Source organism: Pisolithus orientalis, assembly GCF_024613125.1.
Source record: "Pisolithus orientalis strain OTSU chromosome Unknown F5J12scaffold_60, whole genome shotgun sequence".
Classification (NCBI taxonomy): domain Eukaryota; kingdom Fungi; phylum Basidiomycota; class Agaricomycetes; order Boletales; family Pisolithaceae; genus Pisolithus; species Pisolithus orientalis.
This window is the reverse complement of record NW_026260841.1, coordinates 73303-212579: the sequence shown is the minus strand read 5'-3', so window position 1 is coordinate 212579 and position 139277 is coordinate 73303. Positions and strand designations below refer to the sequence as shown.

The following is a 139277-nucleotide window of genomic DNA, read 5'->3' as shown; positions in this document are numbered from 1 at the left end:
GAGGATTATAAAGGGTTTGCCTCAGTTTTCAAAAAACCTTCCAATGGAGTACTACCTCCATCCAGACCCTATGACCATGCCATAAACCTTACTGAGGACTTTGTCCCCAAGGTGGCAAAGGCTTACCCACTCTCTCCTTCTGAAAGAGAGTTGGCAGAAAAGTTCATCAAAGAAAACCTTCATGAAGGGAAAATTCATCCCTCCAAATCTCCCCAAGCTGCCCCATTCTTCTTTGTTGGAAAGAAAGATGGCTCCCTTTGTCCCTGCCAAGACTACAGATACCTGAACCTTCCCCTGATCTCTGACCTGGTTGACAAACTCAAAGGAGCATCAATCTTCACAAAGATGGATGTAAGATCTGGGTATAACAATGTCTGGATCAAGGAAGGAGACCAGTGGAAGGCAGTGTTCATCATGCACAAAGGACTCTTTGAACTGACTGTCATGTTCTTTGGTCTCTGTAACTCCCCCACCATGTTCCAATGATTCATGAATGACTCCTTTCAAGACATGATCACTGAAGGACAGCTGGTCATCTACATGGATGACCCTCTCATCTTCTCTACTGATGCCAAAGAACACAAACAAAGAACTCATCATGTTCTGGAATGAATGAGGGAACTGTCACTCCCTCTTAAACTAGAAAAATGTCATTTTGATCTCACTGAAGTGGAATACCTTGGTATGATCATAAAAGAAAACACCATTACCATGGACCCTGTCAAGGTTCAAGGCATCATGGAATGGCCCATCCCAAAGAAGGTTAAAGATGTGCAATCCTTCCTAGGATTTGCTAACTTATACCAAAGATTTGTCCCCTACTATTTGGACATTGCCAGACCCCTGATTGACCATACCAAGAAGACCATCTCTTGGGAATGGTCAAAGAAATGCCAAAACACCTTTGAACTCCTGAAAAGGATTTTCATAGCCCAACTGACCCTCCAAATGCCTGATACCTCTTGACCATTTGTAATCACAATGGACATGCCCAAATATGCAACAGGAGGAGTTCTCCTCCAGGAAGACTCAAATGGCCAGTGGCAACCTTGTGCCTTTATTTCCCAATTGTTTAACCCCACAGAATGAAACTATGACATCTATGATCAAGAACTTCTAGGGGTTATCTGAGGTCTGAAAACCTGGAGACATTATCTCCATGGTTCCCTGTTTCCAGTCAAGGTCTTCACCAACCATAAAAACTTGACCTACTTCAAAGCACCCCAAAACCTGAACCATCACCAGGCATGCTGACTCCTTGATCTTGCAGATTTTGATCTGCAACTTGACCATGTACCAGGAAAAGACCTGGCAGCCCCTGACACACTTTCCTGATGCCCAGACCATGTCCCAGATGACAATGAGGACAACAAAGGAGTGACCCTCCTTCCTCAGACTATGTTTATAAACCTCATTGATACCAGTCTGACTCAAAAGGTTGCATCCTCCTCCATGAATGATCCTGTCATCCAAACAGCTCTCTGAGCCATCAAAAATGTTGACATGCCATTCCCCTTCAACTCACACCTTTCCAATTGGAGGTTTGATAGTGGAGTGTTACTTCACAAAGACTGGGTATATATCCCCAATGACCCCTCCCTCTGACAGACTGTTGTATCCCACCACCATGACCACCCCTCTGTGGGACACCCTGGTGTCTTAAAAACTAGACAGCTCATCTCTTCCAAGTTTTGGTGGCCAGGACTTGCATCCTTCATCCAAAAATACATTGAAGGCTGCACTACATGCCAGAAAAATGAAGTAAACACCCATCTGATGACTCCTCCCTTTATGCCCATCCCCTTGACCTTGACCTGACCCTTCCAACAGATCTCTTGTGATCTGGTTACTGACTTACCTCTTTCTAGAGGCTATGATTCCCCTTTGGTCATGGTAGGCCATGGGCTTACACAGGGGGTAATTTTATCACCCACAAAGAAAACTGCATCCTCTGCCAATATTGCAGCATTGATTTTCAAAAAAGTCTACTCCCACTTTGGGTTGTATGACAAAATCATATCAGATCAAGGCCCTCAGTTCACCTCTGCATTTGCCAAGAACTCACATCCCTCCTAGGATACTCCCTTGCCCTCTCCACTGCCTATCATCCTCAGACTGATGGAGAAACTGAACATGTCAACCAAGAGGTTGAAACCTACCTTTGAATCTTCTGCCAGAACAATCCCACTCTCTGGGTGAACAACCTTCCTATGGCAGAATTTGCACACAACCACTGACCCAACTCCATAACCCACCAGTCACCATTCTACCTCATGTATGGCTATGAACCAAAACCCCTTCCATCCCTGATTGTGGAAACCCACCTACCCACTGCCAAGTCTAGACCCAAAGAACTCAGAAAAGCTAGAGAAGAAGCCCTTGCAGCTCATGATCTAGCCCACAAAACTATGAAAGACCATGCTTTGTGACCCTTCACCCCATTCCAAAAAGGTGATAGAGTGTGGTTAGAAGCCAGAAATTTGAAGTGCTCCTATGAAAATAGGAAGCTCACACCAAAATGAGAAAGACCCTTTACCATCTCTGATGTCCTATCTCCAATCATGTATCACCTTGTCATTCCCACATGTTGGAAGATTCACAACATGTTCCATGCTTCCCTACTATCACCCTATCATGAAAATGACATCCATGGACTGAACTTCCCAGCCCCACCACCTGACCTGGTCAATGAGGAGGAAGAATATGAGGTATAGGTGATAGTCAGCCATAAAAGGTCTGGCCACAGACATGCCTTTTTAATCAAGTGGAAAGGCTATCCATCTTCCAAAAACTTGTGGCAAAAAGATATGTATGTTGTACATGCAGATGATACACTCTCTGCATATATGAAATGGTTCCCAAGGGGACTTCCCCCCTCAGAAACAACCCACTCATCATTCCTCTTGAACTGTCAGAACTGTCATTATCAAAATGCCTCATCATCATTATACCTATCCCCATGAGGTCTCTTGCTGACATACCCCCTTCACTTGTTGCCAGTGCCAACCCACTAGCAAGCAGATGATAAATTCTTACTGACTTTTCATCACCAACCCTGCTGTCATTGGCACTGTCTATCACAAGGTCAATGAGGATTCCCCTCTAGACCTCATCTACCATGCATCAATCCAAGCCCTTTGGCTTGAGGAACTCTCTCACTACATCAACTGCCAGAATCCCTTACTATCCCCTGCTGTGACTCAAAGTGTGGAAAGTTGCTGTGAACCAACCAACACCAAAGACAAATAATGTGCAAGTGGTGGTGTACCTCTGTGGAACCTGGAGGGCAGAAAGAATCTAATGTGGGGGGAATTTCAAAGGTAGGTGTTCCTGGCACAAGTTGTTGTCAAGTTACACAGCAGAAGGGGAATGAATGATGAGAGGGTGAAGGAGGTTGAACAGAGTGAAGGTATTCAGCTGAAAGTACTCCTGGCACAAGTTGACATCAAGTTGCACAGAAGTGGATGAATAGATGATGACTGTGGGAGGGATGCTGACTGCAGTAGGGAACTTGGATAGAATGAGCTCCTGGTGCAAGTTGATGCTGAGTTGTGTTATGCAGGAGTGAAAGGATGACTAAGCAAGAGTTGCTGACTGAGTGTGGTTGACACTGCTGATGATGACTAGAGGTAGATAGACCCTTAATGGAGCCTCAACCACCAAGGATGATGAATGATGACAGATAGACTCTTCTGAATGGGCCTCAACTGTTGACAATGAGTTATAACTGAAGTGAACTGAACTGATTACTGAGTGACTTCTTGATTGATTTTGTAGCTAAGTACAGGGGGTTCATATACTGTGGGGGGAGCACAGCCTATGACAAACAAGGCACAAATGTTTGGTAAGTAATGAGCAAGGACCGTAAGCAACGAGTAACCATGATGAGTAAGCAAGAAATGAAAAGTAAGCAAGCATAGAAGATTGGTAAGTATTGGCAACAAATGAGTCAAAGACAGTCAAAATATCACAGTATGAGTCAAAGAAGGTTAGAATCTGAGTAAGCACACTGGTATCACATTAGGGGGGGAAATGCATGTCAGATCTCAGTGGAGACATCACTAGATCCAAAGATGGGATGACAGATGGACAATGTTTCCAGACAGGGAAGTATTAATTCCAGAAAAGGATGGCATGAGTCAGGTGTCAAAGGGCTAGGGCATTGGGGGTCTGTGTGGCAATGGGAGCATGGATGATCATGTCTCCCACCCATTCATTCTCTCAGCAAAGTTAATAAAAGCTTCATGAACAGGGTGCTGATGGAGGAGAGGGAGAAGGGGGGACATCTTCTGTTGGGTCTTGCAGTAAGAAGGCAAGATGCATGTCATACTTGTCATGGATGCAATCAGGGAGGCTGGAGAACAGTAGATTATAATTATACTGCAGCTGTTGCAATGTAGGGAGAGTGATGGATGAGATTGGAATAAAGACATTGCAGGGAGCAGGGAGGAAGGATCCATATGCTTCATCAAGTGGGGAGACTGAAATGACCACATAAGACCTTTGTAACTGGGTGACAGACCTGAGGTGACCAAAGAACATCCTTCTGGAAGTCATACTGACAAGGAGAACATGCTGACCAAGCTGCATGGGATGGGACAGGGCTGACAACAATGGAATGAACCAGGGGGCTTCAGGCTGGAAGCTGGTGGGAACACCTGGAGGATATACATAGCCACTGTCTCTGGCAAAAGAGACAAGTGATATGAGCATTTGATGGATGGAGTGCTGTAGAAATGTGTAGGCTGCAAGGATCCTTTCCAAACTTGGAAGGCAGAATCATGTGGCTGAGCACTTTAAGTGAGTGTGAGAACAGAGTTGATATCTTTGGAAATGGTGGAGATATGATGAAAACCAGAATGCCATACTTGAGCACTAAAAACTTTTGATGGGTGCTTGACTTGCTTTGTCTTCTCTCTTTAGCACTGATGACTCATTCTTGTGCAAAGGGTGACTGCTCATGTCCAGCAGTCTTTCTATGCATGAGGGCTTTAGTCTTCATCTGCATGGCATGGCATGCAACTTGTCAACAAGTTAGGCAGAGTCAGCTGTATCCATGTCCACAACACCTTTGGTGTGTGACATCCACCAGCAAGAAGAAATGCAATTGTCCCCAATTGCAACCAATGCAGGGAACCCAAGGAAAAAAAAAAAGATGAATAAAGGAATGAGAGGAGATTAGTACCATAAGAAATGGAAAAAAAATGAAAGATCATTAATAGTCATCTGAGTCATAGTCATTATTGTTATTGGTTTCTTTGTTTTCATCCTCATTCTCATCATCATCCTCATCATCATTGTTACTGTTGTTATTATCTTCTTCTTCATCTCTTTCTTCTTCCATAACACTTGGTAAGGGAGTGTGGCAGGAATAATAGGGAATGAGTCAAAAAGCTGCAACACCTTGAGTAGAAATGGTGCCATCAAGTTCTTTAAGGACATAGGAGCCTCCCTTGGTGCAACAAATGACTTAATAGGGACCAAGGTAGCATGGCTTTGATTTATGATCCAGTTCTTTCTCTACCTGCATGTTGTGAACCAACACCAAATCTCCTGGCTCATAAGCAGACTTCATCAACCATAACACATACCTCTTCTCAAACTGACCCTTGGAGTGTAAACAAGACTTCTGCAAAGTGGTGAAAGCAGCATTGATGTCCTCTTCTCTCTTTTCCAACTGATGAATGTGAGGTGTGAGGAGCTCCTGAGAATTCATACCAGTGAGATAGGTAGACTCAAAGAGATCAAAAGGCAGGACAGGATCAAGACCATGTAGCAGGAAGTAGGGGCTGAATCCAGTGGAGTGACAAGTAGTGACTTTATCTGTGAAGAATGCATGATGAACCTTGGACAGCCAGAGCAAAAGATCTCCTTCACAAGCCTTGATGATAGCTTCTCTGATAACAAAGTGACCATGTTCTACAACTCCATTTACCTTGGAATTATATGGGGAGATATGAATCTGGGGGATGGAGTAGTGCTTCATGAGTTTCTCAAAGGCACCCTTGACTTCACTGCCATTGTCAGTGACAATTTGGGCAATAACACCATAATGACAGAAGACTTCTTCCCAGAAGAATTTAGCAAGACTGTCTGCATTGGCATGTCAAAGAGCATGACCTTCTGCAGCAAGGGAAAGATCATCTTGAGCTGTGACAAGATAGCGATAACTATGAGCTTTGGGCATGAGCATGACATTGACATAGACCTTCATAAAGATTCTGGGGGGAGTGGAAATGGTGATGGGAACCTCTGCTTTATGAGTGCTTCAGATCTGGCAAGAATGGCAAGAATGGACATGATGGGCAACATCTTGTACATCTGAGGCCAGTAAAAGTGCTGTCTGACTGTCTGAAAGACTCCAAAGACTCCATGATGACCAAGTTCTTCATGAGCATGACTGAGGATCTGAGCATGGACACCTGGGTTGAAGATAACCTTGGCTAGAGGATGAGGACCTCAATGTGTAAAGAGCTGGTCTCCACAAAGGAAGAACTGGAGGGATCTGCAAATGAAGTGCTTGTGAGGAGTATTGGAAGGGAATGGGGGTAGTTCTGTAGTATGAAGGAAGTGGAGGACTTGACATAAAAGGACATCTTGGGATGTATCATTGGAAAGGAATGATGGGAGTGTCATGGTATATGTGGACTCCTGCACAAGTTGTCAATGAGTTGTGCAGTCTGAAGATGGATGGGCATCTGCAAAAAGAATATTCTCCAACCACTCATCAGCTTCTTCTGCATCAACTTCACCTTTTTCATACTCTTCTTCTGTGGGTTGATGTCTGGAAAGGGCATCTGGGGCTTGGTGACAAATGGCAGGGACATGAATGAGCTTACAGTCAAAGAGAAGTACACCCTCAATCCAGCAATTGACAGTGGCATTAGGCTGAAGATCTGGATCACTGAGCATACCTTTGATGTACTTTGCATCAACCTCTACCCATAGATGATGGTGGTGAAGTGCTCTGAAATGACTGTAGAGCTTGAGCATAGGCTGGCTGTAGTGAGATTCACATTCATTGATGGGGAGTGAGCCATAACAAGCAGGATGTTTGTGACCTTCTTCATCATACTGAGACAGAACAAATCCAGTGGCAATGTTACTGGTATCAACAGAAAGAATGACTGGCAGGTCAGATAGGTAGTCAACAGGGCAAAGGGCAGGAGCAGATGAGACAGTGAGCTTCAAGGCATCAAATGCATCTTGCTGGGGCTGACCCCAAACAAACAGAGCACTCTTGCAATAGAGGTCAATGAGTGGGTGAGCCAACTGTGAGTAGTTTGCAATCCAGATATGAACAGTACCACAGAGAACTAGAAATGAGCAAACATCTTTGGGCATAGTGAGCATTGGCCAGTTGATGACCTTCTTCACCTTGTGGTCATCAGGAGAATGACCATGAGGATGGCATGCTTGACCAAGAATGATAACACAAGGCTGACAGATCTGAGATTTTGTGCCAGAGAACATTCCACCACCATGAGCAAACCAATGCATGACTCTATGCATGTCTACAGCATGTTCCAAAATGAAGTGATGTATGCCAGGATTCTCAGGTAATGTTTCATCATTGCCATTGGCATCTTCATAGCAGGTTGCAGGACCCTTGACAGGCAGGTCATTGATGAAAATGTTGGCAATGTGAGGGATTTTGTCCTGTAGAATGAAAGCTGTACAATTCTGAAATTCCAATGGTGAGTTGGTGTAGCCTTGAGGCATGGCAGTGTGGCACAGTAAGCCAAGAGGCATCATGAAGGATGTAGATCTTGGCTATCAGGATGGAGTTGGCATGTGTCAAATCCTGAAAATAGATCAAAGACTGTAGCATTGATGACCAGTGAATGGCTCCACAAAGTCATGCAATATTGGTGGGACACCAACATCTTGATTTGTAACCTTATTCAGAGGCTGTAGATCATGGATGATGCAGATCTTTCCATTCTTTTTCATAATGCAGAACCATTTGGAGTGATAGGACAACTGGGCTGGCTCATAGAGACCAGTGGCAATCTTCTCCTGAAGAAGCTGTATGCCACATTCTCATATGCCAGGGGGAATTGGAATGTTACAGAACTCCCATGGTTCATGTGGCAGGACTGGGATGATGTAAGGTGAAAAGTAGTCAGAACAGAAGTTTCCTCTCTCCAATTCATCAAATGCCAAGGCACACTCATTAAGCTTCATCACATGTGAAAAAAAGTTTTCCTCTTCTGGCCATAGAAAGCCATCAGCATTATTTTTCATGGAAGCAAGGCACTCTTGAGTAAGTTTCCTTGTGGGAACAAAGACAGGAGGGTGACAAGTGAGAGGTGTGAGTGATGTGAGGGGGTCTTATGGAAACTGGCAATGGACTTGGGCATCTTCTGGGTAGACTCCAGGAACTGGCTTGACTTTACAATCAATGTGCTTGTATGCTCCATACACTGGCTGACCTGTCTCATCAGCTGAATCCTCTATATCCATAAGAAGGCTTCTTCTAAATCATAGCAAGAAAATCAGACAAAGAATAGAAAAAGTGAAGCTGTTTTTTGGTTTTCTGAGTAGGAAGTGGATCTGGTGCTTTCAAAGGATTAGATAATGAAGAAGAGAAGACATCAAGATAAAAAGAGTGTTGGAAACTTGAAACTGAAGGAAGCATAGTAAGTGATGTTACAGGAGTATCTGAGCACAGAAATGTCTGTGGGTTTAGGAGTTTAATGACTTCTCAGTCAAAGTGACTAGGCAAAGAACAAGAAAAACTATAAGTACAAGAGAGGACATATGAATCAATCTTCAAAGGGCTGAAGAAATAACTGATGAGGTATGGGAGAAAGTGGATGAACACATCTGAGAGGATCATCAGACTTTTCTGGAGTTGAATCTGAAGAAGTGGAGGCAGGAAAGTGCTCTGGATATGAAACCACTTCAAAAGGGGGAGGATGCACTGTGTGTTTCAACACCCCTGTGAGTGCTGCTATAGCCTGGGCCTCCATGCTGAAAACTGGTCACATGTCATGGATTGAGTATGCTTGCATGTCAATGAATGGGTGTAGGCATGGGTGTCTGGGTGCAGCTGTTGTGGAGGTGAAGGTTTGATGAGCAGTGAGCCACCCTCTGAGCAAGTTTAAATTCCACAGGGTCATCTTGCACAATGCAGAATTTCCCCCTGCATGAGGCAGAATTCCAAACATGAGCCATCATTGTTATGTAACACCTGCCAAAATTCCACATTCATCTCTGTTGCATCTTGGTTCAGCCTGACCAAGGATGGTCAGCATTTGAAGTCCCTGGGAGGTGTAGGGAGCTGTATACTCCCTGAGGCTGAAACAGGAAATGTCAGTAAATTCCATTGCCCCTGAAACAAGCCCCTATCACTCTAGGCCTTTGGGATTTTTCCCACTCATTGCCTCATGTTTCATCCCACCCTCTTTCAGCTTTGGAGTTTCCCCTGACCTCCAACATGTCCCCTAGCTGTCAATAAGCTGATCTGAAAAATTCTGCATTCACCCAAAGATGTATATAACCAGTTGATGTCAATGGTGACCTTGAGTATGAAGTATCAGAGATACTAGACTCTAAGGTGGACTGCCACTGCTGCCACTGTCAACTCTTGTACCTGGTCTGCTGGGCTAGTTACAAGAACCCTGATGAAGAAACCTCTTGGTTGCTTACAACTGAGCTGGATCATGCCTCTGACATCATCTCTGCTTTCCATGAGTGGTATCCACATAAACCTGGCCTGTACCAACCTTCACTATAGTACTCTGCCTACACAACCTTCCTCTGTGGGCCAGCTCCACCCCTTTCTGAACTCCCTCAAGTACCCTAGAATTATCTCTGCATGTCTGCCTCACTTCTCAGAATCATAAAGAAAAAAAAAAAACACAAGTCTATTTGTAGTAGTACAGGAAGAAAATATACAAGTCAAAAAAAAAAAAGTTCTATCTACTCCTCCATTGCCTGCTCATCCCCACCCTCCTGCCCCTCTCCACTCTTTGGTTCTTCTCTGACCTCCTCCTCTTCCTCATTATCCCCCTCTGCACCTTCATCTGCTTCCTCAATCCTGTCCTCCACCACTTCTGACTGCAGCCTTTTCCAACCCCTGCCTGTGTGCTCAAATGAGGCCATCTTGGCCTCCCACTGGTCCTCCCTCCTCCTCATCTCTGCCCACTCCACCCATGAGCAGCACAGCCCCCACTCATCAGCTGTCTGCTCCATGGCCTCTGCCATCTGCTCTGCCACCTCTGCCATCCTCTTGAAGGCCAAAGCAGCTCACTTATGGGCCTCCACATACCTCTCCACAGCCACAGCCTGCAGCTGCTGCTCCTGCTCCCACTCTTCCCACCCCAAGGCCTTTGCCCCTGAGGGGCCCTCATATGGTGTTGCTGGTTCTTCCTCCTTGTCACCTACCTCCCACTTGTCATCCACCTCCTCTGGCTCCATCACTTTCACCTTCCCTTTTCCCCATGGCTGTTTCCTCTTCTCCCCTCAGGAGCTCCCTGTACTGGCCCTCTTCCACAAGGGCCCCACTGCCAGCTGCTCCTGCACACAACTGCAAACCTTTTTCTTGCTTTGGCAGGGCATGCAGGCCCTTGCCTTGCCCTTCCCTGCCTCACACAGTTCTGCAGTCTTAATAGCTATACACTGCTTGCAGGGGGGCCTTCTGCTCACTGTGACCACTACAGAGGCCCATGGGACCCTCTGGGCAGTGGTGGCATCATAGACCACACCACATAGCCTATAAAAGATTAAACTACAGATCAGTTCTGTCTGACTTGCAGCACTCTGCCACACACCTTTGAGCAGCCTTGTCCTGCCTGGCCTGGGCCCTCTCCTCTGAGGCCCTCTGTCATTCCCTCTCTGCCTCCTCTGCTGCCACCTTCTGTCATGCAGCCTCTTCCTCTGCTGCCTTCTTCCTCTGGGCCACTTCCTCCTCCCTCTGCCTCCACTCTGCCTCCAGCTGTTCCTCCTCTGCCTTCCACCACTTTGCCTCCTTGCACTTGGCCTTGTGCTCCCTCTCCCTCTGCTCCCTCTCCTCTCATCAGTGGGCCTTCTCCACTGACTTCTCCTGTTTGGTGTCAGTGGAGTCATTGGTGAGGATGACCAGACCTTCATCTGCAACCTGGGAGTAGTTGCAGACATGGCCAGGGGTTGGCTGGGGGGTCTTGCTCTGGTGCTGGGTAGACATGGTGATAGGGAAAGAAACAAAGGTTCAGTGCCTAACATGTGTTGTTAAGTGGTCCTTCAAACTCCAATGGAGCTCCACTTTGACACAACCTATTGTCCTCAAGGCATCAAAACAATTTCAAATAATCAACTCATGTTTATCTCATTCTGTACATGCAGCCTTCAGGGGTTCAGGCCCTAAGGGCAGGGCACTGTCATGACCATGCATTTGTCCTGAGTCTCCACTCACTCTAAACCCTACTCTGCCTGTCATTGCAAGCCTTCTCCAACTGGACTGCTGTTGGACTTGGTACTGGTCTACCATCAGACTGCTTTCCAGTGGGTCATGTGACCCTTGCCAGTCCAGCCCTTGGACTTCTCCTTGACAGCATGCAGTCAGGTACTCCACAGTGCATGCACCTCATGGTTCAGTGCCTGGACTGTTTCCTTTTTGGTTTGTTCTATGTTACCTGTTGTATGTTCTCCATCTCCCCTTCATTCATCATCCAGGAAGTTTTTACTTGACAATTTACAAGTCTCCATATGTCAGTTCTGATTCCAGTTACTGTACCTCTGTAGTAGTATAAAAGCCTGTACAGTACTCCACTGTTCTTCAGTATGAACATCACCTAAGTTCCTGCTCCTTACCTCTCCATCTTCTGTCTGTCAGAGTTATCTCCACTCTTCCATCTGGTCTCTTTCTCTGAAATACAAGGGCTGAGATTGTGCAAGGGGTTAGCATATGAGCTAAACCTGACACCCTCACTCCACTCTACTTCTGTCTTGGCAGACTTCATTCCTGCTGATCCTCCACTTGTCAGAGTTCTGTTCAACTGTATCGAACTTGCTTCCAAACCTCTCCCCAGACCCTGTTTCATGTCAGAGTTGGTTGGAGTAGGCCTGGACTTGACACAGTGCATCCTCCCCCTTTTGAAGTGGTTTCATATCCAGAGCACTTTCCTGCCTCCACTTCTTCAGATTCAACTCCAGAAAAGTCTGATGATCCTCTCAGATGTGTTCATCCACTTTCTCCCATACCTCATCAGTTATTTCTTCAGCCCTTTGAAGATTGATTCATATGTCCTCTCTTGTACTTATAGTTTTTCTTGTTCTTTGCCTAGTCACTTTGACTGAGAAGTCATTAAACTCCTAAACCCACAGACATTTCTGTGCTCAGATACTCCTGTAACATCACTTACTATGCTTCCTTCAGTTTCAAGTTTCCAACACTCTTTTTATCTTGATGTCTTCTCTTCTTCATTATCTAATCCTTTGAAAGCACCAGATCCACTTCCTACTCAGAAAACCAAAAAACAGCTTCACTTTTTCTATTCTTTGTCTGATTTTCTTGCTATGATTTAGAAGAAGCCTTCTTATGGATATAGAGGATTCAGCTGATGAGACAGGTCAGCCAGTGTATGGAGCATACAAGCACATTGATTGTAAAGTCAAGCCAGTTCCTGGAGTCTACCCAGAAGATGCCCAAGTCCATTGCCAGTTTCCATAAGACCCCCTCACATCACTCACACCTCTCACTTGTCACCCTCCTGTCTTTGTTCCCACAAGGAAACTTACTCAAGAGTGCCTTGCTTCCATGAAAAATAATGCTGATGGCTTTCTATGGCCAGAAGAGGAAAACTTTTTTTCACATGTGATGAAGCTTAATGAGTGTGCCTTGGCATTTGATGAATTGGAGAGAGGAAACTTCTGTTCTGACTACTTTTCACCTTACATCATCCCAGTCCTGCCACATGAACCATGGGAGTTCTGTAACATTCCAATTCCCCCTGGCATATGAGAATGTGGCATACAGCTTCTTCAGGAGAAGATTGCCACTGGTCTCTATGAGCCAGCCCAGTTGTCCTATCACTCCAAATGGTTCTGCATTATGAAAAAGAATGGAAAGATCTGCATCATCCATGATCTACAGCCTCTGAATAAGGTTACAAATCAAGATGTTGGTGTCCCACCAATATTGCATGACTTTGTGGAGCCATTCACTGGTCATCAATGCTACAGTCTTTGATCTATTTTCAGGATTTGACACATGCCAACTCCATCCTGATAGCCAAGATCTACATCCTTCATGATGCCTCTTGGCTTACTGTGCCACACTGCCATGCCTCAAGGCTACACCAACTCACCATTGGAATTTCAGAATTGTACAGCTTTCATTCTACAGGACAAAATCCCTCACATTGCCAACATTTTCATCAATGACCTGCCTGTCAAGGGTCCTGCAACCTGCTATGAAGATGCCAATGGCAATGATGAAACATTACCTGAGAATCCTGGCATACATCACTTCATTTTGGAACATGCTGTAGACATGCATAGAGTCATGCATTGGTTTGCTCATGGTGGTGGAATGTTCTCTGGCACAAAATCTCAGATCTGTCAGCCTTGTGTTATCATTCTTGGTCAAGCATGCCATCCTCATGGTCATTCTCCTGATGACCACAAGGTGAAGAAGGTCATCAACTGGCCAATGCTCACTATGCCCAAAGATGTTTGCTCATTTCTAGTTCTCTGTGGTACTGTTCATATCTGGATTGCAAACTACTCACAGTTGGCTCACCCACTCATTGACCTCTACTGCAAGAGTGCTCTGTTTGTTTGGGGTCAGCCCCAGCAAGATGCATTTGATGCCTTGAAGCTCACTGTCTCATCTGCTCCTGCCCTTTGCCCTGTTGACTACCTATCTGACCTGCCAGTCATTCTTTCTGTTGATACCAGTAACATTGCCATTGGATTTGTTCTGTCTCAGTATGATGAAGAAGGTCACAAACATCCTGCTTGTTATGGCTCACTCCCCATCAATGAATGTGAATCTCACTACAGCCAGCCTATGCTCAAGCTCTACAGTCATTTCAGAGCACTTCACCACCATCATCTATGGGTAGAGGTTGATGCAAAGTACATCAAAGGTATGCTCAGTGATCCAGATCTTCAGCCTAATGCCACTGTCAATTGCTGGATTGAGGGTGTACTTCTCTTTGACTGTAAGCTCATTCATGTCCCTGCCATTTGTCACCAAGCCCCAGATGCCCTTTCCAGACATCAACCCACAGAAGAAGAGTATGAAAAAGGTGAAGTTGATGCAGAAGAAGCTGATGAGTGGTTGGAGAATATTCTTTTTGCAGATGCCCATCCATCTTCAGACTGCACAACTCATTGACAACTTGTGCAGGAGTCCACATATACCATGACACTCCCATCATTCCTTTCCAATGATACATCCCAAGATGTCCTTTTATGTCAAGTCCTCCACTTCCTTCATACTACAGAACTACCCCCATTCCCTTCCAATACTCCTCACAAGCACTTCATTTGCAGATCCCTCCAGTTCTTCCTTTGTGGAGACCAGCTCTTTACACATTGAGGTCCTCATCCTCTAGCCAAGGTTATCTTCAACCCAGGTGTCCATGCTCAGATCCTCAGTCATGCTCATGAAGAACTTGGTCATCATGGAGTCTTTGGAGTCTTTCAGACAGTCAGACAGCACTTTTACTGGCCTCAGATGTACAAGATGTTGCCCATCATGTCCATTCTTGCCATTCTTGCCAGATCTGAAGCACTCATAAAGCAGAGGTTCCCATCACCATTTCCACTCCCCCCAGAATCTTTATGAAGGTCTATGTCAATGTCATGCTCATGCCCAAAGCTCATAGTTATTGCTATCTTGTCACAGCTCAAGATGATCTTTCCCTTGCTGCAGAAGGTCATGCTCTTTGACATGCCAATGCAGACAGTCTTGCTAAATTCTTCTGGGAAGAAGTCTTCTGTCATTATGGTGTTATTGCCCAAATTGTCACTGACAATGGCAGTGAAGTCAAGGGTGCCTTTGAGAAACTCATGAAGCACTACTCCATCCCCCAGATTCATATCTCCCCATATAATTCCAAGGTAAATGGAGTTGTAGAACATGGTCACTTTGTTATCAGAGAAGCTATCATCAAGGCTTGTGAAGGAGATCTTTTGCTCTGGCTGTCCAAGGTTCATCATGCATTCTTCACAGATAAAGTCACTACTTGTCACTCCACTGGATTCAGCCCCTACTTCCTGCTACATGGTCTTGATCCTGTCCTGCCTTTTGATCTCTTTGAGTCTACCTATCTCACTGGTATGACTTCTCAGGAGCTCCTCACACCTCGCATTCATCAGTTGGAAAAGAGAGAAGAGGACATCAATGCTGCTTTCACCACTTTGCAGAAGTCTTGTTTACACTCCAAGGGTCAGTTTGAGAAGAGGTATGTGTTATGGTTGATGAAGTCTGCTTATGAGCCAGGAGATTTGGTGTTGGTTCACAACATGCAGGTAGAGAAAGAACTGGATCATAAATCAAAGCCATGCTACCTTGGTCCCTATTAAGTCATTTGTTGCACCAAGGGAGGCTCCTATGTCCTTAAAGAACTTGATGGCACCATTTCTACTCAAGGTGTTGCAGCTTTTTGACTCATTCCCTATTATTCCTGCCACACTCCCTTACCAAGTGTTATGGAAGAAGAAAGAGATGAAGAAGAAGATAATAACAACAGTAACAATGATGATGAGGATGATGATGAGAATGAGGATGAAAACAAAGAAACCAATAACAATAATGACTATGACTCAGATGACTATTAATGATCTTTCATTTTTTTTCCATTTCTTATGGTACTAATCTCCTCTCATTCCTTTATTCATCTTTTTTTTTTTCCTTGGGTTCCCTGCATTGGTTGCAATTGGGGACAATTGCATTTCTTCTTGCTGGTGGATGTCACACACCAAAGGTGTTGTGGACATGGATACAGCTGACTCTGCCTAACTTGTTGGCAAGTTGCATGCCATGCCATGCAGATGAAGACTAAAGCCCTCATGCATAGAAAGACTGCTGGACATGAGCAGTCACCCTTTGCACAAGAATGAGTCATCAGTGCTAAAGAGAGAAGACAAAGCAAGTCAAGCACCCATCAAAAGTTTTTAGTGCTCAAGTATGGCATTCTGGTTTTCATCATATCTCCACCATTTCCAAAGATATCAACTCTGTTCTCACACTCACTTAAAGTGCTCAGCCACATGATTCTGCCTTCCAAGTTTGGAAAGGATCCTTGCAGCCTACACATTTCTACAGCACTCCATCCATCAAATGCTCATATCACTTGTCTCTTTTGCCAGAGACAGTGGCTATGTATATCCTCCAGGTGTTCCCACCAGCTTCCAGCCTGAAGCCCCCTGGTTCATTCCATTGTTGTCAGCCCTGTCCCATCCCATGCAGCTTGGTCAGCATGTTCTCCTTGTCAGTATGACTTCCAGAAGGATGTTCTTTGGTCACCTCAGGTCTGTCACCCAGTTACAAAGGTCTTATGTGGTCATTTCAGTCTCCCCACTTGGTGAAGCATATGGATCCTTCCTCCCTGCTCCCTGCAATGTCTTTATTCCAATCTCATCCATCACTCTCCCTACATTGCAACAGCTGCAGTATAATTATAATCTACTGTTCTCCAGCCTCCCTGATTGCATCCATGACAAGTATGACATGCATCTTGCCTTCTTACTGCAAGACCCAACAGAAGATGTCCCCCCTTCTCCCTCTCCTCCATCAGCACCCTGTTCATGAAGCTTTTATTAACTTTGCTGAGAGAATGAATGGGTGGGAGACATGATCATCCATGCTCCCATTGCCACACAGACCCCCAATGCCCTAGCCCTTTGACACCTGACTCATGCCATCCTTTTCTGGAATTAATACTTCCCTGTCTGGAAACATTGTCCATCTGTCATCCCATCTTTGGATCTAGTGATGTCTCCACTGAGATCTGACATGCATTTCCCCCCCCTAATGTGATACCAGTGTGCTTACTCAGATTCTAACCTTCTTTGACTCATACTGTGATATTTTGACTGTCTTTGACTCATTTGTTGCCAATACTTACCAATCTTCTATGCTTGCTTACTTTTCATTTCTTGCTTACTCATCATGGTTACTCATTGCTTACAGTCCTTGCTCATTACTTACCAAACATTTGTGCCTTGTTTGTCATAGGCTGTGCTCCCCCCACAGTATATGAACCCCCTGTACTTAGCTACAAAATCAATCAAGAAGTCACTCAGTAATCAGTTCAGTTCACTTCAGTTATAACTCATTGTCAACAGTTGAGGCCCATTCAGAAGAGTCTATCTGTCATCATTCATCATCCTTGGTGGTTGAGGCTCCATTAAGGGTCTATCTACCTCTAGTCATCATCAGCAGTGTCAACCACACTCAGTCAGCAACTCTTGCTTAGTCATCCTTTCACTCCTGCATAACACAACTCAGCATCAACTTGCACCAGGAGCTCATTCTATCCAAGTTCCCTACTGCAGTCAGCATCCCTCCCACAGTCATCATCTATTCATCCACTTCTGTGCAACTTGATGTCAACTTGTGCCAGGAGTACTTTCAGCTGAATACCTTCACTCTGTTCAACCTCCTTCACCCTCTCATCATTCATTCCCCTTCTGCTGTGTAACTTGACAACAACTTGTGCCAGGAACACCTACCTTTGAAATTCCCCCCACATTAGATTCTTTCTGCCCTCCAGGTTCCACAGAGGTACACCACCACTTGCACATTATTTGTCTTTGGTGTTGGTTAGTTCACAGCAACTTTCCACACTTTGAGTCACAGCAGGGGATAGTAAGGGATTCTGGCAGTTGATGTAGTGAGAGAGTTCCTCAAGCCAAAGGGCTTGGATTGATGCATGGTAGATGAGGTCTAGAGGGGAATCCTCATTGACCTTGTGATAGACAGTGCCAATGACAGCAGGGTTGGTGATGAAAAGTCAGTAAGAATTTATCATCTGCTTGCTAGTGGGTTGGCACTGGCAACAAGTGAAGGGGGTATGTCAGCAAGAGACCTCATGGGGATAGGTATGATGATGATGAGGCATTTTGATAATGACAGTTCTGACAGTTCAAGAGGAATGATGAGTGGGTTGTTTCTGAGGGGGGAAGTCCCCTTGGGAACCATTTCATATATGCAGAGAGTGTATCATCTGCATGTACAATGTACATATCTTTTTGCCACAAGTTTTTGGAAGATGGATAGCCTTTCCACTTGATTAAAAAGGCATGTCTGTGGCCAGACCTTTTATGGCTGACTATCACCTATACCTCATATTCTTCCTCCTCATTGACCAGGTCAGGTGGTGGGGCTGGGAAGTTCAGTCCATGGATGTCATTTTCATGATAGGGTGATAGTAGGGAAGCATGGAACATGTTGTGAATCTTCCAACATGTGGGAATGACAAGGTGATACATGATTGGAGATAGGACATCAGAGATGGTAAAGGGTCTTTCTCATTTTGGTGTGAGCTTCCTATTTTCATAGGAGCACTTCAAATTTCTGGCTTCTAACCACACTCTATCACCTTTTTGGAATGGGGTGAAGGGTCACAAAGCATGGTCTTTCATAGTTTTGTGGGCTAGATCATGAGCTGCAAGGGCTTCTTCTCTAGCTTTTCTGAGTTCTTTGGGTCTAGACTTGGCAGTGGGTAGGTGGGTTTCCACAATCAGGGATGGAAGGGGTTTTGGTTCATAGCCATACATGAGGTAGAATGGTGACTGGTGGGTTATGGAGTTGGGTCAGTGGTTGTGTGCAAATTCTGCCATAGGAAGGTTGTTCACCCAGAGAGTGGGATTGTTCTGGCAGAAGATTCAAAGGTAGGTTTCAACCTCTTGGTTGACATGTTCAGTTTCTCCATCAGTCTGAGGATGATAGGCAGTGGAGAGGGCAAGGGAGTATCCTAGGAGGGATGTGAGTTCTTGGCAAATGCAGAGGTGAACTGAGGGCCTTGATCTGATATGATTTTGTCATACAACCCAAAGTGGGAGTAGACTTTTTTGAAAATCAATGCTGCAATATTGGCAGAGGATGCAGTTTTCTTTGTGGGTGATAAAATTACCCCCTGTGTAAGCCCATGGCCTACCATGACCAAAGGGGAATCATAGCCTCTAGAAAGAGGTAAGTCAGTAACCAGATCACAAGAGATCTGTTGGAAGGGTCAGGTCAAGGTCAAGGGGATGGGCATAAAGGGAGGAGTCATCAGATGGGTGTTTACTTCATTTTTCTGGCATGTAGTGCAGCCTTCAATGTATTTTTGGATGAAGGATGCAAGTCCTGGCCACCAAAACTTGGAAGAGATGAGCTGTCTAGTTTTTAAGACACCAGGGTGTCCCACAGAGGGGTGGTCATGGTGGTGGGATACAACAGTCTGTCAGAGGGAGGGGTCATTGGGGATATATACCCAGTCTTTGTGAAGTAACACTCCACTATCAAACCTCCAATTGGAAAGGTGTGAGTTGAAGGGGAATGGCATGTCAACATTTTTGATGGCTCAGAGAGCTGTTTGGATGACAGGATCATTCATGGAGGAGGATGCAACCTTTTGAGTCAGATTGGTATCAATGAGGTTTATAAACATAGTCTGAGGAAGGAGGGTCACTCCTTTGTTGTCCTCATTGTCATCTGGGACATGGTCTGGGCATCAGGAAAGTGTGTCAGGGGCTGCCAGGTCTTTTCCTGGTACATGGTCAAGTTGCAGATCAAAATCTGCAAGATCAAGGAGTCAGCATGCCTGGTGATGGTTCAGGTTTTGGGGTGCTTTGAAGTAGGTCAAGTTTTTATGGTTGGTGAAGACCTTGACTGGAAACAGGGAACCATGGAGATAATGTCTCCAGGTTTTCAGACCTCAGATAACCCCTAGAAGTTCTTGATCATAGATGTCATAGTTTCATTCTGTGGGGTTAAACAATTGGGAAATAAAGGCACAAGGTTGCCACTGGCCATTTGAGTCTTCCTGGAGGAGAACTCCTCCTGTTGCATATTTGGGCATGTCCATTGTGATTGCAAATGGTCAAGAGGTATCAGGCATTTGGAGGGTCAGTTGGGCTATGAAAATCCTTTTCAGGAGTTCAAAGGTGTTTTGGCATTTCTTTGACCATTCCCAAGAGATGGTCTTCTTGGTATGGTCAATCAGGGGTCTGGCAATGTCCAAATAGTAGGGGACAAATCTTTGGTATAAGTTAGCAAATCCTAGGAAGGATTGCACATCTTTAACCTTCTTTGGGATGGGCCATTCCATGATGCCTTGGACCTTGACAGGGTCCATGGTAATGGTGTTTTCTTTTATGATCATACCAAGGTATTCCACTTCAGTGAGATCAAAATGACATTTTTCTAGTTTAAGAGGGAGTGACAGTTCCCTCATTCATTCCAGAACATGATGAGTTCTTTGTTTGTGTTCTTTGGCATCAGTAGAGAAGATGAGAAGGTCATCCATGTAGATGACCAGCTGTCCTTCAGTGATCATGTCTTGGAAGGAGTCATTCATGAATCATTGGAACATGGTGGGGGAGTTACAGAGACCAAAGAACATGACAGTCAGTTCAAAGAGTCCTTTGTGCATGATGAACACTGCCTTCCACTGGTCTCCTTCCTTGATCCAGACATTGTTATACCCAGATCTTACATCCATCTTTGTGAAGATTGATGCTCCTTTGAGTTTGTCAACCAGGTCAGAGATCAGGGGAAGGTTCAGGTATCTGTAGTCTTGGCAGGGACAAAGGGAGCCATCTTTCTTTCCAACAAAGAAGAATGGGGCAGCTTGGGGAGATTTGGAGGGATGAATTTTCCCTTCATGAAGGTTTTCTTTGATGAACTTTTCTGCCAACTCTCTTTCAGAAGGAGAGAGTGGGTAAGCCTTTGCCACCTTGGGGACAAAGTCCTCAGTAAGGTTTATGGCATGGTCATAGGGTCTGGATGGAGGTAGTACTCCATTGGAAGGTTTTTTGAAAACTGAGGCAAACCCTTTATAATCCTCAGGGAGGACTGCTTTCAGTTTCTTTTTTGCTTCTTCCTGTGCCAGTTCTGTGGCAGTGGTGATTTTTCTAAGAAGATTATTCCTAGGATTGGTCTTCTTGGCTTCCTCAATGAGTTTTCCAAGTGCCATTATGAAATGAGCACATATCATTTCCTCTTTGGGTTCCTCATAGTCCATGAACTTGTTTATCCCTTTCTTTTCAACAGGGGACACAAGGTTCATGATGGGTCCTTCAACAGCAACAGAGGAGACATTGTGGGATAGTTCTTTTGACCTGTCAGTCTTCTCATCAATAGAGAGGGTTCCCATTCTCCAGTTGATACAGGGTTATTTTCTTGCAGCCAAGGGAGGCCAAGAATCATGTTTTCTGATCCACAGTTGATGACATGGAAGAAGGACTGATGAATGAGTCCTTTGATCTTGAAATAGAGGGTGGCAGAAAACAAGATTCTTCCCTTGGAGTTCTGGGATCCATCTGCATATTTGGAAAAGATGGGTTTGACAAGTCATTGGGTGGGAATTCTATGCTTTCACACAAAACCCCAATGAATGCAAGATATTTCTGCATTGGAACCAACCAGTGTGGTGGTGCTGATGACTTTTCCAGTTCTTTCTGATGTGTAGAGAGAAATTGGAATTTGCATGGTATGATCTGGAGTAGAAGATACTAGTACAGGTGCAATGGAAATAGAGCTGTCCTTTTTACTGGAAACATCTGGCATCAACACAGAGTTCCCTTCTAAAAATCCTTTCCTAATGCCCTAGCAATGTTTACTAAGGCAATGCTCCATTTAGCATCAAACTTTTGTGCTTGACTGTACCAATCTTCAATCTTGGTGGGTGTGGTCTCTGACACGTAGATGTGGTTGATGATGAATGGTTTGAGACCTTGAGAGAAAAACTTGATCAACATCTTCCATGATGGTCAAGTCAGCAGTGGCAGTCCAGAAGTCCATGATGTATTGTTCCACAGAATCTTTCTGTATTAGGGTGCACATCTTTGAGATGGTGACACTGGCAGAGTTGGAGGAGGTGAATGATGCCTTAAAGGCTTTTGTGAATTTGGCAAAGGAGCTGAAGCTGGGGGGGTCTTTTCCAGGGATACCTTCTGGAAGGTTGCTGCCCAAGAGCAAGCAACCCCTTTCTTCATATGTGACAGAGTGAACACCACTTTCTTGGTGTTGATGTCATAGACTTCTTCATTTACCATGAGGTAAGTCTGGACTGAAAACAGCCAGCTCATGGCATTCTTCTGGTCACCATCAAAATCAGACAGGGAACCAATCTTCAATTCTGTGGCCTTGATGGCAGTGCCAGTCATGGCCTTTGATGATGAACCAGACATCATATTCAGGGGTGGGGGTGGAATTGAAGGTGTTAGGGTTGGTACAGGTGGGATGGGAGTACTGAGTGAAGAGAGGGACTGATTAAAGAGGTTTGAGAGGATACTGGGGGTAAATCCTCTATCTGGTTGTTCTGGTTCATTGGAGGATAGTCACTGTCAAGGGTTTGTACCCCAGCTGCAAAGGTGATGACTGCTACTGCCATGTGGATTTGCAGTACCTTGTCAAAGAATACCAGTCCAAGCCCATGCAAAGCCAGGACAACCTCAGAGAGTACCAGTGGAAATTTGCTAAGATCTCTGCTCTCCTCATTAAAACTAAAAAGCTTGCAGAGACAGAATGGGACTCCATGTTCCTACACAGCTTCCCAAGGGCCATTGCAGATCATATTCATCATCAGCTCTCTATAGTTCAAACTGACCTCCACCCAGATGATCCTTATGTTGTATATTCTGTCTTTCACATTATACTTTGATCTGCATCTCACTTAGTATTATGGTATGCATTTAGCCATATTACATAATCACATTTGTTTTTGTACTCAAGTAGCATACTCACACCTCAGTTGGCTACTTAACCCAACTGAGGTGAGCACTTTCCACATCCTGTTGTTACACTCTGCTAATAGTCCTGTAGTATATATTCTACACCTTACCCACTTGCAGAAGTTGGCTGAGCTGCCAAGTTCCTGTTGACCAGATCTGCCCTCCATAGCACAGTTCTGACATTAGCAACCACAGCTCTGCCTGCCCCAGTGCACTCACTGACTTACCTCCCACAAGTGCCACCTGCTGGTACTGCTGTCAAACAAGAATACAACTTCCAAACACAGCACCTGCCACCACAATGCAGGCCTGGCTGCAGTTTCTGTGCAGACCCAAACCACTGGATGAGAATGTGCATGCTCATTGAAGTCTATATCCATGCCAGTAAGATCACACAGGGTACAGACAACTGTCTCTATCTGGCAGATGGAAGCAGAATTCCATGCTTCCCTGAATGTGACTCACTGAAAGATGCTGTTGACCGCATCATGGCTGACAGAGACCAGGCCAGTGCATGCACTGCAACTCCTGCTGCTCCATGCAACCCAGCCTCTCAGGGGACAGCCAACTTATTCTGTGTTGCTCATCCAGAGGTCAATGTGCAGTTGGAGATCCAGCCATCTGCCTTTCCAAACACTGTTCAGGATGTTGACGAATGTGCTGCTGACTTAGCCAACCCTGACTTTCAGGCATATTTCAGGCATATGTTGCTCAAGCATGGGCTACCTATCAGGCAGATAAAGGTAACAAAAGTGCAGTCTCTCATGGAAAGAAAGCCCACTTCAATGGGGTAGAGATTACAGCATGACCCACAGCATGTCTGACCAACCCCCCATGCATGGATCCCCATGTGGCTACTGTCAAAGAAGAAATCATTTCCCCTGGTGTTCAAAGCTCATGTGCTGCTTGTCAGAGGTTTGAGCCCCCTGCACCTGCACCACCACTTGCAACCACAAAACCATATGCTTCAGCAACTAACCCCATGCCAGTATCCATGTGCAAGGACCCTGTGCCCACAGCAATTGTCCCATCACAAGCATCATACCCAGCTCTGACCCACAACCAGAACCAGTACCACTACTCATTCCCACTTGAAGATGAAGCCACACCCAAGCATATCATGGAGTGTGTGCTTGAAACCAGCATCACCTTGCCTGTCAAGGAACTATTCACAGTAGGCCCTGAGTTTCACAAACAGTTCAGGGACATCACCATGGCCAAATGCATTGCCACAAATGAGATAAAAGTAGTTCATAGCAAGGATGATGAGGGAGTGCATGTAAATGAATTAACCAGCCACAACCCACACTGAACTGCATGCAAATATGGAGACTGTGTCACCCATGGTGACAATGGTTCCATTGTGGCTCACCACACCCTACTGCTCTGCTGCATCAAAGCCAAAGTCCCCAGGACTGATGTCACTATCAACTGTGTGCTTGATTCCAGTTCAGAAATCATTGCCATGCCCAGGCACATCTGGGAAAGGATTGGGCTCCCATTACACAGTGACCATCTCATGACTATGACCTCTGCTAACATGTCTAAGGACACTACTGTAGGCATTCTAGAGAACCTGAAACTTGACTTCAGTGCTGGGCCAGTCATGCTCCAAGTCTAGGTAATTGAGCATGCCAACTTTGACATGCTTCTTGGTTGCCTGTTCATCTGCCTCATGAGTGTCATAACAAATGACTACCCTGATGGCAGACAGTGGATCACTCTCCATGACCCAAATGATGGCCACAAATACATCTTACCCACATGCCCATGGCACCAGGGCTGCCTGTGCTGTAAGTGCAGCAAGCACTCCATAGTCACCAGAGTATTGTCAAATGGGGTTTTTGAATATTGATGATCCACCAAATGGTTGGGTAGAGCCTACTAAGATGTCCTGTTTCCTGTTCAGCTGCTGCTACCCATTCCTCAGTCCCAGTGTCTTTCCTAGCCTTCACCTCTACAAACTTCAGTTCACCTGCAGTACCCATGCTGCAGAGTATACCTGCTGGAATACACTCACCCACCTTCACTTTCCTCTCCTCCACTCAGACAATACTAAACCCCTCTGCTGTAGCCACTTTTAATAGTGTTTACCAAATAGACCCCACAGTTCACACCCTCATATACAAGCCAGTTGCCAAGAAGGTTTGGAGAGTACCTGCCCCAATGGTGGAAGAGTTCTGCATTGTGCACAGCCTGCCTGATGATCTGCTTGCTGGCCTCCAACCACTACCAACACACCCACCAGACTTCACTCTGGGTATTCATTTCACTGCTGAAAGGGCCACAGAGCTTGATCTTGACCCAGCAGGCTGGCTTTGGCCAGAGGAACACAAACTTGTTACCTGGCTCATTGTGGTACACAAGCCTGCATTCACCTGGGACATCACAGAGCATGGACATCTAGACAAATGCTACTTCCCCCCTGTAAAGATCCCAACAATCCCACACACACCCTGGGTCCAGTGCAATATCCCTATTCTGAGCCTGATCCATGCCCAGGTCATCAACATGATTAAAGATTGCATCAGGTCTGGGATGTATGAGCCTTCTATGGTGGCTTACCACTCTCACTGGTTCTGTGTAGTAAAGAAAGATGGAAAGTCTCTTCACCTTGTGCATGACTTACAGCCCCTGAATGCAGTGACCATTCACAATGCATCCATTCCTCCCTTCATAGAACATCTTGCAGAATCCTTTGCCAGCTATGTGGTATACACAATGATGGACCTCTATTCTGGGTATGATCAGTGCATGCTTCACATTGACTCCTGCAACCTTGCCACCTTCAGTACCCTGCTTGGGCCACCTTGACTTACTACCCTGCTGCAAGGCCATGCAAATGCAGTACAGGTGTACCAAGGAGATACTGCATTCATGCTCCAAGATGAGATCCCACATCATACCTTACCCTTCATTGACAATGACCCCATAAAATCCAAGACCACCCACTATCAGCATGCAGATGGTTCCTATGAGACTATCCTGGAGAACCCTGGAATCTGGAAGTTTATCTGGAATCACTGTATAGTCATTAACTGCATTCTTCAGCATTTGCAGAACATTGGAGCCACTGTCTCAGCAAAGAAGTTTGTACTAGCTGCTCCATCTGCTGTGATCATCAGCCACAAGTGCACCTTCAAAGGTTGTGTTCCTGAGGAGAGCAAAGTGCAGAAGATCTGTGACTGGCCTGAGTGCTGCAACCTGACCCAGGTTCATGGTTTCCTCAGTGTCTGCAGTGTCCTCTGCATCTTCATCAAAGACTTTGCCAAGATTGCATGGCTGCTAGTTGCACTCACATGAAAGGATGTACCATTCACATGGGACAACCTGCAATGTGCTGCCATGCAACAACTCAAGGATGAAATTATTAAGTCCCCCACACTCCAGTGGATTGACTATGAGTGTGGTTAAGTGATTTTAGCTGTTGACACTTTGGTCATCACAATCAGCTACATCCTTTACCAACTTGGCAAGGGTGGGAAATGATACCCTAGTCACTTTGGGTCCATCACCCTCAATGAAGTGGAAAGCTGCTACTCCCTGGAGTTGTATGGACTATTCCACATGTTGCATGTGGTATGCATATATATATTTGGTCTCACCAACTTCACTGTGGAAGTAGATGTGAAATACATTAAAGTCATGATAAACAACCTGGACCCACAGCCTAACATGGCAATCAACTGCTGGATTGCTGGTGTCCTCCTCTTCTTGTTCAAACTTGTATATGTTCCTGCAGACAAGCATGCTGGCCCTGACAGCCTCTCCCACCACCTGCAGTCAGAACTCAACCCACCTGAGGATGATGACCACAAGGACTGGTTAGACTGTTTTTACTCCTTCTCTACAGAGGCTATCAATGACCACCCACCTCCTACATTTGTCTCCAATCAAGATCATCATTCCTTACTGTCACCTGCTTGCCATTGGGCATGCCTCCCACTGCCTGTATCCTTCTACCTCACATTCTCTGCAACCACTGATACCAACTGCTCCCCTGATACCTCTCACAATCCAGCCATCCTGCAGTCTGCAAAAGCTTGGACATGCAAGGCAAAAATAGCAATGATCTGCATGTTCCTTGTGACCTGTGACCAACCCCCTGACCTTACTGATGCACAGTGCTCATCCTTCTTTAACTCCACCAGCTGTTTTTTCCTCCTCAATGGCAGCTTATGGTGTAGAGAACTGCACAGATGGCACCAGCTCATTGTCAATGAATCCAAGTGGTATCACCTCATCAAGGAAATGCATGATGACCTCAGACACAAAGGTATCTTCACCATCCACACCCACCTGCTTCTCCACTTCTGGTGGCCTCTGCTTGTTGAGGATGTGAAATGGTATGTTTGTACTTGTCATGAATGCCAAATTTGCCAGATGCCATCAGTAAATCACTTTTGCTGGCCAGAGCTGTCCAGAGCTGTCCAGCACTGGACAGATTCCCTAGGACTGCCAGCACACAAAGTGGTTTACTGATGGCAGAGACTTCACATGCCCCCCACTGTGCCCATGATAGGGGGTCTGTTTCATAAAGCTCATATTGACACAATGCTAATGCCCAAAGCTGGTGGCTACCAGTACATAGTACAGGCTTGATGCACACTCACCTCATATCCAGAATGGTGCATGTTGCACATGGAAAATAGTACTGCACTTGCATCCTTCATCTTTGAGGACATCCTGTGCCACTGGGGTCCACTCACTGAAATTGTTATGGACAATGGTCCTGCATTTGTTCAAGCCTTAGATGTCCTGGCCATGCAATATCATATCCATCACATCCACATTTCTCCTTACAACTCTCAGGCTAATGGTATCATAGAGCATCACCACTATGATGTATGCAAGGCTATCATGAAGAGCTGTGAGAACAATGACTGCTGCTGGCACACTGTCATGCACTTTGTCCTCTGGGCCAAGTGGGTCACTATATTGAAGTCCACTGGTCTGTCCCCCTACTCTATGGTACATGGTGTTGAGCTGCTATTCCCCTTTGACCTTGCTGAGGCTACCTTCCTTCTACCCTTATCCCATGATGATGTGACACCACTGACCACCACCAAACTGATTGCCAGGTGCATGCACCAGTTACAGAAGCATCAGGACAACCTGGACCAGGTCCACAACAATGTCCTCCATGTGCACTTCCAGTTGGCCAAACAGTTCAAAGCTGCCTTCCAACATTGCATTAAAGATTATAAGTTCGCACCTGGCACCCTTGTGCTCATTCACAATTCCTGAGTAGAGAAAGAACTGAACAGGAAAATGAAGCTGCAGTACACTGGCCCCATGGTCATCCTTTGCTGGACCACTGGGGGCTTGTACCTGCTGGCTGAGTTAGATGGCTCCATCTCCAAGCTCTGCTTTGCTGCATTCCACTTACTACCATACCACCCATGGTCACACAGCTGTGCCACTGTGACTCATATTACTGGTTTGGATGACAAGGCACTAGACCACCTTCTCACAGAAGCTGAGGATGAACCAACTGATGATGAAGCCAAGGCCTATGCCTCAGACAGCTGACTATCCACCTGTTCCAGCACCCACAGCCTGTCCATCATGCCCTCCCCTTCTTTCCTTCCTACTTGCCTCCATGCCCTCCTCTCCTATGCTACCCCTACCCCCTGCCATGGTTTCAACTGCCTCCCTGCAGCTTCTCCCACTACCTTTGTTCCACCTCCCACATTGACTGGGGACAGTCAGCATTCACAGTCCCCCACAGGGATGACCAGCATACCACTTTCCCCATCTGATACCAAACATAGTTTGTTTCCCCTCATCTGTTTTACCCTGGGATTTGTCTGGAGACCTCTGTTCTACCCTGGGTTTCGTCTGGTGATTCTACTGATAGCTAGTTCACACTCAAACAACATACAAACCACTAACAAAAAGTCCAAAACTGTCTAGAAAAATAACAAAACACCTGATAAGTATATAACTAAAACAATGTCTCTCCTGTCACTTCTCTCACTAGTCTTGCTGATGCCATCCTCAGCTGCCATATACTGCAGATACTTGCAACTATCCTGCACATTTCCTCTTTGAACACACAGTCAGTACACACCCCTTGATCCATTTTCCTTTCAATTCTTCTTCTGTCTCCTTACACTTGATACCCCAAAATCATCCCAGTTACCCAATAAACTGTCCCCTCATTCTCTCTTCAAGACATCATTACATCCAACCATCAACACCATACTATGAGGACTCACTGCTGAGAGAAGTCAAAAGTTGCACGAAGAAGACAAGTCAGGTGGTACCCCATGCACTCTACAATACTTTCACTGATCCAGGGCTAGTTCTTCGCCAAGTGGACACAAGTCTCCCACAATGCCTTACATCACAACTACATGGGACAAGACAAGACTTGGTATATTCCTGTGCATAAGGCACAAGAACAAATCTACAAACTATGTGGTCATCTACTCTATGCCAAGCTCTTCAAGGGCCTCCATGAGCTGGTTGATGCAGACCTGCAGATGCATGGTGGCTGTGTGCGAAGCCATGGCCTTGGCCCTCACCATCATCAGTGCTCGAGACAAGGCCACAGCAGTCTTGTCATCCAATCCACCACACACTGGTACCTTACCCTTTCTGCGGGCCCTGCTCTTGACCACCTCCATGATGTCATTGTTGCCATCATCATGACCCCACTTTGATGGACTGGCCTTAGGGGCCTTCATAGATCATGCTGTAGCAAGTTAGCCTCAGATGCATTGAGACACAACCACTACTTACCAACTGATGTGCCTGCCTGCACCTTCTTGCCTGCTGCCTTGCTTGACTTTTCACAGCCCTGCTTGATCTTTGCACACACATCACAGGTCTTGCCCAACATTCCAGTACAATAGATCCTCTTCAGGGCACACTGCATGCATGGCTCCTTGTGGGTGATCATACCTGTGGCTGGGATACAGATCTTCAGCCAGGTAGGCTCTTTGTTGCTTTCAGCAATGGTCTTCTGAGACTGCTGTGTGGTTGCAGTGTCAATGAGACTGAACAATGTGCCCATGGTGACTTACCCTGTGAGCTGGCTGTGGAACTTCCACATGCGACATCTTCACTGCACCATCATCACTGAGCTCCACCACTGTCTCTTCCCCCATCTGAATGTCCTGCTCCACCTTTGCATGTGCTTCAGCTTCTTCTGCAGTCCACTGTTCATAAAGATCATCAGCCTCTGCCAGCACAGGAGCATCTTCTGCACTGACCCATACAGAAACCCCAAGCACCTTCCCTTGCTTGACCAGGGGCATCAATATTGCCTGTGGCCATCTTGTTGATGTCACACAGCCAAGTCACCAAATGAACCACTTACTGTCTTTTCCTCCCAGCACCTCAGCCATGTCACCTTCTCCTCCCACATGTCCTCCCAGTCATTGGGCACACATTTTGCCTCTGCCACAAGCCCTGCTGATGCAGCTGCAAGCTGCTCTCTTAATGAAGCCCTTTCAGCTTCCACAGGATCTGGGGTCAGAGCAAGTACAAGTTGCAAGAGATGAGGGGCATGGTTAGCAGACATGGTATGAGTAAGAGAGATGATTGATGAGGGGGAAAGAATCAGAATGATGTGAAGGTTTGAGCCATGCACTAACAAATATTTACTTTGTGGCCATGAGATGCTTATGTCATTGGTCCAGACACCTATATGTGGCATTCAATGGTCTTCTTGCATTCCTTGGCACCACATTTCCTTCGCTTCTATGTGGAATCCACTGGTGTTCTTGAATCCTTGGCACTACACCTTCACCATCACCATCCAGCTAAGTTATTTACATCCTCCATGCCTGTGGCTGACCAGGGATGGTCAGCATCTAAGTCCCCTGCAGGTGTGAGGAATCTGCATTCCTTGGACATGTAAACCCCTATCATCAACCATTCCATGACTATCATTACATTCCCAGGCCTCTCAAACATGCCACTGTTCACATGCTACCTTCCCATTCCATTCCCTCACTCCCTCTCATTGTAGGGAGCCATATACTCCCTGAGGCTGGAACAGGAATCTGTCACTAAATTCCACAGGCCTCTACAACAAACCCATTTCAGAATTTTTCCCACTCGCATCCTCAAGTTTCCTCCCAACCCCTGTTGCCTTTGGAGTTTCTACTGCCCTTCAGCATGTCACTCAGTCATCAAGACACTGTTCCAGAAATTCTGCATTTGTGCAGAGTCACCTGGAATTCAGCAGCTGTGCCACTGCTCAGTCACATCACTGGTCATCCATGCCATTTACCTCTAATAAACTCTGGTTTCCCCTGTTGCCCTAAATTCTGCAAGCTGGACTTCATGCCAGTATGCTATGCTCTGCCCCCCCTGTGCTGCTCAGCTCCACCTCCCACTTGTACACATACTCTCATTCTGTTGGAAGATACCCCTTACCATTGTTCTGTTCTTACTCTTGTCTACTACCCACCAGACTATTTCACATGCATCTGTACTTCACTGACATCCTTTCCTTTATTTTCCAGTCTTTTAGTTTTTCTGCCCCACCTTACTCCAACTTGTACCTGCTTCCCTTGTACTATATAATTCCACCATGATGTCAGAAATATACCACCCATCTTTTGGAGTCACTATCCAAGTCATTCACATACCTAAGTGTTCAAAAGTGTCTGCCATGTACTCTATATCTACTGTGTCTTCTGTGTTTCTGTGTCTCACAAGTCTTGGAATTACTTCTTTGTGCCAAGGTCATAACTTGGAATTTTGTACACAAGTCTACTCATTCCCAATTTGCCTACGTCTCTGCAGAATTAAATTCCATGCCCCATATTCAACTCCTCAATTGACCCTACCACCATATTCTATGTCTCCTTCCTACTCAGCACCCCTTGGGTTGAGCCTAGGGATTGCCCTACAGCTTCCCCCCTAATTGCATGCTACCCGGAGGTAGTGTCTCACATCATGCAATGCTATACCTGCAGCCACTGTGCTCTGGTCACTTCCTTTCTTTCAGACTCTTTTCTTTTACCATGGTCTCTGTTCCCTTTATGTTAGTAGTATACCCTTGGCCCCTGTTCTGGCCTGTCTCTTGTGTATGTGCTGTTGCACAGCTTTCCTTTACTTGTACCCTGTCTTACTTCAGTTCCAGGTTTTCCCAGACTATAAAGTCCTGTACTTAGGTACAGAATGGCACCCTTTGGACACTGGAAGGTCACCATGAGTTTCTTCTTACTTTGTCCACACTGCACATCCTGCAACCCACCATGCACAAACTATGTATACCACTCACACCACTCACATCACCAGTATGACTCTGCAGAGCATGCCACACACATCACAAGCCACTACTGCTACAAGGCACTGGGACCCACCTTCTAGCTTTGGCAGTTCAGAATCCCTTGGGATGAGCAATTCATTCCTTTCATTTTATTGTTGTTATCTAAGCTATCTAGCTTGTGTCATACAGCTACTTGGACTTATTCCTACAATGTTGCATGTCCTAAGCAAGGCACAAGGAACTAATGCTAGTGGTGGATATAAAGGGCTGTTGGATCAGAGAGAAGACAGCCAGAAAAAGAAAAGAAGTCCAACAAAAGGGAAATGAGGTAACAACAAGGTGAAAAAAGGGGTGAAATGTAACAAATAGCAATGCAAGGAAACTAAGGGTTAAGTGAGGAATGTAGAAAACAGAGGCCAGAAACTGGGGACAGGCACTGCCTCAGTACAGTGGCTCAAAAAACTGACTGCATGTTTGGACATTTTCCACTAAAGTCAATAATGCCCCATACCACCTAACCTAGGCCCTAACCTACAAGTGTATGAAAAAAAGCCCTTACCCTTGGCTCTCTATTGGTGCAGGGGTCAAGGGTTTCAGATAAGGCTTGATCAAATGGCAGCCATTTCAAAATGATGACTCATGCAGTCAGTTTTTTGACTTTATATCAATTTACATATCTAGTACTTTGTATGAACTCCTTTGGCCCTAATAACTGCTTCAATCCTTCTAGGCATGCTTTCTATTCATTTTTGACACTGCTCCTCATCAATCTTCCCCCACTCCTCCACCACTCTTTCCCACAGTCAGTGAATGCCTGTAGGAGCACTCTCATAACCTGAGGGGCATCTCTTGAGGTGATTCCAAGTATGTTCAATGGGATTAAGGTCTGGATATTGTGCAGGCAAGTCCAGAAGGTTGATTTCCTGTTCTTCCAACCAACTTTTGGCTCTCCTAGAGGTGTGCTTGGGGCCGTTGTCTTGTTGAAAGATAATGTCACCTTCTGGAATTCCAGAATCTTCCAAGATTTGCAGCAGCCCCTGCTCCAGAATGGCCACATACTGTTCAGCATCCATCCACCTTCCACCTCACTCAAAACCCCTGCTCCATTCCACCTTCTGCAGCCCCATACCATCAGTGAACCACTTCCACACTTAACTGTACCCTTGACCTCTCTAGCAATTAGCCCTTCACCCTTCTTTTTCCACACATACTCCTACCCATCTGACCCAGTCCTATGTATTTAGGTCTCATCTGACCATATAACTCTCTTCCTGTCCTCCACAGTCCAATTCTGGTACTTGAGAGCAAAGGTTAGCCTTCTCTTCTTGTGTACATTAGAAAGCAAGGGCTTCTTTTTCTTCACTACAGCCTTCACAGAGGATTCCTTGAGGGTATTTCACACAGTTTGTGGTAGACAGGAGTATCAATAATAGAATTGATGAATTGAATGGCATGGACAGCATTTTTTGGCTTGCCAATAATGATTTGCTGAACAATAACCCTTTTGTTGGTAGGGGTAAGCTTTAATGGATGGCCACCACAAAGCCTAGTCCCCTCTGGGTGTAGTTTCTGAAGGACCTGGCATACTGTAGACTACCCTAAGCTGGTTTTGGAAGCAATTTTCCTGGAGGAAAGATCAAGAGTGGAGAGAGATATGTTGCTCTTTCTTTGAGAAGCAGAGATGGGTTTCATGGTGATGGTGGGGTTTATTTATAATGCCTGACACTCAGTTACATAAAGGTGACATAATAGAACCATTACCAGATATATGTACTAATATTACAGTATGCCAAGGTCTAATATATGTAATTGAAACCTAAAGTCAAAAAACTGGCCACATGAGTCATCATTTTGAAATGGCTGCCATTTGATCAAACCTTATCCAAAACCCTTGACCCCTGCACCAATAGAGAGCCAAGTGTAAGGGCTTTGTTTCATACACTTATAGGTTAGGGCCTAGGTTAGGTGGTATGGGGCATTATTGACTTTAGTGAAAAATGTCCAAACATGTGGTCAGTTTTTTGAGCCACTGTATAAGCAAGAGCAGTACAAGATCTAACTAGAAAAGAATAACAAGGAAATGAAGTGCTCTTGGCATTCCTCTGTTGGAACTGGGGTGCTGAGTTGTTTGGCATATGACATGCATTAGTTATTAATTGCAGTTGCAAAAGTGTGCAACTTACTCAGTGAAAAAAAAAAAAGAAAGAAAAGAACCAACATAATTGCAGCAGCAGCAGCAAGATATGCATCAGTACACAATGATGGTAACAATCATGAGGACCTGGATATGCTGGATATGCATGGTTAACTGGAGGAACTGTAGATTGTTTGTGCTCACAATAAATCTATGATAGCCACAGTATGAATATTTGAACTACTGTCAATAGTAACCTTTTCAAATTTAATTTTCCCATTTATTGTCACATTGTACCATCTTCTCAAAGAACTACTATCAATAGTCATCTAATTCTAATATTACAGGTGTCTACTGCTACACTATCTTTAGTGGTGGACTGTGAGTGAAGACTGTTAATAGATTGCTAAGTATGAAGAGCTGACAAGTGACTTACCTGTTGGGGGTGGAAAGAGGGAAAAGGTGTTTGCAAGAAAAGTTGTTGTTGATATACTGAATGCAACTCACAGTCACATACATGCATTGTGTGATTTTGTTGTGGCTACCATGTGACCATGAGTTGCATTCAGTATATCAACAACAACTTTTCTTACAAACACCTTTTCCTTCTTTCCACAAGTAAGTGGCCAATATTGACTGCTACTATGGACTAACTTCAATCAGTGTCACTCTCTGCAAGTCATGATGTTCCACCCAATACACATAAGTAGATAGATATGTATAGTAGCTAATCTGTAATGGCTTGTAAAGAATTGTTATGAGCAGCATAGAATTTTGAATATGCTCTGAATACAAGTGTAGATGAAAACATGGTGACAAATGTAAAATAAAGAAAGACTGAAAGATCATACCTTTGGGCTACTGTTATTTTATTGCAACAGGTCTGTAAGAGTTGTTGTCTGCATTTTCACTCCTGAAAATGTCTGCACAAATCCCTGTAACCCAGCACACAATTCCATGATGTTGCATACCTGTCACCACACAGGTAGGTCATGTACTAATGCTGCCTACATGTTTAGCAGCCATCATGGTGATGTTTTTTTATTGTTTTCCAATCTGAATGTAAGTTTCCAAATGGCTTGATGACCAATTGACAAGGTCATGAAGTTAGTAACCCAATGTCATCAAGATGCACATGAGTGAGTCCAACCTTAATCTGAATGTGGCTCCAATCTGTATTGTCTAACATCTACAATAGCAGACCTCCCATTCATTTTTTCCTGTGTCCTTGTGGTGGTCCCTCACTTGTCAAAATGCATTGGTTATTTATTGCCCTTTATGGTGCCTGACAACAGGTGCATTTACCTCATTCCTACAATGCTTCCCATTAATACAGCTCTTCCCTCAAGTGAAAACAAAAGTGCACTCATTGAAGTGGTCATCAAGTTGGTCTACACCATTACAAATAAGGCTGGTGTCAAGCCAGGAGTTAGGGCCCTTCCATATATAGTGCAAAGGGGGGGGGGCTTGTGGTAGATTCAGTCCCTACTCCTACAACCAGTGTGAATTGATAACCCCTGCAGCAAACACTGAATTGACTGTCAATGATTCAGCATGCTTCCTGCTCAAGAAGAAAGCCACTTCATAAGTTCAGACTGCTGCCCTGCTCATTGTGAGTAAAATTCTGTGATTCTACAACCTGCATTCATGACTGGATTAGGCATACATGCAAGAAACATCCACATAAAAGGTGCCAGACCAGGTGTACCTCATGCAAAAGTTGGCATTTGGTTTGTGTTGTCCTCCAGCTTCATGGCATTTTGCACCCTGCTCTTCTTCACCTACCTGGTAGACTTGGCTTCCTTCATTCCATCTCTGATGTTATGTTTTTGCAGTGTGTTAGTTTGCTTGTTCTGTGTATATGGTGTAGTACTCATGTGGGGTGCAACCCTTGGTATTGAACTCCCAATAGAGGAAGTAGCAAAGAAACAATGTCTCCTATTTTACATATGTAGACCATATGTAAACATCATGTATACAAACATTGGGTGGTGATGGTGATAATCAGTGTGCATGGTTTTCATTATGAATGTTTGATTCTCATTTCATATTTAGGTTTGACTTGATTATCTTGGTCAAGGTGTGATGCTGGTGATGACTATTGCCTCATGCATTTTCTGTGATGCTCTGCACTGACAATAACAATCTTACCATATAACATCTCCTGTCATAGCCAATTTTCACCACACACATGGTGGAACCTACTCATTGTGCAAAGCATTCCCACAACTGTCTCCATCCCTACATGCATTCCCCTGGTTCATCATTAACATCATTTACCCCATCTGCATCTTTGCACTCCTCCCAGCTGGTCCAATGTGACATGAATATCCGGGGCACTTCTGGTAACTCTGGTGCACAATGAAATTGGAATGCCTGATTTTTGACAAACATACACAGCAGTTCAGTATAGTGCAGTGCCACTTAGCAGACTTCCGGGGACCAATGGATGAGAAATTCTGTGACAATATCAAGTGCATAACTGCAGTTGCCATTTGTTTAGCTTTTGGAACCATGCAGAGGTGCATGAGAAGGGTAGGGTATCCTTGGTCTCAATTACATCTCTGCTTAGTGCTTCCTTGACAGCTTTCCCAAGTTGTCCCCCCACATAATAACAACTCCTGCAATTCAACCCAGGTCTGTTTCTCTACCTTCCTATGTTGTGTTCTGTCTAAGATAATGTACCAGTAGCAGGGGTGAATAGAATCAGTAGGATTGAAGAAATTGTTCATTCCTGGTGCATGGTCCCAATTGGATGTCTGTCATTAGACTAAGGTACAATTGATTATATTAGGGACAAACCAATAAGAAAAATACAGAGAAGCATGGCATTTGCAACCAGGCAACTAACGTCAAACAATGAGAATGCCATCATAATTAATTCATCAGAAACAATAATGCAGGTAACAATAACCTGGCCACCCTTGTAAATGCCCTTGTAAATTCCTCAATTCCTCCCAGTAACTGAGTCAAACCAAATCCCCATGCCTCTTGTCAGGTCACAATGTGCAAGGTCTCAATCTGTTCCTCCACCTGTCCCCCACCCAGTGGAGGCTTTACCCCTGTTAGCCTCACAGGCCAAGATAGTGTATCAGCAGGTCTGGCATGTCATCATGGTAGTAGAGCAAGAAATGAGGCCCATGAGTGTCAGACCTCTTTAAAGAATAGAAAGGAGCTGTGTAGGGTGCAGTCACCCCAGTCCAGTCAGATGCCAACTTAGGATACATCCAAATCACCTCAGTCACAGTTGCCCAATCAGGATACACCCAAATTGCCTTGGCACCAAAGACAGTCAGTTTTGCCAGTGTTGATGTTGGGGATCCTCACTCACCAGCCTCAAGTCTATTGAGCTTACCACTAAAATTTGGAAACCACCCAGTGAGGTAGGCCATCTGGAAAGGGGTGGATACAACCTTGAGGAGCACTTGCAATGGAGTGACAATGAGATGCATAAAGTCAAGGTATGTACATCTTAGATGATGTGCTTCATTAACTAAGATAAGACTTGGCAGTGAGTCATCCACACAGCAGTGAAGAAGTATGTAAATAAGTTTTATCTGTGTGTCTTACAAGAATGTAAATGCCATATAGTACACTTCACACATGTAAACTGAGATAACAATATTGAACATGCCATACAAATTGATGATAAGCCATAGTCCCATACCCCAACATGCTACTCTTATTTGTGACCATATATAGACTTTATTGGCCTTCTGGCTTTATCAACAGTGGCTTTGCTGAAAACATCTCAGAAAAATAACTCCATAAATGGTGAAAATATCCACTTGCAGCAGTATGCACATGGATGTTTTGAGATTCAGTCATTAATACCACTGGACACATTTGTGGGAAATGTGACATTTTGGTGGTAGTTTGGATGTATATGGGACCTTGGAGATTGTCATATAAATTGCCAGATTCCAGCAATGTATTGGGGTTATACAAAGGCAGCATGAATTCCCAACTTCTGATGGCAGGAAAACAGGTCTCGAATTTGAAGGTTGCATAGGACTACACAAGGGGACATGAATGTACATAATAACAAGCAGATTCCAAATTTCACAGAATTCTCCAAAGCAATAGGGGATTTCAAAAAAGACACTGGTAGGCATTGAGATACTGCAAACCAAATCATCATACTGCTTAGCAGGTGGAAACCAAGGGACTTACCATGAACAGTGAAATGCATAAGAGCTGAAATTGTCTTTTTTTCATTTCAGGAATTTCTTTGCTGTAGACAGTATAAATAGTACTTCCATCATTGTGGTAAAGAATATGTCTTACACATCTGGTTTTCCTGTGCTATACCCACAAGCATGGGGCATAAATCATCCACACTTTCACCATGCTGCTGGAAGGCTGCTGCAATGTGTGCAATAACAGCATTTTGGACACCTGATTTCTGATATTTTCTGACAATCTCTGTCAGATGCTGCTGCAAATCCTTTCTGGCATTAGCCCCATCCTTGACCTGCAACTGGAAAAATAAGCATTCAAAGACAATTACACAACCTGTAATTATGAGCTTCAGATTCAAGCAGCATCAAAAGAGACATATACCAATGCCATGTTCTGCAAGTGCCTTCAGGGAAGGCTGACTTGACACAGACAATGTAGGGATGGAGATGGAATAGCTGTCATGTTTGATGGATTGCTATGACCAACCAATTCAACACATCATAGACAGCTGAGGGGGGGAAAGGAATGGGAACATACCACCTGAAAAGACATCAAGAGTAAAACAGGAACCAATGTTAAAGTAGGAAAAAGAGAGTGACAAACCAACTGTAAAACATATGGGCAATGAATGAGTGTGGGATGTGGAACAAACCATACATTCTGGAAATGGGTTAAAATTTGTCAGGATTTTAGAAGAGATATGACAGCTAACATGCTGAGAGAGATGTAAGAGAAGAAATCAACAAAGGGCATACTCCAAGGGAAGATTGTACTGACATCCTAACACAATGTCTCAGCAATATTGTAGAGATTCATGCACTGATCAGGCTCACCATCTATTTGATGAGAAGACCTTGTTAAAAGCATGCTAAATAGGCAATTTCCATGACACTCACTCTCTAAGACCCATAGGCCAAAAGTGAAATAGTGAGGATCATGAATATATATCATCCTCTAGCAGACACTGAGACAACATCACTCACATCCTATGAATGCAAATGCAGTGGGGTAGGAGAGAAAATCACATTCAGCAACCATACAGGGCCACCACATTTCATCTGTCCACTCACATGCTATGCATGCAAGTCAAGCAAAGCAGTGGCAAATGTAGTCAGCATGCATCCACCACCATCCACCATGACTCCACTCACAAGCTATGAACCCCAGTCCAACAGGGTGGGAGTGAACATGTCAGCATGCATCCACCACCACCTGTCATGACTCCACTCACTTCCTATGAACCCCAGTCCAACAGGGTGGGAGTGAACATGTCAGCATGCATCCACCACCATCTGTCATACTCCACTCACAAACTATGAACCCCAGTCCAACAGGGTGGGAGTGAACATGTCAGCATGCATCCACCACCATCTGTCATGACTCCACTCACTGCCTATGAACCCCAGTCCAACAGGGTGGGAGTGAACATGTCAGCATGCATCCACCACCATCTGTCATACTCCACTCACAAACTATGAACCCCAGTCCAACAGGGTGGGAGTGAACATGTCAGCATGCATCCACCACCATCTGTCATGACTCCACTCACTCTCTATGAACCCCAGTCCAACAGGGTGGGAGTGAACATGTCAGCATGCATCCACCACCATCTGTCATGACTCCACTCACTCTCTATGAACCCCAGTCCAACAGGGTGGGAGTGAACATGTCAGCATGCACCCACCACCATCTTCAATGAGTCAACTTACATTCTGCCAATCACAGTCAAACACAATGGTAACCATCATCTTCAGCATCAGTTATACTGGTACTTGCAGAATTTCACACACCTCCTATAACCTAATTAGCCTCTCATTCACCCAAAACACTGGTTGCTTACAAATGGGAACCATGATCCAAGGGCATATGGTAACTCCCCCAAGTCAAAATGATCAGCCCCCTCATTCATGCTTCTCTTCAGTGTCCTTTCTGTAGTTAGCACCCTGTAGAACTTGATTTTTACCACTCACTTCATTATGGCAAATTCCATGCAGAGCCCCAAGTTTGATTGCTGTGATGATATAAGCAGTCCTTGCAGCCCTTCCTCAGTCAAAGCATTTGCTGTGCATTTCAATAGCTCTTCACAATCTGCACTCTCCTGTTCCATACCTGGAGAGACACATGCCAATCCTGTTTTTCTAATCATGACCTACTTACCAGTGAGTATCAGGAAGCTTTGAGGTGGAAACTTCAGTTCATTCAGCCACCCCTTGATCTTTTCAAGGCAGCCCTGTTGCAGCTGTTTTTCTACCCCTGGTGCCTCTTTCATTGCATCATCTACAGTTAACCCCCTTCTCATAAGCTGCTGCACTGCATCAAGATTTAAGGTGTCTGCCTTTGTTAGTAGCACAATCACAGGAACTGCACAAATCCTCAATCTTTGTATGAAGTGTGATGTGATATTTGTGTACACATACCATGTCCTGAATCACACTCATTAAAGAACTTCCTTTCAGCAGCCATGACCATCCTATGGCTTTCATTCAAAGGAATGCAATACCTAAATCAATCACAAAGACCAGATCAGTAGACTCTCAGTGGCACTTGTCAAACATGTCCCTACCAAATTGCATGCAGTCTGTTTTCCAGTTTGGTGGACTTTGCTTGATCTGTAACAAACTTCTTCATCTTATCAAACTCTGCCTCGCTCCCCGCCTCAAATCCACATGAATCATGGAACACATAGCGCGGGTTACTTTTAAACACTAGCTCATCTTCAATGTTATGGTAGCCACGCTGCATAAGTTCGAAAGTGAGCACCATGTAATTTCACATGGTGGCCTTACCCCCAATGAACCCTGCACCGCCCTAGTATCAACCTAGCGGAATGACATGTTGACAGATACAAAACACATAACACACCCACATACCTTCTCTCCAGTTCCATCAAAGATCTCAGGCTGATCCGTAGTGTTACAGACCCGCTGTAAAACAGTTGTTTTACCCGCATTTGCTCTGCCCATGACGAGAATGCGAAAACGAGGGATGCGATCAATCTGCCTTTTGGCCTCAGTAGGATCTAAGCGATAGTTTAAAGCTTGTGTAGGGTTGACTGAATGTGGGGCAACATGAAGGAGTGGCCTCAGTGGGAATGGCAACTAGTAACACACCAGCATTGTCACTCGGACGTTGAGAACGCCGCAGCGAACGCCACCAGGAACGAACAGAACTCGGCGCCATCGCGATGTGAAGATGAGAAAACAGGTGTTAGGATGTCCTGAGCGGTAAGCGTGCTACGACTGTTGTGGACGATGGTGAAGTACGAAGGGCAAGGTACTGCGGATTCGAGTGGCGTTGAACGCTCAACGTGCCTATCTCTAGTGCACAGCCTGACACATGTGTAAACTACGACCACCAAGTTCCTGTTGGGCCGTCCCATTTCTTCTCGTCGTCTGACCGAGTCCCGGTGATCCATTGGCGCAGGAAAGACTCGACCATCAATCCTGCCTTGTTATCTTCGATTGCTCATAGCAACGCCATGGGAGCTCGCCCCATACTCTCCGCGGTACTAAGCCAGCTCGGTAGGTGCAATAGTTATGCTGCTGGTGAAATGTACTACCGATCTTCTCAGCGGCTTTGTGTTTCCATGCTCGCCCCGTCCTCCACACCAGACACTGTAGCACAGTTGGGTTTCCCCAGCTCCTCCCTCCAGGATTTGGTGTCCAAAAACCTTCTTCCACAATACTCGGTCGTGCAGTTGGGAAATCCACAAGTAGCATGTCTCTTGCTAACCCACCCGAGTATTAGCACGAGGAGTATAAACAATCATTGACCTGACCAAGACGCCCGCACAATGACGGGGTCAAGATCTAAACTACGCACCGACTTGCTACGACTACAACCGTTGGTGGTGTCGACAATGACCATCGTTGAGCATTCCAACTCTATTGTCACCCTCTCACAATACAGGACCCAAGCTCCGTTTCCAAAATGCATCACCAGTGAGTGCTGCGTTCTGGCTACCGCCTGATCCCCCCGCCTTACCTCCACCCAGTTGAGATCCTATCCTTCACGCTGTGGGTGACTCCAACTGATAGCCATGGAAGTGGCGGACCCTCCGGTATAAAATTTGCATGATAATCTAATGGGACCACTATCAATCCCCATGCCATAGTCATTCATATGCCACTACGCAGTTTTCCAGCTAAACATCAATAGAATAACTTTTAGAGCACCTGCCTCGGTGCTCCTTCCATTGGTGGACGGTTTTGTTACTCTCTGGGAGGCGAAGACAGTCCTAAGGCCACAGATACATATCACATTACCCCTTCCCCACATACTCTATTCCCTCCAGAGCGACTTCATGGGAGTCTTACCGTCGGAATCAAGTGCAGGGGCCATCAGAGCATATCGATTGTACTCACTGAGCATTTCACATAATGAGAATTGCCCAGGCTCGAGTTCTCGTCGTATCTTTGGTGTCAGGATACACAACGAGTCGTTCATAGAGTCGATGTATGCCAAGAAGACATGTCCTACATGCTTTGCGAAAGACTTTGCCAGAGACTCAGCTTTTTGTGTTTCGGCGGCAATCGCGGTGTGCTGTGTCGTATGCACATGCGGGACAGTTTTGATAGTGAGTGGGTGAGAGCTGGACTAAGAGCACGGCTTTCGGCAATGCCGAGCGGCTGAGACGGTGAAATCCAAGACGGAAGTGTTGCTGCGACGAGTTTACTCAGCTTAGCTCCTGGTTGGAGACGCACGCGCCTGGTTATCAGCAGCAGCCAATGTAAGACGAATGCTAGATGCGGGAGCGTACGTATAACTATGTCACGTCCCAGACGAATGAGAGAGCCTGCTATGGAAACGATACAGCGAAAATCGCAAACGAGGAGACATCGTCGTGGTGGGTGGTTCCCGATACCATTTTACAGAGCAAAGACCAGATACTCCCGAGGTCAACTGAACGCACAGCAGCGACCTGCCATTGGATATAAGAATGACATTGACTAAAGCGTTTTAAGTGATGATACTCACTCTGTCAGAACAATGCTTCGCGATCAGCTGCAGATAATGGTAATGTTCTTTCAATTCTGGTGAACCTCCGTATAGGTGAGGTTGATCGGTGAAGGCATCGAGGCAGCACGTTACGAATGCTTGGTCCACTTTGAGAGTTCCTGTGGTGACGTGCTACCGAACCCTGTTACTTATAATCAGAATAGGAGCTTGATACAGACCTTGAGGCCGGGAGCCAGGGCTCCTCGATTCCTTCTCCCATCACACCGAGGAGGTGCATCAGGAAATTAACACTTAGTTCGAGAAATTCGCAGTGGCGGTGAGGCCCACCTGCCCCATCCGACGGGCGTGGGAACTTGCCCCGAACGGTCGGTCAGGCTTGCACAGAGCCCCGGTGATGTCATGCTGTCACCCCCCTCGGCACGCTGGCCGCGTCGGCACGTCCTCCGCGACGGTCCGACCCATTTGGCAATTTCGTAATTGCCGTACGAGGCAACCGTCGTCGTCATCTGCTTTCGATCGCAATCAATGGTATATATTGGAGGGAAGGGCCACCGGCCCATGCAATTTATGTTAGTAAATGGCAATTGCCATCTCTTGATTGATGAACTTTCGAGCTTTGTGTAGAGAACATGTATTATGGAGAATGTGTAGGTAGAGTATCTACCACTACACCACAGTATGTTGAGTAAGAAGTGTAAGAGACAATGCAACAGTGAATGATATTTTTTATATTAAAAAAAAAGGATAGCTCATTGCTGCTCTGCCTGGTAGTGGTGCTCCCCATCCCCACAATGCCATTTGCAAGCAGCTATGATGGCATTGAGGAGCCTCGGCAGTGCTTCTGTAAGCTCAGAGGAACACATCCTCATTCCCTTGGAACCTGGAGAGCCAGATACAACTGTCAGAGACACTGGAGTAGGACAGATTAAAGTAGTACATACTCATTCAGAAATTCAGTGGCCATGACCTTGCACTGGTAGTGCTTAGTGTTGAGGCACTGGCACTTACCATTGTAGTAGTGATGGGGGCAGTCCTTGAGCAGAGTGTGCAGGTTGAGCCATGGCTTGCCCTTTGTCCAGTGGCACACAATGTCCTTCCAGGAGTCTGACCTTGGAGTGTGTGTCCTGTCTGCCTGTAAGACAGGAACATCCAGGATGAGCAGTCCCAGGGGAGTGGCAGAGGAACTCAAGTGGCTGTTGGTCCTCTCAGGTCCAATGTGTGAAGTGAGGGACTTGCACCATTGGCATAGACATCCAGGGGTAGTTGGATGAGGTGCAGCAATATGAGCAGCAATGGTTGTGAATCATGTGGCTGGGTGGCCAGAATGGACTGAACTGTTGGAGGTGGCAAGATTGTGCTCCAATACTGTGTGGATGAGCATTGATGGTGTTGACATTGGTGGGCTGTTGCAGATTTTAGTTTGGCCTTCATGTGGTGATGGTGAGGAATGGAATGGATTCACCATCTGTCACAGCATTGCCAGTGCCCTGACATGGCACCATTGGTGCAGAATATGAGTACACACCAGGGGCAGCAGATGTCAAGGCCAGTGCTGTGACTATGTTGCTCATGTTGCCCAGTTTTTGGTGAATCTCCCTTACATCTGCTGACATTGCCATGTGTGAATGAGACATTTTTTTCACCATTGAGTGCAGTGCCATGATGTCTGCTGTTAGTGCTGCATGGGCCATGTGGAGTGCTTCTGTAGATGCTGGCCAGATGAGTGCAGCTTCACCAGCAAGCGAGTCCTCAGCTTCCCATGAGATCAGGCCCAGGGCATCACTGTGGTCAGTTTCATAGCAATGAAGTTCATCAAGCAGGTAACACATCAGCATATCATGCTGTGTGTGTGGTGTCAAGGACAAAGCAAGAAGTGCTGGTTCACTCCAACACACCCAGATAGGAAAGAACACAAGACTCACATGTTCACCTTCAGCCCACCCCCCCCACCATTGGACATGCATGAGGGTCCATCGCTGCCCCACTGGGGCATACATGAACCTGTACTGCACTCCTCCCTGATGGTAGCAATGTGTGGAGAATGTTCCAGGAATCCCAGCACCTGCCACTCCCTCATCAATCCACTTCTGAACCATATCATGGGAGAGTGGTTCACCTGGCTGCAGCACCCCATTTGCACTGATGGCAGGAAAGAGGAAGTCATTGTCAGCCATTGGTCAACCAAGATGGACAATCTTGGTCCATCTCATCCAGAAAACCAGGTGCATGAAGACATCACATGCTTTGCCCATATCTGGGCATGGATAAACCTTGTAGTGATTACCTATGGATACATGCCATCAAAAATGGACATCAGATGTGAGGTAGTGCCACATCATGAAGATGGGATTGAGCATACTTCATAAGTCAATTTTCCTCATCCCTTTGTCCAACTTTCTCTGCCACCCCTTTCAATTCCTCAGGTGCACCTCAAAGTACACACCAAGGTTGTTGATGGTGAGTGATCCTTCCTCACCTTGAAGGTACTTCAGGAACACATTATCTACAGTGGTCCTGTCAAGTTTTATGTCCCCACACTTCAGCCTGACCAGTTCATAGTTCCTAGTTGTAAATTGTCATCATCGACTTTGGAGGTAAAGCCACATGCTAGTTACCTGGTCCACAGCATGAATGCGACAGCAGCACAGGCCAGCTGTTCAATGTGCCATGTGGTGGTCAGTTTTGTCTTCACATCTGTTGCCCACTTGACTAACAGTGGCACTGAGGGTTCCGAGTGTGTCATCACTGAATGGATGTACTGCAATGGGGAGTCAAGGGGACAGCAAGAATTGGACCAGGTGAGGATCATGTCCAGGTACTCCTTCTTCATGGCACCAGAGTGTGTGTGCTCAGATCCTTGAGAATTGACCTTATGCTGGATAGATGCTACAACATCATCCACTTCTGCCAAGCACACCGGATTCCCCTCCCACCACTGGCATTCACTATTGTAATGCCAGGCCTCACAGAATGTCCCACCATCACTGTCAGGAGCATCTGTTTTAGTCACTGGCAAAGGTAGAGTCATGCGAGACATATGCCTCATCCCACATCAATTTAAATGCTGCTTGAATGCCGTCGATTGTACTCTGACTGCAGTTCTCCTGGAAACCCTTCCATGAAAGGTAAAGGGCCAGGGCCTTGTCTGAGCACTGATTTGGCATGCACTTGAACGTGTTCTTAAAGTCTGGATCACCATACACTTCCGAGCTCAGGTCCCCACTGCCAACATGACTTGGACTTGGAGACAGTTGCATCCCCTCCACTTGAAAGTGGCTCTGTAGCCATGACTGTGCCTGGCAGACATGCCTGGCATACATTGCCCTTGTCTTGGCTGCTCAAAGGTGAGTTTGTTTGCCAGCCTCTTTGATCCAATGAATGGTGTGTAGGCTGGGCTGTTCTTTTGGAGAAGATGCCTTTGCCCTCCTCTTTCTTTTGTCAGGGGAGCTAGGTAAGGCAATGCTCTTTGTCATTGACACCTTCTGTCTGACCTTGGCATGTACAGGATGTTCATTCCCTCCACAAGTGGCCTGAATGCAACCAGCTGGTGTGTGGGAGTTGCAAATGAAGTCAGTTCATAGTGTAGCTGCACTGTCAACTAGCTACTATTTTTTTCAGAATCAATTTGGTGACATCATATTCAGTGCGAAGCCCTCAACAACCAATGTGCACAGGAGTGCGACAACAAAACTGGAACAGTAATTAATATAATGCTAGTAATACATCATACACATAGTTATGAATACCCCTTGCCCCATCAAGTCAGTGATGCCCAGCAGCTTCCATCGAAATCCCCACTGTTTCTCCTCCAATGAGTGATGCCAGGGTGCCAATGTCAGTGTGGTTGATACCATGAGGAGTGATTTCCATGGGTGTTCTACAATGGGTCATGAGGTTGCAGAACAATGACAAGTGGCAGTAGTTCATGTATGAACCACCAAATTTGATGACTCCTTGCACTTTCTTCATGATTGCTGCATGTGCAACTGCAATCCCAAGCATGTTGGAAGCTTCAATGCACTGGCTGTTCAAGTATGTGTGAGTAAAGTCAACATCTGGAAGGCAGATCACTGCCTTCAAGTTGACACTGTCAGTCTCCAAAACCTGCTCCTCTCATCTTGATGCTCCCCTCATCATACTCCAACAAAAATATGAGGTAGGGACACTGCACAGGCTGACCAAGTTCAATGTTGTGTTCTTGAATTGGCAGAGGAAGATGTCTTCTTTGACTGTACCCTGCCCATTTCTCCAAGTTATCTTTGCTCTGGACAACAAAGAGGTCCATCTTGAAGCTCCCAGCAATGTGGCCAGTGACCACAGCAAGACTCCAATCAATCTTTCTGGCATGGTTGAGTGCCAGCCAAAGGTGCCATGGTGACTGAAGGTGGAGCTTTGACTCGATTTCCTTGTCTGGAATGGTGAAGAAAGATTTGATGAACATGGAGTCTTCTTCAATAATGGTGGACATAGGGTCATGGTCATACCAAATCCACTGAAAGTGAAAGCATTTTGATATTCATAGTGATGTTGATGATTTCTTTCAGATGGGGGATACCAAGCTTAGCATTTCTGTTGTATACACCAGCATGGTGGAAGGCATTAAGAGTCACTTTGAGTAACTGGTTCAATGATAGCAAAGAAAGATTCAATGAACATGGAGTCTTCTTGTCCTGGGCCATGTAGGATTCCAAGTATACACATCAGTAAACCACTTTGTGTGCTGGCAGTCCTAGGGAATCTGTCCAGTGCTGGACAGCTCTGGACAGCTCTGGCCAGCAAAAGTGATTTACTGATGCAGAAGGCGAAAGTGTTTTGATATTGGTAGCAATGTTGATGATTTCTTTCAGACAGGGGACACTGAGCGTAGCATTTTTGCTGGACACACTGGCATAGTGGAAGGTGTTGAGAGTCATTTGAGTAGCTGGTTCACCAATGGACTGGGCAGCAACAGTACTGCACATCCCTCCAGGGTTAACCAGAGTATGGTTGAACTTCACCTCAATCTTGTCCAACACCCACTCAAATGCTTCATGGTTGAGGTGGAACTCTTCCAATATGTGGCAGGTAGCATGTGTGGCTCGTACATGCATGTGGAAGGTCAGTAAAGCATTTGCCTGCACTTCCCTGCTAACTTCTCCATGAAGCTGGTGGACTGCATCAACAGTGTAGGCTGGTTCAAGGTCACTAGGCTTGCAGTGGTCGATGTGGAAGATGTGAACAAGCCACTGTCATTGTCCATGAGATTAACACAAAATGAATGCAAAGAACCAAAAGGTGTTTACCAAACAGCAGGTGATGCAAACATGAACATCTCCATCTTCAACAATAGGGGGGGTGCACATGTGCTCCATCAAGAAGTACCCTGACAAAGACAATGCAGACATGATTTTTGCTGACAGAGGTGCATATGTGCTTCATCAAGGAGTACTCCAGTGAAGACAATGTGGATACGATTTTGGCTGACAGAGGTCTATATGTGCTCCATTGAGGAGTACCCTGGCAAAGACAATGTGGATACAATTTTGGCTGACAGATATTTGACACCAACAGGCATGGGTGGGGGGGTGCAGAGAAAGCCAGGGAGGGGGATATGATGTGACAAGATGTCATTGGGTATAGTTTGCCTCCACTGTCTTGATGGTGGTATCAACAAGACCTTCTTGACCAGCTGTGGCATGGAAAAAGTACCCCCCTGTGGGGGTCAGACTGCATATGTCCCCTTGCCTCCGGGCTGAAGTCATCCTTTCCAGTGAACCAGAGAGTAGGGAGATGATGGGGTGCCCCTTTGGGCAAAAGTATGTATGGCAGGTCGATCCATATGAGGCACAGAAAGTTGGTCAGGTACAGAAGGCAAATGAGGTAAGGACAGTTACCTAGGAGATCTCAGCGAAGCATGACTGGGTTCATAGTGACCAAGGTAAGTCAAGTCAACACCTGGAACACAGATCACTGCCTTTAAATTGACACTGTCAGTCCCAAAACCCACTCCATTTTCATCTTGATGCTCCCCTCATCATCCAGGATGGTGAAGAAGGATTCGACAAATGCAAAATCTTCGCTCCAACTCCCTGTCACTGAGCCTGAATGTGTTGATCCTCTGGTGCACTGATAAATGCATCATGCATCCCATCTTCTCTGTACATAAGCTGGATGAGGTCACCCAATGAATTGTGCACTGTACCATCATAGCAGACATCGCCTGTCTCCACCATTTTGACAGCAAGCTTGATAAGACCTTCTTGACCAGCCATGGCATGGAAGAAGGGTTCCTGCCAAATGGTATATGCTTTCCTCCTACACTCTGCTGCCCTACACAGATGGACACTGGCAAAACATTGATATTAACCTTTGGATCCTGCAGTGACCATTCACAAGCAAGGTTAAGTTGACACTCAACCATACCTTCAAAATTTTATCTCACCAACTGAACCTAGTGCATATTTTGATCTGTGACCATTGCAGAATTGGCAGTCATAGGGAATGAGGTAGGCATGTCATGGGCAGTCTCCAGATATAGTATGCAGGAAGGGTGAATAAATGAGATGGAGGATACCAGAGTGGGGAGACAGCGGGACACATGCAAACTGGGAAGACAGATTACTTGCATTCAAGGGTTTCCAGGGTTTCCAGCAAACATGAGAATTGGAGGATGATGGGGCAATAAACTGACATTATCATTAGAAACAGTGCACTTGCTGAAAACAATGCCCACCTGAATGCTAATCTCTGGTCCATCAGATCCCTCCCAAAATTTGTAGTACCCAGCCTTGGGAATGAACTATGATTTCTTTTTCTTTTTTCCTTTCAGATGCATGACACCAATGAATACACCTCTCTTTGGGTAAAAGTCAGTATGTATAACGAGTTGAACCTACAGAATTACCTAGGAGATTGCAGGCAGTCAGCAAGTTGGATCTGGAGGACAGAATCTGATATGTCACATTCACTTGGGTGGGCAGACTGGCAGTAGCATGGAGCAAAGCACAACAGGCAGGGAAGTAAGCGAGGTAGACTCACACAGACATGGTGATTGTGCCACTCACAAACTGATACAACACTATAGAAATGTGTGCTAGGCAAATGACTAGTCGTCATCCATGAGACCAATGACTCCAGCTTTGAGATGTGGTGCATCTGCACCACCTACCAGGTCAATAACTCCAGTTTCATGAGGAAGGCTAACTGTTGACTCCACCAGATTGGGTCTTGAGTATTCTAACATGACTGCTGGCATCTCTATCTCATATGCAGGCAATGGATCTGTGTCCACTGGTGTTTCAAGTGGCAAACTTGGCACAGAGAGCTTGTATGACTTGTCAGAATGGCTCAGGACCCAAAGGTTGTGTTGCAGCCACTCACTATCAACATTCCCTGGCAGCTGTGGATGGTGGATGATGAGGTGGGGTGGGTGTATTCAGTGCAATTGCAAGACTCACCTGCAGAAGTGCATGCATGGCTGTGCTGGCATGAGCACCCATCAATCTGGACCAGATGGTATCTGGTGACCAGCCAAGGTGCTGTGAACAGAACTCTGCCAGTGATGCAAGATCAGGCTGACAAGACCTCACAATGGCAATGGGGGGATGGCAACCCTCTGACCATGAGGTAAGAGGTAACAGATACATTGCTAAGATTGCAGGGTCAGGGAACTCAATGCATTCCTCCACAATGATACAGGCAAGCTCATGGTGCCTATGTCCAAGGAGGTGTTGAGGATCCATTTGTAGTACCTCACAGATGTTGTCACACCACCTGGCAACAAACTCCATAAACTCCATGAACTGAAACATGATAGCAGCTTGGAAGAGGGTCTTTCCAAAGCCATAATTTACCAATCAATGGGCAATGTCTGTGCTGCACCACTGGCAACCTGTCTAATGAATTGAATGAGGATGCTGCCCAATTCAGGGGGCTGAATATGGCACTTACCTCACTATCTACACTACTCATCAGCATAACAAGGAGGAGGTCACCCCACTTGAGGCCAGTGCAATTTTGTAAGGTGTCAGATGAATAGAGTTGCATGCCTTCATACTTGCCAGATGGTGGGATGCCACTATTTGTGGTAAGCTAAATGACCACATGTCCATGTTTGAACTGACCTACCTGTGAATGATGCAAGTCACACCAAACAGCAGCACATTGTTGTACAGTGTCACCATGACATCAACAAGGGTGCATGACTGGAGGCAGGCAAGTTCTGTCTCTGCCTCCCCTGGAGGCTTGTGAGCTTTGTTAGCACCTGGTGGCATGCACAGTCGATGACTCACTGTGTGCCAGCTGAAACCAAATGCCATCAACAGCTCTTGAAAGCACTGCACAAGGAGGGGTGGATAGCATGGGTGCACAATGTCTTTTCCCCTCTTGAGCTGAGGGCAGTCCAGCCCATCAAAAACAAAGTATGGGTGGAGGGGCATCTGAGAGATGGAAGAAAGGTGATGGAAAATCGTTTGTATTTCATGTGACTGTCCTGTGCCAGCTTGGTGCCATGAAAACATGTTAAGCAATGAATACATCCATGCACTACTGGGGCTTGTGAGGGATGAAATGGACCATACAAAGCAGGTGACTAACCTGGCATTAAAGCCCACAGTGAGCAACTGGGCACCTGCTCCACCACCACACATGCCAAGGTTCTCAGTAGCAAGCTCACCAAGTGTGCATTGTCTCACTGCAGGAGCAAGAAGCTAATTACAGTTAATGTAGCCATGTGAACGAACAGCATTCAAGTGCCCACATGGTTTTGGAACATGGTGGAAGACTCATTGGGAGGTCAAGGAGTGTGATGATGTAGAAAGCCAGTTGATGTAGGGCAGCGCCCAGCTGACAAATAGGTCAGCATAGTTTACTTGCCAGTTTAGCATCATGATGGATGGCATCACAAGAATAGATATACTTGATGCATGAGATCTATGTTTCAAAACTTATGAGTGGAAGAGGAAGGGAAGGAGTTGACAATGCAGCTCACCAACTGATTGGTAAGTGCAAGGACAGTCTTCAGGCCAAGTTGAACCTCCTGGTCTTGAAAGTCTTGAAGGGGACCAATGATCAGCTCAAGAATGGCTGCATAGACATTATGTCCAGTGCCAAACTGCCCAGTGAAGGGAACAGCCAACAGGCTGCTCACCAGACCCATCCAATGGGACTGAATTGACCTTTGAGTGATAGTGATCTGTCAACTGGGCAAAACATTGGGATAGGCTCGCTGACAAGTACTCACCAATGGCAGTGATCAAAGAGCATTGAGTGTTGAAGATGGAGGGCAAATGCAGGTAAGGGCTCCTGCTGCCATGCACTCCACTAACCTGCCCTAAGTGATTATGTCAGTGCCCTGGACCCAATAGGCCTCGAGGCTGCAGACTGGTTTGAGCTGCAAAGTGCTGGAAAGCAATTGTAAAGTCCTGTAAAGTGACTTTGCAGTGGGAAATGAGTATGCACCTTTGCATCCAGGCTGGCCCCATTTGCATTTTTGAACCAGTGAAATTAGCAAACCAGTTGACAGGACATGTTGAAGCTCATGAAGGCCTGGATCCCATGTACTCATGATGGCCCACTAGGAATTATGGTATTACAGTGGCAGGGTCCCAGGTGAGGTGTTTTGTAAGTATGCATTTAGGCAATTTGCACTGCCATGCAGGTACATGCAGAACTGATGAACACATATTGTATATACACTGTGTGTGAAGTAGTGGTCTACTTTCCTGCTATTTCTTCCAGCCAGATGGCCCCATCTGTACTGTAGCAAGTTGATGGTCACCATAAAAACAGACTTAGAGTTGTAGGGTCTGGGCAACAGGCACAAGGTCAATCAGCTCTTCAGAGAGAGCAAGACAAGTGGGAGGAACAAGAGGATGATGGTGACAATGCAGGAGGGGAGGATGACACAGAAGAAACTGGAGGGGAGGTAGCAGTCAAAGGTCTTCTAGACCCAGGAGGGGGAGGGGCAACCAACATTGGATACTGGCAGACATTGTAAATAAGATCAGCTCCCCCTAAGACATCAAAAAGTTGAAGGAGTAGGGGGACCTGCTCATAGGCAATTTCATTGAGGATAGTGCAAGCAGGGGACAGGAGAGGGTTCTGTCAGTTTACATATCTAGACAGATCTTCAAGCTGAAGGGCTTGGATGGTAGCATGGTATACAAGGTCAAGGGGAGAGTTCTCATCAACCACATGGTAGACAGTGCCAACAATGGTGGGATCAGTGATGAAGAGTCAGTAGGAGGCAATCATCTGATCACTGGCAGGTTGTCATTGCTGATAGGTGAATGGAGTGTGATGGCAGGAGGGTTCACAAGGGTAAGTGTAATGATGGGGAGGCATTTTGACAGAGAGTCTTCTGACAGTACAAGTAGTTTGTCAAGTGGGTTGTTTTTGAGAAGGAAAGTCTCTGGGGAATCATTTTTTATATGTGGAGAGCATATCATCCATATGTTCAAGGTGTGTTTCTTTCTGCCATGAGTTTTTGGAAGAAGGGAAACCCTTCCATTTGATTAAGAAGGCATGTCCATGGCTGGACCTTTTATGGCTGACTATCACCTCTACTTCATATTCTTCTTCTTCATTTATCAAATCAGGGGGTGGAGCCAGGAAGTTCAGTCTGTGGATATCATTTTTGCGACAGGGTGATAGGAGGGAAGCATGGAAGATGTTATGTATCTTCCATTGTGTGGGAATTGTGAGGTGATAGGTGATCAGAGATAGGACTTCAGAAATGACAAAGGGTCCTTCTTGTTTGGGAGCAACTTTTCTATTTTCATGGGAACATTTTAAGTTCCAGGCTTCGAGCCAGACCTTATCTCCTTTCTGGAACAGGGAGAAAGGTCATGACAAGCAGTTTTTCATTACATTTCTAGCTAGATCATGTGCTGCTAGGGCTTCTTCTCTAGCTTTTCAGAGTTTGTCAAGTCTGGACTTGGTGGCTGGAAGGTGGGTTTCTGCAATAAGCGATGGAAGGGGTTTCAGTTCATACACATACATGAGGTAGAATGGGGATTGATGTGTGACAGAATGAGGATGGTGATTATGCATGAATTTTGCCATGGGGAGGTTATCCACTCAAGAAGCAGGATCATTCTGGCAGAAGATTTGGAGATATGTTTCTACCTCTTGGTTAACATGTTCTGTTTCTCCATCTGTCTGAGGATGATATGCCATAGACAGGGCAAGGGAGTATCCAAGGAGGGAAGCAAGTTCTTTTGTGAAGGTGGAGGCAAACTGAGGTCCTCTATCAGATATAATTTTGTCATACAGCCCAAAATGGGAGTAGACCTTCTTAAAAAACAAGGTCACAATATCAGCAGTGGAGGCAGTTTTCTTAGTAGGTGTCAAAACTACCCCCTTTGTAAGCCCATGGTCTACCATGACCAAGAGAGAGTCATAACCTTTGGAAGGGGGAAGGTCAGTGACCAGATCACAAGAGATCTGTTGGAAAGGGCAAGTTGAAGTTGAGGGTATGGGTGTAAGGGGTGGAGTTGTTGGGTGGGTGTTAACCTTGTTCTGCTGGCAAGTAGCACAGCCCTCAACATATTTTTGGACAAAGGAGGCAAGTCCAGGCCACCTGAACTTGGACAAGATGAGCTGTTGAGTTTTCAGGACACCAGAGTGTCCAGTGGAGGGGTGGTCATGGTGACTGGACACCACAGTTCAGCAGAGGGAAGGGTCATCTGGGATGTAAACCTGGTTCTTGTAAAGTAATACTCCACTATCAAATTGCCAATCAGAGAGATGGGACTTGAATGGGAGTGGCATGTTGATATCTTCAATGGCATGAAGTGCCATTTGGATCACAGGGTCTTTCATAGAGGAGGATGTGACCTTTTGAGTTAAGTTTGTATCAATGAGATTGACAAACAGTGTCTGTGGAAGGAGGGTAACTCCTTTGTTGTCTTCATCATCATCAGGAACATGGTCAGGTCAGCATGATAATGCATCAGGGGTGGCCAGGTCTTTTCCTGGGATGTTTTCGAGTTGTAGATCAAAATCTGTGAGATCAAGTAGCCAGCAGGCCTGGCAATGATTCAGGGTTTTGGGGTGCTTTGAAGTAGGTCAAGTTCTTATGGTCTGTGAACACCTTGACTGGAAAAGGAGACCCATGGAAATAGTGTCTCCAAGCTTTTAATCCTTGAATAACCCCAAGCAGTTCTCTGTCATAGATATCATAATTTCTTTCAGTGGGGTTAAATGACTGGGAAAGGAAGGCACAGGGTTGCCACTGGCCATTTGAATCTTCCTGGAGGAGAACCCCTCCAGTTGCATACTTGGACACATCAGTGGTGATTGCGAATGGCCAAGAAGTGTCAGGCATTCAGAGAGTCAGTTGTGCCATGAATATTTTCTTTAGCCTGTCGAAGGTGGTTTGGCATTTCTTTGACCATTCCCAAGTGACCATTTTCTTTGTGAGGTCAATTAGAGGTCAGGCAATGTCCAAGTAGTACAGGACAAATCTTCTGTAGAAGTTCATGAATCCTAAAAAGGACCGTACATCCTTGACCTTCTTTGGGATGGGCCATTCAGTGATGCCTTGAACCTTGATGGGGTCCATGGTGATGGTATTTTCCTTGACAATCATCCCAAGGTATTCAACCTCAGTCAGATCAAAATGACACTTTTCTAACTTGAGAGGAAGTGACAGTTCCTTCATTCATTCAAGAACTCAACAAGTTCTGCATTTATGTTCTTCAGGGTCAGTAGAGAAGATAAGAAGGTCATCCATATAGATGATCAACCATCCTTCAGTGATCATGTCTCAGAACAAGTCATTCATAAAATACTGAAAGGTGGTGGGAGAGTTACACAGCCCAAAGAACATGACAGTTGGTTTGAAAAGCCCTTTGTGCATGATGAATGTGGCTTTCCATTGGTCTCCCTCTTTGATGCGGACATTGTTATAGCCTGACTGAACATCCATCTTTGTAAAGATAGATGCTCCCTTGAGTTTGTCAATGAGATCTGAAATGAGGGGAAGAGGATATGCACCCTTCACAGTGTTTTTATTCAGATATTGGTAGTCTTGGCATGGACAAAGGGAGCCATCTTTCTTTCCTACAAAGAAGAAGGGTGTGGCTTGAGGGGACTTCAAGGGACAGATTTTTCCTTCATGAAGGTTTTCTTCAACAAACTTCTCAGCAGACTCTCTTTTGGAAGGAGAGAGTGGGTATGCTTTAGCCACCTTGGGGATGAAGTCCTCAACAAGGTTGATAGCATGATCATATAGGTTGTGATGGAGGAAGGACTCCATCAGAAGGTTTTTCACAAACCAAGGCAAAGTCTTGGTAGTCTTCTGGAAGGACAGCCTTCAGGTTTCTTCTTGTGTTCCTCTTGGGCCAACTCAGTGGCCATGGTGATCTTTCGAAGAAGACTATTGTTCAGATTAATCTTTTTTGCTTCTTCTACAAGTTTTCCAACCAACATCATGAAATGTGCATGGATGGTTTTGTCTTTGGGTTCTTCATAGTCCATCAACTTGTTTATCCCTTTCTTCTCAGTTGGGGACACAAGATTTACAGTAGATTCTTCAACCACAACAGAGGACATGTTGTGTCTCAGTTCTTTAGACCTATCAGTCTTTTCATTGATAGAGAGTGTTCCCATTCTCCAGTCAATGATGGGGTTATTTTCTTGGAGCCAAGGGAGGCCCAGGATAACATTTTCCATTCCACAATTGATGATGTGGAAGAAGGCTTGATGGATGACCCCCTCAACCTTAAAGTAGAGGGTGGTGGAAAACAGGATCTTTCCTTTGGAGTTTTGGGTTCCATCCATGTTTTTAGTGAGGATGGGTTTGGCAAGTCATTGAGTAGGGATTCGATGTCTCCACACAAATCCCTAATTCGATGCAAGAGATTTCTGCACCAGAATTGACCAGTGCAGTGGTTTTGACAACTTTTTCAGTTCTGTCTGATGCATAGAGGGAAATTGGAATTTGCATAGTACAATCTGGAGTGGAAGATACCAGTACAGGTGCAACAGAAATAGAACTGTCCTTAGTTTCAGGAACATCTGGTGTCAATGCAGAGTTCCCTTTTAAAAATCCGTTCTGAGTGCTCTTGCAAAATTTACAAGAGTGACAGATGGGCCAGCAACTTTTTCTTCATCAGTTGCTTTCTTCAACCTCCACAATTTTGCAGATTTTCTTCACTTTCTTCTGGGGAGTTTTCCCTTTCTCAGGACATTCTTGGGAGAGGTGTCCTTTGTTTCCACAACCAAAACATCTTCCTTCCTTGATGTGATGGTCTCTTTCTTCCTTGGAGAGTCTCACTCCATCCACGTCCATGGTGTTAGGATCTTTTTCTTCAGCAAGGTTGTTCTTAGGATAGAATGGCTTCTTTTCTTTCTTTCTGGAAAGTTCATTTACTTTCCTCCATTTCACATTGAACTTTTGTGCTTGGGTGTACCACTCAGTAATCTTGGTTGGGGTGGTTTCCATCATGTGGATCCTGTTCGTGATGAAGGGCTTGAGTCCTTGTGAGAAGAACTCAATCAATGTGACGTCTTCCATGATGGTCAAGTCAGCAGCAGTGGTTCTGAAATCAGTGATGTACTGTTCCACTGATTCCTTTTGTTTCATGGTGCACAATTTGGTAATAGCAGCACTGGCAGTGTTGGAGGAGGTGAAAGAACTTTTAAAGTCTTTTGTAAAATCAGCAAAGGTGCTGAGACTTGGGGGGTTCTTTTCCAGAGAAGTTTTCTGGAAGGTAGCTGCCCAGGAATGGGCAACACCTTTCTTCATATATGACAAGGTGTAGACAACCTTTTTGGTGTCATTGTCATAAATTTCTTCGTTTACTAAGAGATAGGTCTGTACAGAGTACAGCCAACTCATAGTGTTCTTCTGGTTGCCATCAAAATCAGATGGGGCACCGATCTTCAATTTAGTGGCTTTGGTGGCAACAGCACCAACCATTACCTTTGATGATGAACCAGACATCACATTCAATGGTAGAGGCAGGGGTGTAGGAAAAGTGGTGGTGGGTACTGGTGGGATGGGAGTACTGAGTGTAGTGAGGGACTGGGTAAAGAGGTTTGAGAGGATACCTGAGGTAAATCCTCTATCTGGTTGTTCAGGTTCATTGGAGGAGGTGTTGGTGACAGTGCTCTCCTGTTCTTCATCAGATGACAATTCTTCACAAGTTTGCAATGGCACCCAACATTGATTGTTTCATGGTGGTGCACTAAATAGTGACCAATTTGGCCAAAGGCTAGCAGACTTGAGCTTTTGTTACACTTGACTGAAGTCAAGACATAGGGAGAGCTCAAATGCAAACTATTGGTTTCTACTGAGCAATGGCTGCAGTAACCTCTGTAAATGACAGAGGATTTGGGACAACACCAGTAAGAGTGGTCTGGGTTAGGGACACTGAGGGTGAAGTTCTGAGAATGCTGCATATGATTGAGCAGCTCGAGTCTTGGTTTCCAGGACTTGAGCTGACAGACTAAATACTGTACAAGAAATGGACCATGAGGCATCCATATGTAACAAGGTAGTTGTGCCATTTGTTGGACAATGGCGACATGTGTTCTACACATGTAACAAGAAGGATAATGCTGGTGGTGGAAACAGAGAGCTGTTGGATCAATGAGAAGATGGCTCAGAAAGGAAAAACAGTCCAACAGATCAAACACAAGGTAAATGTAAGAAAGAAAAGAGGAAATAGAGGTGAAACATAACAGAGAGCAACATATGGGACAGCCTGTGGAGGGTAAGGATGCTGCAATGTATAGACAGGCCCATGACCAAGTAAGTATGCTGAGCTACTGTAAGACATGGATGAGCCTGTCCATGGTAGGGTGCACCCCAGTCACAACATCAGGACAGGCCCACCTATTGTATCATGAAGAAGGTTGCAACATATGGACAGGCCCATCCATCATATGCTTTATAGAGCCACAACATAAAGAGGGGCCCCTCTATGATAGATTACAGAGTTGGCAACATATGGAAGGGCCTATCTATGGGATAATATACCCTTGTCACAACATATAGACAGGCCTGTCCATAGCAAGATGTATGCCTGTCACAACATAAAGACAGGCCCATCAGTAATATCATTTACAGGGTCACAACACATGGACAAGCCCATCTAGTAAGATGCACCCCTGCCACAACATAAAGACAGGCCCATCAGTAATATCATTTATAGTGTCACAACATATGTATGGACAGGCCCTTCCATAATATCATTTATACCATCACAACACATGGGGAGGCCCATCCATAGTAAGATGTACCTGTCACAACATAAAGACAGGCCCATCAGTAATATCATTTACAGGGTCACAACACATGGACAGGCCCATCTAGTAAGATGCACCCCTGCCACAACATAAAGACAGGCCCATCAGTATTATCATATATAGTGTCACAACATATGTATGGACAGGCCCTTCCATAATATCATTTATACCATCACAACACATGGGGAGGCCCATCCATAGTAATATGCACCTGTCACAACATAAAGATGGGCCCTTCAATGTATATCATTTACAGCATTGCAACACATGGATGGGCCTGTCTAGTAAGACGCACCCCTGCTGCAACATAAAGATGGGCCCATCAGTAATATCATTTGTACCATCACAACACATGGGCAGGCCCATCCATAGTAAGATGTACCTGTCACAACATAAAGATGGGCCCTTCAATGTATATCATTTACAGCATCACAACACATGGATGGGCCTGTCTAGTAAGATGCACCCATGTCACAACATAAAGACAGGCCTTTCAGCAATATCATTTATATCATCACAACATATGGACAGGCCCATCCAAAGTACAATGTACACACCCTGTTGGTGGAAACTTGCACTTATTCAACTCATATTTTATGTGTGCAAGCCACTTTCCCAGAAATTCCCTTTCCTTTTCTGCAATCTTCATCTCTGCTCCTTCCACTTCCAAGCCTTCTTCTTCAAGCTCTTCTATTGCATCCAGATCCAAGCCATCCACCTTAGTCAATAACACCATCACAGGAACTAAGCAGAAGCTCAGTTACCTTCCCACTATGTCTGGTCAAGAGAATTTACCATGTCCTGTGTCACACTCATTGAAGAACTGCTGCTCAGCAGCAGTTATTGTCCTGCAATTCTCAGTCATGGGGATGCAGAACCTAGATTAATCAGTTGCCTTGACCTGCAGCTACCCACAATGTAGTACCTACCAGATAGCATGAATACACTCCTTCACACTCCTTGCAGCTGCACAGTCAACCACAAAGTTCTTCATGTGGTCATGTTAGATTTGGCAAGTTGCTTGTAGTCTTCGTTCATTAATTGACGCTACTTTTCCTTACCATGGGAAACACTTCCCTGTTTATGGGTCTACAAGACCACAATACTTAGTTGTTCTTGAGCACTGACAATACAGCACGGTGTCACACACCAAAGGTGTTTGGTGAGGTGGACATGGATGTAGCTGATGAATGGAGGTGAAGACCATAGCCCTCATGCGAAGAAGGACAGCCAGCAATGTTGGCAGTCATCCCTCACACAAGAACAGGTTGTCAGTGCCAAAGAAAAAGGAGGAGGCGAGTTAAGTGCCAATAAAATTCTTAAGCGCCCGTGTATGGCATTCTGGTTTTCGACGTATCTCCACCAATTCTGCAGACACCAAAACCATTCCCACACTCGCTTGTAGTGCTCAGCCACGCGATCCTACCTTCCAAGATTGGAAAGGATTTGCACACTCCACACATTTCTACAGCACTCCCTCCAAAAGACACTCATTTTGCTAATTCTTCTGATATGGCTGCCTCCACATCAGTCATTTCGCTTGTCCCCTTTGCTAGGGACCATGGCTACATATATCTACCAGGAGTTCCTACCAGCTTCCATCCTGAAGCGTCCTGGTACATCCCACCCTCATCTGCCCCCTCTCAGCCCATCCAGCTTGGACAGCATGTTCTTTTTGTCAGTATGACCTCCAGGAGGACATTCTTTGGTCGCCTCAGGTCTGTCATTCACTTGGAAAGGTCTTATGTGGTCATTTTAGTCTCTCCAGTCCAAGAAGCATATGGATCCTTCCTCCCTGCCCCCTGCAATGTCTTCATACCAGTCTCATCCATCATTCTTCCAAAATTGTGACAGCTACAGTATAATCTACTGTTCTCCACTCTCCCTGATCGCATCCATGATGAGTATGATGCACATCTTGCCTCCTTGTTGCAAGATACAGCAGAAGATGCTCCCCCTTCATCCTCTCTTCCAACAGAGCCTCATTCATGAAGTTTTTATTTGCTTCACTGAGAGGATGGTTTGGGGGGGAAAGTTGCGATCCTCTATGGTCCTGTCACCCCACAGACCCCCAAAGCTTGACCCCTGTTGACATCTGACTCACCCTGTCTACTTTTGGATGTACTATATTGGCATCAGATCAGCGCTGCCTCTCTGTCATCCCACTTTGGCCTAGAAGCAATCTCTTCAAGATGTGACATGCACAGCCTCCCCCTGATGTGATTCCAGTGCACTTTCTTGGTTCCTGACATTGCTTGACTCATACTTTGACATTCTGGCTGTCTTTGACTCACCTATTGCCAATACTTACCAATCTTTTGACTTTGCTTACTGATTCTTGCCTTTTTGGCTTACTTATCCTTACCAATGCTTACCAATGCTTTCCAAGATGATTACCCATCGCTTACATTCCTTACTCATCAGTTACCAATTGCTTACCAAGTGTTTACACCTTGTTTTCCTATAGGCAACGCCCCTGTACTGTATATAAGTCACTGTACTTAGGTAGCAAAAAAAAGGAGACATCAGAGAGCCCCTCTTGCTCACAATTTATCATCTCTCAGTAAATCATTCATCAGCTTCAATAGTTGAGACTTTATTAAGGGTCTAACTATCATCTACTTCGCTTATCATCATCTATCATCCATATACTTCACTCCAAGCCCTCCCTGAGCTCAGTACAGCTTAGGACATCGAATTAAGTCACCATCCATCCTTCTGTAGGCTGATAGCAGTCTACCCTATCGCTTTCTATCACATTCTTGCTCCCTCTTTGTCAGGAGCACCCCCAACCCTCAGCACTCATCTTTGAGTGTTGTAGCTTGCAAAAACCCTCCCAAAGAACAGGTTCTACTATCTAGGTACCGCATAGGCACACCACCACTTCACTTTCATTGTCTTTTGTGTTGGTTTTTGGTTGGTTTTCACCACTGAACCACACTTTGACTCACAACGGTAACTTTTGTTTTATTGTCTTCAAATGTTTCATACATATAAATTAATGGTACAAGGACTTGCGCTATGACTGTGCTTGTAGTTTCAACACCAGGTTCAACACCCATGTCTCACCCCTTTTGTTTCGTATAGCATACTTAACTCAGCTACTGTAGTAACACCACCTCAGACATTTGCCACTCGCACACTTGACTGAGGTGGGTATAGTGTCTTGTTCCATGTTCATGTACTTCACGCTCACGTCAATACCTTAGATCTCATTATAGGTAATGCAAATATAGACGTTTGCCGCTCGCACACTCGACTGAGATCTCATTATAGATTTCTGTGAGGTTATGAGCCCCGAGCTCTAATAGCCTATAAAACATCTCACCTGAATTTTCAATACTCTCACTGTCACTCATAGCCTTCGACCCCTATGTCAACCACCATTCCCCTCACTACAGACACTCTCCTGGGCAATGTTCTGAAGCTCGACATCATAGGCATGAACTGGGCGATTTTCTCCCTTCGCTTCCAGACTGCCATTGAAGCCAAGGAGCTGTGGGCTCACTTTGATGGCACCTCACCCTGCCCTGCCAGCACGACCTCCACTGATGAGGATGGATATGTGACTGTAATCCCCCCTGATGCTGATGAGCTTGCCACATGGCAGAAAAGTGAGAGTATGGCGAAACATTTACTCACTCAACAAATTCCAGGATTCCACCTGCTCTGCAGGGTACTGCAGCCTCAGAAATGTTGCAGGCATGTGGAGTGAAATTGTCTGTGAGTACACTGAAAAGGGAGCTTATGCTCAGATGGATCTTCGAATGAAGTTCCTGGGCATGCAATGCCCCATCGATGGCGATGTCTGCCAATTCTTGGACGATCTGCATACAAAAAGGGACAAGTTAGCTGCTGTCAGCATACAGATCGAAGAAAAGGATTATCGATCGACTATCATTCAATCCTTACCTAAATACCTTGCCAGCTTCGCATCCAGCCAACCCACAACTGCTCAGTCTGTACAGTCCAACTCAAACCATTGACCCCGAATATCCTTATTTCCCTCATTATCAAGGAGTCAGAACTGACAAAACCGCAAAGAGACATGGCACTCACAGTCATAAACATAGGGCTCGTGAAGGCAACGAAGCCTTGGCCATGACCCCTGGGAATTCCTCCAGTCGCAGGCAAGGAAATTGGAGAGATGGATGATGGGGAGGAAGTTCCACAGGCCCCACTTGTCAGTGCAGCCCTTGCTGGAACTGTGGATCGAGTGAGCATTTCAAATCCAGATGCCCGAAACTTGATAGGTCAGCCAATCATGGTGCAACAGATGACAGTGAAAAGGGACTCAGCTAACACAGCGATTTTCGACTCCGAGGAGGAAGGAGCATTCTCCGTCATCGCTGTGAACGACCTCAATGACGATCTTCCTATCCCTGACCTGCTGAGCGTCTCTGATGATGACGATGAAGAAAGGGCAAACTATGTCCCCACTGAGGAAGACTTGTTCAGCAAAATAGGAGACACTGGAAATGATGGAGATTACCTACCACCTGATCTGGTCAATCTCATGCATGATGGGCCAGTCAGCATGACCACAGTAGAACTCTATGACTCCAGCTCCATGTGGCACATCTCTCCATACAAAGATCGCTTCCTGTCCCTAACTGACATCCCACCCAAAACATTCACAGCTGCTAACAAACAATCCTTTAATGCAACCGCAATCGGTGATTTAATTATCGAGGTCCCAAACAGATGCAATGTAACAAAGTTAAGACTCACCAAAGTCTTATATTCTCCCACAGTGGGTTACACCCTGGTGTCCATTGGACGTCTTGATCAGTTAGGATATTCCATTACCTTCACTGATGGAACCTGTACCATCCGCAGTCCCTGATGATGATGTTATCGGGTGCATACCAAAGACCCAAGCAGGTCTCTACCGAGTCATCCACGATGGTGTGCATGACAGAACAAGTGCAGCAGTTGAGACCGTCACCTGTCATGGAACTCCATCGCAGGATGGGACATATTTCACCCACCATCGCTCGTCACCTGGCTGAGAATGGGCTCATGTCAGGTTTGAAATTCGACCTGTCAAAGGATGAACCTACTTTCTGCGAAGCCTGTGTCTATGCAAAGGCCACTACAAAACCCATTGCCAAGGAGTGCACTGGCAAACGTGCCACAGAGTTCACTGCTGAGGTCCACACTGATGTATGGGGACCAGCTCCTGTTGAAACACTCGGAGGAAGACATTACTACATTACCTTTACAGACGATAAGACTCGCCTCACACACATCCACCTCCTTCACCAGAAAAGCAAAGCCTTCACAGCTTACAAGGACTTCGAGGCCTGGTGTTGCACCCAACACAACGCTGTCAGTCAAAGTCTTGCACTCTGACTGCAGAGGTGAGTATCTAGGAAAAGAGTTCGTCATGCACCTCAAGGAAAGGCAGCACGAAGCAAAAACTTACTGTTCATGACACCCTGCAACACAATGGCATCGCTGAATGCCTCAATCGTACCTTGCTGGAAAAGGTCAGAGCTATGCTGCATGAGAGTGGCTTACCATGCGCCCTATGGGGTGAGGCCATTCATCACGCTGTCTGGTTGAAAAATCGGACACCCACAAAAGTGCTCGAGGGTGGAACCCCTCTCGAAGCTGCTACAGGACAGAAACCTGACCTTAGTTGGGTATGCACATGGGGCTTCGCGTGTATGGGTACAGTACTGAGAGAGGAACCAAACTGGGAGGGCATGTTGTCAAGGGTTGTTGGGTTGGAATTGACGATAACAGCCCCAATGGCTGCCGAGTGTACTGGCCTGAAAAGAAGTCAGTTACAATTGAAAGAAACGTGTATTGGGATCCCTCCTCCACTGAGTCGTTACCTCGTGAGGGGGAGGAAGAAGAAGGGTACTTACCAAATGTGATGTTAATGCCTCCAGCTCCCATCGCAGTGACCAACATGGCCCCATCACTCTCACCTGTTGCTCCAGAATCCATCGCTCCAGACCATCCCATACCCCCATCTCTTCCAGCTGACCCACCCACTGCAAAGCGCATTCGAAAGCCCAGTCAACGACTTGCTGATATCCTCGCTGGTAAAGGCAGTACTAACAGTCATGGTATACCCAACATACCCAAAGGAGTCCAGCTCCCCACCACAGTCGAAGACGAAGCCAATCCCACCAGGCTTGAGGGGGAGGACAGAGCTGCAGCCTTGCTTGCATCCATCATAGACGATCCTGATGATGCCCTTTGCAATATCGACCTTGCTATGGCCATGAACAAAGTCACCACCAAGTCCGAAGCCCTTGAGCCCACCTCACTAGCTGAGGCTCGTCATTGGCCAGATTGGCCACAGTGGGAGGCCAGGATAAGAGAAGAGTTAGCAATGTTACATGTGGCAGGTACTTGGGAACTCGTTGATGCACCTCGTGGTGCCAACATAGTTGGATCCAAATGGGTGTTCCATGCAAAGAAAGACACTGCTGGAAATGTAGTATGGTACAAAGCTCGACTCATCACTCAAGGCTTCTCTCAAGTCAAAGGTGTTGATTATTTTGATACCTTCGCCCCAGTTGCAACGCTTGCATCCATTCGAACCGTCCTTGCCATGGCAGCGCGATCAAACCTAGAACTCCATCAGATTGATATCAAAGGCACATATCTGAATGGCACACTCACCAATGATGAGGTTATCTACATGTGGCAGCCCCCAGGCTTCAAGTCCACTGATCACCCCAATAAAGTCTGTTGCCTCTGAAAGACATTGTATGGTTTGAAGCAGAGTGGCCGTCGCTGGTACCAAAGATTAGTGGAGATCCTCATCGATGAGCTGGGCCTTACCCAGTGCTTGGTCGACCAGGCCATCTATTTCAGACGACACACCACTGGTGAGCTTGTCATCATTGTCATCCATGTTGATGATTGCACCATCGCTGCAATGTCCCTAAATGAGATAGAGGAGCTTAAGTGCAACGTCAGGAAATACGTTGAGATTACCAACCTTGGGGAACTTCACTGGCTGCTGGGCATTGAAGTAACCAGAAATAGAGACGAAACGTACCATCTCCCTGTGCCAATGCCCCTACATCAAGTCCATCATATGACACTTCAGCTTCAATGAGCTCAAGCCCATGTCAAACCTGATGGAACCCAGCACCAGACTGCATTCTGGGCAGTCACCATCAACTGGTGCTGAATTCGCTATGATGCACCACGTACCCTATCGAGAAGCTGTAGGATCGCTCATGTACGCCTCCCTTGCCACTTGTCCCAACATCTCATACACCATAACAACCAGTCTCACATTTCTCAGGGCAACCTTGGAATCACTCATTGGGAAGCTGTAAAGAGAATTTATTGGTACCTTCTCGGGACTGAAGGGCTTGCGACTCACATATGGGGGATCACCAAGTGCATTGACCGGGTACACAGATGCAGATGGCAGTATGGCAGAAGACTGCAGAGTGGTGTCACACACCAAAGGTGTTTGGTGAGGTGGACATGGATGTGGCTGGTGGGTGGAGGTGAAGACCATAGCCCTCATGCGAAGAAGGACAGCCAGCAATGTCAGCAGTCATCCCTCACACAAGAACAGGTTGTCAATGCCAAAGAAAAAGGAGGAGGCAGGTTAAGCAGCCAATAAAATTCTTAAGCGCCCGTGTACGGCATTCTGGTTTTCAATGTATCTCCACCAATTCTGCAGACACCGAAACCATTCCCACACTCGCTTGTAGTGCTCAGCCATGCGATCCTACCTTCCAAGATTGGAAAGGATTTGCACACTCCACACATTTCTACAGCACTCCCTCCAAAAGACTGCTCATTTTCGCTAATTCTTCTGATATGGCTGCCTCCACATCAGTCATTTCGCTTGTCCCCTTTGCTAGGGACCATGGCTACATATATCTACCAGGGGTTCCTACAAGCTTCCGTCCTGAAGCGTCCTGGTACATCCCACCCTCATCTGCCCCCTCTCAGCCCATCCAGCTTGGACAGCATGTTCTTTTTGTCAGTATGACCTCCAGGAGGACATTCTTTGGTCACCTCAGGTCTGTCATTCGCTTGGAAAGGTCTTATGTGGTCATTTCAGTCTCTCCGGTCCAAGAAGCATATGGATCCTTCCTCCCTGCCCCCTGCAATGTCTTCATACCAGTCTCGTCCATCATTCTTCCAAAATTGTGACAGCTACAGTATAATCTACTGTTCTCCACTCTCCCTGATCGCATCCATGATGAGTATGATGCACATCTTGCCTCCTTGTTGCAAGATACAGCAGAAGATGCTCCCCCTTCATCCTCTCTTCCAACAGAGCCTCATTCATGAAGTTTTTATTTGCTTCACTGAGAGGATGGTTTGGGGGGGAAAGTTGCGATCCCCTATGCTCCTGTCACCCCACAGACCCCCAAAGCTTGACCCCTGTTGACATCTGACTCACCCTGTCCGCTTTTGGATGTACTATATTGGCATCAGATCAGCGCTGCCTCTCTGTCATCCCACTTTGGCCTAGAGTGCACTTTCCCAGTTCCTGACATTGCTTGACTCATACTGTGACATTCTGACTGTCTTTGACTCACCTATTGCCAATACTTACCAATCTTTTGACTTTGCTTACTGATTCTTCGCTTTTTGGCTTACTTATCCTTACCAATGCTTACCAATGCTTTCCAAGACAATTACCCATCGCTTACATTCCTTACTCATCAGTTACCAATCGCTTACCAAGTGTTTGCACCTTGTTTTCCATAGGCAACGCCCCTGTATTGTATATAAGTCACTGTACTTAGGTAGCAAAAAAGAAGACATCAGAGAGCCCCTCTTGCTCGCAATTTATCATCTCTCAGTAAATCATTCATCAGCTTCGATAGTTGAGACTTTATTAAGGGTCTAGCTATCATCTACTTCGCTTATTATCATCTATTATCCATATACTTCGCTCCAAGCCCTCCCTGAGCTCAGTACAGCTTAGGACATCGAATTAAGTCACCATCCATCCTTCTGTAGGCTGATAGCAGTCTACCCTATCGCTTTCTATCACATTCTTGCTTCCTCTTTGTCAGGAGCACCCCCAACCCTCAGCACTCATCTTTGAGTGTTGTACAAAGAACAGGTTCTACCATCTGGGTACCACATAGGCACACCACCACTCACTTTCATTGTCTTTTGTGTTGGTTTTGGTTGGTTTTCACCACTGAACCTCACTTTGACTCACAGTGGTCTCAGGGTATGCTTTTCTAATAGACGGTGGAGAGGTGTCGTGGTCTTCTAAAAGACAGGAAATTGTCTCGCTCTCAATGACTGAGAGCAAATATGTGGCAGCCACACATGCAGCCAAGGAGGCCTTGTGGCTTCAGTTGCTCATCAGAGAGCTTTTTCAGCCATTCGTCGAGCCAACCACGTTGTTTTCCAATAATTAATCAGCCATCATGCTCACCAAAGACCACCAGTATCATGCATGCACCAAACACATCAATATCCGTTTTCACTTCATTCGCTGGGTCGTAGAGAATGGCAAAATTCACCTCATATATTGCCTGACCACAGACATGATCACCAATACATTAACAAAGGTGCTGCTGTCTCCGAAGGTGAAGCATTTCATGGTTGAACTTGGCCTACGTCTGACTTGAGGGGGAGTGTTAGATTTGGCAAGTCGCTCGTAGTCTTCATTCATTAATTGACACTACTTTTCCTTACCATGGGAAACACTTCCCGTTTATGGGTCTACAAGACCACAATACTTAGTCATTCTCGAGCACTGACAATACAGCATGGTAACTTTTGTTTTATTGTCTTCAAATGTTTCATATGTATAAATTAATGGTACAAGGACTTGCGCTATGACCATGCTTGTAGTTTCAACACTGGGTTCAACACCCATGTCTCACCCCTTTTGTTTCATATAGCATACTTAACTTGCTACTGTAGTAACACCACCTCAGACATTTGCTGCTCATGCACTCAACTGAGGTGGGTATAGTGTCTTGTTCCATGTTCATGTACTTTGTGCTCATGTCGTTACCTTAGATCTTGTTATAGGTAATGCAAATATAGATGTTTGCCACTCACGCACTCGACTAAGATCTCGTTATAGATTTCTGTGAGGTCAAACTGCTGTGCACTTCCTGCTTTGAACACACAGGAGTCATGGAATACAAAACCCAGGTTGCTCCAAAATACCAACTCATGCTCAATGTTATGATTGTCACAAAAATGTTTAGGGTCATGACAATGATGACAAATTGTAATACACATTATGAAACCCCTCTCCTGCTTAATAATGATCATCATAATGTTCTGGCAATGCAACCGAGATATGATAATCAACAAGTTCCATTATCTTCAGGGTAAGATTGCTGTAAGATCATCACAGTGGCATTGCAACATGGTGGCTTGCACTGCATGTTGTTGGTACATACTTTAATCCTCACGATCCCCTGCCCTTTTTCCTGAACCACTGCAATCCCTTCGTCTTCAGCATTTTGGAAATGGCCCCCATTTGTCATGCAAAATATAACTATTCAGAGAAAACACTTTCAAAAACATCGAAGTGCCAAATCTGCAGAAAACTATTCAAACCTCAGGGCATCAAGAGCCATGTGACACACTGTGTGGCTCATCAAACAAGGGAAATACAATGAATAGATGCTACTAAGGAATATGGGAGGGAAAAGGTGCGAGGTGCATCCAGTTTTTGCTGTGTATCATTCTCAGCTGAGGAATTGAGGGTAGCATTGGTCACATCTGCATACTCGACAGTGCACACACACATCACGCAGGCAGGCCCTTCTCAAGTAGCCCACACGCTTAATGAAGATAATGATGGATTGCCAAGTACATTTCATTCAACCTATGATATACCTGCACTTAAGGCTGTTTTCTTTACAGCTCCCAACATTTCTCACTTGGGATGCATGGATTTTGTTGATCAGGACGTGTGGGAGCCTCATGGAGATCCCACTGCACAAAGTGGTGAGTGCATGAACTCAGCACTACCTGGTTTCCAAGTGTGCCATACTAAGTACATACATGCTTGATATGAATAGATCAATCAAATGTCTCCATGGCAAGTAATGGCAGTGACTGAATGCCATCCCCTGAACAGCCGCCTGCTGACTTCAAGACTGAGTTCCATCCCTGCAGCAATACCCCATCGCTTTTCCAGTCACAAGAAGAATTTGGTCAGTGTGCTACTGCTACGATGGCCCCTGATCCACACCCATGGTGCCCATTTATCAAGGAGGGTGACTACTTGTTTGCTGAAATAGCATTGCAAGTGGGCCTCAATGTGTCACAGATCAATGGGCTGCTTTCCCTCATTTCATGCATCGTCCAAGGAAAGGCAAATGTTACCTTGTGGAATGATGTTGACCTTCAACGTGCATGGGACAGGGTGGCCATGCAGGTGACACTGGTACGTTCTTTCTCTTCATACACCATGAGCTTCTGTGCATTCATCCACAAGCTTCTACTCTAGTTTACACGACACAACATGACTGCACCTTATAAAGGAGAGAACTTAACATTCCCAGTTTATGCATGTTCATTATGGGAGTGGGCTCTTGATCTCTTATTGAACCCCCTCCTTGCATCTCACTTCATCTGGGATGCCCAATGGGTCTTCTGACATAATGGCCATGAGTATGAGAGATTCTACTCAGAACCATGGACTGGTGATCGCTGGTGGGACATTCAAGTATGTTGTAATAACCTGTATACTTTGTATATACCATGTTTAACTTGCACTTGCTTCTAGTCTTGTTTACCTCAGGTTGAAAATGTGGCCCCATCTGCTTTTATCCTATATACCGACTGAACACGTCTAAGTTCCCATGGAACTGTCAAGGGTTATCCTGTCATAGCTCGTTGTGGAAATCTGCCCATGAACATCAGGAATGGAGAGTGCTTTGGTGGTGGATGTGTCATCAGCTGGTTGCCTATTGTAAGTTACTGAGTGCAGGCTTCAGTGTCCTTGCTCATGTATATTATGCAAGGTTCCCGAGTCTGCCAAAGAAGAGGGGAAGACTGGCTACACCAATTACAAACACGTTATTTGGCATGAAGCATTCCTTTGTATCATTGATAGACTTGCCAAACTCTCAAAGCTAGGATACAAATATGAGTGCTATGAGAAGATCACTCAGTGGCTCTTTCCCTTGATTCTCATCTTATCTGCTGATTATGAAGAACAGTAAGTTGAGGGCACTACAAGTGTGCATTGACATACTAATAACTATGTTGACATTAGATGCATGATGAGCCTAATTCGAGGCACGAAGAGTAAACATCCATGCCCAGTTTGTTTGGTTCCCCTTGAGGATTTATCCCAGCTTGCCAAATCATTTCCAACATGTACCATAAGACAGGCAAAAGAAGCCCTCACCATCTATCAGGAAAAGAAGTCAGCCAGTGAACCGATCCTCAAAGCCCTTGGGCTTTGGCCAGTTGCGGTGAGTTTTGTATTTATTAGTGACTCTTGCCAACCACGTAACCAAATCACAAGAACATTTTCTGGAAGGTTGAGAACTCGGAGCCGGAGGAAGCTGTGAGCTTTGACTGCCTCCATGCTCTGCATGATGGTCTTTTTGGGCACCACTTACTCGAAGAACTCAAGATTCTTTTAAGCAAATTACCATGTAAGTATGCAGCACAACTTGAGGAGCAGTATGTACTACCCTCTATTTACTTCGCTAAGACATCCTAATCCTAAATTGAATGCAGGCTTGCAGCATTTCCAAGCTGGCAAGGTTTGGCACACTTCAATGGCATCCTACATGTAAGCTATGCTGATGGGAACAAACTCCAAGATCTCGCACGGGTGAGATTCTTCTTTTGACTTCCTGGTATAAGCTAATGAACTCACAAGCAAACCTTCTATGCTGCTTTGAATATTCTGACAAACGACATAAGCTGTGAAGGCTACCAGCTCCTACAGATGCTCCGCAGCTACTTAGAATTGGACAGTCTCATTGGGCTGGATGTGCACACTGACAAGACCCTTGAATTGATAGAGAGGGAGCAGTTGGTTTTCGGGAGTGAGCTAAAGGTATGTGATATTTCCTTGCTGTTTGAGTTGACTGTTGATCCCCTGCTCTGACCTAGGAGTATGTCTCCCATGTGGCTAATGGTGAGCTAGCAGAACACCTCAAAACGGACTGGAATTTTCCAAAGGTCCATCTTTGGAAACATGTCATGTGGGACATTTGGAATAAAGGAGCAGCCCATAACTACAGCACTCGGCCCAACAAGAAAATGCACAGCTCACTTAAAGATGCATATCAGGACTGCTCAAATGGTAAGGACATTGCCATTCAGGTGCATCCAGCTTCTGCTCTTCTCATCTCACTCAGTCCTGCTGACCTGAAGTCACATAGGTCCTTCATGTCGACCACCACCACTTAGCCATGAAACTAATTAGGAACCAGGTGGATGCTGAAGCCAATCATACACAGCAAGATCATGATGATGATGATATTGACAGCGGGGGTGATGAGGATGTCCTCATGAGTTTCAGTGAGCATGTTAAGCTCGGTTCACTGCAGTCACTGAAGAGCATTCAATCGATCATTCATGATCATGCTTCACAGCAAGAATTCCAAGGTTTCCATCAGAAGTTTACTTGGTTCATCAATCAGTGCCTTCCTATCTACCTCAATCGCAACCAGAATTCTTGGAAAAATATCTCATTTGCCAAAATGTTCCAGGTACATTTCACCATGTTGCATAGTAGTCATTACCCCATCTCACAATGACCTACACATGTAGTTGCAGGAACATGCTTACCTCAAGGTCAATTACAAATCAAGGATGGACTGGTGGCAAGCTACCAACTACCTATGGTGCAACCCTTCGTTCCACGGCAAGCCTCGTTATGACACTGTCCTCTTTCAGCTTTTGCATAGTGAGATTGCTTTTGCTCACTTGGTATTCATGTTTTCATGCAATATTCCTGACTTCAGCACCTATCAATTTGCTCTCATTTGCCCCTATACAGCCAACATCAATGTGGCTCGCAGCTCCTTTGACAATGCCTTCAGGCTCGCACACATTAAAGCACATCCCCACACAGTGTCAATATTCATCCCCATCCAGTCCATTGTTAGGGGAGCGTTGCTGTACCCTGACCCCAAATATAAAGACAAATATTTTGTGGTGGAGCACATCGATGGAGACATGTTTTGTCACGTCAACAAGTGGAACGGGCATCATCTAGACCAGGAGTAAGGAAACGTTATATCATACTTTAGATAGCTGCTCTCTTTTCCTCATACCAATGCTCTGTGCTAGCATATTCTGAATCTCTCACTGGATCTCTAACAATGATACAGTTTATCCTTCAAATTGTTGTCACTATGTTTTGAGTTACTAATTCCGATCTCTTGAGTCATAATATTGCATGTTTACTGACATCATGTCAACTCAATAACATCAAAGTGGCAGTGGCGGTGTGAGTCAAAGTGTGGTTCAGTGGTGAAAACCAACCAAAACCAACACAAAAGACAACAAAAGTGAGTGGTGGTGTGCCTATGCGGTACCTAGATGGTAGAACCTGTTTTTTTTTTTGGGAGGGTTTCTGCGAGCTACAACACTCAAAGATGAGTGCTGAGGGTTGGGGGTGCTCCTGACAAAGAGGGAGCAAGAATGTGATAGAAAGTGATAGGGTAGACTGCTGTCAGCCTACAGAAGGATGGATGGTGACTTAATTCGATGTCCTAAGCTGTACTGAGCTCAGGGAGGGCTTGGAGCGAAGTATATGGATGATAGATGATAATAAGCGAAGTAGATGATAGCTAGACCCTTAATAAAGTCTCAACTATCGAAGCTGATGAATGATTTACTGAGAGATGATAAATTGCGAGCAAGAGGGGCTCTCTGATGTCTTCTTTTTTGCTACCTAAGTACAGTGACTTATATACAGTACAGGGGTGTTGCCTATGGAAAACAAGGTGCAAACACTTGGTAAGCGATTGGTAACTGATGAGTAAGGAATGTAAGTGATGGGTAATCATCTTGGAAAGCATTGGTAAGCATTGGTAAGGATAAGTAAGCCAAAAAGTGAAGAATCAGTAAGCAAAGTCAAAAGATTGGTAAGTATTGGCAATAGGTGAGTCAAAGACAGTCAGAATGTCAAAGTATGAGTCAAGCAATGTCAGGAACTGGGAAAGTGCACTGGAATTGCATTAGGGGGAGGCTGTGCATGTCACATCTTGAAGAGATCGCTTCTAGGCCAAAGTGGGATGACAGAGAGGCAGTGCTGATCTGATGCCGATATAGTACATCCAAAAGTGGACAGGGTGAGTCAGATGTCAACAGGGGTCAAGCCTTGGGGGTCTGTGGGGTGACAGGAGCATAGGGGATCGCAACTTTCCCCCCCAAACCATCCTCTCAGTGAAGCAAATAAAAACTTCATGAATGAGGCTCTGTTGGAAGAGAGGATGAAGGGGGAGCATCTTCTGCTGTATCTTGCAACAAGGAGGCAAGATGTGCATCATACTCGTCATGGATGCGATCAGGGAGAGTGGAGAACAGTAGATTATACCGTAGCTGTCACAATTTTGGAAGAATGACGGATGAGACTGGTATGAAGACGTTGCAGGGGACAGGGAGGAAGGATCCATATGCTTCTTGGACTGGAGAAACTGAAATGACCACATAAGACCTTTCCAAGCGAATGACAGACCTGAGGTGACCAAAGAACGTCCTCCTGGAGGTCATACTGACAAAAAGAACACACTGTCCAAGCTGGATGGGCTGAGAGGGGGCAGATGAGGGTGGGATGTACCAGGACGCTTCAGGATGGAAGCTGGTAGGAACTCCTGGTAGATATATGTAGCCATGGTCCCTAGCAAAGGGGACAAGCAAAATGACTGATGTGGAGGCAGCCATATCAGAAGAATTAGCGAAATGAGTGTCTTTTGGAGGGAGTGCTGTAGAAACGTGTGGAGTGCACAAATCCTTTCCAATCTTGGAAGGTATTGAGCACTACAAGCGAGTGTGGGAATGGTTTCGGTGTCTGCAGGAATTGGTGGAGATACAGTCGAAAACATGGAATGCTGTACATGGCGCTTAAGAATTTTATTGGTGCTTAACTCGCCTCCTCCTTTTTCCTTGGCATTGACAACCTGTTCTTGTGCGAGGGATGACTGCCGACATTGCTGGCTGTCCTTCGCATGAGGGCTATGGTCTTCACCTCCATTCATCAGCTACATCCATGTCCACCTCACCAAACACCTTTGGTGTGTGACAGCGGATAGCTGAGATACATGGTTAAATCATAGATCAACCCATCGAGGATCCCGACCAATGATCCACTATTGGCCATATCCTTAATCTCTGAAGGCATGTACCCGACATACCCAATGCAATTATTCCACTGCATGATCGTCATGCTCTTGAAATACCAGTTTGGGCAAGAGTCATTGGTAAAAGCATGGAAGTTGTGGTACTGAGCATTGGGGTTGGTGTTGTTGGTGGAGTCGAGCATCACCCAGGGGCTCACAGAACCTGAGATGCTGTTACATAGCATGCTCGCCTATGTCTTTACATCGGAGGAGACCACACTAAGATACCCTGCACAGGGAAAATCACATCTGAAGCCATGCCACCATACTGGAGGACAGACTTGGTCGACACCATGCTAAAGACACTGCTGATGTGTCGCTGCCATGGCAGTCAAATCAAAGACCCCTCCTCGATTCAACATATAAACGTTATTCGGATTGTTTTGATATGAATGCGAATGCCAGTTCAGATGTGCTGAATGCATACTGAGTAGGTCAGAAGACCAACCCCAGCATAGTAATGATGAAAACATACACAGTGACAGTAACAAGCTGAATTAGCGTTGATATGAGATCCATTGCGACGAACAGAGGCTGCAGTGCTGATCTGAGGGTGTGAGTCCACTGAGGTTATGAGTGGTCAAGTTGATATGACGATGAGGTTGCGAGCTAAGCAGAACCTTCTAATCATCCAGAGTGACCATCTTGGCATGAGCATCTCTGATAAATTGTGCCTTGTACATTATGAAGTGTTTGGCAACAGGGTTGTCGGAAAACGATCTTCTCTGGGGTGCAGCAGGTCCTTCATTTGTGGGGTAAGTCACGCCGCCCCTGCAGCACCTCACAAAATGTACTGGGCTTTCTTCCCACTCGCATGCCATCAGCTAATGGCAACTGAGTGGCCAGTCAACTGGGTAATATGGGCGGAGTGACCCCATTCTGTCAACATTACCTCAGGCTCGCCTTTCATGTCTGATGATGAATGGACCTGAACCATCCTTACTCCTCAAGATTGATGAGCTTGACATATACTGACCACTGCGAAGTCAGGTCCATCTGAACCATTCAAAGGTGCTGTTCGGAGACGGTTACATAATTAGCATTCTTGAGCCTCACTTAGTCTGCATGTTCAGGGTAGATCAGCGGACATGCAATTGAAAGAAACTATGTATCACCACAATAGTCAGTATGTGTGAAATGTTATATGAGCTGTAGTGGAGGTATCACTATTTCTTTTGTCTAGTAATGCAGGTAACCCTTGCTGGAACAGCCCCGATGCCTTCCTCCATTGCCTTAGCCTGTCCTTGGGTTGCTTTCTTGCCTTTCTTAGTGGCCTTGGAGGAATGGCCACTCACTAAGGCTGGCACAACAACAAGGGGGTCGAGAGGATTCAGATGGGTTGAAACAGATGGTTGGGAGCCTGCCAAGAGAAAGAGTGGAGAGGGGAAGGGAGAGTTCTGAACTGGTTGCCGAACACAATCACTGACTGTGAAGGAGAGACGGTCCCAGCCTCTAGAACAGAAATACTAAGGTTTGTATTTGGCTGAATAGCACCGGAGATGGAAGTGCCATTCCCCCAGGCAGTGCTGGTGGCACCAAGCGAGTTCGTATGTATCTGAGGAGGGAAGTCTTCAGCTTGAATGGTGCTGGTGAGAATGGAAGGGTGTGTAGCTGACTGGCTGGTGATGGGGACAGTGGGAGGGTTTGAGTTTACCTCTGCAGTCCTGCTGACACCTCCAAGTTGTGCCAAGATATCATCTTCCCAGCTTCTCGGTGCCTCAACAGAATCTTCAGCTTCAGGAGGTGGTTGTTGGGATCCATCACGTTGGTTTGCGCCAAAGATGGCATTATCAAAGTGCTCAAAGATCCCCAAAGCCCACTTCTTGTTCTCTTGTTTTTGGAGCAGCTCTATATAGAATTCGAAGTCCTTCTCATATGAAATTCCAGTTTGACTACCAGTAGATGAGAATTCATCATCCCCAGAGAGCAGGAAGCGGGCCTAGCAATGTATGATGAGTGGGTGGCTGTCAGCACAGGTAGGATGTAATTTGACTCACAAATGTACAACAAATTGTGATGATGCCCTCTGGCATTGTTGTTGCCTTCAATTTCTGACCCCTGCCAGGTGGACCACCTTTTTTCTTGCCTGTCAGGACACCTTTTCCGAAGTGCAACACACATGCAATCTAATATAACAAGACAATCAGCTGTGAGCATGTCCAATACATTCAGCCAGGAAGTGGTTTACCTGAGTGAGCGCCTTGTTTTTGAAGAGGCCAGAGACATTCATTGCTGATGGGTCTTCAAAAAGGATTGGTGCGAGTGGTGTATATGCCTCATCATGGTTTCGCTGGGTTTCGCTTGAGGAGTGACAAAAGGCAGGATTGTCCAGTTCTCTTTCTCCAGTCACCGAGTGCCACCAGGATCCAGTCCTGGACTCAAATGAGCAAAGAGTTGTGTGACGGAGTCCTTGACAGGTTTAAGAATGTTGCCACAGTTCACCATTCACCATAGATGTGAACTGTGAGAAGCAATAGTTAGCAATTGTTTGCTGGATTAGGTATTCTTCACTTATGAGTTGCTCGAAGTGTTCATACTTCATAGTCTGAGCCTGAAGCTCAGGGGGAACCATAAGGTAAAGTTCGGCACCATTAGCAATGGCCTTGGACTCAGGAGCTTTGATAATGTATTGGATCAGTGTAAATCAAAGTCAGGAGGGCATGCACTGAAGAGGGAAGACACCGCTAGGGACCCATAAGTGATAAAAGTAAGCATACTTCTTTGCTAGGGTGACAATGGCGGCATCCAGTGGGCCTTGAGCAATCAACTTGAGGGCCTGGGATTGTGCTCTGGGTGCTACCTTGGCCTTAAATTCATTTAGCTCGTTCCTCATCTTTATTAGTTCCTCTCGTAGGCGATTGAAGGAGACCTGCGCTTGGCCCAGTGGCTAGTAGTGGTAGTCAGTAATATTCAGTTTCGTAGGCAGGTCAGAATGCATACCTGGTGCAACTCAGCAGGGCTCGCATCCGGTGCAGGGGTAGCCATAACCCTTCGCACCTCATCGAGTTCCCTGTCCAAGTTAGTGCCTGCACCTCTGGCCTGCCCCATGGTTTGCTGTGCGCAGGACATCCTCATCATTATCGATATTCTTGTCAAGGCTATCATGGCCCACAGCGTCGATATCTAGAGTAAAATCCTCGGACATCACTGGAAACTGGTAAAACAGACCTAGTCAAGGTTGCAGCTGATGTTCCATGACCAGTGTGCAAAAAATCGGGGGTGAGGTCCTCGTACTAAATGTTGGCACCGAGCAGATCCTTTTGAAGGGTGTTCAACGAGGCAAAAGACAGAAATGATGTTGACTAACCATTTACACCAGTGCAACATTGTTGAGGTATCTTACCTCACTGTTACCTACCAGTAGAGCATACCAAGTTAGAATGGCAGCCAGGAGAACCAATCGGAATGGCAATAAGAGCAGACTCACCATTTGAACATGTCTGTAGGAGTAATACCATTTGTTGTAGTCCAGATAAAGGCCCCGCTGTCACACACCAAAGGTGTTTGGTGAGGTGGACATGGATGTAGCTGATGAATGGAGGTGAAGACCATAGCCCTCATGCAAAGAAGGACAGCCAGCAATGTTGGCAGTCATCCCTTGCACAAGAACAGGTTGTCAATGCCAAGGAAAAAGGAGGAGACAAGTTAAGCGCCAATAAAATTCTTAAGCGCCTGTGTACAGCATTCCGGTTTTTGACATATCTCCACCAATTCTGCAGACACCGAAACCATTCCCACACTCGCTTGTAGTGCTCAGCCACGTGATCCTACCTTCCAAGATTGGAAAGGATTTGCACACTCCACATGTTTCTACAGCACTCCCTCCAAAAGACACTCATTTCGCTAATTCTTCTGATATGGCTGCCTCCACATCAGTCATTTCGCTTGTCCCCTTTGCTAGGGACCATGGCTACATATATCTACCAGGAGTTCCTACCAGCTTCCGTCCTGAAGTGTCCTGGTACATCCCACCCTCATCTGCCCCCTCTCAGCCCATCCAGCTTGGACAGCATGTTCTTTTTGTCAGTATGACCTCCAGGAGGACATTCTTTGGTCGCCTCAGGTCTGTCATTCACTTGGAAAGGTCTTATGTGGTCATTTCAGTTTCTCCAGTCCAAGAAGCATATGGATCCTTCCTCCCTGCCCCCTGCAACGTCTTCATACCAGTCTCGTCCGTCATTCTTCCAAAATTGCGACAGCTACAGTATAATCTACTGTTCTCCACTCTCCCTGATTGCATCCATGATGAGTATGATGCACATCTTGCCTCCTTGTTGCAAGATACAGCAGAAGATGCTCCCCCTTCATCCTCTTTTCCAACAGAGCCTCATTCATGAAGTTTTTATTTGCTTCACTGAGAGGATGGTTTGGGGGGGAAAGTTGCGATCCTCTATGCTCCTGTCACCCCACAGACCCCCAAGGCTTGACCCCTGTTGACATCTGACTCACCCTGTCCACTTTTGGATGTACTATATCAGCATCAGATCAGCACTGCCTCTCTGTCATCCCACTTTGGCCTAGAAGCAATCTCTTCAAGATGTGACATGCACAGCCTCCCCCTAATGCAATTCCAGTGCACTTTCCCAGTTCCTGACATTGCTTGACTCATACTTTGACATTCTGACTGTCTTTGACTCACCTATTGCCAATACTTACCAATCTTTTGACTTTGCTTACTGATTCTTTGCTTTTTGGCTTACTTATCCTTACCAATGCTTACCAATGCTTTCCAAGATGATTACCCATCGCTTACATTCCTTACTCATCAGTTACCAATCACTTACCAAGTGTTTGCACCTTGTTTTCCATAGGCAACACCCCTGTACTGTATATAAGTCACTGTACTTAGGTAGCAAAAAAGAAGACATCAGAGAGCCCCTCTTGCTCACAATTTATCATCTCTCAGTAAATCATTCATCAGCTTTGATAGTTGAGACTTTATTAAGGGTCTAGCTATCATCTACTTCACTTATTATCATCTATTATCCATATACTTCGCTCCAAGCCCTCCCTGAGCTCAGTACAGCTTAGGACATCGAATTAAGTCACCATCCATCCTTCTGTAGGCTGATAGCAGTCTACCCTATCACTTTCTATCACATTCTTGCTCCCTCTTTGTCAGGAGCACCCCCAACCCTCAGCACTCATCTTTGAGTGTTGTAGCTCACAGTAACCCTCCCAAAAAAAAAAACAGGTTCTACCATCTAGGTACCACATAGGCACACCACCACTCGCTTTTGTTGTCTTTTGTGTTGGTTTTGGTTGGTTTTCACCACTGAACCACACTTCGACTCACACCACCTGCTGTCATTATGCCCACTGGTACACAAGCAGGCAGAGGCATTGACACACAATTCATGAGTTCCACCATCATCAATCTGTTCAAGATCAACTCTGGGAAGGATTTTATGAAGAAGTTCAAGGATGGTCTTGGACTTGATTCTGCAATGCTCGAAAGCCAGAGGACGTGTCTTCACAATCTATTCTTGATCGGTGTGGTCAACAATCGAAATTTGCCTCAGTGTCTGTTCTTGCAATATATCTTGCTCATCCTTTCAGTTCTCATGGTCTCCATCATCAGGTTCAAATTCATTGCATCGATCAATTTCAGGGCTGTTCGTGCACCCAAGGACCATGACAAGTTCATGATTTGCCAAGTTCCGTGTTACACTGAAGGCAAGGCATCACTTCAGCATATGATCAATTCATTGGCTGTGCTCAAGTATGACAATAAGTGCAAACTGATCCTCATCGTGTGCGACAGGAACATTGTCGGATCTGGCAATGATCACCTGACACCACATATCGTGCTTGATATTCTGGGTGCTGACCCAAACTTGGACCCTGAACTGCTCAGTTTTGTATCAATCAGCAAGGGCGCCCGACAGCATAATATGGCCAAAGTGTACTCAGGTCTGTACAAGTGTGCTGGACATGTCATGCCTTACCTTGTGGTTGTCAAGGTTGGGAAGCCAACAGAGGTCACATCCTGGAAATCATGGTAAGCGTGATTCACAGATGGCAGTCATGCATTTCTTGAACAAGGTATGTTGGTTCACATTTACATGAGTTTTTGGGTGCCAACAGTGGGTTTTTAGGTGCATTACAATATGCTGATGAATCCCCTTGAGCTCGAGATGTATCACCAGATCAAGAACGTCATTGGCGTCAACCCAACATTTTATGAGTATCTATTTGCTGTCGATGCAGATATGACTGCAGAGCCATATGCACTTAACCGCCTCATTTCTGCGTAAGTCATGTTGTGCTGCTTGGTAGGGGATTCGAGGAAACTGACCAGCCATAGAATGATTCATGACAAGAAAGTCCTTGGCATGTGCAGTGAAACATCCCTCACTAATGCCAAACAGTCGATTGTGACAATGATGCAGGTGCGTATAGTCCCTGTGATGTCTTTGTTTGGTGCAAGGGCTGAGGGTGGTTCGTTAGGTGTACGAGTACTTCATCTCCCATCACATGGCGAAGGCGTTTGAGAGTCTGTTCAGCTCGCTCACTTGCTTGCCTGGTTGTTTCACCTTGTTCCATCTGCACATGCCAGACATGCACAATGTCTCCAACCAAATTACCCAAGATTATTCCCAGAACTGTGTCGAATACCCTACACATGAAGAACTTACTGCTTCTCAGAGAAGATCATTATTTGACAACCCTATTGCTCAAACACTTTCCTGATGTACAAGACTGCAATTTATCAGGGATGCTCATGCTGAGACTGGTCAGCTCCAGACGATTAGAAGGTTCTGCTCTCACAATGTTCATCATTGGATCAACTTGACCATTCATAATCTTGGTGAACTCATGTTCCTGGATCAGCTTTGTGGTTTCTGTTGCTTCTCCATGCGTTTCATTGTCATGATGGATCTCATATCAATGCTGATTCAGTCTGTCACTGTCGCATATGTAGGTTGATTCATTGTCCTTGGAGCGTGATGATGCTTATAAGATTACAGATCGTCTACTTGATTGTGTTGGTCATTTACGAGCACAGTACCATCCCCTTCATCTTCCTTGTCATGATTGCTGCTGTGTATGGCTTGCAAGCCTTTGTGTTCATTCTGCATCACAAGTGGGACATGGTTGGATGGATGGATTTCTATATCTTGGCCATCCCGATTTTCTCATTCATGCTTCCAATCTACTCATTTTGGCATATGGACAATTTCTCATGGGGTGCCATGTGTGTTGTACTGGGAGAATCTGGAAAGAAGATCATCGTTCACGTAGGTGGCTTAATCTTGAATGCATTATGTTGCTGATCGCTGTTATTGTGTGTTAGGACGAAGGCAAGTTTGATCCTCACTCTATTCTCCTCAAAACATGGAATGACTATGTGTGTCGTCCCGCCATTTGCTTTGACAATAAAGGACTGACATCTTGCAGGAAAATGAGTTGTGGGACCGAGAATCCAATCACAGCATTGGCTCTTGGGTACCCCCCACCCAATTCTGCAAGGAAGGATTGTACTGCATCCCTGTACAACCACAAAACCTTTTACGAGCCTTGTACCCAATCACCTGCTCCCTTGCAGTTTTGCAGTACTCCTAGCTGGTATGCAATCTGGTCACAATACTCCTCTGTCGATGGTGATGTCGTATATGTGTCCTTGAGTGAAGCTGGAATACTACCTCAACAGATGCTCTCAAGACCCCCCGACAACTTATATGACACATGAGATGGACTTTGGAGCTGTGGTGCCAAGCAATGTTGACCTGGAGTGTGCCATTCAGAATATTTTGCAAACTGCAGACCCGAATACCATCACAAAACACAAGATTCTAAATTATTTGATGTCATCTGAAGCTGGGGGCAGCAGTTTGGGATGGATTTATGTTCAAGCACCACATTATAGTACTTGGGGGTTCATCGTGCAATCAAACTACTGTCCAATGTGGCAAGGACCTGCTCAACATTTAATTTGCAGTGCGACATAGAGACCTTTGGACGTGATTATGCCAATGATATTATATTATTATATTACCATTCTTTGATGATTACTATAATAAGACACTGGTCTATGTCAGGATTCTTTTCGGCTAATTTTAATTTTAATACTCTTGGTCTGCAACCACAACCATGCCCATTCACCACAACCATTCTCATTCACCATGACCATGCCTGTTCACCATGACCATGCCCATTCACCACAGTTGTACCCCTCCCACAGTCCGCATACGTTCCACTGCCTTCATATTCCATTCCCTCCCGATACTCCAGAGGCATCTCCATCTTACTCTATGCCAGAATCCACCTCCTTGGCTTCCTCCGCTGCGCCCCCACCATGCACTAAGACATGACCATTGTTGCCATCGACAATGACCCTACCAATTCATTCCTTGTTCTCCCAAGTTAAGTTCCATGTCACTAAGGACACATTGAGGGTGCTGAGATCTCCAGCAACAGCAACCAATCTGCTTGCTCTTCTCTGTCATTGACCCTACCAGAATCGATTAATAGACATCCTTGTCTATATTCCCATGTCAGTCCACCAGCACACTGCACTCCCAGGTCACTGAACTTTATTTTATGCAGACAGTGCCATCCCCCCCCCTCCCCACATGTACCCCATTGCCTCCTCACATGCAACATCATTCTGATGCCCACACCTGCTGTATTGCACCTCTGATACCTAGATGCCCCACAACCTCCTGCCCCCTCTATGCCCTCACCTTGCCTGTCCATGCCTGGTGTTCATCTCTCCCCAAACCATTGCAGTGCACTGATAGCCCTCAAGGCTTAGTGAGGTAGGTGGCTTTCTCAATCAACCACAGTTAGTTCCATCTAACCATTGTTGGGCATAGAAGTACTGTCATTTGTGACCTCAGTGTTTGCTGTGCACCATTGCTAGTACATTATTTCATACATGTAGTGTGTTAATCCCATAGTTGTTTGAATCCATGGTTCTCAATAATAGCAAAAATAGGAACCTGAAAAATAAAAATGAAAACATGAAGATTATAATGGGTGGCAAAGCATGGCCATGCATGGTAATGGTGTCTGCAGTATTGTATGTACTTGGCATGCTGTTGTGTACTCGACAATGGTGTCACGTGCTTAATCATGCATGTCAATGACATCACCATCAGGCACCATAACCATGACATTACCAGACATGGTTATAACACCCCCAAGCTTTATATTGTTGACCCCTTGGATGACAAAGCCATTGTCAATTAGATCTCCCCCCATGGCAACCCATTGTCATGCCCGAAGCGAAAACACCCCATTACAATTATGTACAATGGCATGTAATGGTACCTAGATTTTTCTGACAATGGCCACACTGAAAGTACTCTGCTTCAATATGAATTTCCAGTAGTCAACATGGCCACTTACTGTCAAGGTGCCCTGCACCACTCCATCCTCTATCTGAATATCATTAGACAGGTTTCACTGACCCTGACATACTATACCTTGTTTCCCTTCCCATCGAAAATCTCTGGCTCATCCGTAAAGTTGCAGACTCTTTGGAGGATGGTAGTTTTACCAGCATTTGCTCTGCCCATGATCAGAATCCAATAGCGCTCGATGTTTTTCATGTATTCTTGAGCCATCCTAGAATCGAGGCAATAAGAGGGTCCAGAAGACGTAGGTGCTATGTCTCGGTATTAGACAGTTTGGCGTTCACCAAACACAAAAATAATACCTTGGGGAGTAGTTTCAATCTGAGCAGGAACTGGACTCACCGCATCACCAGCAAGATCGTTAGCTTCTGTATCGACAACCGGGGGCCATGTCAATGTAAATACGATTCTGTATACTCCAAAGCCCAGATCTTAAGGCATGCCAAGGATTAGCATGAAGTCCATCGTCGTGGAATGAGGGTAGAACGATGAGCGACAGCTTGATCGATATCAAGGCGTCCATCTCCTTAAATAACCGGTGTAACTAAGGCCTTGCAAGTTGGATTGCGACCTTGACGACAACGGCCAACAGACTTTTATATGAGAACAATCGATGCCCAAACCCTGAAGAAATCATGTAAAGTTTGTGCTAGTTATTTCTTCGTGTTCACGAGAGCCTACCTCAAACGTATCCTATATCTACAACCTTCCCTCCGTGGAACAGATGAAGGGGTCTACAGACTGCATCAGTACCCCTTTGCACGACCACTTCTTGTGACAGAATGACTGCCGCCATCGGTCCTGCAGAGTCGAGTTCACGGTGGCAGAAAAATTTGTGAGTTCTCCATTTGCCCCTGTGTAGCTCCATCGGACGTTGTATCTAGCAGAGTTCGAGAGCCGTGGCATCGAATATCGACCGAGAGACCAGAACAAGATCTGGATTTGTAACGGGATTGACTCTGCTGTTCCTTAGCAAGGATGGTCAGGCTAACGTATGTCATCTGATTCGTTCATGCTGTTTCATGTGAAACCTCGCATGTCACAGGTCGGATTGTAGAGGGTCGCTTTCGGTTCTCCTTCGACATGTAGGTATGTATAATACCCCCACAACTCGCGAGGTGTCCTGGTAATGTCCAGCCGACACCAAGCAATGCTGTGTGATTCAATGGCACATCCTCGTCGGTCAATGCATTTTCCGATCAATATCAATCGCATGTGCAGAGGGAATTGTGGGTTGGAGACGAGCTTCAAGGACATGACGCTGGTAAGACACAATACGGAGGCGAAAAAATCTCGCTCGCCAGGATCTGTGATGTTGGCGAAAGATGGTGGGTGGAGGTTTGAGAGGAACATCGTGATTCAATTGCGATCGAGGTTGGGACAGGTAGATGGCATCCTTCCTAGCGCTCGTGTTAGGGTCATTGAGCAGGTAAAGGTCGACAGGAGGAAGTGCATACGAGTTCAGAGGGCTGATTAGGGGTAGCGGTTACTTAATCGTCAGTCTCGTCGGACATACCCACACCGGCAAACAACCGATGAAATCACATGCACATACATAAATCAGGCACAACACAAGGCAACAAGGACAGGGAAGGGCCAAGAGGGAGAGATAGAAATACGAGAACTAGAGATACCACTAGCAAATTGAATGGACATGTACACTTGCAGGTCCATCACCGAACGCTTCAACGATCCTCCTTCAACACATCCCTCATCGTCATTATCAAACTCCCTGTCGAAAGCGACACTTTACTCAGCAGATGCAGTGTTTACCCGGTCTCTTAAGTCCCCCGTGAGCGTGTCAGGTGTGGCAACGGCCGTCGAGGACGCACAGGAATTGAGAAGGAGAGGTTTGATCACGCGGGCGTAGGTGACATATCCACCCTATGATTTGTGGCGATGGTTGGCGGTTAGATTTGAATGAGGCGGACGGCAACTCACCCTGAAGGCTGGCAACTGCAACCACAACAAAAACACGGTCTTAAGGACGAAATACCACGGAAGGTAATACAGCACCACTCCCATAGCGAAGGTCTCGACGAATCCCAGCGAGGCGAAGACGACCCAGTAAGTGATCCACTGGACGTCGTCTTGGTGGCCAGGGGACTCGAGGGCCTTGAGCGAGAGATAGGCGGGGAGGGCGAAACCCATGACGTAGGAGACGGGTGCGGCGAGCGGGGTTATGAGGTGAAAGATGGCGAGAAGGAGCAAGGTGGAGAGAACGAAGTAGGATTTTGGGATTTGAGTACGGGTCTCGATAGTCGTCAGGGCTGGGTACTTCGTTAGCTGTATGAAGAGAAAGGAAACGTGGATACCGCGTGTTGGGGGGGGTGCGTGCCACATAACGATAGTACGAGCATATCAAGCCCGAAACAAGAGCCACAAAAAAAGATGAAAGAAAAGAGTGAGCGGCGAGAGACGAAAATGAAGAAAGAGTGACAGACAGACCTCCTTGTCGAGTTGGCTGGTGTAATATTTCACCTTGTTCTGTGCTTGAACGAAGATAGGATGTTGCTGCAAATTCTGTGCTGCCGACATCTGCACATATCCCCGAAGGTCATTGGCCCGGTCAGAAGACATCGATAGATCAGCGACCGACCTTGAAGAAAGAAAAAAAAGGGAGTAGCGATGTGAGTGGGCTGGCAGAGGTGACTGCTGCGGGCAACGGAGTTGGGGGGAGGACACGAAGGCAGCGCGCGGCGAGGGCCGTTGAATATGGGATTTGATGACACGTGTTTGGCACTCCTCCACGCCAGCCCTACGTCAGCATCACCGGAGTTCCATCAACATCATCATCATCATGGACTACGCAACGATACAGGTAGGCCAGTGCTGTTTCATCCAAGGGAAACCTGCTCACGATGGACAAAAAGACGCTCCACAACTCTCTTCCCTCGTTCTCGCCTTATGTCCCCACGTCACTGCTGCCGTTCATAGCTCTCATTTTGCTGTCGTCAACATTTGCCCTTGCATTTTATTTCTCCACGTACGCATCCCGAGTTTGTGCTACCAATACAACTGATTACTGAAACTACAATGTTTCCCACAGACTTCCTAAAACTGCCCCGATTCGAGAGTTGGGCGTCGGGTTGCTCGCAAGCGTGCTGGGCGGATTTGGCGTGGTGGCACTCTTTTGTAGTGTTGGAGTGTACGTGTAGTCGTAAGCATAGTCGCTGAAGCGTTCGGATGCGCAGCAGTGGTCAATTGTTCACTCTCCAGCCGTGCTTGCACGACACACACTTGTCGCGGTATCGTCGGCAAGAGTCTACAGGATTGGAAGGCGTGACTTACGGTATATAAAATGGTCGACCCTTCGTCCGCGCTTCGCATCTACACGACGACAGCCGTATCAGCCAAAAGAAAACAATAACAATATGGAAGAAAGAAGGGTCCTCGCCTGTTTTTCTTCGTAATATGCTTCCATGTACCCACACGCGGGACACTTTTCCGAGACCTATTTAACACGTGAAAGTGATTAATTATGAGTACAAGGATGAGATTGCCCTGAGCCACTTGTTTCAGCGTGCGGCCGTCGCCGGGTGGCGCACAAGCGGACTGCATTAGGCACATGCACACACCTTTGGCAACACTTTTCCTTGGTGTATCTTAGTTTGCGTCATCCGCTTCTGGCGAAGAGCAGATGGGAAGGCGTCCGGATGAGAGTGTGTTATGATCTCGATGTTCTCATAAGCTGTGGGCGTGATAGATGGTAGTCATGAAGCTGCTTTGTTTTGGTGGACCCACACTACGTACATGAAGCAGGCTCCAAGTGATGGCATTGTTCACATTCGACGGTGGGGGCGTCGTCCGTTGGGGCAGACAGCAGAGTCCCGCACTGGGGACAGAACAGCAGCGAGCCTGATATCGCGCTATCAGCTTCAGATCGGGATGCTCAGCAGTGGACGTGCCTATTTTGTGTGCGGGCATGGGGGAAGAGAGAGAGAGAGAGGGATGGATCACGTGGCGTCGATCACTTTCCATTTTCGGGATGCTGTTTTTATTCTCCTCGGATGTCCTAGGAGACGCACTGCTTTGTTCTGTCCTCGCATATAAAATTATTCGAGGTAGTCGGGTGGTGGGTCAGATAAACACACCCTCTCTGGCAGAGATGATTCCTTCTTACTACTTCAGCCAGCTCGTGCAGACCCTCCGCCTCGCCAACAGTCGGATCGCCCTCACAGCCCTGCTCCACCGCGCGACTCTCCGCCCAACTCACCACGCCAAGCGCACCGCATCCCACCTCCGCATCGACATCACCAAAGCACGCAGGTGTCCGATCAGCCTCGTCTCCCGTCGGCCTTTGCCACTCCTAGTCTCGTCCCCACCGCTGGTTCCGGTGGCGAATAATATGCAGGGCCTGGACGTGGATGCGATGGCGTCATCGGCACTCAAAGGCTTGCATTATTCCTACCCGGACCTTCTCATGTATTCAGATATACCGATCCCGGGTGCGCCACTTCTCAGGCCATGCCAACTCCCCGAGGTCGACGCGTCAGAGCTTTCCTTTGACTCGCCAAAGCCATCCTCTGGTAAGTCCCTGCATATATGTACCCCATTCCCACCACCATCGTTCTCGATAGCAGCACCGTCTTCGTGCGAACTGTTCACTCCCGTGCGTACACTGTCCTACCTTGCCACTCTGGCTTGTCATTGATGACAACTGACAACTGGCATAGCCCGAGGCATACACCGGACTACGGATTATCATCCCCGCCCGGAATAATAAAAAGCGCAAATGGCAAGATGCCCAGATTGGACTGGACGATGAAGATACCCGTCGGGCAAAGGTGTCTACTACGCCGCTCCATTGTGTTTGAATGTGTTGCTAACTCTCGTTTGATACCCCCATAGCGCATCGTCGTGAATGGGTGGATAACGTCACCCATTCAGACGCACGAGTACATCGACACTGCCCCATGTCTTTCTGGATGATCGTTTCCTTCCCACTCGCCACCCTCATGGACATTCGAATGCTTATTTATACTGCACACCACGCACCCTCCTTTCTCACAATCACACACACATTCTTTCCATCGGACTTGTGCGTATATCCACACTTACATATACCACGCACTCTTGCGCCCAGCACAGTGTCTAATCGATTAGACTTGTTCATCCGTACGACATATTTTCCCCTCTCTTTTGAGGATGAGGAGCTTGCTCTTCTTATACCTACCATACTTGCCTGGTCGTAGTCCATATTACTCACTCAACTGCTAGTGGTAGCATTTTTGAGACATGGAAAAGAACTTTCCCTGTGCACTGTCTCTCAGCTGGTCCATCTTATGATGCGTAGATAGATATCACAACACATGTACCAAACTCAGGCACACCACCATCTTGTTCTCTACCCACCCACACTCCGCCAGCCTTCAGGGTGAGTTGCGTCTGCCTTATTCAAATCCAACCGCGAATCACAGGGTGGATATGTTACCTACGCCCACGTAATCAAGCCTCTCCTTCTCGATGCCTGTGCCTCCGCGGGGGTCGTTGCCACACCTGACACACTCGCGAGGGATTTGAGAAATCGGGTAAACGCTGCAACAGCTGAGTAAACTGTCGCTTTCTTGGAGAGTCCGAGAAGGGAGCTGCAAGTATGGTGGCTCTATTTCTTCTTAGCCCTTCTTACGTCTCTTCTATCCTTGAAGTTGTCGCCTCGTCTGTTGTGTGTCTGTCGGCTGCCTGTTAATAGTCCGATAAGGTTGGCTGGTATTAATCATTACCCCTAATTAATACTTATAAGTCTGACTACCTGTCCCAATTTCAATCGCTGCTGGATCATTATCTTCCTCTCGAATCTCTGCCCTCTGAGATCATCCAATTCTCTCGTCAACTGTCTCAGATTCAACGAGTACACTTTCCCCCTCCATGTCGAGTCCTAATACCGGGATTTTCCCCTCGAAACTCGTCTCCAGAGTGGAAGGGACCAACGTCATCGATTGAAGGGGGTCACAACCTTACACCACCTTATGTAACCTTGAAACCGTTACCTTCGTTCTGCGCTTTCCAACCGAGCCCAATACCATTTCTCAATTGCGTCAGCCACACAAGTACTGCCATAGGCGCCACCCCGAGCTCAACATACCGATTGTGGAGGGAGACAGCCGTGCAAGCAAAGGGCGACGGGTCCCTTTACATAACATCTTGTAGTTACGCGTAACCCTAACAGTGAGCCCAACCCAACCCTTTCTGGAGACAGTGGTTTTGCCGTGTCACCGAAAAAAAGGGTGCACTTACCTGACAGTGTTAGCCGAGGCAGTTTGATATTAGTACTGGTGGGTATCCCTCTGTCCTTTTTCCTCCTACCCTCAACATGATAGGATGGTTGTCGTTCGTGATCCTGGTGACAGGATTGGCTTCTATATGTATGTTGAGGGTAACTGCCCAGCAGACTACAGCTCAGTGTTCGTCACAGTACAATTGGGTATGCACCCTTCGTTCTTTGTCGACCGTCTTTTAGGCGTGTTCACCAACATTCCACTGGCTGCAGATGGAAAATATCAAGAATCAAAGTCCTTGTCTTGTCGCTGCTTACCTACAAAGCGTATGTTCCGGTGGTTGTACGTTTTCATTTTGTATGTTCAGGACATGGCCCAGAACCTCGTTTAGTATATACCGTTCAGTCGCTGAGTCCCTCAACGCAGTACACTGGTCCTTGGTTGGGCCAGGCAAATGACTGCGAGTGCAACACTCCGACGTACTGCCTCCTCAGCGCTTGTTCTATATGTCAAAATGCTACCTACGTCAGGTATGGGTTCGGCGCCCCCGGTGCGCATTGCATTGACTCACTGTGCATTGTAGCTGGAGCTCCTGGTCTTCCAATTGCTCGACGGTCTACACTGGGTGAGGAGCACACAATTCTGCTAGGTTTCTCGATTTCACAGTTTTGTTAGATACCCAGAGAGCATTCCAAATGGGACTGCTATACCAGAATGGGCTTATCAAGATGTTTTAGTACGTTCCTTTCTCCCATCTTATCATCTCTTGTTCTCACGTTATCAATTCGTCAGAGACGACAGATGATTTCGACGTAAACGCTGCTCAGGGGCCTGAGGGTGAGTTGGTTTCGGATTATGCTCTCGGTACACTGATATCTCTCCAGACAACATAGGCACTGCACTCCCTCCCAATTTCACCCCTACAACCATAGTTTCTCATGCGCCAACCTCTACTACATCAGCAAAAGCCCAAAATCCTTCAAAGTCAGGTAATACGGGCGCAATTGTCGGAGGTGCAGTCGGAGGCGTAGTTGGACTTGCAGCCATAACCGCTCTAGTTGTTCGGCTGCTCCTCCGGCGTCGTCGACAGAAAGCCCCTTCAAGCACTATAGGCGATGAAACTGCGCCTGCAGTGACTAACGGCGTGCTCATGGTTAATCCAGACCCCTACACTGCCACTGCCACTCAACCGAAGCTCTATGATCCGTCTGATCCTAGCACGTTCCCTGCCCCAGTGCCCTTATCAACTATCCAAACGAGGCCGAATTCAAATCCCCCTTTTTACTTTAACTTGTATACCTCTGAAGGTGGGCGTCCTGGCGGATATGGTGGGGCCCCTGAACTTTAGTTGATTGTCTGTTTTCGATGCATCGCTGCCCCCCCTTTCCATGTAATTGTAGAAGGTTCTCTCACATTTGACGATTCTTCACGAGATAATCCTTGGCGTCGTTAGGCCCAGGTTTTAAAAAATGTTTATCCTCACAGTTTTGGCAGGGCTTGTGGGCTCATCCCATAGTGCGGGCGGCCGGGCCTAGCTGTGTGTTCATGATCCTTGTATTGATAATGGCAGTGATCTAGTGCTGAGTGGTTGTTCGTCCGTACGACATAATTTCCCCCTCTCTTTGGAGGGGGAGGAGCTTGTTCTTCGAATACCCTACCATACTTGCCTGGCCAAAGTCCATTAACTGCTAGCAGTAGCAGTTTTGAGACATGAAAAAGAACTTGCCCTGTACACCATCTTTTAGTTTATCCATTCATTATTAGACAGATCTGTTAGACATGCAAGAGTCCAAGGAGATATCATCTATCACAACACCAGCCAAACTCAAGCACATCTCCTTGACATGTCACTCTCTAGCAACCGCCTCGACCACCTCACACGTGATAGTCATGACGGTCCGTCCACTATGCTCCAGATCCTCAAGCCCATCCCCATCTTCCATCTTATCTTCCTCACCCATGCCACCATTACCATCACCATCCCGCCGAGCAAGCACCCGTACTCTTTCCAACCACCCACACTCCGCTAATGCAAACGCCGCATCCTCGGTCCTCAAATTCGTAGCGTGGGCGACACCACCAAGCGCACATCGTACCTTGACGTCGAGTATTTCTCCTGAAAAATAATTTGTGAACAACTATGGTAGATTGCACACGATGAGAAAATTAATATTACCTTGGTCGATCTCCCATATTGCATGTGCCCTACTTTTCTGACAGGAAGATGTCTTCTATCGCATTTCCGCTATGAATAACGAACCCCCCCAAAGTTTGAGAATCGTTGAACCACCTCACGCATGCAGCCGTAACAAGACTAAGAAACAGCACTCACGACATGCACTTCCCAAACTGGCCCCTTTGCCATATACTTGAAACTCCAATCGCAGACCCACAGAGCCGATTTCTCGCCTCCCAAATGTGACCGAACGTCCACATCACGGTCAAAACGGACCCACACGTGCTTAGCCATCAACATCAGCAAGTGAGAACAATCTCAGCGCAGTGCAATGTGTGGGAAGATGGAATGATTTGAAAAACGGTGACCCACTCATTCGGAACTGGTGTCCTCACTGCGTGCGAACGATCAAGAGCTGGAACGGGATGAAAACGTTGCATCTAAACGAAATATACCATGCAGATGAACAGCCAGGTGTTAACCGTCCACGTGAAAAAGAGAGAAATGGGACATCTGAGCAACACCGAGCACTTTGGGGCTGAACTAAATCGACGTTAAGCTTTGAGCGACCTCGAAATTCAGCGGAATGGATAGAGAATGTTTTAGAGCTTGGAGGAGAGGCTTCCGACTCTGACCGCCATCATTGTTGATGGCCAACCGATAACTTGGCCGATCGGGACCACCTTCAGTGAGGCAGGTGTTTCTTTTTCCACGTGTTTTCCCAACGCGTTCTAGCAATACTACCCTCTTCAGTATTCCTGTGCTTTTCTTGTCGGCCGACATCGGATTAAGCAAAGCATCGGCCAAGAGAGGTTTACCCATTGCTACAATGACGTGCCCTTCGGCTTCAAGGATTCGCTTATCTGCAGGGGTCGGCGGGGGGCCGCGGACGGAATACCGTGCCCACGCTGATGCATTCACTGTGAAGCACATAGGAGGTAACGGGTACCTCGATAGCGTCGCTGAGGGTATCATGAAAAACGATCGTGGATTTCTTAACGTGATTAGTGTCCGGAAGGGGTGGTCTAAATGGAGGGTTGGTGAGGAAGCAGAAAGGTAGGAGGAATGGAGTGCTTCGAGAAGGCGGCTTCGCCTCAGATCGCCGCTAGGATCAAAGTGGAGATAGTGGTTGCTCTGGAAGGACTCAAGAACAACAGCTGGACGACATCCACGCACGGGTGTTCATCTCAAGGCTCACGTAATGGAAGATCGAGTACGTACACGACTTCTTTATCACTACCATATACTTAAACCAACAGGTGGTCGTGTAACATGCAACAATAGTACTGATTCAATATAACCCCAATCCGTGTCGGCGATCACAATGGTGATTATGATATGCTAGCGGTCCACATCGTTAGAAGACCTGCTCACCTTGTTGATCGCCGGAGTCAACAAACCCGTCCAAACAGGGTAGACTCCGTTCGAGCTGACGAATAATTATTTCTCTATCGCTGCCCGGCTATGGAGCTCATACCGGTTGCCTTGGACTGGACCGCCGGTTCTGGAGGCATACCGCTGACGTCGACATCCATTTCCGGGGGGAACGGCGATTGGGAACGCGCCAATAGCTGTGGAGGGATCTGATCGTGTTCGGAATTTCGGGGTCAGTTTATAACCCGCGCTTTTGTGAACCTTTTGAGGCGATGTGGATGGAGGGGAGAGGCACGGAGAGGGAAGAACAGGTCGTTGGCAAACCGAATTGGTTCGTGCATAGATAATGTAATATATATTTTACTTGCGTGGCGGATGAAAAGGGAGCCGAGGAGGAAGAACATGCGAAGCGGGAAGGGGAGGAGGTCATCATATTGAAGCCGGGGATTTGACTGCATTGACTCCTTGGTTCGTTCTAGAACGGCGTGTTCCAGACCACGAGTGATAAGTCGGTATATGCACTGATACATACAGCGTGGTTCTGCGATCGGAACTCAGTGACGACCTCTAGTAGTTAGTAAGTCACCTGCTATTAGTGCCGGGATCATGGTAAGCCTGGATGGCGTTGGAAATGAAATGGCATGTGCATCTCGAGGGACTCCTGGGCTTTTTTACTGCAACGACGCTCACGTTGTTTGGGTACGGCTGGCGCTTCCGAACAAAATGTATTACACAGCTTGTGATCGGTGCCACTAATTGCTTCACCACGTGAGAAAGGGCCCTGCAGCGAAAGCAGAACCTATGACGCTGCATCTGTAACATTAGTGGCGCTCAAGGTGGCGCTGGAAGCGCTCTGGAAGCACTTTGTCTGTGTTCTGGCACTGGCTCTGGAAACATGTTCTGGCCACTACATTTTCAACTCCAACAAGCGGAACGGTGCAGCATCCCATCGGACTCAAAATAAATTACAGTAGTTTTAGCAGTATATCAAATAATTAAATAGCTAAGTCTTGAAGAACAATGCCCCACGAATCTCTCTGCAAAAATCTCCTCAGACAACTTGATGAAGCTAGCTTGGAAGTAGCAACGGCCAGGCTGGAAAATGTGTGTCACAAAATTGATAGTAGTGATAATAGCGACTCAACCACAACATATGGGGATTCCAATTCATCTCAGAGCATCCTCTTCGTTACTCCGCTGTCTCCAATCTCTCCGATCTCGATGGATTCCAACTCCAGCATTTCTGATGATACAGACTCAACGGTTGAGAGGGATAGGCGGTGTGGACGGCTCCTGAATGTGATTGAGGCTCTGAAGGATGAAGTAGAGCGTGCACGGGTTCTTGAAAAACCTGCTGTACCATTGATGCGGTCATCACAGCTCGGCCTGCTCGACCATTTTGCTGACCATCACCCTCATCTGTTCCTTAGATGCCTTCGTGTATGGCCAGAAGTTTTTGATTGCATCCTTGATCAAATAAGTAGCCACCCAATATTTCATAGTAGCTCTGAAAATCGTCAGTTGCCAGTCGCCATTCAACTCACAACTTTCCTTTTCTGTGCAGGGCATTATGGGAATGCAGCATCGCCAGAGGACGTGGCCCAGTGGGCTGGGGTTAGTGTGGGATCGGTGATCAATTTCACCAATCAGGTCATGGTTGCGATACTGGATGAGCATGACACATTTGTCAATATTCCCCCTCACAACTCAGAGGATATGGAAAGAGCATGTACCTTCACTGAATCATGGACATGTCCAGCATGGAGAAATGGCGTCTTTGCTGCAGATGGCTCATCAATTCCACTCTTTGAAAAGCCCCAAATATTTGGGGAGAGCTTCTATGACAGAAAATCCAGGTATTCGCTCAATTGTCAGGTGTGTATTCCAATGCATGCAAAATGGAATACTTACTGCTCATAGCTTGTTATCATGCTGCACAACCTTCTCATGGTTGACTATGGGCTTGGTCACCCTGGAAGTGTCCATGACGCATGGATGTTTCAAGGTACTCACATCGCATCACGACCAGGAGACCTTATCCTCGAAGATCATTGGACCTGGGCAGATAGTGCATATCCCATGGAGGAATGGTGCACTGTTCCTTTTAAAAAACCCAAGGGTGGGCGGCTATCTCGTGATCAGAATTTATATAACAAATATCTTTCTAAGGTGATACTTACCTCGTACTGGTATGCATGCTAATTGCATTGAAAGGTCCACGTCCATGTTGAGCATGCATTTGCTGCCTTGAAGGGTCAATTTCAGAGTCTCTGCAAGCTGCGCTTGAAAATCCGGAACAAGAGGGATGTTAAGGTTGCAGTTTACTGGGTAATGTGTTGCATCATCTTGCATAACATGGTGATCCGTTTTGAGGAGGAAATGGTTGGCATCGTCGAGCCCTCGAGTCGGTGGGCAATGGAGGAGGGGTCGGGCCAACAGGATGGTGACATGGTCATGGTAGGAGAGGCTGTGGGAACACCGGGTCAGTGATTTCGAATGAGGCTGTTAGATGGGCTGTTCCAATATCTGGGGCATGAACATACCTAGTGTAAACGGACCAAAATGGTTGCCATATAAAGTTGAGGGAGTGTAGCTAGCGATGCTGTAGGAGTCAGCTAAGTCCCACCCATTGACGATGAGGGTGTGTAAGGGGTCTTCACAGGATCCAGGTGCTTTACGACTGACCTTGGAGAAGTCACTTATGATACCACATGCATTCTGCAAATGAAATGTACCCTACATTGCATCTTGATACAGTGTTGGGGTGAGTATGGGGGAGATGGAGAAGTAATACAGTATGGGGCGAGTGTGTACTTAATGATCATACGATGCACTGGGACTGAGAGACAAGTACAACAGAGAAGATGACGAGCTGAGTGGAGATGCGACAATGGATTAAAAAAAGAAACAGACGTGATCGTGAAGGGTGGCTGGCCTAAGCAGTGGGGTCGGAAGTGTTATGCTCGGGCACGGTGACTTCTTCAAATGGAATAGGCACGAAGCACGAGAGTAGGGAAGACTACGAGCCGAACTTGTTGTAACTCCTATGGCCAAGGTTTTGCTGAAGTCTGACAAAGATCTTGTCTAGCTGGCGAAGCCCTAAGGTTGTTCGCGCGGAGAGAAGATAAGGACGAGAGCAATATGATTAGCTTGGTTGCAAGTTATCGAAAAACTGCAGATACAGGACGAAGTATGTAGGATTATATACTCCTAAGTATGAGTACCGTAACAGTCGTGAGCGACGTGTATCCGCAGTAGTCAACAAGGCCATCAATGAAATAGGAACGAGTCACATAGAGTCAGACAGACAAGAAAGGAAAACCGATCAGTGCCATTTGGCCAACCTGTGCCAGGGCAAACGCGACCGGATCTATAGTACAACAAGTAAGCAATATAAACAAGTCACAAAGAGTCACCAGAACAGGAACAGAACATCCCATCCATCAGAGAGGGTGGTGGAATACTGGATCATGAATGGCGAGTCTCGACAGGTATTGGAAATACCTGGACAGCGGGTGATCCGAGGCCTCCACGCAACATACGAACTCCTAGGACGACAACAAGAACGAGGGACGCAACGAGGCACGTGATGCACGTGACCGCCAAGAGTCGAAAAAGGAAGGACCCCCTAAGCGGGCGTAACAGGAAGATGTTGAGCCAGAGCTGGCGCCACTCTTCATGAGCTCTGCAAGTTGAATCTTGAGTCGAAGGGTTTCAGCCTCCCTCATGAAGGCGTTTTCTTCAGCATTCTTCAGCTCGATATTGAGCTTCCGGAGCTCCTGCTCCCTTTGATGCTTATCCTCCATGTCTTTCCACTGCATCCTGAGTTGCTCCTTCCTCAACTCGAGCTCCCGATCCTTCAGCATATACTGCATTTTTGCCAGGTACCGTGCAGTCTTACCAGAAGATGAGGATGCTAGTATTGACTCAGCCTCTTGACTCATGTCGATGACCTGGCTTTGAAGTTGAGACTTGTTGCAAGCAACTGGGAGAGAACTTGCCTCTGTTGATGTTGTCTTGGATGATGAGGACCACGGGGTCCTCATGACAGCCTTCCCCTTGTGGGAAGAGCTAGATGATGATGATGCAGAGGAAATGATGCTTCCAGTGGAAGTGGGGGGATGAAGGTATGGCGATTGGCGGAATGCAGAGCGATTATCCAAGAAAGGTGTGCGAGACTTGTGAGGGAGGGAAAATTGAGACCACACCTCAGGAGTCAACGGCTGAGGATATGACTGCTGATTCATTAACAACGATCCATTAGTGATGTCCCAATAGAAACGCACCTGATCACTGTGAACCGACACCAAGTCCATGTTAACATCCTCTCCATCTCCAAAGCTGGGGTCTGTGCCTTCCAGATCAAAGATACTATCGGCAAATTCATCCCCCTCATTCATGACTAGATCACCAACATGAGACATCCTCTCGTTGACTTCACCATCCTCCAGATCTTGATCACCACACATTTCCTTGGTCCCAGTATTTGAAGGGGTACCTTCATCCACCAGAGCAGCGGGTGACCCCACTCCCAAGTCTGAAGTCTTCTGCATACTGGATGATTTATTTTGGACAATGGCTAAAAAATCTTCAGCGCGATTTTTGTCTGGCTCGGAATTAATCAGGTCAGAGTCGAAGGAGGGGTTGCCCTGCCAGATGGAATGCAGATCATCGTACCAGGGTAAAGTGTTGAGAACAGCTTCTGTAATCATACACATCAGCGACTGTAATCCCACTAGATAGATTGATAACTTATGATGGAGATTTGCATAGCTTGCATGACCAGGCATAATGCCTTCCCCTGATTGTTTAAAGTGTGCACAGCACTTGTGATATGATCCCTTCAGCCTAAATGATTGTTAAAAAATCACAAATAAAATATGAAGAGACTGACGTAGTGATGCGGTTGCCTACGCTAACTTGGAACTTAGCAGGGCCTGCCATGTACATGTCCTTGTAGTAGGGATCATTCTTGAATATGACTTCGGCAATAATTGCTTGAACTTCTTTCTTGTTATGGCCCACTGGCCCCTCATCAGGTGAAGGTGGTGAGACGGTTGTGATCTTATCACTAAAAAGGATTCTCCGGTTTGTGGGATGGGTGAGCAACCAGTTGATGAGTATATCAGTATGAGGAACGTCCCAGTTGATGTTCTTCAGCTGAAGACCTTCTGTAGTAGATGTGTCACCAGTAGTGGTGACAGCCCACTGGCTGGATGAAGCCGGGTTCTTGCCCTTGGTTCTGCCACGAGTAGATCTACTGCTCGATCCATGACCAGAGCCTGAATTCCCAGTGGGTCTGTCAGATCCTCCTCGATGGGCTTGTTCACTTGAAGACACCATGGGCTGACCTGAGATTGCTTGTAGGCAAGCAGAGCGCTGAATGCATGGTTGTAGAGGAGACATAACTTTTCAAACTCCGCAAGGCCAATGCCAGTTGCAGATGCCATTCCAGAACAATTCCAGAGCGCTTCCAGCGCCACCTTGAGCGCCACTATTAAACAAACAAAAATAAAACAGCTGATTGAGCGACTTTTGCAGTTATGTGCAGAAAATTTGCAGGTGGCTGTGCCCATAGCCACTGACTAAGCAGGGCACGTGCACGGGGAAGCGAGCGAGTCAGGGCTACACGCACTCCTCGCCCGTTCCTCGGGACTCGTTTCGATGCTGCTACTAGCCACTGTACATAATCCATGTAATACTGTAATGGGTATTTTGCCAAAAAACGGGCCCAAATTCGCCAGGCCAGTGATGTTGTGGCGCGAAGTGCGGTCACATGAACACACCCTCGTAGGCGCAGGTGGCAATTTGCAGGTGGCGATGCCGTGGGAATTTTCCCGAAGGAGCAATCCCGCCACCAGGCGGAGGGGCTGGGGAGGGGGTCGAGCGTTCGAGCAGGGCCTGTGGGGCATCACGACCTCGTGGATTGGGTGGGATGACCGGGGAGGGTGTCGACGAACTGTGTTCACGTCCTGCCTATGTTTATCTATTTTATCTGCCCTCCTAGCTAGTGCAAAGTGGTGCAAAATGGCTGTACTGCAAAAGTCGCACAATCAGCTGTTTTATTTTTGTTTGTTTAATGTTACAGATGCAGCGTCATAGTATGCAGGGTCCACTGCCAATGGGAGAAGTACGTTGGCTCCTACTCTTCGTAGTGTGGCTATGCGTTTGTTGACATCTCTAAGACAGCCCTTTCACCGGTCGAAGGCACCCTTTAATTTCTTTGACGCCCTTAACTGGAACCCACCACAGTAGGGGTGAGCACACTCAGGACAAATCGCAACAAGACAGAACGTGGACAGGTGTGTGGGATTGGACAACCGAGCGTACGCTCTGATACAGGATGATAGAGAAAGGAAGAGGGAAAAGAAGATATCCCTGCGCATACATGTAGCACCGATATATATACCCCCAGGATCCAAACAGTGCAACACAGCGAGAGGGATCCGCATGCCCAGACAAGGAGATAGGAGACGTGATAGTGCGGTGCGACAGGAGATGTGACAGCGTGAAGCAGTAGCGTGAGCGTGAGTGACGCGTGAGTGGTAAGTGTACGCTTACATTAACTATGCCTGGCCACCTGCGCCTCGCTTTCTTTTTACCCGTCTGATCTGTCCTCGTCGTCGTGGGTGTAATCTACCACGGACAACAAAACATCCAGACCGCCACCAGCAGATTCGCTCACAGCGTCGAGCACATCAGCAGTACGCCCTCGAAACATAGAGAGGCAAAAGCATTGCTGTCTCGACTACATGTATTACCATGATGATGCAGTGCGTGGTTGTGACCTTGGGACTATCGATGACTGGGAACTGGAATGTGTCGTGTCATCAGCAGAGTAACTGACATTGCTTTACCGGGTTCTGCTTGCTCACTGCTCTATCTCAGTGATCATCATGCTTTCCCCATCCTCGAGGTCCGCAAAGTGACTTCACCTTCAGTGCGGTACTTGCGGGCGCCCGAGTTGCTAAGTCGTCCAACTGTGTCCCCCTCGTTTCCAGTGCCCGGTTCGAGTCTAGTTGGCTACCTAGAAGGAGATCAAGATGTAAGCAATTGTTCATCAATCTTACCCGGGTTCTCTCATCACATAATACCTGGCGTCGCAGGCTCAGCCTGCGGGCTACATAGTCGACGGAAATGGAAAGTCATCGATCGTAAGTTACACACGTGACGAGTATCTGGTGTGACCTCATTCAGATCCGAAAGGTCCCACCCTCCGTCAGTCGGGTCCATCACTATTGGTGTCCGCAGGATCACGCCTCCGAATATGTCACACTTACTTCATCGTACACAAGTCTTCCACCACTCGATGCCGTAGGACAATTTCCGGGGTACCCACAAGAAACCGGAGACGTTTCAACATCTGGGGATCTAGACTATGACTTTGCTAGACCAATGGGTCTTGGCTCCATAGCCCCCTTTCACGATCACACAGCGGGCGAGGTAATCAACTCGAACGCACTGTGGTTGGGGCATTCAAGCCCGCTGCTGCCCTTACTTCAGGAATTGCGTCCTTCGAATGACTTCACCAGCGAGAATGTTCCGTCAACTCCAGAACAGATCCGAACAGAGATGCAAGACCCAGTTCGGTTTCTTTCCAGTTTTGCAGAGAAACCGATAACACAGTGAGTCCTTTCTGTGATACGTCTTGTCCAACTACCTCACTTCGTGCCTAAGAACACACCTCGCGAAACCCTTTCCTTATGGATACCCAACCCCAACCCAATCTAACTCAACCTCTTACCCCACCGTCGACGATTACATCTCGTCCCATCTTGACCCAATCTCATCCTTTCAGTCCCTGCATGGGTACCTTGGAACCCCCCCTCCCCGTTCACCCTCACTATACGATGTCTGCACATCTACCAGGATTTCATGGATTCCGAGTTGGGACCAACATGGAATCGCGCACAACCAGCACCCTCGACGATCACACTGCACGCATGATCTTTGATGCGGTAGACGACTATGGAAAGATTGATACAAGCAAGTACAGTTCTGAGTAGGTTGTGGGCCCGTGTTCACTATCACTGGGGCCTCCAAACTAACTCCCATCGCCACCCCGCGAACTTGATTCGCATGACCAGTTTTCCCACGTTGAGGACAGAAGTCTTTCAGGGCCATTCCACGATGCAGGTCGTTCTGCCACCTCTCAGTCTCGAACCCTGACGACACTACCAAAAACACGCTCTATCTGCGATCGCAATGTATGCAGTCCCTGTGGCTGGCGGAATGACGATGGCAAAGAATGCGGTATACCTATTACGTACGGCGATTGCAAAAACCATCTTGCCGCCGTCCATAATATCAAGAACATAGCATGGTATGTTGAAATCATCTGTCGGTGGTGTTCTTCCAAGGCACAAAAGAAGGTGAAAAGGAAGAACATGCTTAGGCACCTGAGAGAGGTACATTTGTGTCACACGCGCCCAAAGAAAGATCCACGCGCTTTACGCAAACACTAATAACGGCTCTCCTCTGCGCTGATGTAGGGTATTGTTTCCTTGCCCTAACCAGGTGTACTTTTGTGACTGGTAACTTCATGACCAACTGATTTTGCCGGTTGGCAAGCCACCACGTAGCTTCCACTGCTCTCATGTCTACTGTTTTCCTATTTGTATCACTCCCCCCTCTGCTCGTCGCTTGTCTTAAACTGATGTCGTATAGTGGCTGCTCATGTACTTGTCTGTGTCTTAATTCCCGTCGTGCGTTAAGCATCTCTTACGTGACTCAAATGGTCCGACTTGGGAAGGCTTGTGGACCTCACACCACCCATTGCTACATACCGTGAGACGCTGCAAGAGCACAAGAAGGGGATATACCCAATCGCGTTTGAGGCCCCCCGCCCCCTCCGCTCTTCCCTTGGTTACGACAGCTCTGCCTGATAATCTATACCGCCGCGCAGCGGAGAGCCTGAGTTAGACCAGCGTCAGAAAACCTTGTAAAGGCCCCGCTTCAACATATCGTCTATCACAGCACATGTGCTAAACTCAAGCACATCTCCTTCACATGTCGTTCTCTCGCGACTGCCTCAACCATCTCACGCGTGATGGCCATGACAACCCGTTCACTCTGCTCCTGATCCTCATCTTCCATCTTATCATCCTCACCCACACCAGCATCACCATCACCATCCCGTCGAGCAACTACTCGCACTCTCTCTAACAACCCACACTCCGCTAATGCAAACGCCGCATCATCGACCCTCAAATTCGTAGCACAGGCGATATCAGCAAGCGTACATCGCACCACGACGTGCGACGTGGCACTGCCATCGGGGTTGGGTGTGGTGATAATCTTGCGGAAGGCGTTGTGCATTCCAGGTACTGGTGCGGGTGCAGGTGTAGATGCAGGCTTGGTCGCGGAGGTAGAAGTGGGCGGCGTGAGGCTGTGGGAGGCGTATTGGTAAAAAGAAGGGGAAGTAGGAGGGTGGGGCAGTTCCCCGTCGAAACCCTTTGGGGCGCGTTTCCGTTTGTGATGGGTCGACATACTTGTTGACGAAGGGATATCCTCGGCGGGAGAAGGAGCCAGTTGGGTATGATGGAAGGCTAGCTCGGACGGGGGCTGGGAACGTTGTGAGTGGGATAGGGGAGCCGAGTGTGTCTGAGGGATTTCTGTAGGCATTACGCCTTGAGAAAATATCGGTGCCGATCCGTCTGTTGTCACTTGGGCACAGTCGTTTGGGAGAACGGAAAGAAGACGTCTACAGTGCAGATCCATATCGAGGACCATATCGAGTTCGCGACGACACAGAATGAAGATGAACGATAGGTATGCAGTGGGAAAGTACGTGGGGATGGAACGATGGAGATGACCCACCTCAAAAACCTTATGATCGTAGCAACCCAATATGTCAGGTAACTTCTCAGTCCGAGATCAGACAACGGTCGTTCCGGGGTACCGATCTTCCCTGCGCGTCGAGAGAGTTCGTAACCTAAATGACATGTGTACACCAGTTTGTAGGTGAGACGAAGATATGAGAGGATGAAGGAGGGATACGTGCTGAACTCGATCATGAGCATTCCATACCCTTTCCGTTGGTAAGGCGGCAGGACGACTATACATGCTAAATTGTAGTCATCGTACGAGTATTTCTCCTGGAAATAACTGTGAACTATAGGTTGCATGAGCTGGACACGATATGGATCACCTTGGAGAAAAATCCGAGTACGTGGTCGCGTTGCGAGTCTGCGTCGGTCAGGATGTAAAACAGAACTATACGCGAGACGAAGATAACAAATTGACCAAGCGGAAGGAGAGTAAGATAAGACCGAGAACTGACAGTTATCACAGTCGAAAAAGAGTGTCTTGACATCGATGAAGAATTTACCGAACAGGGAGAGATTTTGGCAGTACAGCTAGTACATGTGCATAGATATCGTCATGCGGTTTTTGGTTTCGATCGTCCGAGGTTGAGACCACATACCTTTTCAATTGCCCCGTCGATCTCCCATATCGTATGTGCCCCACGCTGATACACCTTTCTACCAGGAGGATGTCTCCTATCGCATTTCCGCTGTCAATAACGAAACGGCCCAAAGTTTGAGCATCGTCGAACCACCGGGCGCGTGCAGCCATAACAAGACTAAGTAACAGTGCTCACAACATGCATTTCCCAAACAGGCCCCTCCGCCATATACTTGAAACACCGGTCACAGACCCACAATACCGATTTCTCGCCTGTCAAATGTGACCGAGTTAGTCCGCCTGCGAGAAGATCGGAGGTGCGGCCGTGAGAGCGGAGAGTGGTGCGTTGAACGCCTGAGATTTTCGGTGGGCGGCCAACTGGTTTGTGGGGTCTTGCCGAAGGGACATTATTACCGCTGGATGTTGTTGGAGATGCGCGAGATGATGGTGGTGTGTTGTGGTCACTGCGGTGGGCGGTTGCAGGGTCTTCGAGTTCGGATTCTGTTAGTGGGTAGGGCGAAAAGTACCTGTTCGACGCCAGTCAGCCAAGGGGACGGTATAAACGGCATAATGTCATACCATGTTTTGATCTGCCACTGTCCAAAGTTGACCTTGTCGAAGTTACGGCGGGCTGTGATCTGCCTGTGTTGGACCTCGAGTTCGTCTTCTTCTGACATTATTATCTGTGGGGTTTTTCCACCGCCGCGACCGTGGTCGAGGCTGCCAATGTCGTCGTCGTCGAGACGTGGGCATGCACGTGGATGGGTGATTTCTTCGACGTCCGAGTCTTCGCTCTCTCGTTTCCGGTCGACCTCTGTTATGTTCATCGTCGTAATCGAGTTTATCAAGTTGTGTGTGGAGACGCAACCGAACCTTATCTGCGCTACAGTAGTGTCAATATTTCCATTTCCCATGCGACGACCACCATGAACAACAGCAGGTCCGTCGAACGTTGGGTGCGCAAAACTTGTGGCTCTCGTTGGGTCACTACCAGCACATCCAACACAGTTCGACCACCGCGAATTATGTATTTGTGTACGCCCTTGTCTTCTTCTCGACATCGTACACGGTCTACTGGGTCTATCGGAAGTGGTTCTCGAAGGACGCTACCCGTAACAACATCAGAACTGACGTTGCCATACGGCAAGGTAGCAGGACGGAGCGAAGAACAGGAATCGTGCACACGGCGGTGCGTAGTATGTACATACTCTTTGCACATCCGTTGCTAACTGGCCCCGACGACGAACGACAACAGTAGATACAGGATACAGTACACTTGCTCATAACTTGCGCAGCCAAATCTATGCGACGAAATGTGACATGTGACACTATTTCCTAATGAAGTGCTGTTCCAGCTTACATCAAGTCCAGCAGTATACATGGGTATAGCATTACAATGGTGAACCCAAGCAAGGCCAATGGAAAATCAAGGAATATCAAGGTATAAGGCCAATAGTGATGGACGTGCACGCATGCTCTTCGTCATCAAACTCCACGCCCGATGGCAAGTTCGTGCCATGCCTCCGCAATGGTTTCAGTGTTTCCACCCTGGAATGTAGACTCTCCAATCTCTTGCTCTTCCTTTGGGTCGAGAACTTCTTCCATTGTTGATGGCGATCCAATTCTGTGGCAGGTCACCCCAATAATTATCACATACTCATCGTCGCTGACAAGGTATCTCGTACTGTATAAAACAGCGAGGATTGCTTAAACCCTCTACATGATGAGCAAGTATATTGGATTTACTTAACTACATAATAGAGCGAATCCCCGATATGATCAGATTGACAGGTCACATGGCACCTAAGGGAAGAAGACCGCATTGGCAACAGAATTCGGCGCTAACGGTGTTTGAACGAGTGGTGGCACATATGTAGCCAAGGCGGTTCTGCTGCATACGCGAATGCCGGGCCATCACATGATTATCAGGTGGCCGCAGATTAACCGAAGTTAGGGGAGGAAAATGTAGGTCATGGGGCATAAGTACTATGTGCTGTAAATTCTAGGACGACTTTGACAGCACACTATGCCATCTTTGCAGATACTTCTCAGAGAAAGTCAGATCGTGATGATCAGCGCAGACCGTAGAGGCATTTCATACTACGAAAATTACCACGCCATACTTCGGTTCGTCTTGCAGTGCAAGACCCTTGGAGTTGCTATGTAAGGCAATTCTCAAACACAGAAATTTCAAGGAGATATACCCATTCAGTGAGGCAACAATCAGACTCGTTGAACCGCAACAGCGGTATACTGTGGGTGCCGGTTCAGCCACTGATACTTATGTATTCTGATTCTTCCGGATCCTGGTGACGTGTTATCATTTCAAACTTAATCGGCTCCCATTCCGTGCACAGAGTACGTTTAATAGCGGGACCTCAGACACTTCGCGGGTAGAGTGCTCGGATAATATTCGGATTGTCCTGTTCCCCGCACAGACTATACTGTATGGTTTGCTCATCCATCCTATGATTCCCATGTCAACATCCTCGACACTGGTGACCGCGTGCACGACGAGCCACAATTACCATCTCAACGGCCACACCCACCACAAACGACGACAACGACAATGGTCGCCGCCGCATTAACCTCGACAGCCAACACCTGACATCACTACTACCTCGACCTCGGCCACACAGTCACCCATGGCCACTACCGCCACCTAAAGCGACGACGACGATGGTGGCGGCAACACTGGACAATGAGTGCCCCCCGGTGACAAGGTTGGCCATTACGACCATGAGACAACACGCGACGACGAACCTGGACCACCACACCTCAATTACTGTCCCCCCGTTCCCCAACGACTATGAGCGCCACCATAAACACGAACACTGCCACCCCCTCTACCCCGACCACTGATAACGACAGCGGCAATTATGTACATAGCACCGTCTGGTCGCCAGATTAAACAGGGTGGTCAATAATATCTAAGTATTGTATCCGTGCAGTAACTGAGGTCCTGCTACGGTAACGTACTCCGTGCACAGAGTTGGAAGTACATCAGGAAACTAACACTTTACTATTTTTGACCTTTTTGTGACTCTTTTTGACTTTTTTGTGACTATTGTGACTATTTGTGACTTTTTGGGAAGGAACCTACTATCTGTACTTTTTTTTTGACCATATACAGCATTTTGAAGAATGAAAAGAGAACAGAATCTATTGAGACAACTAAGTGATGATATATCTAAGCCAAGAAGACTAGAAAATGTCTGAAAATTCAGAGATATTGAGCCATTGGTGTGATGCACACTGTCTGAGAGAAAAATCACAATATCTCTTTGGAACCTCCATCAGTTTGAATGTATGTGGTATCTACTGAAAGCTATGAATTAGGTGGTTTGAACAAGACCAAAATCAGCAAGAAAAGTGCAGCCATGCCTGCAGGACATGGGTAATGATAGTAGATTCCTTCCCAAAAAGTCACATCAGTCACAGAAAGTCAAAAATAGTAAAGTGTTATCTTCCTGATGTATTAAGGGAACCAGTCGCTAATACCGACTCATTTCGCAGTTGGGCTGTAAAGAAATGCCTCATTGCGTTTCAGTCCTCGGCTCCACCATTACGATATGGTGTTATGCCTCCCTTTCCTGTCTTCATTTTCTCATGTCAGTGGCGGGTCTACGGGGGCAGTATTAATTCCGATACTTCCAATTGCCCCCTAAGGACCAACGGGCACCTTGCAATCACTCAAGTATGCAGCGGCATGACAGATTGCTCGTACCAAGTCCCTGGTCCTGCCAACCGGACCCGGCGTTTGCATATATCCAAGGGCTGTGTTGGTCGACTGATGGGACTTTCAGAAAGGCATAAATACTCTGTTTCATCTTCATCCATCCCCAGCACCAAGTACCTCAGTGACACAGAAACACCACCTCAGACACGAACTAGATCCAACCATGACAGACTTACCTACGTATTGGTACTCTGTGGTCGGCCGCAAGGACACCGGGGCTGTCTTTGACCGCATTCCCATCGAGGTCATGCAGAGGAACTACCCACGTCAATTCACGCTCTTCGTCCTCAGCTATGCTGCCATCCAGGGCGACCATAACCCACCTGCATCCACTTACATGGAAATTGCCGGCATTCACGGTAAGCCCTACCGAGAGTGGGCTGGTGACCACAAGAAGGAGGAGCAAAAGGCTTCGGATTTTGACTATGAAGATCGCAAGGACACTTTACCAGTTCCTTCAAGGTTTGGTGGTAGGTCTTGCCGTCTGCGAGATTTTTACGCCCACTGACTATGCCCGCCTTCAGGTTATTGCAAGTGTGTATCATGCACATAAATATATTCCTGTGGTTGACTTATTCGTTGCTAGCCATGGATCGGTGACGTTCCCCACCTGGCATCGCCCATATGTGATGCTAGTTGAGGTAGGTCGATTTTGTGTGCGTCACTCCTATATAAGCTGATACATCGATACAGCAAGCTATCGGTGATGTCGCTAGTCGTCTCGCGGCAGATATTGAAAGGGCAAACCCCCAAGAAGTCGGTTTATGGGTCCCAGAGGCTCAGAGACTGCGCTTCCCGTGCGTCTTACCGGGTGGCTGGCTCCTTCATGAATGAATCGTTTCTTCTGACAGGTACTGGGACTGGGCTGCGCTAAAAGTTCGTGATGAAGGACTTCCCCCCGTTCTCATCGATGACGAAGTAGAAATCTTGGTTGCGGGTGGTCAAACCGAAGTCATTCGCAATCCGTTATCGTACTACACATACCAAGGTGGCGTCCCCCCTGACTTCCAAGACGAGCTTTCTCCGAGGGTGGGTTTACGACGGCAGCACAACTTCTCTCTTCTTCATAGATTTTCGATGACGATTTTTTTTTTCTAGACGGGCATGGCGTATTTTTCTTCGTGGACCCGATCCTTCCGGCATTCCCCAGAAAACCCTGTGGGAAGTACTAATAAGGAAGCGTTGCAACAGTGTGTAGATTTCCTGCGTCGTGCTGGAGGACGCCAACTAATCAGGCCTTTTCAGAGCTGTTAGGGGAACTGCGGATTTTGTACGCTCGCAGTTAGGGCTTTTGTTCAACATGGGGGACGATGAAGACCCGGCACACGCGTACGTATATTTCCTCTGTAGCATTGATCCCAGATTCTCATGCACTACCGGTATAGTTTCGACAGGTTTTCGAACTCGGTAATTCAGTCTAACGATGTTTTTGACGATGAGGAGCCAATTACCCCTCTGGAAGTCATCCACGGCCGCATCCATGGTGCTGTTGTATGTCTATTTCCCGGTACATGTCTCAGTGTCACTGACCGACGCTATAGGGTGGGAATGGGCACATGGTCTGCGTTTTTGCTCTCCTACTTCCGGTGGCTCACTCATAATGACCTTCTTAGTCTTCCCCAGATTATGTAAGTCTCAAGGTTTGAATGCTTCAGTTACTGAGCTTGTTATGTATAGGCTGCTTTCGATCCTTTCTTCTTCTGTACGTCTTTCGCTTGCCGGAGTTAATCATCTGTCTGATCGATGGCCAGTACACCACAGCAATGTCGACAGGATCTGTGAGTACCGAATGTCTGAACGTATATATGCCGCCTATTGATACCATTCGTGTCAGTCGCGCTGTGGGAGTGGTGCTACCCACAATACTGGATGGGCGACGGCTACAGGGACCCGAACCCAGATGTTGATAGATCCTTTGTGTGGACTCAGGTGAGTACAGTGCCATGGAGTGTAATGGCATTCTCATCTTTTTTAGGAACGCGGGACTTACATGCAAGTATACAACGAGCAAATTCTTCCTACTGGTGCTCGCGGTGCACTGTACCCGTTCAGACTGGAAAACGGCGAGTACTGGAATTCTGAACAGGCCCGTTTCCTCGGCACAAGTGCCTATCCGAAGTGTGCGCTTTCCTACTCCCCATCTCATTCCGTGGGATCCCCTAAATTTGATCAATGTAGACTATTCTTATGATGAATTCCTGGGCATTAAAGTTGACCGGGAGGCCTCCGCGGAGGAACGCCGTGCTGCTCGGAGAAGAATATACGACTTCTACGGCTTTAATCCCAGCACAGCAGCAGCGAAGACTAATCGGGCATCGTGGAGCCACATTCCGGTCCGGTCCTCGAAGGAAGCCGGACTTCCCGAGCTCTTCAAGGAGATAAACAATTTCCGTATTTTTGTCGTCGCCGTTCAGCTTCCAGAGCACGCCTTCAACAGGACATACAGCTTCGAACTGCAATACAACCAAGGCACTGAATCTAGGTGCATCGGCGCGGTCACCGTGTTCGCCCGGCCTGACCATTCGCCTTGCAAGGCCTGTGCTAAGCGCCGCTCTTTTGGTTCCATCACCCATGGGGCTATCCCACTTCCTTTTTCGCTCGTAAACGATCTCATCGTCAAGAGTCGCGCTGAGAGGACTACTGCGACCTTTGAAACCACTGCAACGGACATAATCAAGACTCTTTCGGCCGCGTTGGTGGATGCGTCGGGCAAGGTTCTCGCAAGTGCACGGGGTGGCGACGAAGCTCCCACAGTGCCACGTGAGCGGGTGGCATCATCCACCGTCATCCCTGCAAAGGTGGCTCTGTATACGTCGGGCGTTGCGGAGAAGATAGGTGACGCTAACCACCCTGTCCATCTGTTCGATTGGAAACGTCACAACGACTTATTCCCTGTGGGTTTACTGCTCTGACTTGCGACGATGGCTAACTTACGTTAATTCCCATCATAGAGCGGATGGAGGGCCGAAGACGATGAAGCCATCTAAATCTCGCAATTCCAGAACTTCAATATGCCTCTTCCTTGAATCTTGGTGTACGAAAATGTAGGATGCAGCGATAACTTCAGAAAACCCTTCGCAATTTGATCTCTGTAACTTTTGTGTACTTTGATACGTGACCCAGTTTGGATGCAATGAATGTGACTCTTGTGTGCTTACCCCTGTGCCGCAGCAATGCACTTGAACGCACTCGTCGCTTCAACTCATTCGCGCTGAGTCACTCGGTGCATCAACTCATCGACTAGGGCGGTGGTAGGTTGCCTCGGGAGTGGAAGTGTTCAAGATGCAGGTTGCATGCATTGTACTGAGCAATCAAACACAGTGGACGCCTTCGGGAGCGTCCCAAGGTTCAGATGTTTCAACGAAAGTGCTCCACGACATGCCAATCTTCCGTGACCATTGTCATCAGGACATCCGACTATGCCGCCATGGATTTTTTTCAGTTAGAATTACAAGCAATATTTTGGGTATCGTCTGGACTTCTTCAAAACTCTCTGAGACAAGTCTAACAAACGCGCTATCCGTTATGTCTCAGGAAGTCCATTCTCAGGAATTCATGTTATGGCGTCCGAATCACGAGAAAGGTATAACATTGTACCGTAACGAGGTCCGTACGACGCAGGGGTGGATACCGACGAACATTCAAAGTTATTATAAACCGATCCCCTCCTGCCCTTTTTGGAGCATAATCAGTGAGTGAATACCATCCTTCTCGGCATTCCGCTCATACACTTGCACTCATCCCGCATCGCGAAATTTGCAGTGTCACGATGGGCATACGTACAATGCCATGGTCCGAGTGGATAGAACTCGATTCCGAATTTGCGGAGTACCAAAGGACACAGGATAGCCGTTTACAACGTGTGGAGGTGGTATGTTGCGGGCTCTTCCATCGCGGTCCTCTCCGCCCTCACATATGGAAGAGGACGACGGGGAGGGTCGCAGCCCAGTGTGTAAGTGTTGCGAGCGATATCGAGCTCGAGGCAGATTCCATATTTTGGTGTTAGTCTGGTATGCGACATGAGGGAGCTTGTGTACGGGCTTGCAGAGTGCCTCTCCAGAGGGTATCCTCTGTCCTTCAAGATCTCGCGTGTCGCATCAGGCGTCCCTCCGGCCTGACGTAACTTGGCGCCAGTCAAAACGATTCATTGTAGCTAAACCTTGTAGAACTCAAGACGATTTCGCTGTTATGATTGAATGTAAACCCTCTGTATGATATCTGGGGTTGGATTGGTATAACCAAAGACTGTTATCTTGGGTCGGACGGCAAGTATTACTTCCAGACCGAGTTGCCCTCTGCCGGGTACGTCCACTGCCTTACTGCTACGACGATGGCACTAGTGCCGTCCGTGTCGACCGGTAGCCCTCCCCGGCGACCCGGGATTCCGGCGTATCGTCGATCCATACGAGCTTAGCTAGTCCTTCACCCATAACGATCCGGTAGAAACGTCTGCCAACTGTCGGGGACACGACAGTGCAGCAATCCTGCACCTCTCTGCGAAGACGCTGCGTCTCTATACTGAACGTCAAACCCTGTGCTGACTGTCTCGAACGGGTGCGAACGTGTTTGGAATTCGGGTATACCAAGTGAGGGTGGAGGAACTGATCAATGAGTCACTGCGAGATTGACGAGTGCAGTGAGGACTTGGGCCTGGGATGTTTCAGGGTATAGTCGTTCCGATATATCGATCTTCCTTGCGCCTCGAGTTCATAGCCTATACGACGTGTGGATACCGGATTGTAAGTGAGACGAAGGTACAAAGGGATAGAAGGACACGTGTTGAACTCGATCATGACTCCATACCCTTTCCGTTGGTAAGGTGAGAGGACAATTATACATGCCAAACAGTGGTCATCGTACGAGTATTTCTTCTGGAAATGATTGTCAATTATAGGTTACATGAGCTGGACACGATAGATCCCGACGGCGAATGACAACAATAGATATTTACTTAACTAGAGCGAATCCCCGATACCGATACCATCAGATTAGCCGGTCACCAGCAACTCAAAGAAGAAGACTGGATTGGCAACTGAGTTCAGCATTGATGGTGCTTTGAACCAACGGTAGCACATATGTAGCCAAGGTAGTTCTTCTGCATACGCGAGTGCCGGGCCGATCACCATAATTATTAGGGGTGGCCATGGATTAACCGAAGTTAGGGGAGGAAAATGGAGGTCATGGGATGCAAGTAACACGTACTGGAAATTCTGGGACGGCTTTGACAGTACACTATGCCATCTTTGCAGATACTTCTCAGAGAAAGTCAGGTAGTGATGTCATTAGCACAAACCATAGAGGAATTTCGTGTTACGAAAATGGCCACGCCATACTGCGATTCGTCGTTTCAGTTCAAGACGCTTGGAGTATACTCATTCACGAGGCGACGATCGAACTCGTTGAATCGTGGGTGCCGATTCAGCCACTGATACTTCTGTGCGATCGAATCCCTTATAACCCATACCCATTCGGGATAGGCCATAGGGTGTGGGGAGTATGGGAATTTGGGAAATGGAAAAACGTACTATCCCTTAGTGCAGTCGGTAGCACCAAGCAGTCGGCAGTCACCAAAAAGTCACGATGTCACACAAGGTCACTAGTGCCGAATCTTACTCTGCTCGGCATACAATCACCTTGTTTACAAGGTCACTCCAGCCCGAAATCAGTAACGTTTTTTTTGGTCTGCCGTGATTATCATATTTTGGGCCTCAGCACGGTACTCTGCAGCTCCGCCAATCCGAAGTATCGCCATGGGCAACCTTGCGACACGCACGCCCCCTCATCTTGCGGCGTGAATGATGCCTGAGCCTCTTTCCGACTTCGATCTTTGAGGCAATGTGTCGAAGGTGAGCAAAGCCACACCCTGTTCGGGGCTCTCACATTTCCACGTCTTATTGCAGATCGCATTGTCAGCCCCCCCTCTACAAGTCAGTATGTATTTGTTCTTCTCCGCAGCCCACCTCGTCGCGAAATTCCTCCCACCATGAACAGTATTTCCCGTGTAAGCCTGCCATTTCATGTCTGGGCATTCGTCATTGGATTGTGCTCTGGCCCTCTCGCCGTTAGTGTTCGCGCGTGCACCCAGTGACTCGACACATGTCCGTGTAGAGGATGACATCTACATCGTCTACTTTGATTGGCTGCGCCATGTGGAGTACCGTGACAATGCCATGTACATATACGTCTGTGTGGCAGATAACGGCCGTCCCCTCAGTATTTGTCCTGAGGATGAAATTGCAAATTTGTTGGAGGTGTTGGACATGTAAGCGTCCCTCTTCAGGTTTGGACGCATAGGCTCGTGTTCGATGTAGTGTGGATCGGCGATATCCGGCTGTCGTGGCATCGGAGACTCTGTAGTTGTGGGTAAGGCGCAAAGACGGTATGGCGACTTTGGCCATGGTTGACGCCGTCGATGGCGTCGAGACGCTTGGGGGGCCAAGGATAACTGGGAGTATGGAATTTTACTGGTGTATTATGTTCACCCTTGCCTTTTGAATCAACTATGTTGCGCGTGGAGATTGGCTATCGAACCATGCACCTTAAGGCTCTCTGTGCAGTATGTATTCCTCTGATGGCAGTATGACAAACCTGGTGTGTGCATTGGGCCTCCACTGGCACAACATTTGGCCTGCCATGACTGCCATGCATATGACTGCTGTCGCAATGCAAGCCCCCTGTTGATGGGCAATATAATGGTTATTGGTGGCATACTTTTCATGCCATTCTGACCCCTAAAGTGAGCATGTGTTCAGCCCCTCTATGCTCCTATGCCAATCTCCTATTAGGTTGGGATACAAAAGCATGCATTGCATGTGAGGGGTGAGCATATTCAATGTCCACCACCATCAACTTCATGGCCCCCCAGTGAGGCACAACACCTTCATATCTGGATATTGTCAACAAGATTTTTGGGCACTGTGATCTTCTTGGCATGTTCAACCTTGTGTCCACTTGTCGAGCTCATGTGGAGGTGGCACAGCAACATCTCAAGACTTGCATCCAAAACATGGGGAGGGGTTTTTTCACCAACCTGATTGTCCTGTGTGACATCTTGTGCACCTGTGATGGTGTTGTTTTGGGATCTATGGCCTTGCATCTTTTATTGCCAGCCAGCCATACATATTCCACCTTGTGGCTTCCTACTGACCTAGACATCTATGTTCCCTTTCAGTCAGAGAACCTCATAGCCTGTCTTTTGGTTGGTCAGGGATATTGTCTGCATGAGCCTACTTCTGTTGATGTGGCCATGTATGCAGGGACCTCCATCCATTCAGCACATGCTTTCTTGAAGGGTCACTACAAGATTGATGTCATCGTCTCAGTGAATGCTGCCTCCATCATACCTGTTTTCCAGTTTCACACCACCACTGTCATGAACTTTGTCTCCACAGATTGCATATTCTGTGCTTATCCTGCTCTTACAATGTGGGCATGCTCTCCTGTCAATCCCATGCTCCTCTATATTGGTGGAATGCACCACAAGGCCATTGCCCCACTGTGGAAATACATGTTGTGTGGTTTCACATTTGAACTGTGTGTCAAGTCTCATAGGTTCAGGTATGTGTGTTGTGACAAGACTTGTGCTGTGACAGATGGAGGCTGTATGTGGGTTGATCCAGAGATGTTTCCATGTGTCACTGTGACACAGCCAGAAATTTTTTGGCCATCTGGGCATCCTGGACCTACACTGGATGTTGGGGGGCATGGTCTGTGGGATGGATGCCACATTCCAATGACCATGCATGCTTGTGATCGACAATGAGTCATAAGTCTGCTCACAAATCTTCAACCTTGTCTCATTGTCTTTGCCCCAGTGGTTTGCTTATTGAAAGAAGGAGTACCCTTGTAGAGGTTGAAGAGGAGTCAGACTGAGAATTTTTCTTGCTCAAGAGACACAAAAAATGATGGAATTGTATGTAGGGCAACTGCAATGTAGTGGATGTACTCAGGCTTTTACATGCATTGTTGCCCATCACTATATGGACATATGTCACATTGACAGATATTATATTAAATGATCTGCATCAAGTGCACCTCAATTCAATTTTACACACTGTATGACATCATGCCTTTCTGTTTACTGCAATATTTGGCATTACACATCATCTTCCTTTATGCTACTTACATCTGTAGGTGGTAATCTTTAGGGGGTGATGGCATGGATTGCAGTGATTGACACACCCTGCATGCATTTTTCGACAGCCTGTTGCCCAAACTACCAACACCACTCTCACCAATCCCATGCCCTCACTTCAGTGGATTCACAGGAGCAGCATCTGACTCTTGCTGGACAACCATGTTGTGAACGACAGCCATGAAGACATACTTCTTGTCCCTGCTGATTGAGTAGTACATCAGTGCAAAGCACACTCGAATGATGGTGCCAGAGAGCTTGTGAGTGTAATCTGATGGGTCAATACTCTCACCATTGAGATCAAAGACTGGAAGAGGAGAGATATTGTGTGTCTTGGCTGCATGTGCCAGTGCCCCTTTCAGGTGCTCCTGCACTGGCCAGTCCATCATCCTCATCTCTGTTGACAGCATCAGCATCAGCCCTACCCACCAGTCACCTCAACCCACCATTGTCAATGGCTGTTTCAGGGTCAGTGTCCATGTTTTTGGTCTGGAATTTGGTCTCAGTGTTGTTGTCTCCTGTGAGACTAACAGGCATATCACAAAAAGTGTGTGATTCAGGCAAATGCAAACCTGGCTGCAGGCTTCCTGCACACACAAGAACACAGTCACACCCTTTTGTGACACAATGAGCTTCTCTAAGGCTTGCAAGTTAGTCATGACTGCTGGGAAGTCATGTCAGCTTGCACCATATACAGAATTGCACTGAATGGTGATTAGATTGCATGACAGCTTTGTGTCAACAAACTCCTTGTTGAATGCATTTGATGGAAAAAAGCCACCCTCAGGTCCCATAAAAAAGCCCTGATGGTTGATTTCAAAGATACTGCTGAGTATCATCTCAACAATGTCATCCCCACTCCCTTTAATGACTGCTACATTGCCAGATGGGCCCCCTACAAAATCAAGCTTGCCATCAGGATGGAGGTGATGGTCACCTTTAACATCTTGACCAACCTAGACATGGTGAATGGTGCATGAGGCCATATTGTGGACATTGTCCTCAACCCCAGAGAATGTGTGCAACCTTCTCCATCACATCAGATTGTGTTGCAGTATCTGCCTGCTTTTGTCCTGTTAGAAATGAGGCACACCAAGGTGGGGTCCCTCCCAGGTCTGCCATCAGGAGTACTGCTCATCACACCTCTTTCAAGAACTTTCACCATCACAATGACTTCTGGCAGCAAGTGTACAGTGACACAGATCTAACTCCCTATCACACCTGCATTTGCTTTCACTGATTACTGTGCACAAGTGCAGACAATTGAGTACTGCATTGTTGACATTGGTTCCCCCTCCACAGGCAAAATCACCCTGTTCAATGTCTATGTTGCTCTCTCCTGTAGCTGTGGTCAGGAGAACATTTGACTGCTAAGAGAGGATCAGCAGCTGGAAAGGATGGATGGTGCAACTGAAGCTTGGTGGGATCTTATTGACACTGGTGCAGATGCATATCAAGGAGGCACTGTGGCTGCACAGCTTGTGTAATCTACCATCTGGATCTCTAATCTTCTGCATACAAAGATGTATGTTATATGGGGTTGTAGCACCATGGGCAGTGTCACAGGCCTCTAATCATCTACCTGTGAAGACATGTGTTTTATGGCATTGTGGGGTTGAATATTGAGCTTGAGAACAAATGTGGTAAACAAGGTACCTGCCATGCGAAATGGCCTTATTCTAGTAGCATTATTCACTGCGGAAACAGGTTTTTAATCAGGTCCAGAGATGGTCGGGTCAATGACAATAACCATTGTGTATCCTGAGGGTAGCTACTCCTAATAATATGTCTGAATATAGTGCCAAAGTGTTCTTGTTTCGGAGCATAATCTGGTCAGATTTGCATGCCTATCACCATGATGATTTTTACCCTCATGATAATAATCAGATCAGATTTGAATGTGACTATGAGCTATGTACACAAAGTTAAATCATATAAATGCAATTGATCCTCCCACCTTCAGTCACATTTTTCAGGATAACCAGATCAATGAGTATTTTCCAAGGATGGGTTTATGACAGCAGCACAACTTCTCTTTCCTTCACTGATATTTGATGACACTTTTTCCAGGATGATAGCATGGGGTACTTTTCTTTGTGGCCCCAATCCTTCTGGCATTCTCCAAGTGACCATAATGGAAGTACTAATAAGGAAGAACTGCAAGCATATGTCAACTTCTTGCATTGTCCTGGAGGATGCCAACTGATCGGGCATTTTTAGTCAGGTTAGGAGGACTGCTGAAGATATAGGCAAGCAGTTAGGGCTTTTGTTCAACATGCCAGAGGATATGGACCTGGCACATGTGTACATATATTTCCTCCATAGCATTGATCCCAGATTCTCATGCATTACCAGTATAGCTATGACAAGTTTTTGAACTTGGTACAGTACACTTTCTCATAATGTATCTGGTCATGATGTATAATTCTCATAACATATGGACTCTAGGCAATTCCCACTGTGGTATGCAGGGAAAATGCAGTATTTTTGTATAATGTATAATGTATAGCCCACAAACTACTTTCATACAGTATGAGATGCCCTGTTAGCAGTGATGAGCATATGGAATTTGTTAGGGTGACTTGCCACATGGCAGATCAGAGCTCAGCACTAGCCTGCACTAGCACAAATAGGGTACAGAAGTGAAAAAAAAAAAAAAAAAAAAAAAGAAAAAAAAAACTGTGTTCACTACAGACCACCATGCCAACTGAGCTTGGGGAGCATAGACCATGGCCAAAGCCAGCTCCCTACAATTGGCAACCAAGGGCGCAGCCAACCAAAAGTACTCCTGCCACATCAGCCATCTTTGCAAAGCCAAAAAGATGTGAAAATCTCACTCTTAATGATTGGCTAACAGTCTTTGCATACATTGATGAGCACCCAGACCTACCCCAAGACCAAGTTGTTTCATACTTCAGCTCACAAGTGGAGGGTGCTGTGAGTCAAAGTGTGGTTCAGTGGTGAAAACCAACCAAAACCAACACAAAAGACAAAAAGAGTGAGTGGTGGTGTGCCTATGCAGTACCTAGATGGTAGAACCTGTTCTTTGGGAGGGTTTTTGCAAGCTATAACACTCAAAGACAAGTGCTGAGGGTTGGGGGTGCTCCTGACAAAGAAGGAGCAGGAATGTGAGAGAATGCAATAGGGTAGACTGCTGTCAGCCTACAGAAGGATGGATGATGACTTAATTTGATGCTCTGAGCTGCACTGAGCTCAGGGAGGACTTGGAGTGAAGTAGATTGATGATAGACAAAATTAATGATAGATGATAATAAGCAAAGTAGACAATAGCTAGACCCTTAATAAAGTCTCAACTATCAAAGCTGATGGAGGATTTACTGAGTGATGATAAAAATGTGAGCAAGAGGGGTTCTCTGACATCTTCTTCTTCTTCTTTTTTTGCTATCTAAGTACAGTGATTTATACAATAGCCCTCCAGTCACTCCTGGATGCATAGAAAAATGCACATGATTCACATTATTATTAAAACATGGATGCTACACTAGGGTGATGGTGTTTATGAAGGCAACTACTACTACTTGTTTTATGTTGGGTGTATGTCATATCTGTTTGAAGGCATGAGTTAATGGATTATAGGGCAGGAGAGGGCCATGTACAAGCAGTTGTTTACAATGTGGAGGATGGGTGGGATGCACAGTGATGAAGAGCCACATACATGCCCTCTGAGAGTCCAGATGGTGTCAATGATACCCAAGTGGTAGAATGTGGCGAAAGGTAGGGAGTGCTGATGGGGCGTGGTGGTGAAGTCAAGTGATAACCAGCCTCTGTCATTTAGGGATCGGACTTGGCTTCTGCATGCGAAAGGAGGGTGTTGGGTTTCCTTGCAGGAGATGAAGCAGAATCCCTGCTGTTTGTATTTGAGAAGAGCACACATGTAGCTGGGGGGAAAGCACCTCTTGTGGAGGCCTGCCATGTTGATCATTGCACAGTGGTGAAGGGTGAAGCTAGGGTAGGCACAGAAGAGGGAGTCAGTGCTGAAGAAGTTCATGATGGCTGTTGAATGGAATTGAAAGAATGAAGAAAGTGCAGAGGACATTCTGGAGATGATGACATTGATGAGTTTGTTATTTTTACTGAAAGTGGTGACAGTGAAGATGGTGGAGGGAGAGTAGTCATTGAGGCATGTGTGGCCTTGGCAGACAATTGTATAGTGATGGTTCTGCAGAAGGTTATATAGTTGAGCTTGGTGGGAATGGGAGACATAAATGTCAAGGTCTGATGATAGCCAGTTGCATGTGTTGGCAGGTAGAACCATGTGAAGTGCAGCTGATCTGGACATGATGGCCTCACATGTGGAGAGTATGTTGGTAAGTGTTTCTGAGTTGGGGAAGTAGGGGCTGCAGATGACATCAAGGCAGTGTTTTAAGTACCATCTGACATGGTCTGCATTGGTTTTGGATGTCGCAGCAAAGGACAGGAGGTCCCTCAGATCACAGTTTTTGAAAACCCTTTGTAGATGGTCAGTGTTTGTGAAGAGCAGGAATTCTGCATTGTGTTGGTGGGTGGTTGACATCCCATATGATGATGGGAGATGGTGACAGTCTGAATTTTATGAGGTTGATTATGATGAGGTCACAGTCCTGTTTTTGGGATACATACAACACATAACAATGGAATTGTTCGAGGCTCACTTTATCTAGGTGTGAATTTTACAATGTCAATTATACATGGCAAGTGGTTTGAGGGAACAGCATCATTTCTGGTGATTGTAATTTCAAATTTGTAATACTGAATAAATTTAGATTTATGTTAGAAATGCAATGTCAATGTCCAAACATTGGGGGAGCAGGAGGAATTGCTGGAATTAGTTATGGATGACAGGTTTGTCAGTGGTGGGGGGACAGGGGGTCTGTTCATTTAACTTGGGGATGGGTTAGATGATTGGAGAATATGTGCAGGGGTGGGAAAGTACATGAGGAGGGTATCTAAGATGTGATTGAGGTCGTGTTCAGGCCAGATATGAATGGGATGACCCTGCTGGTTGAGATGAATGAATAGGTAGGATGCTTGGGAGCGAAGGTGTTGATGATGGTGATGGTCGAAGATGACACAGAAGTGGATGGTTTCAAGGAAGATGTCTGTTTTGGAAAGAGCAGCATCGGCAGGGAAAACATTGGTTTTAACATAAAACTCGATGTTGTCCTTGAGATGTTTAAATGCTATGAGGTGTTGACCACTAATTTCATGCATTGAGAAGAAAAATGCAAGGACACTTGTCATTTTTGTGATGAAAGGCAAGGCTGTTTGATATGTTTTTCTTTGGCTCATTTATACTGTGGTTCTGGTGGTGATGAATGATTAATGAGGTTGTCCCCCAAAAAACATGAGCAGAGGGGTGATCTGCAGGAAATGTTAGTGGGGTTGGGGGTTCTAGATTTCCAGTCTGGCAATTTCTACACCACTGTCTCTGGATTGGGTTGTGTCAGGAACACTTGGCTCCTGAAGAAGATAGATGGCTTGCAGTTCAAATTGAGCTTTAGTGATTGTCCAGTGACCTTTGTCATCCTTTTGGTGGTACCATTGGAGGTCGGTTTCAATTAGGACAAGTGCACATTTTTTGAGGTATGAAATATCCAGTTTTTGCATTGTACTCTTGCTTTTGAGGACCTCCCATGTGTCGAAGATGCTATTGAAAAGTGTGGGCTAAATCTGTGGTCAATGAATGTTAAATAGAAAGTGAATAAGGACAAATGGTGCTACCTGACTGTGGACTTTGCCAGCAGAATGCTCAGATGAGGCCAGGGTCATACTCATTTATTGCTGTGAAATGTTTTGTGGTGATCAGGAACTGAGGCTGCAGAGGGTGAAAGTCATACATAGAGTGGGTGTGGACAACTTTGATAGTAATTGGTTTGTGTACTGTCCAAGAGTTGAAGATAGTGGAAGGATGGTGATTGAGCATTGATTGTTGGGAGCACCATTTTTTATAAACCAAGTGTTTGTGATGTGGCCCAGGACCCATATATTGATAGGCTCGTTAGTCTTTGGATTGCAAATGATTTTGCTGCGATCTTCGAACATGTCCATGGTGCCCCATGTCACAGTCAGTAGGAGATGACCAAGTGCAAACATGTTAGCTTCTGTGTTGGAATACATGGAAAGTGTCCAGATGTGCCTTGGGGTGGAGAGGTAGTTAGATATGGTCTGTGCAGTGCAAGGACTGTACTTTACTTTAGAAGTTGCTCTGGACAAGCAGAGGTGCATTGGGGATCAAGTTCTGATGAGACAGCAGTAGGTATTATGCAGCCTATGGCAGGCACAGTAGATGATTCAGCTTGATTGTTGCCAGTGGGTTGGAGCAAGGAGATGTTGGTTGAAACTGACATGTCAGTGCTAGGGAGGGTATCTGTAGATGGGGTGGAGGTTGGTACATGATCACAAACTGTTGGTGTGGAGGCCAATGGCACTTGCTGTTGAACAGGTAGTTTGTTGCTCATTGATGATGTAGTGCACTGTGGGGAAGGTGCTGTTTGCACGCATTTTGAAGGGGGAATGTCTTTAGACTGAGGCACATCTTGTTTGGGTGGCATTGGGAAGGGCACTGATGTGGTGGAATGCAGTTGGCAGGTAGGGAAAAGTGCACCAGATATTCATAGAAATGTTGGGGATGGCAGGAATGCCAATGGGATGCATGGGGGTCATTGTGATGCAGGAGGGGATTTTCCAGAGTTGGCAATCCAGAGTTAGCGATAGGAGACGAGCAATTTGCAGGAGAGAGTGACACACTTAGACTCTTGGTGATAAAAATAGGATTATGTTATAAGGTGTAGGTGTACATTTCAATTAGGAGTCTATTCTATGATGCATGTGTAAATAATAATTGCAAGGGTCGATGACATCTCTTCTCATCTTCTCAGAGATCAGGCTGGAAAGATTAGACTGTCAAATTTCTTGAGCATATAGGTTTGGATGGGAATGATGACATACATTTCTTACATGGCAGTTGTGCATGGCATGGACATGGTGGAATGATGGTGACCTTGTTGTGGAGGTGAGGTGGTAGTTGTTTTGTGCATACTGCAATCTGATGGTAAAGCAGGGGAAAGTTCTTGGGTGATCCTGTTGGCATGTATGCATCTTACTTCAGGCACCTGTGTCCTAGCAGATGGTGCTTCTGGAGGCTAATGGAGACAGAGATGAGTGTGACATTGGAAGGGACAAGAATGGTTATGAGCCTGTATGGTACATGCTGCTTGCAGATGCAGGATTTGCTTGCAGTTCAAGAAAACATGTAAGTGAGATTTCCCTGCATGTGTATGAATCATGACAAGATCAAATTTGGCATTGACTTCAATGAAGTCTCCATGGGACACACATAGTGTAGTCACATTTAGTCACAACACATGGGCAGCCTGTGTGCCAAAACACCAACACTTATATAGACTGCAAGATGGGCCTGCCTAAATAGATTAGCCAGTACACATGGACAGGCCTGAGGGACTAAAGTGAGAGCAACATATGTATGGGCCTGTAAGTGCATTACCACAACATATGGGAGGGCCCATGGTGGGTAAGGATGTTGAAACATTTGGACAGGCCCATGACCAATTAAGTATACTGAGTTGCTGTAAGACATGGATGGGCCTGTCCTGGTAGGTTACACCCCTGTTGCAACATCAAGGCAGGCCCACCTATCATAAAATGGAGAGGGTCACAACATAAGGACAGGACCATCTATGATTAGAATACAAAGTTGGCAACATATGGACAGGCCCAGGAGTAATATCATTTATGGTGTCACAACATCTAGACAGGCCCATTCATAATAAGCTGTACCCCTGTTGCAACATAAAGACAGGCCTGTCAACAGTAAGATGTACCACTGTTGAAACATAAAGATGGGCCCATCACTAGTATCATTTAATAGAGTCACAATATAAGGTTGGGCCCATCAGTAGTATTATGCAACATATGGATGGGCCTGTCCACAGTAAGATGTACCTCTGATGAGACATAAAGACAGGCCCATCAGTAATCTCATGTATAGCATCACAACATATGGGCAGGCCCTTCAGTAGTATTATTTATATCATCACAACATATGGGTGGGCCCAGCCCCAGTAAGATGTACCCTGTCAAACATAAAGATGGGCCCACCACTAATATCATTTAATAGAGTCACAACATATGGATGGGTCCTTCAGTAGTATTATTTATATTGTCACAACATATGGGTGGGCCTGGCCCCAGTAAGATGTACCCTGTTGAAACATAAAGACAGGCCTGTCACTAATATCATTTAATAGAGTCACAACATATGGACAGGCCCTTCAGTAATATTATTTATATTGTCACAACATAAAGATGGGCCTGTCAGTAATCTCATGCATAGCATCACAACATATGGGCAGGCCTGGCCCCAGTAAGATGTACCCTGTCAAAACATAAAGACAGGCCCATCACTAATATCATTTAATAGAGTCACAACATATGGATGGGCCCTTCAGTAATATTATTGATATTGTCACAACATAAAGATGGGCCCATCAGTAATCTCATGCATAGCATCAAAACATATGGATGGGCCCTTCAGTAGTATTATTTATATCATCACAACATATGGGCAGGCCTGGCCCCAGTAAGATGTACCCTGTCGAAACATAAAGATGGGCCCATCACTAATATCATTTAATAGAGTCACAACATATGGATGGGCCCTTCAGTATATTATTTATATTGTCACAGCATATGGACAGGCCTGTCCACAGTGAGATGTACCTCTGATGAAACATAAAGGCAGGCCTGTCAGTAATCTCATGTATAGCATCACAACATATGGATGGGCACTTCAGTAGTATTATTTATATTGTCACAACATATGGGCAGGCCTGGCCCCAGTAAGATGTACCCTGTCAAAACATAAAGACAGGCCCATCAGTAATGCTGTTTAATAGCATCACAACATAAGGATGGGCCCTTCAGTAGTATTGTTTATATTGTTGCAACATATGGATGGGCCTGTCAGTAATATCATTTAATAGCATCACAACATAAGGACAGGCCCTTCAGTAGTATCATGTATATCATCACAACAAATGGACAGGCCCATCTAGCAAGATGCACCCCTGTCACAACATAAGGACAAGTTTGTGTATGGTATTCTTAGGCAGCAGAAAGGGAGATCCAAGCTATCTACATAAGGACAGTCTGTGTAAGGCATTTTCAGGCAGCAGAAAGGGAGATCAAAGGGATCTACATAAGGATTGGCCCATCCATGGTATTCTCAGGCAGCAGATAAGGGAGATCAAAGGGATCTACATAAGGATGGGCCCTTCCACCCATCTCCTTCTTTCACCCTGATGTTAGTGAAGCCCCAGAAAACATTGAACTTGGCAAAGTACTTAGAGTCAGCCAGTTCATCAAGAAGGGTTTTGACATCCAGTGGGGGTACGAGTCAATGAGTGTGTGTGATTTTAGGTACCAGCATCACACACCAAAGATGTTTGGTGAGGTGGACATGGATACAGCTGATGAATGGAGATGAAGACCATAGCCCTCATGTGAAGAAGGACAGCCAGAAATGTCAGCAGTCATCCCTCACACAAGAACAAGTAATCAGTGCCAAAGAAAAAGAAAGGGAGTGAGTTAAGCACTGGTTAAAATTCTTAAGTGCCCATGTACAGCATTCCAGTTTTTGACATATCTCTGCTGTTTCTGCAGATAATGAGACCATTTTCACACTCACTTGTAGTGCTCAGCCACACAATCCTACCTTCCAAAATTGGAAAGGATTTGTGCACTCCACACATTTCTACAGCACTCCCTCCAAAAGACACTCATTTCACTAATTCTTCTGATATGGCCACCTCCATGTCAATCATTTCACTTTTCCCCTTTGCTAGGGACCATGGCTACATATATCTACCAGGAGTTCCTACCAGCTTCCATCCTAAAACATCCTGGTACATCCCACCCTTGTCTGTGCCCTCTCAGCCCATCCAGCTTGGACAGTGTGTTCTTTTTGTCAGTATGACCTCTAGGAGGACATTCTTTGGTTGCCTCAGGTCTGTCATTCACTTGGAAAGGTCTTATGTGGTTGTTTCAGTCTCTCCAGTCCAAGAAGCATATGGATTCTTCCTCCCTGCTCCTTGCAATGTCTTCATACCAGTCTCATCCATCATTCTTCCAAGATTGCAACAGCTACAGTATAATCTACTGTTCTCCACTCTCCCTGATCACATCCATGATGAGTATGATGCACATCTTGCCTCCTTGTTGCAAGATACAGCAGAAGACACTCCCCCTTCATCCTCTCTTCCAACAGAGCCTCATTCATGACGTTTTATTTGCTTCACTGCGAGGATGGTTTGGGGGGGAAAGTTGCAATCCCCTATGCTCCTGTTACCCCACAAACCCCCAAAGCTTGACCCCTGTTGACATCTGATTCACCCTGTCCACTTTTGGATGTACTATATTGGCATCAGATCAGCACTGCCTCTCTGTCATCCCACCTTGGCCTAGAAGCAATCTCTTTGAGATGTGACATGAACAGCCCCCCCTAATGCAATTCCAGTGCACTTTCCCAGTTCCTGACATTACTTGACTCATACTTTGATGTTTTGACTGTCTTTGACTCACCTATTGCCAATACTTACCAATCTTTTGACTTTGCTTACTGATCCTTTGCCTTTTGGCTTGCTAATCCTTACCAATGCTTACCAATGCTTTCCAAGATGATTACCCATTGCTTACATTCCTTACTCATCAGTTACCAATCACTTACCAAGTGTTTGCACCTTGTTTTCCATGGGCAACACCCCTGTACTGTATATAAATCACTGTACTTAGATAGCAAAAAAAAAAAAAAGAAGAAGAAGATGTCAGAGAGCCCCTCTTGCTTGCATTTTTATCATCACTCAGTAAATCCTCCATCAGCTTTGATAGTTGAGACTTTATTAAGGGTCTAGCTATCATCTACTTTGCTTATTATCGTCTATCATCAATTTCATCTATCATCAATCTACTTCACTCCAAGTCCTCCCTGAGCTCAGTGCAGCTCAGAGCATCAAATTAAGTCATCATCCATCCTTCTGTAGGCTGACAGCAGTCTACCCTATCACATTCTCTCACATTCCTGCTCCTTCTTCATCAGGAGCACCCCCAACCCTCAGCACTTGTCTTTGAGTGTTGTAGCTTGCAAAAACCCTCCCAAAGAACAGGTTCTACCATCTAGGTACTGCATAGGCACACCACCACTTGCTCTTTTTGTCTTTTGTGTTGGTTTTGGTTGGTTTTCACCACTGAACCACACTTTGACTCACACCAGTAATCTTGAATGAGTCTTCTTTTCCCATCTTTTTTTCCTACAAAAAACACAGGGGCAGCTTGCGAAGATGTCAAGGGGCATATCTTTCCACACTTGAGGTTCTCATCAATGAACTCATCAAGGGCCTTGAGTTCACCAAGGGAGAGGGGGTAGATAGCTCCTTTCTTTGGTTGGAAGCCTCAGTGTGGGTTTCTTCTTCAGAGAAGACTACAGAGAACTCCTGATATTCTGGAGGTAGCTCAACCTCTGCTTGTATGTGCAAGGCTTTGAGCTTCATGGAAATGGATGTTTGACTGATTTTTACAGTCCAGGTGAAGTCTGTTCCATGAATGTGGTTTTTCTTGTCCAGACCATGGTCAAGTTCCCCCCAGCTGATCAGCTTTCTGGAGGTCCAGCTGATTATGGGGTTGTGTTCCTTCAGCTGTGGTATTCCAAGAAGGAGAGACTCCCAGTTTCCAAGTCTGAGGATGTATGTGCAGATACACATGGTTTTTCCCTAGATCTTGGCTCTGAAGGAAGTGATGTGGGTTACCCAGTCTCCAGTTCTGCCTTTGTAGCTTCTAGACTCCCATGGTCTTGCAATTTTGTGCATTGGGATATTGTACTTTTGCACTACTGCCAGATTGATGATATTTGTCTCAGTGCCCAAGTTGAGGATGGTTCAGACAGTAGTACTTTCATGATCAATGAGGTAAGTGAAACCAGCAATAGAAGTGATTGACATATCTTGTTCATAATCATACACTTTCTCAGTTCCTATCTTAACCTCTATTTTTTGCAATACTATAGGCTCTCTTCCTGATGCTACACCAGGAGAGCCTTTCAAAAATCCAGGTTTCCTTTTGGTCCTCTGTTGTCTGTGGGTTCATCATTCTCCTCATTGTCTTTGTCTTCTGGTTCTCCACCTTCTTCTTCCTTGGAGATTTTGTCAAGTTCCTTGAGCATAGCCAGGATTTGAGTATGGAATTTCTGGGCTGAGGAAGACCTACTGTTTGTTGTGGATGAGGGGCACTTAGCTTTTATGTGCCTGGTCTTACTGCATCCATAACAGGTAGGAGCTTTGCTCTGTGATCAGACCTTGGACTTCCAATCAACATCCATGGCATAAGGGTCTTGATATGGGATCTTCAGAGATGAAGAGGGTTTTGATCCATGAGAAGACTGTTCCTGCTTCCACAAGTAGGACCAATCCTGATAGGTCACCTTTCCAGAGAAAACCTTGAGTGTAGCCATCACTGCATGAGCCACTGTCACTTGACAGATCCAGTCCTTGACTGTGTCAAGCTTGGGGCCTCCCATGAGGATCCATCTATTTATTTCCTCATTAAGGCCTATCCCAAAGAAAACTGCCACAGTTGAGTCTTCGGTAGATATTCCAGGCTTTATTGAGGCAGTTGCAGAAGTCAGCAATGTACTTGTCTAGGGAGCAGTCTCCTTGGCAGATAGCAGAGAGCTAGATCAGGGTGGTAGACTTGGCATCTCCTACTTGGAAGGTTTCTTTGAGTTTGGTGACAAACTTGTCCCAGCTGTTGAAGATTCTGAGGTCTCCAAGTGCAGTGGTGTTTTCATTGATGTAGGCCTCAGCAAAGGCATGGGCTGAGCCACTTCCCATGTAGGAAAGGGAAAACATGATCTTGGACTGATCCTCATAGTATACATGGTTGTTTGTAGCAAGGTAGAGTTTGACACTGCTCAACCAGGCAGAAAAATCTTGGTGAGCTCCACTATACAAGATGGGTTTGTTCAGGCCAATTTCTTTCAGTCCCCCTCCCTTCCTTAGAGTCATGTTCCTGTGCTTTCTCCTCAGAACCTCAGGAGGGGCCCTTAGGCCTTACCACATCTCTGCCAAAAAGGCTCTTGTAAAACTTGGCAGCCATTTTGGGGGTTACCCTAGTCTGCCTGGCAATGGGGTCTTGGAGATTAAGTTCAGAAGTTCATTGGGCAAGTTCTTCTGCCATTGGATTGGTAGAAGTTGGTAGATGAATGTCAGTGGTCAATGGGGATGAGGGGTCCACTGGTTCAGCTATCCCTTGTGGTTGTGTATCAATGTCTGAGCCTACTGGCTTCAGGTTTCAGTAAGTAGTAAAGTCAATTGGTGAAGTTGATTCTGCCACTTGCCCAAGTTGGGGCCTTACTGGCAGGTCTTCAAGACCTATGTGTGGGTTTTGTGTTTGCACTGAAGGGTGACAAATAAGGGGCCTTGCTGGGAGGACTTCTTTCCCTTTATGAGAAGGTATGGGGGGTTTGAATGAAGAGGCTGCTGATGGAGGCCTCTTACTTCCTTCTTCTTGGCATGAAGACATGTTGATGAAGAGGAAGGTTAGTGCCAAAAGTTAGGGGCTAGCTCACTGATGCTTAACACCAGCAGTTCCTGTGAAGTGGCAGGAGGTGCTCATTTTGTAGGCTATTTTGCCTAGCAAGGATTCTAGAGCACAGGTATCTGAGAGATAGTCCAGTCTTTGATGTGGCTGGGTGATTCGAAATCTTCTGTTATGCTGACAACTCATATCACATCATGAATTGAGTTTGGGAGCACAAGCACTTGACTGTGTGAGAAGTGACACATAGTTTAACTTCACTAGCAGTGGAGCACTAATCTTGGCCAACCAAAGTCATACTGTTGAGTCCTCATGGGTACAGCAAGCAGAGCTAAGGGTGGTTGTAAAGTAGATTTCAAATGAGGGAGCAGTACAATACATGTGGGTTTATATACATATGTAAAGTACCTATGAATCAAACATTTGAAAATGTTTATACATGTACCCAAGTTCCTGCTAAGGCATTGTCAAGTCACAATGCATCATGTGCAGCATGCCTGCACATAAAACCAAGTCTGCAGAGTGGAGGGAACTGGGGGCAAACATATGATGAAGGAAGGGTAACTGTGTGTATGATGTACAGGGGTAGACAGGTATGGGGGTACATATGGATCAGGGCCACCAGCGGATCATGGAGGGAAGGGCAAATGGACATAGTCCAGTTATAGTACATTGTGGGGTAAACAGGGGTAGAACACAAAAGGAAACATATGGAATGCAAGTCCAGCCATGTACATGGGTGGCTTGCAGGCAGCAGAACATTGTCACTCGAAAGTGTGATGAGTGGCAGTACAGTACAGAGTCTAAAAAGGGGAAACGTGTGAGTGCAGCATAACATAAATGCTCACCCATTCCAATTCCTGAAATCACTGTCACAAAATTTGTCCAGGAATCCATAGATGCACACAGACACAGGGTACAATGCATCACATGGCTCTGGGATAGGCAAGGTCTTGTAGACAAGTAAGTGTGAGCATCTTTGGTCAGGTGTGGTCAGGTGCTGGGCAACTGTTACCCATTCAATCATGTGGCAAAGGGAGGTTGGGAAACATTCCCACTGCTGGAGTTGGTGTACAGATACACAATTCTGGATGATGGTCTGCAAGTCACCAGGCCATAGGTCAGTGCCAAGTAAGTGACCAGGGGATGGTAAGAAAGACATGATGGAGAGGGGAGAGTTATGGAAACATTATCCAATCATACTGTGAATTATAAATCAGAGGTCACAGTGCCATGTTCGTTCAAAGGAATAGGAGATGAGGCATGAGGTTGGATGTGAAAAAAAAAACTAACATGATGTCAATGACAACATCAGAGTGGTTTGGATATGTCATTCAGTATAAGCAGCCATTGTAGCAGAGCCTGGATTTGTGAGGTGCTCCAGCTCATTCCAGAGATCATGTTGCAGGTGGCCAAGCGCCTGTTGGGGTGAAAATGATCATAAGATGGCAAGACCTGTCAGGGAACATGCCTGGGATAACATAACATAGGCATGCTGTACATCTCTAGCACTGGCTAAATCAATGATGACTTTGTCGAGAGTTGTTCCCTGTGCCTTGTAATCAGTAAATGCCCAACCAGGGACCATAGGAACCTGTTGACAGGTGATGCAAAATTTTCCTGCATGTTCTGAGAAATAGGAGAACATACTCAGTTGAGGGAACACAGCAACAATATGTGCATCTTCTCCAGGTAATTCTAGAGTAGATGCAGGTATAGTGATGTATATGCAGCTGATGATGCATTTGTCTTGTACAGTGCCAAAAACAATATCACATACTGTGCCACATGCACCATTGACAACCTTTCTAGTGACTGAAAGGTTTTCTGTGACAAGTACCAGCATGCCAGGGAACATAGGAAGATGTCTGAGGTAGTCTTTCAATTCCTTTGTACATACTAGGGCCAAACGATTGTCTTCCTCACCAGTAAGGCATTGTGTGTCACAGAAGTGTTCTGCATAATAATACTGAAATGACAGACCATTTGTGTGAGCAAATGACTTTGCCATTTCCTCATTCCAATGGTTGTGTAATCACTGTTCCCTGAAGACAATTGGGGCATCTGAAAACTGCAGAAACTCTTCCTTGTGATTCCTGTCTAATTCTGGAAGTAATCTTAGCTGAAGGTGCTGCCAATCAGATGGAGGGGGAGATGATGTAGTAGTGGCCAAACCTAATCTTAAGTGCCCAAGCATCTCAACAAAGGTTGGATCAGCTTAGGTGCATTCATTTTGAACAAGTTGAACCATCATCAGCAAAACACAAAAATGTGTTAGTAACTCATAGCTGCCCATAGTATTTGCACAATTCCATATTAGTCCAAAGCAATGTCAAGCATCCTAGCAACTCATAGTGCCAGAGTAGACTACACCAGACTTGCCCAAAGTAGTGGCCAGCATCCAAGCGACTCATAGCACCTGAGTAAGCCACACCAGTGATACCAGCAATCCAAAGACCAATAGCTACCTAGCATACAAGGGAACAGACACACCTAACTAATACAGCAACCTAGATTCCCACTGTAGTAGAGAACTTGGTAGATCTAACTTTGTTCCTATGCATGAAGGCAACAACACACAGACATAACATACAGCATTTTTTGATAAGTACAGGAAAGTAACAGATAGTACTAGTCTAGACTGAATGGCAAGTATTTGAACTACCAGCATGCTCAATAACTGTGCCTATCAAGATCTGGCATAAGTAAAATAGTGGCCCAAAAGAAAAGAGCGAAGCATAGCATACCATCAGACTCAAGAGATGGCTGCAGCTCACTGGCCAGAACACTAACATGTCGAAAATAGGCTCCTCCAGTCCTGCATTTTTTCATTGCTACATGTAATGAGCCAACCTCCATATCTTTTTCATGGACTCTCACCTCACTGCTGCCTGCCTTGTACTTGTACAACTTGGCCATCGATTCATATTTGTGGGCGATGCATGCAGCCAGAGCTTGTTCCACATGAAAGACTTCACATGTTGTGTGTGTGCCTACATCGAGAAGGAGAAGTGCCTTGTGATTCAGCTGACTCTTTGATTCATGCTGCAGATTGAAAACCTATCAATGAGTGGTTATTAGGTAGGAAAAAAAGAACTTACTGTGTGAGTGGATGACTCCAATATTCCATACATCTCAGCTAAGACACCAGTTGTCTCCACTTTGACCTCAGCACTGCTAGAGGGACTGTTGCAGGAAGAGAACCCACCATCATGAGGCTTATGGGGCAGTCCTTTGCCACCCAGGCAATGCTCGACCATGGGCATGGTCAATCCAGCATGAAGGTGCATGTGATTGAGGTTATAAACAGACATGAGTGACTATGTTCACAAGTGGGATGTGATTGGGTAGTATATGAGAAATACACTCCATAGCAATCTGAACAATGTCCTGATTTGCACTGAAGTGATAATCACATAACACAGAATTGGCCTGCCTGACCATCTAGAGTATGCCCTGCTGTCCAAGTTGCAGTAAAGGTGGCTTCCAGAGTCACAGCACTGTTGCAATGCACATGAGCCAGCTGTCCTCTGGGTGCAATACCTGGGTCAATAACTTAGTCTGCCTTCACAAGTCTCTCCAACCTTTGAGCTTGAACATTTGTAACTCTCAACACCCAACACACTTCAAAGATGTCCCAATGAGCACTGACCCCAATGACTATGCAAGTCATGATTACCCAGATTTTGTTTATATGGCATTTGACACATGTGGGGGCCAACCACAGACAACTTCGAGGGCACAGTTAAAATGTTTGGACTTGGCCCAACATTTATGGACAAATTTAACAGTGACCAGTTCAGCAACCTACAGGCATCAAATCTGTACTACCCCTTCAACTCTCACAATGAATGGGAGCTGGCATCATGGTTACTTCATTCAGGCCTGAGCATGAGAGCTATAGACTCTTTCTTGTCATTGTCAATCATAAGCCTGTCCCTATTCTCTCCGAAGATCATTATTGACATGCACCAGATACAGCTACTAAATATTTCCTTTTGTACAGCCAGAGCACTTTGTGTGCTGGCTGAGTTACTCCCTGGCAGGCTGTGCTGGCGCTCAATGGAGATTACTCCTTTTCAGCCAACCAAACACCCCATGCACATCATTTGTGAACCATGGATACAAGTTAGCTCTCCTCAGAGCCTCAGTTATGTTACAAATATTATCTTCGAAGTCCTTCAGAGATACATTTACCTCCATAGCTCCCAGGTCCCTGATTGTCCCTCTGAAAACAATTCCCACATGTGTCTGTAGCTATTCTGCCTCCTTCAACCAGGGTGGCTTGTCAGAGGACAGCCTGGTCAGCCTATATGATGACAATAGAAAGCACTGGAACTGGGAGCTTCGTCCACCCCCAGGCTCTGATTCACCTCCCTAAGCAACCTGGGCCACTTGCCTCAGAGCTGCCAGTAGAATTGGAAAAGCTCTGCTTTGAAAAGCAAGTTGCTCTGTTTCTCAATGCTATTGGAACCACTGCCAAATCCACAATGCCCAGTCTATCCAGCAAACCCCAGCATCAATGGATGGCAGACTGGAGCAGAACCAGCTTGTGAGGTTCTACAGGTTATTCCTGAAAGCCCAACCTCATCCTTGTCAATAACACCCCAGTATCCCTTGATGAGATTATGTGGTTAAGTCCCAAAGTCATCACTGAGTACTCAAAGGAGTCTTTCAAGCCAGCATCCCACCTTGGGAAGATGATGGACACCAAGGCATATCTAACCCTCATTGACCAGCCCTGGAGGCACTATGTCCTTGGATTATCAATTACTGATAGCAAACTTCTTTGACTTCACTTTTATGGCCACTCTGGTGGTGCAATCTCACCCTCTATCAATATCCACACTGATGCAGAAGTCTTCATATACATTGTATGTGCCATTGCATTCAGCTCCCGCTCAACCCTTGGCTTCAATTCAACCATAGAGATATCCCCCCATCCTGCACACAGCTGCAAATGCACAGCACTTGCAATACCTCTCTCCCCTTTCTCCTCTCCTGCAATGCCTTCTCCTCACTTGGAGTTGGGCATCCTCCCCAGTGCAAACTCACTCCTGACTCCTGCATCACCCAAACACATCCCAGCAATCACAAGGATCCAAGTAAACAAGACCTTCTACAAGGTGCTCGATGTATTATTCTTGAGCACAGGCTTTCTAGGAAGGGGTACTGTTTGTTACCTCACACACTACGATGGGGAATACTATGTCATCAAGGATTATTGGGTGGAGGAGTCAGAGCAGAGGACAGCCCTGCATGAAGTCAACATGATGAAGCTGGTCCAGGACATCAACAGAGTTCCCAAGTTGCAACACTACTGGGTCATTGAGGTCAAGCTGGGCATTGTTGATAAAACTGAATGATATCATGATGAGAAGTGGCGATTGTGCATGAAGTCTTGGAGAACTCACATGTGATTGGCTATGAAGCTATGTGCAAGGCCAATGGTAATGTTCAAGACAAAAAAGGAACTCATTTCATGCATCCAAGATATTTTATGAAGTACATATCCTCTTCCACTTGTAAAATCAATACTAATTGCATTAACAGTCCAACAGCAGGCTCTCGAGAGGGGTGTCCTCCATCGAGATTGTAGCATCAACAATACAATGATTGAGGACTTTGCAAATGGGTCACACAGCTTTCTCCTTGACTGGGAATTTGCTGTACAGGTCATGTTACAGGGGGAATATGACTTGGGCAGCACAGTAAGTACTACACAAAACATTTTGGAACTCGAAGCTGATGGTATGCAAAGGGGACAGTCCCCTTCCTTTCAGTCAATATCCTTTGCCAACTCAAGGAAGCCATCACTAAAAGTGGAAAGACTAATGTCCCATCAATCTGGAAAAGTGCCTCTCTCACCCACGTATTCATTGATCACCCTACTACTATACACCATACATTTGTGGATGATATCAAATCCCTATTCTACATTTTCATCTGGATCCTCATCCTTTATGATGGACCACTTGACCATGAGCATCAAGATATCAGCCATGAAAAGACACTGCTTGGCTTGTGGAGTGAAAAGGTGGCCAAAGATCTCGAAATTGCCAGATGTGCCAAGTTCACATTCCTTAATGGCCCATCCAAATCAAGGCTGGATTCTGAGGTCTTGCAATATTTTCAAGATCTAATCCCTCTGGCTAACAAGTGGCTCATATTGCTTGGGTGGTCCCTGCTGAGTGGAACTGCAGTGCAGTTCTCTGATGTTATCTCCCTTTTTGATCATTTCTTGGCCAGCATGCCATATGAGAAACCACCAGAGATGATGAATGCATTCCAGCAGATCATTGCCCAGCACAAAGCACTTAATTCAAGCATGTGTCCAAGTCAGGAGAATGATATGGATGTCATGTCTTCAGCAATTATGTCTTCTAAACACCTTTGTGAAGAGGTAATGAGCATGGATAACCCTCCTATACCCAATAAATACTTCAAAGGCATGTAGTCTTAGCATGAATTTTATGTTTAGTTCATGTTCTGTACATTACATGTAAAGTGTTTCAATTCATTTGCAGCAGGTAACTGTCTCCATGCATCATTTCATTTTATGTCTTGTGATGAACCTGTCAATGTTTATATGGATTCACAAGATGTCATTTCATCATGGTCCCCAGGCTTCCATTTCATAATGTTCTCTGTTTAACTGCTTGTACCTTCAGATGTCCACCCAATCTGGAACAATCCCACTGAAAAAGAAGGATGGCAAAAAAGCCAAATGATGACCAGAGGCTGACAGAAGCACTTGACCCACAAAAAACAACTGTCTAGGAAGCCCACCCATTGATCTCAAAGAGTCTCAGTCTGTTGCCACAGTGGGACTCCATCATAGCAGAAGGGCAGGGGCAGGTTCAGGTGGAAGGGCTGAGCAATTGGAGTGGATTGGTACTGCCCTTGAAGGCCGAGCTACACGACCATGAAAGTCAATGGATCTCCCCAACAATTCTGTTGTAAATCCTCTTGCACCTCCACCCACTCTGCAGAAAAAGGGTGGGGGCCACAGTGCTGGCCAGAATGCAAAACTGACAGTTGGTTCTAGTTATTTGCAAATATCAAGCTAACCACTTGCAAAGTCCAATGTCACCCTACCACCCTATGCGCCTCCCATTGTGAATGGTCCTAGCCCAGCTGATATGCCTCCAGTGAGTGTCTTTTCATACTGATATACAATGTTCATTTCAGAATCCTGTCCCTCTGTCTTCAACAGCAGTAGCAACACCTGTCTTCCATCAGTGCCCCACAGACTCCCATTGTGTTGGTTTCAGTGTTCTGGCTCAACAGCCAGGTCATATCATGCCTCCCAGGATGGAACCTGACCTTCAAGTGCTCAATAATCCTTATATTGCTGCGATTTGGGGAGACCAAGTTCCCAGTAATACATCTTGTCTGCCAATACCCCAGCCCAACTACCAGTCTCAGTTTATCCCCCACCAGCCACCTGCTACTGTCTCTGACTCTTGTATTGACCCCTCCCTTGATAGCTCACTCTCATCAAGACAAACTTTGGCAACTGCTGACATTCACCACAAGAGTTCAGAGAAGCTGTATCAGAGGGCTCCTCAGAAGAGGAGTCAGAGTCCTTGAGTAATAACCCATCAGACATAGAGGCTGGTGAGGTCTCCAGCAATGAGTTCAACAAAGATGAGGACAATGCATTTGGATGGGGTGCAATGAATCTTAGGCAATCAACTCAACCTGGTATGCATCAGAGGTTATTATGGTATTGGCTCAACATTCTTTGTTAGGCTTCTCCCAAGAAATGATGACAAGCAATCCTATTCACCACAATTCCTTACCCCCTGACCACAAGTTTCAGTACTCACATGACAAGGATGACAATGTGGCTCTGCAAAGCTTACAATCCAAGGACAAGGCTCAGCCAGAGGTACGAAAATGCCATTCCTGCTAGCTTTATTTATTCAGATTGTTATTTTAGGGTTCCCAATGTGGCACTGTCATCAACATTCTTGAATGCCACCATCACACTAACAGCCATCCTGTTCCCAATTGTGATCTTCTGACCCTTGTGCACAACTCAGTCAATGAAGTTTCTCAGTGTGCCAGAGCCCCTTATAACTCCAAGAAAGCTAAGGATGAGGGCCCATTGCCTTCACAACTGAGATTTTACAAGGCAGTATGGAAGGACTGTCTCAAAGACACTAAGCGAGAATGCAGGGCTGCACATGCACTTTCTAACCTGTTCCCATCGAAATCTCACAACCTCAACCTCTCTGTAACAGAGGCACTTGTCACTGTCATCGTTGAGTGGAATCAATGCAGTGTGCAATTTGAAGATGGTGAGTAACAATATTTTTGCTTTATATGTGTCTT

At 46.3% G+C, this 139277-nt stretch overlaps 23 protein-coding genes across 23 annotated transcripts; 9 read left to right on the top strand and 14 right to left on the bottom strand.

The window, feature by feature from the left end:
* Nucleotides 1-29309: 29309 nt before the first annotated feature.
* Nucleotides 29310-30409, bottom strand: F5J12DRAFT_786585 (uncharacterized protein; the record flags this gene model as incomplete). Its single annotated transcript, XM_051743477.1, has 4 exons — nucleotides 29310-29564; nucleotides 29648-29854; nucleotides 29910-30152; nucleotides 30206-30409. The coding sequence occupies 4 exons, from the start codon at nucleotides 30407-30409 to the stop codon at nucleotides 29310-29312; spliced, it is 909 nt and encodes a 302-aa protein (XP_051595180.1).
* Nucleotides 30410-40186: 9777 nt separating this feature from the next.
* F5J12DRAFT_897812 (GTP-binding protein) lies at nucleotides 40187-41606 on the bottom strand (the record flags this gene model as incomplete). Its single annotated transcript, XM_051748057.1, has 9 exons — nucleotides 40187-40219; nucleotides 40267-40351; nucleotides 40397-40535; nucleotides 40584-40787; nucleotides 40844-40926; nucleotides 40990-41162; nucleotides 41213-41245; nucleotides 41297-41478; nucleotides 41537-41606. 9 exons carry the CDS (start codon nucleotides 41604-41606, stop codon nucleotides 40187-40189), a joined length of 1002 nt encoding a protein of 333 aa, XP_051595179.1.
* Nucleotides 41607-42687: 1081 nt separating this feature from the next.
* Nucleotides 42688-44036, bottom strand: F5J12DRAFT_929918 (uncharacterized protein; the record flags this gene model as incomplete). Its single annotated transcript, XM_051749512.1, has 6 exons — nucleotides 43713-44036; nucleotides 43604-43634; nucleotides 43404-43556; nucleotides 43339-43347; nucleotides 42791-42968; nucleotides 42688-42737 (listed from the first exon to the last, which is right to left on the bottom strand). The coding sequence occupies exons 1-6, from the start codon at nucleotides 43943-43945 to the stop codon at nucleotides 42688-42690; spliced, it is 654 nt and encodes a 217-aa protein (XP_051595178.1). The 5' UTR covers nucleotides 43946-44036.
* Nucleotides 44037-45157: 1121 nt separating this feature from the next.
* F5J12DRAFT_693857 (uncharacterized protein) lies at nucleotides 45158-45562 on the bottom strand (the record flags this gene model as incomplete). The annotated part of the gene is made up of 2 exons (XM_051740413.1): nucleotides 45158-45226; nucleotides 45308-45562. Coding segments are annotated over 2 exons (324 nt in total), but the record flags the coding sequence as incomplete, so codon positions are not given.
* Nucleotides 45563-47147: 1585 nt separating this feature from the next.
* Nucleotides 47148-48769, bottom strand: F5J12DRAFT_786580 (uncharacterized protein; the record flags this gene model as incomplete). Its single annotated transcript, XM_051743476.1, has 5 exons — nucleotides 47148-47409; nucleotides 47621-47790; nucleotides 47870-48004; nucleotides 48176-48610; nucleotides 48668-48769. The coding sequence occupies 5 exons, from the start codon at nucleotides 48767-48769 to the stop codon at nucleotides 47148-47150; spliced, it is 1104 nt and encodes a 367-aa protein (XP_051595176.1).
* A 1700-nt stretch (nucleotides 48770-50469) lies between these two features.
* Nucleotides 50470-52628, bottom strand: F5J12DRAFT_786579 (uncharacterized protein; the record flags this gene model as incomplete). The annotated part of the gene is made up of 10 exons (XM_051743475.1): nucleotides 50470-50763; nucleotides 50822-51137; nucleotides 51218-51255; nucleotides 51315-51441; nucleotides 51492-51607; nucleotides 51656-51917; nucleotides 51960-52056; nucleotides 52106-52208; nucleotides 52354-52540; nucleotides 52606-52628. The coding sequence occupies 10 exons, from the start codon at nucleotides 52626-52628 to the stop codon at nucleotides 50470-50472; spliced, it is 1563 nt and encodes a 520-aa protein (XP_051595175.1).
* Nucleotides 52629-69728: 17100 nt separating this feature from the next.
* On the top strand, nucleotides 69729-73805 carry F5J12DRAFT_907606 (uncharacterized protein; the record flags this gene model as incomplete). The annotated part of the gene is made up of 13 exons (XM_051748954.1): nucleotides 69729-69746; nucleotides 70711-70929; nucleotides 71059-71199; nucleotides 71224-71277; nucleotides 71428-71523; nucleotides 71576-71772; nucleotides 71830-72031; nucleotides 72085-72245; nucleotides 72303-72399; nucleotides 72448-72627; nucleotides 72714-72896; nucleotides 72956-73285; nucleotides 73347-73805. 13 exons carry the CDS (start codon nucleotides 69729-69731, stop codon nucleotides 73803-73805), a joined length of 2337 nt encoding a protein of 778 aa, XP_051595174.1.
* Nucleotides 73806-77088: 3283 nt separating this feature from the next.
* F5J12DRAFT_786577 (uncharacterized protein) lies at nucleotides 77089-78970 on the bottom strand (the record flags this gene model as incomplete). The annotated part of the gene is made up of 9 exons (XM_051743474.1): nucleotides 77089-77196; nucleotides 77218-77282; nucleotides 77390-77861; nucleotides 77920-78048; nucleotides 78111-78294; nucleotides 78365-78383; nucleotides 78434-78538; nucleotides 78605-78809; nucleotides 78863-78970. The coding sequence occupies 9 exons, from the start codon at nucleotides 78968-78970 to the stop codon at nucleotides 77089-77091; spliced, it is 1395 nt and encodes a 464-aa protein (XP_051595173.1).
* Nucleotides 78971-81234: 2264 nt separating this feature from the next.
* On the top strand, nucleotides 81235-83199 carry F5J12DRAFT_968623 (chitin synthase-domain-containing protein; the record flags this gene model as incomplete). Its single annotated transcript, XM_051750043.1, has 9 exons — nucleotides 81235-81445; nucleotides 81482-81903; nucleotides 81929-81967; nucleotides 82021-82175; nucleotides 82230-82314; nucleotides 82373-82531; nucleotides 82554-82616; nucleotides 82664-82843; nucleotides 82894-83199. The coding sequence occupies 9 exons, from the start codon at nucleotides 81235-81237 to the stop codon at nucleotides 83197-83199; spliced, it is 1620 nt and encodes a 539-aa protein (XP_051595172.1).
* A 3618-nt stretch (nucleotides 83200-86817) lies between these two features.
* On the bottom strand, nucleotides 86818-87969 carry F5J12DRAFT_863491 (TB2/DP1, HVA22 family-domain-containing protein). Its single transcript, XM_051746972.1, has 4 exons — nucleotides 87884-87969; nucleotides 87733-87822; nucleotides 87226-87570; nucleotides 86818-87168 (listed from the first exon to the last, which is right to left on the bottom strand). Exons 2-4 carry the CDS (start codon nucleotides 87820-87822, stop codon nucleotides 87034-87036), a joined length of 570 nt encoding a protein of 189 aa, XP_051595171.1. The 5' UTR covers nucleotides 87884-87969; the 3' UTR covers nucleotides 86818-87033.
* A 68-nt stretch (nucleotides 87970-88037) lies between these two features.
* F5J12DRAFT_499912 (uncharacterized protein) lies at nucleotides 88038-88558 on the top strand. Its single transcript, XM_051739735.1, has 4 exons — nucleotides 88038-88105; nucleotides 88158-88270; nucleotides 88334-88444; nucleotides 88504-88558. Exons 1-3 carry the CDS (start codon nucleotides 88085-88087, stop codon nucleotides 88440-88442), a joined length of 243 nt encoding a protein of 80 aa, XP_051595170.1. The 5' UTR covers nucleotides 88038-88084; the 3' UTR covers nucleotides 88443-88444; nucleotides 88504-88558.
* On the bottom strand, nucleotides 88084-89244 carry F5J12DRAFT_863482 (DNA-directed RNA polymerase I kDa polypeptide). Its single transcript, XM_051746971.1, has 6 exons — nucleotides 89193-89244; nucleotides 89038-89142; nucleotides 88863-88975; nucleotides 88682-88738; nucleotides 88576-88614; nucleotides 88084-88523 (listed from the first exon to the last, which is right to left on the bottom strand). The coding sequence occupies exons 1-6, from the start codon at nucleotides 89209-89211 to the stop codon at nucleotides 88485-88487; spliced, it is 372 nt and encodes a 123-aa protein (XP_051595169.1). The 5' UTR covers nucleotides 89212-89244; the 3' UTR covers nucleotides 88084-88484.
* A 68-nt stretch (nucleotides 89245-89312) lies between these two features.
* On the top strand, nucleotides 89313-90592 carry F5J12DRAFT_863480 (uncharacterized protein). The gene is made up of 3 exons (XM_051746970.1): nucleotides 89313-89896; nucleotides 89961-90071; nucleotides 90136-90592. The coding sequence occupies exons 1-3, from the start codon at nucleotides 89393-89395 to the stop codon at nucleotides 90214-90216; spliced, it is 696 nt and encodes a 231-aa protein (XP_051595168.1). The 5' UTR covers nucleotides 89313-89392; the 3' UTR covers nucleotides 90217-90592.
* A 1013-nt stretch (nucleotides 90593-91605) lies between these two features.
* Nucleotides 91606-92850, top strand: F5J12DRAFT_786572 (uncharacterized protein; the record flags this gene model as incomplete). The annotated part of the gene is made up of 6 exons (XM_051743473.1): nucleotides 91606-91828; nucleotides 91870-92032; nucleotides 92086-92127; nucleotides 92178-92238; nucleotides 92297-92339; nucleotides 92387-92850. The coding sequence occupies 6 exons, from the start codon at nucleotides 91606-91608 to the stop codon at nucleotides 92848-92850; spliced, it is 996 nt and encodes a 331-aa protein (XP_051595167.1).
* A 499-nt stretch (nucleotides 92851-93349) lies between these two features.
* On the bottom strand, nucleotides 93350-94611 carry F5J12DRAFT_786571 (uncharacterized protein; the record flags this gene model as incomplete). The annotated part of the gene is made up of 5 exons (XM_051743472.1): nucleotides 93350-93618; nucleotides 93679-93715; nucleotides 93835-93963; nucleotides 94074-94118; nucleotides 94249-94611. The coding sequence occupies 5 exons, from the start codon at nucleotides 94609-94611 to the stop codon at nucleotides 93350-93352; spliced, it is 843 nt and encodes a 280-aa protein (XP_051595166.1).
* A 7142-nt stretch (nucleotides 94612-101753) lies between these two features.
* On the top strand, nucleotides 101754-103755 carry F5J12DRAFT_863453 (uncharacterized protein). Its single transcript, XM_051746969.1, has 5 exons — nucleotides 101754-102151; nucleotides 102259-102677; nucleotides 102730-102884; nucleotides 102922-103054; nucleotides 103160-103755. Exons 1-5 carry the CDS (start codon nucleotides 101870-101872, stop codon nucleotides 103515-103517), a joined length of 1347 nt encoding a protein of 448 aa, XP_051595165.1. The 5' UTR covers nucleotides 101754-101869; the 3' UTR covers nucleotides 103518-103755.
* Nucleotides 103756-103783: 28 nt separating this feature from the next.
* Nucleotides 103784-106286, bottom strand: F5J12DRAFT_915763 (acyl-CoA N-acyltransferase; the record flags this gene model as incomplete). The annotated part of the gene is made up of 7 exons (XM_051749164.1): nucleotides 103784-104755; nucleotides 104872-105149; nucleotides 105203-105267; nucleotides 105335-105410; nucleotides 105479-105568; nucleotides 105656-105986; nucleotides 106039-106286. The coding sequence occupies 7 exons, from the start codon at nucleotides 106284-106286 to the stop codon at nucleotides 104023-104025; spliced, it is 1821 nt and encodes a 606-aa protein (XP_051595164.1). The 3' UTR covers nucleotides 103784-104022.
* A 2694-nt stretch (nucleotides 106287-108980) lies between these two features.
* On the top strand, nucleotides 108981-112379 carry F5J12DRAFT_863432 (common central domain of tyrosinase-domain-containing protein). Its single transcript, XM_051746968.1, has 15 exons — nucleotides 108981-109672; nucleotides 109785-109839; nucleotides 109892-109995; nucleotides 110050-110227; nucleotides 110297-110388; nucleotides 110444-110527; nucleotides 110584-110689; nucleotides 110740-110757; nucleotides 110812-110826; nucleotides 110876-110900; nucleotides 110950-110976; nucleotides 111033-111127; nucleotides 111174-111318; nucleotides 111377-112092; nucleotides 112150-112379. Exons 1-15 carry the CDS (start codon nucleotides 109362-109364, stop codon nucleotides 112183-112185), a joined length of 2007 nt encoding a protein of 668 aa, XP_051595163.1. The 5' UTR covers nucleotides 108981-109361; the 3' UTR covers nucleotides 112186-112379.
* Nucleotides 112380-116204: 3825 nt separating this feature from the next.
* F5J12DRAFT_727769 (uncharacterized protein) lies at nucleotides 116205-116960 on the top strand (the record flags this gene model as incomplete). Its single annotated transcript, XM_051741826.1, has 1 exon — nucleotides 116205-116960. One exon carries the CDS (start codon nucleotides 116205-116207, stop codon nucleotides 116958-116960), a length of 756 nt encoding a protein of 251 aa, XP_051595162.1.
* A 485-nt stretch (nucleotides 116961-117445) lies between these two features.
* F5J12DRAFT_897794 (uncharacterized protein) lies at nucleotides 117446-117991 on the bottom strand (the record flags this gene model as incomplete). Its single annotated transcript, XM_051748056.1, has 3 exons — nucleotides 117446-117729; nucleotides 117779-117858; nucleotides 117930-117991. The coding sequence occupies 3 exons, from the start codon at nucleotides 117989-117991 to the stop codon at nucleotides 117446-117448; spliced, it is 426 nt and encodes a 141-aa protein (XP_051595161.1).
* Nucleotides 117992-122210: 4219 nt separating this feature from the next.
* F5J12DRAFT_897793 (uncharacterized protein) lies at nucleotides 122211-122573 on the bottom strand (the record flags this gene model as incomplete). Its single annotated transcript, XM_051748055.1, has 1 exon — nucleotides 122211-122573. One exon carries the CDS (start codon nucleotides 122571-122573, stop codon nucleotides 122211-122213), a length of 363 nt encoding a protein of 120 aa, XP_051595160.1.
* An 11000-nt stretch (nucleotides 122574-133573) lies between these two features.
* On the bottom strand, nucleotides 133574-134251 carry F5J12DRAFT_786565 (uncharacterized protein; the record flags this gene model as incomplete). Its single annotated transcript, XM_051743471.1, has 3 exons — nucleotides 133574-133633; nucleotides 133818-133997; nucleotides 134039-134251. 3 exons carry the CDS (start codon nucleotides 134249-134251, stop codon nucleotides 133574-133576), a joined length of 453 nt encoding a protein of 150 aa, XP_051595159.1.
* Nucleotides 134252-135943: 1692 nt separating this feature from the next.
* F5J12DRAFT_786564 (uncharacterized protein) lies at nucleotides 135944-137394 on the top strand (the record flags this gene model as incomplete). The annotated part of the gene is made up of 3 exons (XM_051743470.1): nucleotides 135944-136285; nucleotides 136499-136648; nucleotides 136699-137394. The coding sequence occupies 3 exons, from the start codon at nucleotides 135944-135946 to the stop codon at nucleotides 137392-137394; spliced, it is 1188 nt and encodes a 395-aa protein (XP_051595158.1).
* Between the last annotated feature and the right edge of the window lie 1883 nt (nucleotides 137395-139277).

Excerpts from the sequence above, each read along its gene's own strand:
- F5J12DRAFT_863482 (XM_051746971.1), bottom strand. Across the intron at positions 88,976-89,037 it reads TCACTTGGAGCCTGCTTCAT|CTTATGAGAACATCGAGATC; the intron begins GTACGTAGTGTG and ends TCACGCCCACAG. Across the intron at positions 88,739-88,862 it reads AAGGAAAAGTGTTGCCAAAG|GTCTCGGAAAAGTGTCCCGC; the intron begins GTGTGTGCATGT and ends CGTGTTAAATAG.
- F5J12DRAFT_863491 (XM_051746972.1), bottom strand. The coding sequence starts at position 87,822 with ATGTCGGCAGCACAGAATTTGCAGCAACATCCTATCTTCGTTCAAGCA. Across the intron at positions 87,571-87,732 it reads CCAGCCAACTCGACAAGGAG|CTAACGAAGTACCCAGCCCT; the intron begins GTCTGTCTGTCA and ends CTCTTCATACAG. Across the intron at positions 87,169-87,225 it reads TGCAGTTGCCAGCCTTCAGG|GGTGGATATGTCACCTACGC; the intron begins GTGAGTTGCCGT and ends CACAAATCATAG.
- F5J12DRAFT_863453 (XM_051746969.1), top strand. The coding sequence starts at position 101,870 with ATGTGTCGTGTCATCAGCAGAGTAACTGACATTGCTTTACCGGGTTCT. Across the intron at positions 102,152-102,258 it reads CTCATCACATAATACCTGGC|GTCCCACCCTCCGTCAGTCG; the intron begins GTCGCAGGCTCA and ends CAGATCCGAAAG. Across the intron at positions 102,678-102,729 it reads GCAGAGAAACCGATAACACA|AACACACCTCGCGAAACCCT; the intron begins GTGAGTCCTTTC and ends TTCGTGCCTAAG.
- F5J12DRAFT_863432 (XM_051746968.1), top strand. The coding sequence starts at position 109,362 with ATGACAGACTTACCTACGTATTGGTACTCTGTGGTCGGCCGCAAGGAC. Across the intron at positions 109,673-109,784 it reads CCTTCAAGGTTTGGTGGTAG|CCATGGATCGGTGACGTTCC; the intron begins GTCTTGCCGTCT and ends ATTCGTTGCTAG. Across the intron at positions 111,319-111,376 it reads CACAAGTGCCTATCCGAAGT|ACTATTCTTATGATGAATTC; the intron begins GTGCGCTTTCCT and ends TGATCAATGTAG.
- F5J12DRAFT_863480 (XM_051746970.1), top strand. The coding sequence starts at position 89,393 with ATGATTCCTTCTTACTACTTCAGCCAGCTCGTGCAGACCCTCCGCCTC. Across the intron at positions 89,897-89,960 it reads CGTGCGAACTGTTCACTCCC|CCCGAGGCATACACCGGACT; the intron begins GTGCGTACACTG and ends CAACTGGCATAG. Across the intron at positions 90,072-90,135 it reads AAGATACCCGTCGGGCAAAG|CGCATCGTCGTGAATGGGTG; the intron begins GTGTCTACTACG and ends ATACCCCCATAG.
- F5J12DRAFT_499912 (XM_051739735.1), top strand. The coding sequence starts at position 88,085 with ATGGACTACGCAACGATACAG. Across the intron at positions 88,106-88,157 it reads TGGACTACGCAACGATACAG|ACGCTCCACAACTCTCTTCC; the intron begins GTAGGCCAGTGC and ends ATGGACAAAAAG. Across the intron at positions 88,271-88,333 it reads CTTGCATTTTATTTCTCCAC|ACTTCCTAAAACTGCCCCGA; the intron begins GTACGCATCCCG and ends TGTTTCCCACAG.